The following is a 111698-nucleotide window of genomic DNA, read 5'->3' on the forward strand; positions in this document are numbered from 1 at the left end:
GTTAACAAAATGGAAGTCACAGTTTTATGCAACCTCATCACGGGCTTGGCAGCCAGCACTTTTTTTATGTTTTAGTAGTTGGACACTACCCACGAGGCCTTAGTCATGTTCAAGGGAAGGTGATTGCACAATGGAGCAAATGCAAGGCAGCCAGTGTCACTAGAGGCCAGTTCTGTGACTGCTCACCACAGTCAGCATATCCATCTGTGCAAACACGCCAGTTCAAGAGTACCGAATCGCAGACAGGAACACAAACAGAATCAAGAAAGTAGCTACTTGGTTCTCCTAAGCAATGATCTTAATGTTCATCCAGCTGTTTATGCTCATCCTGACAGCCTATTTCCATGTTATTATTAGTTATTTATAAACATTTTTTAAAATTCATGACACTTTTTAATACTTTCCATTAATTTCCAAGGAAAGTCAGATACGTCCTGTAGAATCTTTAGGGCTTTAAATATATAATCACACTGTCTATAAACAGGAATAGGTTTGACTTCTTACTTTCTCATTTGTAGCTCTTTTATTTCTCTCTCTTGCTGTATTAGTCTGGTGAAGAGTTGAAGCCCTGAGGAGTAGAGAGAGAGTGGACACCCTTGTCTTATTCCTGGCTTTAGAAGAAGCACTTAGAAGCACATTTCCTGGTTGGGAGTTTGTTGGCAAGACACTTGTTGTACATAAACTATTATGTTGAGGTTTGCTCCTTCCTTCCTTTCTTTGAGTGTATATACATACATGTTCAGTGGATACACGTGTATGAGTGTACATGCCCATGTGTGTGGAGGCTTGAAAGTGACATCTACTGTCTTCTCAATAGTTCTCTGTTTTATTTATTTTGGTAGGGACCTTCACTGAACCCAGAACTTTCCAGTTAAGACTAGTCTAGCAAGCCAGCATGCCCTGGGGAGCCTCATGAAGGTCAAGATTCTATGTGACAGCCACACCTGGCTGGCTTCTCCCCCTGTGGATCCAAACTCCACTCTCCGTACCAGCACGTGATTCACTAAGCCCTAATTTTAGTTTCTTGAGGGTTTTTATCAGGATTTTCAGAAAGGCCTTTTCTGCATTGATTGAGATGGTCACGTGATTTGTTCTTGGTTCTACTTTTGTGCTACATCACATCTCCTGATCTGCCTGTGTTTAGTCTTCGTTACCCGGGAATAAAAGCAACTTAATCATGGTGTACGATTCTTCACTGTTTTATTGAATTTGCTTTGTGTTTTGTTGAAGATTTCCATTCATTAGGAAAATTAGTCTCTCTCTGTTTTTTTCTCTCTGTGGTTTTGGTATCAAGAAAATTTTGGTTTCATAGAAATAGTTTAGAAGCATTTCTTTTGTCTCTATTTTATAGAACAGTTTTTATGGGCATTGGAAATAGATCTTTAAAGGTACAGTAGAGCCCAACAGTAAGTTTATCTGATCTTGGGCACACAAATAAACTTAAAGCAACAATATTTAAAAATCCACCTAATCCTACAGTTTTGTTTGTGGGGTTTTGCTTCACTCTTATTGAAGACTTAAACCCTTTTCTTTACTTTTGTGGATTTTTTTTTAAAGATTTATTTATTTATTATATATAAGTACACTGTAGCTGTCTTCAGACACACCAGAAGAGGGCATCAGATCTCATTACAGATGGTTGTGAGCCACCATGTGGTTGCTGGGATTTGAACTCAGGACCTCTGGAAGAGCAGTCAGTGCTCTTAACCGCTGAGCCATCTCCCCAGCCCTACTTTTGTGGATTTATGTCTTTCATTATTTCAGTTTAATTAAGTTCACTTATCTTCTAAAATAAATCCTCTTTTCATAAATCTTTTGCCCTTTTTGCCCCTACTTTATTTATTTCGACCCTGATTTTTTTTTTTTTTATTACTTTCCCCTAATTTTGTGTCTGGCTTATTCTCTAGAGCCTTGAGGTGCAGCATGAGGTTATTTATTTGAGGTCTCCTTGCTATTGTTGTTTACACTGGGACAGGGTCTCCTTATGCAGCCTAGGCAGCCTGTACACATGGGATCCTTCTGCTTCAGCCTGCCGAGTGCTGGCACTGCAGGCTGGCACTGCAGGCTGGCATGGCAGGTGGTGCCACCATGCCTGGTTCATGATTCCAAATATGGGCCTAACTGTCAGACATCTTAGAACTTCCGTATCTGTATCCCAAAGGTTTTACCAAATGATCTCTTCCTTTCCCTTTGACTCTAAGAGCTTCTCATTGCCCTTATTGATTGATCCAATGACCCACGAAGCATTCAAAAGCGTTTTGTTCAATCTCCATGTGTTTGCATATTTCCTGTAGTTCCACAGACTGTTTTCATATCTGCTGGGAAAAATGTGTATTTTGCAGTTGTTCGAATATTTTTGTGTTTGTGCGCATGTATGTATCCATATGGGTGTGTGTGTGGGCATACACGAATGTGGAGGCCAGAGGTTACCTTTTTTCCTCATTGTTTAACACCTTACTGTTTTCTGAGGTGGAAGGCTCTCCCTGAGCTCATGAATTCAGCGAGGTCTGCTGGCCAGTGAGCTCCTGGGGGCTTCCTGTCTGCTCTTCACTGCTCCAGCACAGGAGGAGACATGCAGTGCCATTTTGGCTTTTATGTGGATGCTGGGGACAGGATTCAGGTCCCCACGTTGCATGGCGGGTACTTTACCAAATGAGCAATCCCAGCCCCAGTAAATTGCTCTTTCATGGCTATCAAAGGTGGCATTCTCATTAATAACGTATTCTAGTTAGAATCATTATTTCATTATACAACTTGGATTACTAATGAGAAGAAATGCCTGAGCATTAGAAATAACCTATATTAGCCAGGTGTGGTGGCACACACCTTTAAGCCAAGCATTTAGGAGGCAGAGGGCAGGTGGATTTCTGTGAGTATCAGGTCAGCCAGGACTACACAGTAAGACCTTGTCTCAAATAATTAAACAAATAAACAAATAAACCAACACAACAACATTCCTCAAAACAAAACCAAAAAAACTAATGCTACTTTAAAGTTAGACCTGGTAACATAGGGCTGTAATCAGATACTCGGGCACCTGAGGCTGGCCGATTGCAAGCAGCAGGCCTGCCTAGGCTACAGAGTTAAGTTCAAGGCCTGAGGAACCCAGTAAGACCTATATAAAAACAAACAAAAAACCCCAAATATGTGTCTAGGTATATAGTTTAAATGAAATACCATACATTAAAAGTACTTGGAATTTAGAGGCAGGAGGACAAGGAGTTTAAGGTCATTCTCTGCCGCTCTGTGAGTTGGAGACATGCTTGGCCCCTGGGAAGCTGTGAATCTCAGTCCAGTGCAGAAGGGACCCTCCTCCTGGCTGCCTGCAGAGAAGACTCCCCTCTGTCTGCCTTTGGATCAAGATGTAGAACTCAGCCACTCCTGCACCATGTGTGCCTGACTGCTGTTGTGCTTCTGGCCATGATGATAATGGACTGAACGTCTGAAACTGTAAGCCATCCCTAAACAAATCTTTTATAAGCACTGCCTTGGTCATGGTGTCTCTTCACAGCAATGAAACACTAAAACAGAGGACTATCCTGTACTACAGAAAACCCTGCCCCTAAACAAAACAACAATAAAACCCACACATTAACAAGGGTCAATCATATTAATGAGAAGGATGCTGGAGAACCTCTGGCATCACTGTGCAAACGAAGAAACCCTGTGACGCTTTTTGGTTTGCACCAAATATAGTGTTTGGAGTCTGAGGAACACACAGGTTCAAAAGGCATTTTTTGCCTTTTAGAAGGTAGATCAGTTAATAGAAAGTTACAATTTAACAAATGTTTAAGTGATTGTGCAGTAATTTTTTTTTTTTTTTACTTTATAAAAGCTGAAGCTCTCGTCTCTGTCCTTTCCCCTTGACATTTCTCCTAATCATCTCCCAATTATCAAATCCACCCCTGCCCTGGGGATAGCTAATAAGTGCTTTGTCCCTAACCTGTCTGTCTGTCTGTCCAGTTTTGACTCTTGTGTATATGGCAACTGGCTGAAGTAGACAAGGACACATCTACAGGAGAGACTACTGCTGGGAGCCTCAGCTCTAAGAACCTCTTAAAAAGCAGTCTGCTAATTAAGTTATGCTCTTTTTAACCTTTCCTCTGTGTCCATTTACACAAAATAACATTCAAACTGCTTTAGAAATAAGTCTACCAGAAATGCAGCATCTTTCAAAAGCTTCCTTAATATCACTGTAACTTCATGTTTATTTAGCCACAAACACCAGTGAGTCCCATTCCTCCTAACTCTAGCACATCAGCATTCCCACCCAGTCGCTCCTGGAAATGCCTCCCGCCCCCCACTGCAGTTCCCATTTGGTGCACGAGTCTGAAAAGCAGCAGACTCTTTTCCATGATCATAGATTTTAAATATTTACTTGCTTGTACTGCATAATTTAGCACGCTGGAGTTGGAAAGCGGTTTATATGGTAGCTGACTCCTTGCCAGTGTTAGAGAATAGAAAGTCCCTCTGTGGCTCCTGTGTGAAGTTGTAAAGATGTAAGGCATTCTCATTTCCTTTTCAATTTAAGTTTGTTTTACCACAAATCTACAGAAAGTCTCTGCTTGTGGTGTACATATAATATACCATAATTTTCTGTGGTTACCATAGAAATCCAAGCCCTGGTTCTCACGGTTCGTTAATATAGTATGCCAAAAATTAAAATACAGCCATTCTGGTAGTACACCTGTGATGGTAAACCTTGGTGGTCAATTTGTCTACATCTGGAATTACTTCCGACTAAAATTGCTGGGCACTGTGGTGAGTTTTCTTTTTATATTTATTTATTTATTAATTATATATGAGTACACTGTAGCTGTCTTCAGACACACCAGAAGAGGGCATCAGATCTCATTACAGATGGTTGTGAGCCACCATGTGGTTGCTGGGAATTGAACTCACAACCTTTGGAAGAGCAGTTAGTGCTCTTAACCACTGAGCCATCTACCTCTCCAGCCTGTGAGGGCTTTTCTTAATCAGATTATTTGAAGTAGAAAGACCCACCCTAAATTTAGACCACAATTATTTTGGTCGCAGCCCAAATAAAAAGGAAGGAAGCTGTTCTATGTCCATCCCTCCCACCCCACTCTGTTTGCCGGCAAGTTCATTTATCCTGTAGCTGCCAATACTAAATCCAGCTTCTTTGGAACTGAAAGGAAGACAGCACTCCAGCAATCTTCTAGGATCCCAGTGCTAGACTGGGACTTCTGAGACCTCTAGCCTCATGGACCAAGTAACTACTAGAGTCTCGGCCTTTCCAATATGAGACAGCCATTGTTGAATGACTTGGACGACATCCTGTAAGCAAGTCTAATAAATACCCTTCTAATATATACTCATTCTATCAGTTCTGTTCCTTTAGAGAACCCTCATACAAGTCCTTATAGAAGTTATGAAAAGGCTCGGCACAGCTTGTGAGATTTGTGTTATCTCGTTTAAGTCATCAGAAAGTGTTCTGCATTTCAAAATATAAAACAAACTATTCAAGCAGACAAAGGAGCAGATAAGTTGTTATCTTGCTAATAAATGCCGGTCTTGTCTTGTCATACCCCTCTATTGATTATTTAGACTGTCTCACGTGGCTGGTGAATAACTTGCTCTAGTAATTATAGGCAACTGTTTTCATGAGAATAACGGTAAAAATAATTTTCCTAGTGTCATAGCACAGATCTCCTTTTCCGACACTAGGTGGTTGAGAAAAGATAGAGTTCTGAGCCAGCCTGGCCATATTGCAAGATCCTATCTTAAAACAAAACACCACTCAATTCTTGTCGTGAAGCACAGTTAAAATTCAAAGAACATATTTTGTATTCCAGAAGGCTTTCATTCTCTCGCTGTTTAACTGTCGGCTAACAGAGATTGTTGATCTTTTTCCTTGTAGTTTCTGCTCTTATTTCTTATGCATTGCTCCAACAGTCTGCATTACTGAAAACAATATATTAGTAGAATTACATTTTGTTACCATTTGCTCTTTCTCTCCCCATTTCTTAAAAGGCAGGTCCTGTACTACAATTCTTGACAAAAATTTGAATGTGAAAACTGAATGCACACGTCCCTAGATGCTCCACCTGGATGTAATTAATACCCCTACCACAGCTTGCCTCGGAGTAGATGTGGGTTTGGTCCTAAGGACCCAGAGCTCTGTGCATGCTGGATCTTGTAGTCCGAGACCGCAGGAGCTCACGGTGCGTGGCGGCTGGTAGCTGAAGTGCAGTAGTTACAGCTACGAGGGACAGCTGTAATCCTAACACAGGCCTACCGCTCACAAATACACGGCGCTAGGCTCTGAGCTTGCAGCCTGGGAGCTTAGGGTCTCGGACAGGGCTATCTTCAGGACCGCGGCCTACGGAGGCTTCGGAGTCCTGTGCTACGGTGGCCGCGCAGGGCCGCGTGCCGCACGTCCCGCGGTGCGTACGCGCTGTTCGGAGCGGCTGCTGGAGCCTGAGCGTGTGCTGGTGTGCGGACTCCTGCGCAGCAGTACAGTTATTCAGTCCTGTGTCGCCGAGGGGATCGCTTGAGGCTGGCGGAGTGGAGAAGGTTGGAGCTTGGTGTTTGTAGTCTCCGAATGGCCGGTTCTGGGGGGGGCCCTGCCCTAGGTGCAGACTCTTGGCCAACCGTCTGGGTTCCTGGAGGGTTTTGGAGCTTCTTTTGATTCTGCTTCCTCCAGCGGGTTATCTTCTGACTCCTCCTCGCCCTTTGAACTGTTAAGCCTTTCAGTGGCCAGCTGTTCTGTCCTTGACCAGGAGAGGTTTCTCCCAAGCTGCCTTATCCCATTGACTCTTCCTGTGCCACTGATCTTCACTGCTCAGTTTCTCATCATTTAAAACAAAAAGTGTGTGTGTGTGGGAAATGTTAGATCTCAATCTGTTCATTTGCAGCCCCATTGCCCCTTTGGTTGTTTGTAACCGCAATCTGTAGCACTAGATACCGTGGCTGTACTAATGCTGCTGACTTCATAGTCTGGCTTTTGCTCATTCTCACACCCACATCTGAGGGATTTTGAAATTGGAAACTCAGAATTCAATCTTCTGTGCGATGACCCGACGTCACTGGGGTCAGCTAAGCGTGACTCTGCTTGAGTTTATATTTCTCAGGGTTTTTGTCTTATATTTTTGTTTTTTATTGATTACTTTACCACATGGGGTTCGTCGCGACCTCGGAGCTAAGTATTGTGTTATGGCTTTTTAATATTTGAATTACTTAGGTGAAGATTTCCTTCTATTTGTTTACCTTTCCTGACCTTACATTCCCTCAGGAGTTGGGAATTGATTTCGTGTCAGCTGATAGCAGATAGACACAAAGGAGAGATCTTTCCTGCCCGATTTTTGTGGTTTTTAATTAGATTATGAGTCTTTTGAAGTGCCCAGAGGGATTGGAAAGGCTTTGAAATGTATTTTCTGAGTTTCAAATTATAAAGCTTTTATTTTTCCAAACAGGGAAGAGTCCAAATTAGTGTAGTGTCATAAGCTAATTGACTGGTTCACCTGCCGTAAGAATTTGACAACTGAAGTTACCAACCGGGCATTGTGAGTAAAATGAGTTTAGAGGTCACTTAATTAATCTATAAAATGGAATGCATATATGTTTTTAAAAGAATGTTTTGCTATGCGAGTGTTTTTCTACACATATGTCTGTTCATTGTTTGTGTGCCTGGTGCCCCCTGAAGTCAGAAGAGGGCACCTGATCCTGGGAACTGGAGTTGCAGATTGTGAGCCACCATGTGGGTGCTGGGAATTGAACCAAGGTCATCTATAAAAATACAAAATTAGCCAATGCTGGTAATCCCTGAGCCAACTCTTCAGCCCCAATGCTGATATATTGAAAAATGTTTTGTGAAACTCTTTTTTTTGAAGCTTTGTTCTTAATAGTTTGATAGCATTGGTAAACATTTTTATATTACTATTTACTAATATTATACACAGAGATATTTTGTGTCTTATTTTCTGGGAACCCTGTAATTTAAGTAATTTAAGTGACTTTTACAGCTTCCCTTCTAATTACGGTGTTACAGTGTTTCGAATGCTGTTTTGCTTTGCTTTAAAACTGTCTAACTGCGGGGTTGGGGATTTAGCTCAGTGGTAGAGGGCTTGCCTAGCAAGCTCAAGGCCCTGGGTTCGGTCCCCAGCTCCGAAAAAAAGAAAAAAGAAAAAAAAAAACAACTGTCTAACTGCAACCTGGGCTGACCCCAACTGTCTTCCCTCCTCAGTGTCCAGAGTGCTGAGTTTATAGGCCTGTATCCAGTGTCATTCTTCTTTAAGAGATACAATTTATAATTATCAAAAAGATTAAAACATATACTCCTGAGTTGGGATTATTTCTAATCAATCTGAAATACTTTCAGTTATGTTTACGATTATAAATGTATATTATTTTAGAACCGGTGCATGCCTGTAACTCCAGCTCTCAGGAGGCTGAGGAAAGAGGGGTTCCATGGATTTGAGGCCAGGCTGGGATACATAGTTTGTTCTTGGTCAGCTTGGGCCATAGAGTGAAACTCTGCCTCTGAACATAACAAAACAAATAAACCCTAAACCACCAAACCAAAAGAGAAAAAAAAAAATGACCTCCACAGAAAACCAAAACCCAACAAAATTCATTTTCAGAATTCATCTATTCATAAAATTCTTTATTGGAAAAAAGGTAAGAAGCTACACAACTACATAATTTTAAAAATATATTTTTCTGAGAGTTTTGAGTTTCAAGTTGACGTTTTCCTGAGACTTCAGTCATTTCCTAGGTAGTTATTGGGTTCTTACTATTTAATGAAATGATGACATTTATTGGTCAGATCGCCTCGCCTCCATGGCTCATCTTTGTACTGTATGATTTCAAAGCATTATCTCCACATTCTGTGAGCTCAGTGAGCTGTCATTATTGATGTTTTGCAAATGGAGAAACTAAAGCTCAAAGTCCAATTCTTTTTATTTTTTATTTTTTAAATATGTATGTGTACACTGTAGCTGTCTTCTGACACACCAAAAGAGGGCATCAGATCCCATTACAGATGGTTGTGAGCCACCATGTGGTTCCTGGGAATTGAACTCAGGACCTTTGGAAGAACAGTCAGTGCTCTTAACCTTTGAGCCAGCTCTCCAGCCCCAAGTCCAGTTCTTTTTGATGCTTCTCAATGCACCAAAGCTGCAAAGACTTGTTCGTTGTCTTGGGATGCACAAAGAGCATTGGTTCAGCAAATATGTGCTCAGTGGTCATTCTATATCTATCCATTTCTATCTTTCTGTTTATATATTCATTTACCTGTCATATATCTCTTCATCCATGTTTAACTCCATGTATCCTTCCATCCATGTAGCTACCATCTACCATCCTGTGACAGGATTTCATCTATCTTAAGTAGTGGGCAGAGATTGCTTAAGTTATGAGGAGAGTGATTTCAGGTGGAAGCATTAAGTGAACAAATCTTTAGAGATTTTAGCTGAATTGTGGAGGCTAGAGATTCGCAAGACACCAGTGGACCGCCTTGTGTCGTCAGCTGTCATGCACGTACCAGGTACACAATGTCTGCATTCAAAGAAAACACTTCTCAGTGAGTGAGAGACAAGACTCAGATGTGAAGGGCTGAGCTGCACACTTCCCAAGGATCACATCGAGAACGGAAGGAATCCGAGAGCTGTTGGTGAAAGGACCTGCACCATGTGTTTGCCGTTGAATTTGGGGGATGGGCTAGCAGCCTACAGACCAGGATGGCTGGTTGGCAGCTTTGAAGACGTAGACCAGGAAGGTGGCTTGGGGATTCACCTGTTTCTGATCAAATCATAGGATTTACATAATTTTCAGAATTTACTATTTTATGAGTTACCGTCAATTAAACAGGCTATGATTGTCAACTATATGATATGTTTTGGTTTCAGAGTTAAGTTGCAAGATTGTTACCAGAATTTATGTCATTAGGTATTTCTTATGTCGGAAAGTGAGCCTTATAACCACTTTATTTTTATTTTTAGGACTATTTATGAATCCATTTGGAGTCTTTATCTCACATATAACTTTTATATATTAACTAGGTATTCTTCTAGGTCACAGTGTAGCGAGCGCCTAGTTTCTATTGCTGTGATAAAACACCATGACCAGGGGTTGGGGATTTAGCTCAGTGGTAGAGCGCCTAGCAAGCACAAGGCCCTGGGTTCGGACCCCAGCTCTGAAAAAAAGAAAAAAGAAAAAACAAACAAACAAAAAAACCCAAACACCATGACCAGAAGCAAGTTGGAGAGGAAAGGGCTTACTTGACTTACAGTTCTACATTGTTGTTTATCTTTAACAGAATCTGGAGGCAGGAAATGATGCAGAGGCCATGAAGGAGTGCTGCTTTCTGCGATGCTCATCATGCCTTGTTCAGTCGGCTTCCTTGTAGAACCAAGGACCCCTAACCAAGGTGGACTGGGACCTCCCCCATCAGTTACTAATTAAGAAAATGCCTAGTAGCCGGATCTTATAGAGGCATCTTCTCAATTGAGGTTCCCTCCCTTCAGATAACTCCAGCTTGTGTCAAGTTGACATAAAACTAGTCAGCGCAGTGAGTGAAATAGTCTATCACAATCAAAATGTGTAATAGAGAAGGCAGGCGTACACCAGAGAGTCATATTTGAAGTTACAACTATGTCGAGTGCTCTTACAAAAGGAGTTGATGCTCTTTATCCTGAGGAAGAATGTAGTTTAGAGGGGAAGACTGAAGGTGGGAGAGCCCAGTAAGGAGAGAGTTAGGATAGCCTACTTGTGGATGAGACAACCTGGAGAAGGGTAGTCAGGGCAGAATCCAATGGATGTGAGAGGTGAGGGAGACGGTGACGTCAGTGACTACCCCTTGGCAGTTAGCTTTAAGACAAAGGCCTTGTGTACGTTGGGCAGTGGTGGATTCTTTGAGATAGAGATCAGTGAAAGATCTGGTTTCTAGGAATAAACCTTTGCTATTGGTATTTTTATTGTGACAGTGATGTTATAGATTAATGTTTTACTTAAATGTTTTTCTTGAATGCCATTGCTTTTGTGTGTGTGTGTGTGTGTGTGTGTGTGTGTAAGACAATGTCTCACTATGTAGCGTGGAATTTACAACAGATCGACCTGCTTCTGCTTCCTGAACTTAGTATATTAGAATAATGGAATGTCAGATTCTTTTGGTATCTTTTATCTCTGAAGGCAAAAGGGGGGAGCTATAGATGAAAGAATCTGGAAATATGTTGGCACCTGTTTTGAATTTGCAAGTGACATAGTAAAACCATTTACAATAGTTTGAGCGTGGTGGTTTGAATGTAAATCCCCTCCCTCAGCACTCCCCTCCCCACCAAGGCTTATAGGGAGTGCATCATTTGAAAAGATTAGACACAAGGCCTTGTTAAAGTAGGTGTGGCCTCATTAGAGGATTTGTGTCCCTGAGGGTAGGCTTTGAGGTTTCTTTTTCTTTTTCTCCCCTCCCACCCCCTCCCCCACCCCCCCCCACCCCCCCCCACCCCCCCCCCCCACCCCCCGAGCTGGGGACCGAACCCAGGGCCTTGAGCTTGCTAGGCAAGTGCTCTACCACTGAGCCAAATCGCCAACCCCCGGCTTTGAGGTTTCTAATGCTCAAGCCTGGCCTGGTGTTTCTCTCTCTGCCTTAGGATTCAGATGTAGAACTCTCAGCTACCTCTCAGTACCATGTCTGCCTGTGTGTTGCCATGCTTCCCACATGAAAATAATGGATCAAACCTCTGAAAACATAGGCCATCCCCAATTAACTGTTTGTGTTTATAAAAGTTGCTGTGGTCATGGTGTCTCTTCCCAACAATAAAATCCTAACTAAGACATTGAGTGGTACCTTATTAAATAACCTTTTTATTTTTTTGTCTTGAGATTTGGCAGTAAATAGGGCATCTGGCTAAATTCTGACTTCACTTACTTGGTTCTTATATGAATACACATGTACATAGAACCTTTTTCCTTCAGGACCTCTCAAGTGTGTGCTTTTTGATGGGTCCTGAGTCAGTACAGTCAGTTTTGAGTTCATATTTCGCATCGTGGTAATGTAGAGGGGTAGTGTGGAGTATATGACAGAGTAATTGGGCTTGGAGTCAGTATAGTTGAATTGAGCGTCTCTTGTTACGTACCAGAGTACAGCCATACAGAGTTGTGCAGAAGAGCTTAGACACTGAGACTAGTAGAGCTGGCCTTATCCTTGTCATAAGGGTCAGGAGAGCTGCTGTCCACCCAGGCTCCCCAGCGTCCCTGGTGCAGTTTTGGTGATTGTTATTAGCATGCATATTCTGAGATCATGTGACTTTGGTGACAGTGCTTCTTCAGCTGTATTGCTTGGTAGTTGGTATTTGGCTTTGGAGAAAACAGTATCTAATTTAGCCTTTTCTATTCATTATGGTCCTGAGATGACTTAGCGCAGGGTTCTCAGACAAGTGTCGGATTGGTTTGTGATTATTTATCAATTGTTAGAATGTGTCATTCCTGTAAGTCCTCATGGGTAGTGGAGGAAGCAGTTAAGCCGCTGTAAGGTCAACCTAACGTCTACCTTTTCCTGGAAGCCCAGGCTTAGGTTGCTAGCTTGAGCACTAGCCCTCACTGGAGCTTTGTTATTGTGGATTCGCTTTCAGTATTTCCACATTCACAGATGCTTCTTTCTTACTGGGCTGTTCGGAAGTAAGATGACACCATTATGACACATCCCTTCTAAATGTTTCCTCAGGCAGATTTGATAATGAGGTCATTTTCGTATGACCAAGCCACCATTAATACACCACAGCACCTTAACCTTCATGTTATCTATCGTATCATCAATATTCAAAACCCCGACTTTTCCCAAACAGGACAACAATATTACCATACCTTAATCTAGTTATACTTCATGGAATATATTGAGTTGTCATATTTCTGTTTTCTTTTCTCTTTGTCCTTTACTTTTGCAGTGCTAGAACTCAGACCTAGGGCATCTGGCCTGCTCGTGTGGGCAGTTGTTCTTCCATTAGCTTCTCCCCACCCTTCTCTTCTTTTTTTCTTTTGCAGAGAACATCTTCTCCTCCTCTCCTGCTCTCTCCCGCCTTCCCTCTGTCCTTACCTTAAAAGGCAATTGATATTTTTTGAATACAAACCAATTATTTTTGCAGAGTACCTCACAGAATCAATAGATCTGATCCCCTCCAATCAATTAGGTTCTGGGTGTCCTGGTTAGTTTTATTGTGGCCTGGGAAGAGGAACCTCAGTTGAGGAGTTGCCGTCAACAGACTGCCCTATGGGCAAGTGTAGGAGGTATATCTTTGATTGATGACTGATGTGGGAGGCCATCCCACTGGGCAGTGCTACTGTGGGCGGGTATTTGTGTGTTGTGTAGAGAAGCAAGCCAGTACTCACTGTTCCTTCATGATTTCTGCTTTAGTTCCCACCTCCAGGTTTCGCTCCCACCTGCCCTTAGCTGCTGATTTGACCTCCCTCCATGATTTAAGAATTCTTAAAAACATTTTTGCAGTGCAGTATAATCTGTTACCGTCATTCTGTTTTTGTTTTCATTTTTTTTTTTTTTTTAGATTTTTAAAATGAGTGCTTATTTGCATGGATGTCTGTGCACATGTGCATGCAGTGTCTTCTGAGGCCAGGGCAGGGTGTCAGATCCAGTATCAGGTGTCATTCCCCCCCCCCCCCCCCCCCGAGCCCGAACCCAGGACCTTGCGCTTGCTAGGCAAGCGCTCTACCACTGAGCTAAATCCCCAACACCTTCAGGTGTCGTTCCTGACACTGGAGTTACAGATGGTTGAGAGCCATCATGTGGATGCTGGGAACCTGGCTCCTCTGGAAGAGCAGTCAGTGCTCTCTTAACCACTGAGCCATCTCTCCAGCCCCACCCCTTTTTGTTTGTTTTGGTGATAAATTATCTCCGATTTGGTCAGTGGCAGCCTCCAAGCTTGTTCCCATTTCCTGTGGATATGTTCTCCTCAGGTGTTGAGCATTTTCTTATCTTTTACACTGTAAGATGTTCTGTGCTCATCTGGTCCAGTTTCTGCTGGAGATCTGGAATCAGCTATTTAACCATAAAGTCCTGGATCATTTACTGCAAGTTGATACTTAAGAAACCAAGATCTGGGCGTTGAATATGCCACTGGTATTTTTGTTTCTAAACCTTTTAAACAGCCACTCATCTGTACTCTTTTAAAAAGAAACCATGAGTTCATAGAATAGTGTCTGTTCAAGTTCAGCATAGAAGAGTTTTCTTCACTTCTTCAGTTCATCCATCTCTCCCATATGTTTTTGTGTGTGTGTGTGTGTGTGTGTGTGTGTGTGTATGTGTGTTAGGGAGAATTGGGCTTCTCAACCGCATCAACATATTTGCTTATCCATTCTATTCTGTAACACACACATTTAAGATTACTAGCTCATCATTGTGCCCAACAACACATCTAGGAAATAATAAAGGTTACTTTGCCATTTTATGACCCTAGACTATTGTCTTCAAAGTTATATTCTCAATTTAAAATAGGTATCTAGTAAACTACTTTTTAATAGATTATAAAATCAGTCATTTACAAAACTACTAAAGTAGACGTTATAATGTAAACTTTATCATAGTATGTAGTTATAGAGAATTCAGGAGCAGTTATATCCACTAAGAACATATAGCTTATAGTTGTTTTTACCTTTGTAAGGATTCAAAATTGTGGGTATCTTTCACAATTGCTGCAATATTATTTAAAATTAAGAATCATTAAAAAACCCAGCAGTTTCTATTTGAAAGGCAAAGCGATTGAAACAATGTTCTTCTTTGGAGAGATGACACAATTCAGGCAACACTCTTTAACAATGGACACAATTGTTGAGAATACTAACACATTCCTGAGTGTTATGTGTTTTCCTGCATTATGTTCAGAATAGAAAGATGCATTTGTATGTCTTTGGTTTTTGTATCTGAACAGTGCAGTTGTAACTGTGTTTGTCCTGTGATACTGTTTGTGTGTGATGCTCTCACTGAGAAGGGGAAATATTTCTGTCCTGTCACTCTTTGTATCCCTGTGTGATACATGACCATTTAGTATATTAGCATCTAAGGTAGATGAAGGCAGGAGCTGAGTTTCATGGCTTGAATTATTTCCTTAGTGCTTTGTTTCTCAAATTAATTTGTGAATGAGTGAGATATTTTGTGTTTAAATGGTATATAGTTACTGCCCTCAACACCTGTGAAGCTTTTCTGGGTAAAAGTGACCAATGAAAGATAATTTGGGAAAGAGTATATCCATATTTCTTACAAATTTCAAACTCAGTGTCTTATTTCATTAAAATTTTATCTATCATCTATCTATCTATCTATCTATCTATCTATCTATCTATCTATCTATCTATCTATCTATCTATGAATGAATGAGTGTTTTGCCTGCATGCTAATCTGTGCACTACATACATGGTTGGTGACTTCGGAGGCCAGAATATGATGTTGGATTCCTGGGATTAGAGTTATAGATGTCGTGAGCTGCCATGTGGGTCCTCTGCAAGAGCAGCCAGTGCTCCTAACCATTGAGCTCTGTCCCCAGCTCCTTACTATATCTTGTTTTAAACTTAGCCTCCTCCATTTGGTTTCTTGTTTCTGTTAGTGTGACCATTGTCCTCCTAGATGTCAGATCTTTGCATTATTTAGGACTCTGTGTGACCCATTCTAGCTGTATGGTCAGTTCCACCATTTCAGCTTTCTGCTAGCATCCTGTTTCTAACCCTTCATCAGTACTTTGGTCAGGCCTTCATTATTTACAGCCTTCTGATCTGTTGAAGGAACTGGGACTCATCCATGTGGAAAAGAGAAGATTGGATGGGATTAGGTAGGGCATTTTAAAATAATCAGCTGGAGACTGCATGTGGGGGCAGAAGCAGGTGGGGATCCTTGTGAGTAAGAGGCCAGCCTGGTCTACATAGAAAGTTTCCAGGGCAGCCAGGATTACATAGACCCTGCCTCAAAGACAGAAAACCCACCACCACCCACAAGACGACAAAACAACCAAACAAATAACCAACCCACACTAGCTGGGATTTCAAGTTGAAGAAGAATTAGTTTCTAAGGGCCGAAGCATGACCAGTTATTAGAAATCATAGGGGAGAATTCTGGTTCCATATTACATGGTTTCTGGAGACTGAATTTTTGTTCTTATACTTGTCAGACAAGCAATTTATGAATGGAATCATCACCCTAGCCTACCATATACTATCTTTCAAGGAAATGTAGTTGTTAAACATGAGCAAATATCCTGAAGTTAAAATGAATTCTCTGGAACAGTTCACAGGAGAATGAATAGTTTAAAACAGCGTTGGGCCTTTACAGTTATAACTGTATATTGGGTTTTGTACTCATGAAGTACCTTGATCTGGAAGTTCAGTCAGAGGCTAAGGAGGTGTGGCTGGCAAGGGTGTTGCAAAGGAGGGCTCATTTCTGTGGGTTAATGCTGGGTTCTTGATTAGGATAATGATTTGTGATAGGTGAGTGTGAACCAGAAAGCAGATTGAGGGGCTTTGCAATTTGAACGGGATCCATTTAAAGCCTTTTAGACTTCCACATTTTCTCTTTTGCTACTCCTTTCTACCAAGCATCATTGGTTAAGAGAAGTCACTGATGGGCTGGAGTGTATCACACAAGGACCAGTGATTGAGAGCTACTCATGATTTCAACGCTGTCTGGTTATTAGCTATTCTGTAAGTTCCTTTTGAGTCTGGATATTTGTGTAAGCCTCAGTTCTTACAGTGTTGATTTTTATGTACAGACTAAATATTTAACAGCTCGCAAAGCTGCATTTTAAGTATAAAGTCTTCAAGTGTTTGTAGTTGACTCGAATCGATCAGAAGTTACTGAGATCCTGACATAACATTTATTAATCAAAGTGTAGCAAATACTAAGTATATATTGGAGATAAAATCAAGACAATAAGGCTATCTTCAGATAGTCCAGATATTAATAACTTCTTTTTGAGGCAGGGTTTCTCTGCGTAGCCTTGGGTGTCTTTTGAATGTTTTGAAGGAAAGAAGACTACTTATTCTTTTCCTTTTTAGGGTTTCTGTTATTTTCATTTTACATATATGAGTGTTTGCCTATATGTATGTATGTTTACTGTGTGTGTGTGTGTGTGTGTGTGTGTGTGTGTGTGTGTGCGCGCGCGCGCGCGCCTAATTCTCTCAAAGGCAAAAAGAGAGCACTGGATCCCCTGGACCTTGAGTTATAGATGCCCGTGAGCTGTCATGTAGGTGCTAGGATTCCAACCCAGGTCCTTTGCAAGAGCAGTGAGTGTTCTTAACTGCTGAGGCATCTCTCTAACCCCTAAGAACCCTTTACAAAGTTATTTGTATTTTACGTGTATGTGTGTGTCTTTTCTGTATGTGTACCACATGCACATAGCTGTAGAAGCCAGAAGAGTGTGTCATAGTCCCAGGGACTTGAGTTACAGATGGTCTGGAGCTGTCCAGTGTGGGTGCTGGGAGCAAGAGCAACAAGTGCTCTGAGCCATCTCTTCAGCTTCCTATTAATGTTCTTACAACCGCCTTCAAGTAAACCATTAGGTTCATTTCAGCCTATGTGTACCACGCAGGGTGGTTATGATGAAGACTTTGCACAGTCTGTGAGCATGACGTGGATAGTGCAGCACAGGTGTGCACCTGAGCCATGAGACAGGTGTGTGTGTGTGTGTGTGTGTGTGTGCACAGCGCAGCACAGGTGTATACCTGAGCCATGAGACAGGTGTGTGTGTGTGTGCACAGTGCAGCACAGGTGTGTACCTGAGCCATGAGACAGGTGTGTGTGTGTGTGTGTGTGTGTGCACACAGTGCAGCACAGGTGTGTGCCTGAGCCATGAGACAGGTGTGTGTGTGTGTGTGTGCACAGCACAGCACAGCACAGGTGTGTACCTGAGCCATGAGACAGGTGTGTGTGTGTGTGTGTGTGTGTGTGTGTGTGTGTGTACAGCACAGCACAGGTGTGTACCTGAGCCATGAGACAGGGGTGTGTGTGTGTGTGTGTGTGTGTGTGTGTGTGCGCGAGTGCCTGCACACATGCGTACGTTTATGCTTGTGTTTTTAGTTGGGTTTCTTATCAATCTTTTGCCCTATTCACAGTCTGCAGGATGGCTTGCAGCTCACTACCCTAGCTCAAGCTAAACCCCCAACAGGGCTGTATCCTGACCTCAGGGTTTCTTCATTTTCCCTTTAAGTGTCTTTTCAGTTGCTCAAAGACAGGTTTCTTTGACTCTAACTCACAGAGCCGGTAGGAGCAACCTCAGTCTGACATTGTAGCTTCCAGTAGGTGTCCTTTGGAATTGCCCACCACCGGGATTTGTAACTTGCTTTTCAAAGCAACTGAACCTCTGTCAGCCAGCCCTGGACCTCTTCTTCCGGACAGACTCTTCATAAGTAAGGGTTTTATTAATAGAGAAGCAGCTGTGAATTTTTAGTTTCTGAAAAAAACTTATGCATGTGGGAGTTTTGCCTCCACCACAAGTGTGTAGCTGCGGCAGAGCCAGAAGAGGATGTCTGGTCCCCTGGGTTTAGAGTTAGAGATGCTTGCGAACCACCACACGGGTGCTGGGATGCGCACCAGGTCCCCTGCGAGAGCAGCCAGCAGCTCTCCATTGTGAGGTTTTACCGCATTGATATCACCTGTCTCAGGCCAGGTTTCTCGAAGCATTTTCTAGCATTACCACTTTCAGAGGCCTCAGACCTTATTAATTTGGGTGATAACATGTGGCAGAACACGGTAGAGCACGTGGTGAGCGAGGCTACCCATGTCATGGTTTCACTCCGAGCTACTTCAGTGGGGGCAGTTTTGGTCGTCTTCTTAAAGTTTAATACTGAACCAGGGGTCGTTCTTGTATTTCATATATTAACTTTTCGTGTCAGCAGTTTGTGTTTGAATTTGGTTTTTCATTTGTTTATTTATTTTGCTTATGTGTGTATAGTACATGTGTAGAGGTCACAGGAAAATTCTCAGATGATTTTTGTTCATCAACGAGGTGTATTCTGGGAGTCAAGTTGAGGTTGTTGGGATCGGTAGTAAACTCCTTTTACCTGCTGAACGGCTCACTAATTTTGTTATTTTGAAAGAGACTCAGCTAAGCATTTCGCCTTATGCCTACAATCCCGGATGAAACTGAAAGAAGATTATGAAATTTTTTTTTAAAAGTCATCTGGGTGTCAACAACTTAAATAATAAAAATAAATTACAAAGGTAGAGTTTTTATTTCGTAGAGATTTCACATAAAATATTACCGGCATTTTGTATATGGTTGACTTCCACTGTTTGAATATATAGTTATTACTGATTCTTTTCCTTCTTTTTGAGAAGTTGTAACTCAGCTCTTTCCGATCTCTCCTTCAGGCTGCCGTGCTGCTATAGTTAAGCAAACAAACCCCCACAGAATCTGACTCCCCTGACTCAGCTGCTCCTGGGCCTCAGGGCCTTCATACCCGCCCGCCCCTTTAACCCTTTAACTTCACTCCAGAGTCACAGTTTTATATTTCTTGTTCTGTTGACACATTTGTTTTTAGCATGTTCCTTGTACCTTAGGGTGTGTAGTTAGTAGCTTTTAATTGATACAGTGAAATAGGATGGCAATGAAGAATGATTGCCAGTGTTTTTGAGAAGATACTTAGGATCCCCAAAGCACAATGAGGTGTGAAGCAGGCTTTCCTTGAAAGCAAAAATGCGAGCTATTGTGGATAAACACAAACATTTCCTGTTGTAATTTGCTCACCTCTCAGATCGTATCCCCAGTCTCAACTTTCCTTTCAGGTTCCATTCATTCTTACTTAAAACCAAAAGCACTTTCTGTTGTCACTTTAAGCCATTCTTCTTCCTTTTAAAGGCTTCAGTATTGACACAGGAAGAATTGTTACCTAAAAAAAGTAACAATTTCAAAAGCAAAACAATTAGACATCATTACATGGAAGCAAGGACTACTTAGTCAGCGTAAGTGGAAGTTACTGAAGGCAGCCAGCCTCGGTAGGATCCCAAGCAGCTTCTGTAATTACAGCGAAGGCTTGGGTGCTTTTGCAAGCTTTAGAGCGGAGCTCTGCTCTTCTGCACTTTGTGAGCGCCTGAATGAATACATTCACTGGTGAGCTATTGGGGCCCTATTGTTTGGCTTTATGTTAATCCTAATTTACATATGTTACTTATATACTTTCTGTAGTTAAAATATTTGTAAACTGTCATATTCTAGAAAAAATATGAAATGAAAAAATCCTCCCTCCCTCCCCCCTTCCCTTTCTTTCTTCCTTCCTTTTTTGATGAGACCATTGTAGCTCAGATTCAAACTTACTACACAGCTAAGGACAAACTTGAACTTCTGATCTTTTACTCTTTCCCTCCAGAATTCTGGGATTTCAGATATGCACCACTGTATTTATGTGGTGCTTGGAATTAGATCCACATTTTGTGCATTCTAGCAAATATTCAACCCACGGAGCTATAGCCTCAGCTGGTTTTGCTTATTTCAGTTTAAATTATATTTGATAAGTATCTTCAGCAGTGTGGTGCCATCTAATGTGTGTTGATTACTTATTTGCTTATTTTTTCTTTCAGTACATTGGATTTTCTAAAAGAATGGAATCAAGTGATGGCTTTTTCTTTAGAATTTGAATATGGAGGCGTCAGGAACAGATGAAGTTGACAAGCTAAAAACTAAATTTATATCTGCTTGGAACAACATGAAATATAGTAAGTATTGTGATTTAGGTGTTCTGTAAACTTACCTGAGACGGAATAGTTTATTATGTCTGGAATAGTCATGGACTAGGGACATGTAAGCAGGGCTGATGAGAATCTCTTGAAGACAGTGGGATATATTCACAAGATTATATTCTAATCATGAGATCAGAGACTCAAATATTCTATATTGAAATGTGGGCATGGCAGGATCTACCCGTACACCCAACATTCTGGAGGTGGAGATAGGAGTTCCAGGCTGGCCTGGTCTGCCTAGTGAGTTATCTAAGTAAACAAATACTGTATGTACTCCTAAGAGACCCCTTCAGTCCCAGGTCTTTCCCCTTTTGAGATAAGGTCTCATTTAACTTTAGTGTCCCTAACAATCTGGCTCGGGTTAGTTTTGAACTCATGACCTTCCTCAGGCAGCTGAGCACTAAGGTTCCATGTAAGGTTCCTTTTTATATGTATGTAATCTTCCATCGGTGTCTGTACCTGACATTTTGATGCTGTTTTCATCAGTTAATGTTGAGTTTCTGTGAACAGTGTTGCTGTGGATGGTCTTGTACAGATTTTGTGTGACTACATCTTTTTTTTTTCTTCTCCATCTTTATTAAATTGGGTATTTCTTACTTACATTTCAATTGTTATTCCCTTTCCCGGTTTCCAGGCCAACATCCCCCTGGCCCCTCCCCCTCCCCTTCTGTATGGGTGCTCCTCTCCCCATCCTCCCCCCATTACCGCCCTACCCCAACAATCACGTTCACTGGGGGTTCAGTCTTAGCAGGACCCAGGGCTTCCCCTTCCACTGGTGCTCTTACTAGGATATTCATTGCTACCTATGAGGTCAGAGTCCAGGGTCAGTCCATGTATAGTCTTTGGGTAGTGGCTTAGTCCCTGGAAGCTCTGGTTGCTTGGCATTGTTGTACATATGGGGTCTCGAGCTCCTTCAAGCTCTTCGAGTTCTTTCTCTGATTCCTTCAGCGGGGGTCCTATTCTCAGTTCAGTGGTTTGCTGCTGGCATTCACCTATGTATTTGCTGTATTCTGGCTGTGTCTCTCAGGAGAGATCTACATGTGGTTCCTGTCAGCCTGCACTTCTTTGCTTCATCCATCTTATCTAGTTTGATGGCTGTATATGTATGGGCCACATGTGGGGCAGGCTCTGAATGGGTGTTCCTTCTGCCTCTGTTCTAAAGTTTGCCTCCGTGTTCCCTCCCAAGGGTATTCTTGTTCCCCTTTTAAAGAAGGAGTGAAGCATCCACATTTTGTGTGACCACATCTCTAAGGCTGAGTCAGGACCAGCTGAGGAAACGTTAATGCTGAGTCGTGCCGGGCAGTGAATGTAACTTTTCGAATAATTGCCAGACTGCTTTCCAGAATAGCTGCGTCATTTCACAGCCCCGCCAACATGTCTAAGGTCTGAGTTTTCCGAGGTCCTTGTCAGCTGATCTGCATGGTTTATCTCTGCCCCTCTCTGTCCGGTTTCACTGTATTGCTGGCGTCTCAGAGTTGCCATTTTTGTAGGTTTTATCATCAAGTGTAGAACTGGAGGCTCAGTTTTCCAACTTTATTTTTCTTTTTCAAGGTTGCTTTGCTTATTCTAGAACATTTGTGCTTCCATATCAATTTGATAGTTTTTCTTCTGCTCCATCCAATCCATTGGTAATAGTTTCTATGTGATTTATTGAGAAAACCGACTCTACCAAGAGTCCTCTGTCTTCTACAGGTGCCGTGGCATGTGTGTTCCACTCATATATCCACACACAAATACTAATTAATTATTAATAATTAATAGTAAGGCATTAAGTAAGAGATTGTTATTTATGGCTCTTATCCCTTGGCTCCCTGCTTTTGTTTTTGTTTGTTTTTTTTGATATAGGGTCTGGTCTGTCTGTGCAGCCCTGGAACTCACCGTGTAGACCACCCTGGCCTCAAACTCACAGACATCTGCCTACCTCTGCCTCCCAAGTGCTGGGATTAAAGGTGTATGAGCCCACACACCTGGTTGTATAATTTTTCTGAACATGATGTTTTTATTTCTTCTTTGAGAATTTCATACACGTGTATAATATATTTTGATCTGGTTCACCTCTCCAACTCTCTGGTTACTTATCTCTCCATCCCACTCCCAGGTTTTGTTAAATGATCCATGGAGTCCAGTTAGTGTTGTGCTGCCTCTGTATGCACAGATGTGCATCCACTGGAGCATGGCCAGCCTATGAGGAATCATAGCTCTGAAACAAACAAACAAACAAACAAACAAACAAACCCAAAACAACCTTTGCCTATCAGCTGTAAACTGCTTAGCTAGGGGTGAGGGCTTGTGAGCCCCTCCATGCTGGAGTGAGGACTGCTGTGATCTTGTGAGAGGTCACGAGTGCAGTGATTCTGCCATGTTTAAAAGATACTGTCTTGCCCTAGTCCTTCCCAGTCCTTCCCGACTTCTCTTACTATCTTTCTGCTCCTTCTTTAGTGATGATTCCTGGGTGTTAAGGGGGAGGTGTGCATGTGTGTGCGTGTGTGTGTGCGTGTGTGTGTGTGTGTGTGTGTGTGTGTGTGTGTGTGATGAAAATTTATAACATATTAGAGGTTTCCATATGGCTTTTTCAAACATGTGTTAGTGTAATTCCTGTTCCTCCTCCAAGCCTCCCGGCTTCCCCATGGCTCTGTATTTTGTATCTTCAGTTTTTTACTGTCCACCCCATAGTATCCTGATTTAGCATCAGTAAGCTGAAGCAAAGATAGGCAAGGAGTTTCACACAGTGAACGCATTTATAAAGATGAGTGGAAAATGGTCAACCAAAACTAAATAGTTAAAAGAGAAAGTCCAGTGTACGGCTTAATCTTTTGGTGTGTTCAACTATGCAAGTTCTCATGAGCTTATAGGAAAAGAGAAAATGCCTTTGAGAAGCACTGAACTGTCTTCTGTACTGAGCACAGAGCAAATCAGTCAGCTGTGAGGTCTCACAGGGAAGAGAAGGGCAGGGGATAATGTGTGTCCCGTGATTGATGTGGGACAGTGAAACGCTGTGACCCTAAGTTCTTGTTAGATGTGAGCTCATGCAGTGCCTCAGATCGAATTTTCTTCCTCTTCTGAGGAAAGATTGGAGAGCGGTCAGTCAGAAGATGGAGGTGAACAGTAAACCACAGGGAGGGAGACGGTAAGAAGTTTCTTTTTAAAGGTTGGTTCTTGAGCGTGTCTTTACTGAATTCTCAGAAACCTGTTGCTTTTTGAGAGAAAAGATGGCTGCTGTGGTGGGGCTTTGATCTAATATTTATAAAAGATAATACATGGAAAACCCAAGCCTGGTTCCTGGTATACACACAGCAGGTACATACCCGTGTCAGTGAGTTTAGAAGAGAACCAGATCTAAGTGGAAAGGGGGGAGGTCGTCCCCAGTGACGACTCTGAGAGGAGTAGAACTTAGATGGACTGACATTCTGGGAGACATTTTTATCAAGTAGGGATGGAGAATAGAGATCTAATTTGTACCCCAGTCTTCTTTTTTTTTTTTCAGAGCTGGGGACTGAACCCAGGGCCTTGCGCTTGCTAGGCAAGCGCTCTACCACTGAGCTAAATCCCCAACCCCGTACCCCAGTCTTCACTGAGACTAAGAAGTCTATGCTAAGCCTGATACGTAGTAACAGGATGGTTTTAACGCTTTTATTTATTTTTAAATTCTTTTATATTTTAATGATAAGTATGCATGTATGTCTGAGTGTGGTTTTGTGAACCTGAAGGCCAGAAGAGGGCAACAGATGCCCTGGAGTTGGGAGTCGGGAGCATTTGACATGGGAGTGGGAAACTGAACTTGAGCCCTCTGGAAGAGTAGCAACTGCTCCTAACCTCCAGCTGTTTCTCTGTCCCTTTAGCGTTTTTAGTGTGTGTGTGTGTGTGTGTGTGTGTGTGTGTGTGTGTGTGTGTGTGTACATGTGTGTGTGTGTGTGCATGTGTGCGTGCCGTGCACACATAAGGAAGTCAGAGGATGGCCGTGGGCCTTGTTTCCTGTGGGTTCTGGGCAGAGGTCAGGCTTGGCAGTAGGCTTTTCATTGAGCCGTCTTGCTGGTCCAATCACATGCTTCTGAACAGAAAATGTGTCTAGTTAAGGCTGAGCCACTGGAGTTTAACTTGGTAGTGATAGGGGAAGGGGAAAGACTGTGAGCAGGGAAACTTTTTTTAGCATCTTACCATAAATCCAGTGAAGCCCAACGAAGGCTGAACAGTGTCTGACTTCCTGTCTGTCTCCTTGTCTAGCAGAGAACTCTTCTTGAATCATTGTAACTTTTAGTTCATATTTTTCTTTATTTGTATAAGTGCTTTAGGGAATATAAAAACTGAGTTTTAAACTTTTGTTAGTAACTCTGTATAATGTAGATGCAAATAGTCTGTTAGACCTATGTCTGTCAACTTTAATTCTGTCTGTACATGCCCTTGTGTTTAGAAAACCATCTACTCTCCTTTTTTTCTAGAGTCTCTCTGTGTAGACCAAGATGGCCTTGAATTTGTGATTCTCCTGCCTCAGGCTCCCGAGTCCAGGCCTTACTGACACATGCCACTGTGACATACTCAACCCCACACTTAGCAGTCAGGGTTTCCATAGGCTTGGCAGTCAGTGTTCAGCACTATAGGGCACCACTGCTCTTCACCAAAGATTCAGAAGGGTCCCTGCCATCATGGATGCCAAGGAGAACACCACCTCTCTCTTCCATTTTGATAATTAGAGTTTGTGACTTCAGCTGGGGCTTAGGACAGGGGATTGAAAGCCCAGAAGGGATAACTGAGTGCCTGTGTACATCAGACAGTTACATCAGAGGCTGATTTTACCAGGTGGGCCAGCCTATTTTGTGCTTTCCTCAAGTTCCTCTCCAGGGCTTTTCAACTACTTTGCACCTTTAAAATGCCCGAGATGGAAGATAATTCAAACAGTTGATAATCAGAGTTCCAGCCTTTCTAGTTTGTGTCAGGAGAGCATTGTGACCTGCCAAAATATGTCAGAATCACTTTTTCCTCTTTCATGTTTAATAAGGAGGAGATTATGGTTAAGAGACTGGAATTTATTTAAACTAACAAAGTTTATTTATTTATTTAAAACATTTTTAAAGAATTTATTTATGTATTCATGTACAGTGTAGCTGTCCTCAGACACACCAGAAGAGGGCATCAGATCCCATTACAGATGGTTGTGAGCCACCATGGGGTTACTGGGAATTGAACTCAGGACCTCTGGAAGAACAATCAGTGCTCTTAACCCCTGAGCCATCTCTCCAGCCCGGTTTGTAACTTCCAAACGTGCATATTCATACCTTGCAGTCAGCTACAAGGAAAGAGATACTGCAGGGCTGTTACTTTGAAATTTTAACTCCAGAACCCTCTTTCTCTCCATGCAGGTTGGGTGTTGAAAACAAAGACATATTTTAGTAGAAACTCACCTGTTTTATTGCTTGGAAAATGTTATCATTTTAAATATGAAGGTAAGCAAAGTCTTTGAAGACTTCCATTGCTAAACGTTTTTGTTACTTTATTTCCATATTAAACTGCCGTGACATGTTAACCACCCACACATGTGCTCCCGTTCTTTGTTAAGTTCCCTTTATCATCCCTGTGTGATGGTAAAGGAAAGGGTCTCCCCAGTGACATCACCAAGCATCCGCCCAGTGGTCACATTCCAGCCTCTCCACTGAACTCCTATCAGTCAAGCAGGCTCTGTGGGTGCGGACTTTCCAGAACTTTCTCTGCACCTTCCCTTCCCCATCCTCCATTTCCCCCCTTGCTGTCAGGCTTCACACACTGCTTTCATGGCGCACATACCCCACGTCCTTCTCGTAAATGGTGTCAATACATCCCAGAGGCTCTGAGCTGTTGTGTGTTTGTTTTCATTTGGATCTAGGAGTTCTGAAAACTCCTTCCATCCAGTGGAACAGCCCTCTGTCTTCAAAAAGTTTCTTGTTCATTTTCCACCTATTTTTATAGGTTTTGTAGTTCTTGGTATTTCTTAGTATTGTGTAGTCAGCCTCGACTCAGCCTCCAGTAATCAATGATTTTCTTTCTTTTCTATGTTTGTTTGCTTCCTTCCCCCCACTTTTTATTATGTGGGTTCTTGAAATATTTCTTATTTTTCTTAAAGCTCTTGGAACAAAGTTCACTCAGTACTGACGATTTCCCCATAGGATTTAGTGTTGTCTGGGTCTGAAGAGGTTAAATGACTTGACTTCCCGAGAGGAGATTGAAGCTCTGCGGTGTGTACGATGCGGCATGAGAGTCAGGAACTATCGTAGCACATTTAAAACAAATACGCATGTCAGAGGGGCCTATTTAGACATATTGTAGTGCCATGTTTGATTTCCAGTCACTTTTATTTGTGACTCACTTTAAGTACCATATAATATTGAGAGGAAGTCATGCCAACGGAGGCTTGGAATTCATTTATTACCATCTGCTGAATATAGGTGAAGGTTGAATGATGGGAACTTTTCAGAAGGAGCAGAAGGGATGGGTGAAGGAAGAATGAAGACAGACCGCATTGTAAAGCTCAGCCTTTCACATCCCACAGAAAGGCTTTGTTCAGATGCTGCACCTCGTGCAGTTGAGGGCTGTAGTTAGATGCGTTTCCACACTTGTGTGCCCACACATCCGGGCCAGCCAGCACTGATGATGCTCACAAGACTCTCCTAACGCAGAGCAGTGTCTCTGGCTGCAGGGAAAGGTGAAGTGCTTTCTCTGGGAATAAGTGAGGAATGGCAGGTCACTGAGAATAGTGTTCCGTGAATTATTTGGCAAACAATGGCTTTTTCATAGTAACCATGTTAGAGATAATCAGTTTGCAAAGGCCTTTAAAATGATTTGTGTGCACAGCAACAAATTCTGAAGAAATGGTATTTGAACATAAAGGACATTTATGTTTTAAACTTTTTATATTTTACTCTGTAGCTTATTAGTTTTGACTTTAAAATTTGAGTATAAATATCCACAACAATACAATGTGTACTTCATGTGACTGCATACATTATGACAAGCCATGACATCTTATTTGCTTGACACTTTTCACAGAGCTGGAATGTGTGTGTCCTGAGCCAATGGAGGTAAAAAGAAGGTGTATATTACCCTCTTGTCCAAGAAGTGATTCACAGAGGTGCAGATGTCACTGTGAAAAGCAGTGTTTTTCTCCAGGGTCCAAACCATCTCGGGGTTCCTTCTCATTTGATAAGACAGCAGAGGGCTTACAGTCCTCCTAAGTGAGACGACACAGTAATGACAGACACACATACTTACCATTATGCACACTTGGTCACCTACCTTTATCCTATATAACTTACGTTTTAAACATTTTGTAGATGAAAGCAAGGTGTTGCCCGCAAGATCAGGATGTGCCATTGAAGATCATGTAATTGCAGGCAATGTGGAAGAGTTCCGTAAGGATTTCATTTCTAGAATATGGCTGACCTACAGGGAAGAATTTCCTCAAATAGAAGCTTCAGCCTTGACGACAGACTGTGGCTGGGGCTGTACACTGCGGACCGGCCAGATGCTGCTGGCTCAGGGACTCATACTACATTTTCTCGGTAGAGGTAAATCAAGTCTCTGTTTCTGGCTGCTGCTGTTTTACTCTTAGTGTCAGTTTGTATCCACCTTGCTCAGGTCAAGGTGTTCCACTGACCTAAGAGCATCTGTTCTGCCTGTACGAGCTGAGCTGAATGTCTTACATTCTTCTCATTCTCTGAAAACTGTAGACTCAGCATGCTCACCACAGCGAGTTTCCTTCACGTTTTATTGTTGTGGTTGAATTCTCTAGCGTACCCCATTAAGTTCATTAAGCCCTGGGCAGAAGAATTTTTACTCTGTTTTTCCTTTGTACATGTCAGTAGTATTTTGAAATTTTCATCATAAATAATATTATCATAATTATTTCATATTATATTTATATATTATACCACTTAACAGTATATATGAATTATATATTATATATTATGGCATATGTAAATTATGTCACATAATTATAGATTAATTATTTTAGATATGATATAGTAATATATTACATAGAAATTATATGTTATATAATAAAATTATATATTTAATAAACAATATAAGTATATAATTATATCATTATATTTATAAATTATATTATCTCTATATTATCATACATAATCATCATAAATGATCTATAATTCTCTATTAATTAAATTATTATTTTATTTTTAGAGACAAGGTCTCACTATGTAGCCTTAACTGGCCTAGAACTCACAATAGACTAGGCTGGCCTTGAGTTCACAGAGGCCCACCTACTTGTCTCTTGCGTGTTAGGATTATAACCACACCTGGCTATAATTCTTTATATTAAAATTTTAGTCTAATTAATGAGAATATTATGTTTAGAGTTTTAAAAAGATTTTTTTTTTTTTGGTTCTTTTTTTTCGGAGTTGGGGATCGAACCCAGGGCCTTGCGCTTCCTAGGCAAGCGCTCTACCACTGAGCTAAATCCCCAACCCCTAAAAAGATTTATTAAAATAAATAAGTGTGTGTGTATCTGTGTGAAGGCCAGACGATGTCAGATCATCTGGGGCTGGAGTTAGAGGAAGTTATAAGCTCCCCAACATGGGTGCTATTGATCCATGTCCCCAACCCCAGTGCTTAGACATATATTTACTTATCTGTCTGTCTGTCCATCCATCTGGCTGTCCATCCATCCATCCATTTATCTGTTTGAGACAGGAGTTCTCTGGCTGTCCTGGAAAACTCTCTAGAGTCCAGGTGGCTCAAACTCGGATGTCTGCTTGTCTCTGCCTCCTGAGTCCTGGGATTAAAGGACTTGTGCTTAGACTTTTAAACCCTCAGAAAATCGCTTCTCGGCTTTTTGGCTAAGATCAAGTGTAAACCCTCAGAAATCTCATCGATAGTCAACTTACTTGTATTTACTTTCTCATGTCATTTCCCTATCAGTCAGTTTTTTAATAATGTATACATTTGTAAGAGAGTTTTGTCTTACCATTTTCAGGCTGTCGTCTTAGATACTACTAAATATTATCAGATTTCTCTAAAGTGCTAGACAGCATCCTGTACTCTAGAGACTTCTATAGCATCATTTAGCAAGCGAGTGTGTGAGTAGAGTGACTAATACAAAGAAAAAGGTGGGTTTTTCTTTAATTTCTAAAAGTTTTATACATTGGATATTAATCTCAGGGCCTTGGCTGTATGCCAGAAAAGTGTTCTAACCACTAAACTCAGCTTACACAGGTTTTCTGGGGGTGATCTGTAGTCCTGTGCACTCATGGACAGGGATGGGAATGTTGATTCCTGAGCAGATCTGAACCCAGGACTTAATCTAACTGGAAGATGATTCGCTTCATTGACTTATAAATGACTTATAAATGCCGTTTGAAGATTGCGGCATAATTAAACAGTAAATAATGGTTCTGTTTGCTGCGTTTAGGTCTGATCTCTTTCCCGACTGTATTCATTAGGTTTTAATTTGCTAGAGAACCGCTACTATTATTCTCTAACAAACCATCATAGTATTCTGAAGGAAGATATCTGGAAAAATATCTTGAACAAAAGATATTTAAAAAATATTTTTTAAAACATTTAAAAATATTTTTAAAAACTACTGAAAGTTAAAATCTCAGCAGTTTTGCTTCTTTTTCTCTTCCTTTTTTCTTTTATTTATTTTATGTGTATGAGTACACTGTAGCTGTCTTCAGGCACACCAGGAGAGGGCATCGGATCCCATTACAGATGGTTGTGAGCCACCATGTGGTTGCTGGGAATTGAACTGAGGACCTCTGGAAGAGCAGTCAGTGCTCTTAACCGCTGAGCCATCTCTCCAGCCCTTCTTTTTCCTTTTAAAACATGTAATCAAAATGAACCTTCTCCCTAAAGGCATCTACTCAGAGTACTATAAATGTTAATAAATACTTTCTATTTATTTAATTTTTATTGTGCCTTTGGGAAGCCTAGAGGTCTGACAGACTAGGAGTAGAGTATAGGAGTCTTTATTTCAACTGAAGATTAACAAGAAGAAAGGAAAAGAAAGAAAAGGAAGGAAGGAAGGAAGGAAGGAAACTATATTGAAGGACTGTCCATTTGTACTAGAGTTTAGCAGCTTTTATTTTTATTTTTTTGTGATTTTCCCTTAATTATGTGTAGTACATTACCAGTTTGGAAAAGTTAGAAATCATAGAGTAGTTCTGAGACAGTCAAATCTAAGCGTATCATCAATTTATTATATTGGTTTGCTTATATGTTTATTGTTTTATTTTATAAGCACATCTCATCTTTGTCCCAGTCTGGTCCTGCCCCTACCCCAACCCTGCCTGGGTCTCCTGAGCACTGCTCCTGCCCCCCCCTCCCCCAACCCTTACTTCCTCTTTTGTTCCTCTTTCCTCTATTTTCCCTTCTGTTTTTCTTCCCCTTTCAGTACAGGGATAGGTTGCAGGGCTTTGAATTGTTAGACAAACACTAATCTATGCCCCCATCCCACTACCTTTGCCTTTTTCTTGAGGCAGGCTCTCCCTGTGTAGGCTAGGCTGGCCTCAGTACCTTAGCCTTGCATGTGCTGGGCTTAGGGCCTTGAGTCACATGCTGGGCTTGCTAGATTTGTTTCCTTTTCTTTGTTTTGTTTTTGAAACAGGGTCTCACTGCATATCAGGCTGGCCTTGAACTCCAGAGATCAGCCTTCCTCAGTTTCCCAAATCCTGGGACTGAAGGAGTGTGCCTCCATGCCTGGCCGACATTTTTTTTTTCTTCTTTCAAAACTGCTTTTTACAAGTGTTCAGCCCTGAAATCATACACATACAAGTGATACTACATGTAATGAACAGGTTATACTTAGATCTTTAAAAGCACACACACACACACACACACACACACACACACACACACAAAACAACAATTAAAAAAAAAAAGAGGCCATGAATTTGAGAGAGAGCCAAGAACTGGGTACAAGAGAGTAGTTGGAGGGAGGAAGGGGAAAGGAGGTAATAATGTAATTATATTTTAATTTCAAAAAATTATTAAAGCAGCTTTATTGGGATATAACCTATTTCATTTAAATTACTTTTATTAAATAAATGTACTCATTTAAAGTGACCAGTTCAGTGGTTCTTAGTATTCTTACTGAGTACTCTGTAGCTGTCAGAATAACCAATTTTAGAGTTTTTAATTATCGCACAGAGAACCCTTTGGCAGCCATCCTACCATGCTTGCTACCGTTAGCAACCGTCACTATAGTTTCTGCCTCTGCACAGCCTTGAGTGTCTGTTTTGGTTCAGTAACCTGGTTGGCTTTCCATGCCGCATACTGTTTACATGCCGCATACAGTTTAGCGCGGTCGCCAAGGTCTGTGTCTGGAAAGTCTGAGTCTTGCTTGGATCTGCCGCAGCCTGGACCTGGCCCGACGCACTGCACATTGAGAGTTCGGACTCCGACTCATGGACCTCCAACACCATCCACAAGTTCACTGCGTCCTTTGAAGCCTCCCTTTCAGGGGAGAGAGAACTCCGGACCCCAGCAGTCTCTCTGAAGGAAACGTCCGGGAAGCATCCCGACGACCATGCAGTACAGAGTGAGATTTACCACAGGCAGATCATCTCTTGGTTTGGAGACTCCCCTGTGGCTGTCTTTGGCTTACATCGCCTGATAGAGTTCGGGAAGAAGTCTGGGAAGAAAGCTGGTGACTGGTATGGACCAGCAGTGGTTGCTCACATTTTAAGGTATGGTTGTTCTCAAACCCTCTGTTCTGTGCTTGGAAATACCAACTTTGACAGGGAGGGTTCACAGCCGAAGCTCTTACAAGCAGCGACAAGGAAGCCTGCTTTTCTTAGCTAATGGGGGGCGGGGTCAAGACAGAGGGGCTACAGTTGCCTTTACCTACAGACAGGTTCCTGCTCTTGGTTACAGGTACAGACATCCAGGGTCTCTTCGTAGGTAGGTTCTCCTTAGATTGTACTGTTGTATGTTCTGAGAGCTGCCATCTCTTTCAGCCTGGAGACTGGAAGGCAGGCCATAGTAGGTTTTTTTTGTTTTTGTTTTTGTTTTTTAACCAATTTATTGATGTCTAATGAGATGTCAGGGGCTAACATCATCGTTTCAGCATTTTCATGCACACTTCACGTTCCTATGAGTGGCAGGTCATGAAGCAAACATTTATAGAAGTATAATCACAAAAGTGTAGTTCCTAACCTCCGAGATGTCCCTAGGCTCCGTGTGCTTTCCTGTAGGGAGATGGCAAACACTTGGGACTTTGCAGATCAACACGTTTCTGTTGTTATTCTTTTTCCCATTGAATATTTGAACCTGTCAGAACAGTTCTACAAGAACAGGCCACAGGCTGTATATTTAGACATAGTTATTATCTAGTGTTTCTTCTAAACTAATATATAGGAGCATACATGGTAAAGATATAGGCAGATTAAATATTTTAGTTGCCACATCCGCATAAGTCCCTTTTCAGACACTGGGCTTTGTCACAGCACATGTCACTGAGAACGCTCTTGCTGAGAAGGGCCTTTTAGTTTGCAACTTTGCTTACAGAATTCCGACTCGTTAAATTAGGAAAGTCATTTGCTCAGGTCGAATAGTTGTCTCGTTCCTCCCCTGTCCTGTGATGCTAGGATCAAACCCAGGGTCTCCAGTTGCTAGGCAAGTGTTCTACCACTGAGCTCTGCTCTCACCCTTCATACTGATTTTTGTAAGTGTGAACTAACTGTTGTTCAGAGGGGGAGGGGCGAGTTGCCAAGTGTAGTTGGGGACAAGCCCCGTAATACATCCTTTGCAGTGGATGTCTTACTATGAAGCAAACCTTGAAGCTCTGTGACTCACTGCTCAGAAAGCATTCTGTGCAGCCAGGGAGCTGATGAAGAAGGGAAGTCCTTTGAGGGCTGCGAGATTAGTTTATACCCAGGGATTCTAAGGTATATTTTGTGGCTTCGTTTAGAGCCTTCGGGTAACTTAGTGTCATGTTCAGCTTTGCAAAGTGCAGCTGATTCCCGACACTCTTCAGGTGATGGATTTGACAGCAGGCATCCAGGGTACGTAGGGCAGGCAGGGCAGCTAAGGATTGCCCTCCTTTTAAAGCTAAGTCCTTAGGTGACAACAGGAAATTGTAGGTAGGATTTTAAGGATGTTTATTATTTTCCTAGAAAAGCAGTTGAAGAAGCAAGGCATCCGGATTTGCAAGGGCTAACAATTTATGTTGCCCAGGACTGTACAGGTATGGAGTATGTGACATTCTAGCCATGTATTGTATTGGCTCAGACCCTTTATGTGTACAGAGCTTATCTCTTCCTGGTTATATTGCAAATGGTTTTGAAGATGATAGTCTTAGCTAATTCATTATTGTTCCTATATAACATCCCTCATGTCATAGGAATTAGTATATTTTGAAAAAATGCCTTAATTGCTAATTTAAATATATTTGCCAGAAAATTTTTGAGCATTTAAAACGATTATTTTGCTATTATTTTTACCCTGAGAGAGGCCATCACTATGTAGGCTGGTCAGGTCTTGACTTTATAATTCTAGTTCAATCTACCCCCATCACCCCTGCAGGCAGGGATGAGAGTGTATCAACACACCTGGTCTAACCTTCCCTTTTGGTTAGCCAGTTTAAGCTGGTTAAGATGACTCTTGCTTGTAAGCCTGGTCCAGGGAAGCCAGGGCAGGAAGGTCAGACATCTGAGGGTAGATAATTTCCCTTAGAAGCATGGTTCCCCCTAGTGTGCCAGTAAATCATCTCATGATTGTTTGGGGTCTTCTGTTGATACCCAGTATCTACAGTCATCTTGAAACCAGAGAACAGAAATAGAGCCTCTATTTACTTCCTGAAATATAACCATCCCATGCTGTAAGTTAATTTTTTGTAGAAAAGCTGTTAAGACAAAAATTAATGTTTTAGGAGAGTAAGAAATATGTCTGTCGGGTTTAATATGAATATATCTACAAACTGGGCAACCATTGAGGGCTCAGACTGTGGAAAGACTGGTCTGCTTGGCATTTTGTATTTCCTAAAACACGTATTTACTGGGTGTGGGAGTCGCGAGCATGCACAAGGCAGAAGACAACTGCAGGAATCTGATCTCCCTTCTGGCATCTGGCGGTGGAGCTCAGGGTGTCAGGCTTGGGGACTAGTGCCTCCCTGCTTAGCCAGTGTTTGTCATCTAACCAAGCTAAACACTCTCTGACTTATCCTACGCTTGTTCCTGCCATAGCTTCCTGGCCAGAGCATATGCTTGGGGAGACCAAGACTTTGTTTTACTACTATTGAGTTTCCAGGGGCCATGAGTATGGAAATTTAAACTTGTTGATACTTTGATGGTGAAACCAGAGACAGATGACCAACCAGCGGAGGGGTGGAATTAGAGTAAGAATGTGTATACAGCCACCTTCATAACATTTAATGCATACATATTCATTATGTTTCTCCCAGTTTACAATTCTGATGTAATTGATAAGCAGACTGATTCTGTGACGGCTGGAGATGCTCGTGACAAGGCTGTTATTATTTTAGTTCCTGTTAGGCTTGGTGGAGAAAGAACCAACATTGACTATCTGGAGTTTGTGAAGGTAAGAAGTGCTCAGTTCTTTTTGTTTTTATGTTCAAAGCAGTAGCACCGAATATAAAAAACAGAGAAGAGTTGCAGTCTCCTTTTCCACAAGTGAGTCGTGACCCTACAGTTATACATTGTGAAGTTTGGCATCAGGTATTTTTAATGTCAGCGTTGAGAGATCCTGTGTGAGTCCGAAGAGCATCCTTCTACGAAGAGTGAAAAGCCTTTCAGTCTTTGTGCTAATTGATAGGATGCAGAAGTGAGGTTTGCAATATGGCTCCTACATTAGTATCCTTTTCTGATTAAAAATATATTTATCTTTGTTATTCTTAAAACTAACATTAACCCATGTCAACCTAACTGTTAAAAAACTTTTAAAATTGCTACTGTATCTTATAATTTGCTATTGTGACACTATGGTGCCAGTGAGATATTGATTATATAAGCAGAAGTGAGAGAGTATGGAGAGCCAGCCTCCCTCTCTTCTGAACCAGTCTAAAGTCTCTCCAGTCCCATTGCATGTAGGTGTGCTTCCTGAACCAAAAGAGCCTGTCTGTTCACACCCACTGTGTTGCGATAGGCACTAGACATTCAGTTTTAAAGCAATGCCTTTTTTTTTTGTTCATTTCTATATATATATATTTTTTTATTAACTTGAGTATTTCTTATATACATTTCAAGTGTTATTCCCTTTCCCGGTATCCGGGCAAACATCCCCCTCCCCCCTCCCCTTCCTTATGGGTGTTCCCCTCCCAACCCTCCCCCCATTGCCGCCCTCCCCCCACCAGTCTAGTTCACTGGGGGTTCAGTCTTAGCAGGACCCAGGGCTTCCCCTTCCACTGGTGCTCTTACTAGGATATGCATTGCAATGCCTTTAAAGTTATTTGGTTAAGTTTGTACCCTTACTATTTCAGTTTTAATAAATGACTTTTCTCCTTGCTGTGATGAAACACTTGGCAGAATAAACTTTAGGGAGTTGAAGTTTGTTTTGACTCCCAGTGCAGAGATTTTCAGTCCTTAACCTGCAGGTGACATGTAGCCCAGGATAGCTGTGACTGCTAACCTACACAAGACTGGAAGCATACTTAAGATAGCATGAGATGTTTTTTTTTTTCCCTTTCCTCTCTGCTTTGGTAACTGCATTTCGTGGTCCTTTAGTGTGAACTTTGGTGATGACAATGTTGTGTTGCAGTGTCACACAGAACAGATGTGGGTGCACATGACCTTCTACTTGCATGTCTGTGTGTCTTCCAAGTGCAGACAGTCCGGTTACAACACTAGACAATGTGTGTGCTCATGGTGACTGGAAGAGTGCAGCCCAAGTCACCACTAAAGCTTTAAACAGCCACCGCAGATAACAGGCATTTAGTGTTCCTTAGAAGACAGCGTAGGGTTCATATCTGATGATGAAGGTTGCTTCCACTCCTCAGCTCTGTCTCCTGCACTGCCCACCACACCTCACAGCTAGCTTCCCTGTGCACTACAGCAGCAGCTGGGATACAGAAGGACCCCGACCTTGCTTTTTACTTTCCCACCAGTTACTTTTTATGGTCAAAGTAAATATAATCCCCTACGTGTTACTGTGTTTTAGTCTTAGCACTGCTTTTACAGTGTCTCAAAGGAAAACAGAACTGGGGCTAAGAAGACAGACAGCTTAGCTAGTCACGTCCCATGAGGACCTGAGTTTGAACCCCACATGCCCACAGAAAGTTGGGCATGGTGGTGTGTTCCTGAAGTCCCAGTACCAGGGATGTGGACTTGGACTTGATGGCCAGGCAGGCTAGCCAGTCAGTGAGTAAGGTCTAGTGAGAGACTCTGTTTCAGGAAATAAGGTGGAGAGCAACTGAGGAAGGATCTTCATGTCATCCTTTGGCTTCTATGTGCATACCCAGACGGACACATGTGCACACTCATACATTCCTGGATGGGGGAGGAGAAAGGAAGCCCACAAGAAGAGACATTAAGGATAGAGAAAGAATGTTCAATGGTCAGATGACTAGTTTTCTAGGTGAGGTAAATAGTAAAGGCGTCTGCCTAGCTTGTTTGGAATTTACGTAAGTTGTCAAAGACTGTAATTTGCAAAGTTGTCACATGTGATACATTTGTCAAATTCGATGTGCATCAGGGTTGTTTGTAATAAGAACAAAATAGTGGAGTCAAACAAAAGACTGTTCTCAACAAAATTGGCTTTTGAAAGTTATGATATGGACAGATTCTGTTGTAAAAGCTTGTTACATAGCAGCATTTTAAATAAGATTTATTTATTTTATGTATGTGAGTACACTGTAGCTGCCTTCAAACACACCAGAAGAGGGCACCAGATCCCATTCCAGATGGTTGTGAGCCACCATGTGGTTGCTGGGACTTGAACTCAGGACCTCTGGAAGAGCAGTCAGTGCTCTTAACCACTGAGCCATCCTCTCCAGCCCTAGCAGCATGTTTAATAGCCAAAAATCAAAACCACTTACTGGTGGTGAATTTATTCACTGTTGTATGTAGAGTGAGGCAGGTGTAATGTTACATGCTTTGAGAAAGGGGACATAATGTCTAAAGTCAGTTTGTTTCACCTGACCACAGCCACAGAATCTGAAGAAATCAGAGAATCTATTGAAAGGAGGTTGCAGAGCAGAGCCATGAACTGTAAGATTCCTGGTCGGACTCTAGGTCACAGCTGGACCACAGATAGATACAGCTCAGCTGGCCACCTTTAGTGAAGGTATGGACGGCGAGTCTGAAGCTATGGCTTCCTTAGTGCCATTAAAAGACACACCTAAGTCAAGGGTTTTCTATACAGGAGTAAGAAACAAAGGCATCTGTCACTGTGCTTGTAGTAGTTACTGGTCATGGTGGGGGAAAAGAAAGGCCTTGTACAGTACACGGAAGACAATTTCACCACTGCCCAGAACTTGTATTGAGTGAGGTATCGCATAATACAGCACGAAAATATTTGTGCATTAAGACTGGAAACGACAGGAAAGTCCTCACTAGGACTGAAGTTTTAAGGACCAAGGATTTAATCCTCACCAATTCCAGGAATTCCTTAAGAATGTCATGCAGACTGTGGCTACATCAGTAACGTTTTTGGAATTGAGAGGCTAAGTCAGGGCCAGATGTTGAGATTTTACCATTTGCAAACATTATCAAGTCCTTTCTGATAGCAAAACCAAAATTTGTTTCAGAACTTGACAGTGAAAACTGGCTAACAGCATTTAACCATCCCTTTTAATGGTTGGACAATGTGTCTTCAAGGTTAAAACCAATTGATCAACACCACTTTTCAAATCACCTCATTTTAAGCGAAGCTAAAATTGTGGTGGCTTTGGGGCTGGGGATTTAGCTCAGTGGTAGAGTGCTTACCTAGGAAGCGCAAGGCCCTGGGTTCGGTCCCCAGCTCCGAAAAAAAGAACCAAAAAAAAAAAAAAAAATTGTGGTGGCTTAAATTCAGGCTCTTCAAACAGTTCTATACATTTCATCACACCAGCTAAACACAGTCCCAAGGAGACCGAGAAATAGTGACAGAACTTGAAAACAGGTTTCAAGAACTTTGGGTAAATAATATTTGTGATTCCAGTTTTAGTTGCCATAAATTTATTACCTGCCAATATCCACACAATGACTAGCACTGCACTCTGGCATTCATCTTAAAGAAGCTGATGTCTCTTACTAGACTTCCAGGGGCCTCAGTCTTCCAGAGACAAACACTGATGGCTTCCCCTCACACCTTACTCACACCACTGCCCTTTTGCCTTTTGCAGCGCCCATATTCATGAGCCACCAGAGGAACAACTAGGGCCAGCACAACCCAGGTACACCTGGGTGACCCATTGAGAATCCCATCCCTTCCACCAACCAGCTACTGACGTGTTACTTTCTCAAGCATGATGCCAAAGACCCTGCTAGTTTTATGTTATATAATAAAACTACTTTTAAAATATTCATAAATCCTTGTTTCTTAGATATCTTCATTTTCTTGATTCACACTTAGCAGCTGCCCAGGGATTTTTAGAGGCCATCTCAGTGGAGTGTTGCATAAGCAGGGTTATAGCGCGGGGACTTTGCATTTGCTGGCAGATGGCATGGAAGTGACACGCAGGCCTCCTTTGGTGCATCAACATTTGCTAGTGCTTGTGTATTGAATGTGTGACCCGTGGCTGTTCTCCTTCATCAGAGAAGCTAACCCGTTGGGTTCCCCTGGTGTGGAGGTTAAGGCAAGGAAGGCATGCCGTCAAGATTGGCTCCTGCCTGTGGTGGTGGGAGCATAAAGAGGCTTGCCCACATCTTGGAGCATCAGGAAACATACTGTTCAAAGTGGAAAGGAGGCCAGGCTGTAACCTTCAGAGGCCTGTTGCTAGGCCCCCAACTTCTAGCAGTCATTCCCCTCACCCAACGCGTCCGGCTGAGAACCAAGTGAGCCCATGGAGGACACATCACATGCCAACAATACAGGGTCCTGAGTCACAGCCTTTTCTTTGTGGAGGAAGTTGCCCGGGCCTTCTATGTGTGTTTGATTTGGCAGTCAGTTCTGTTATTTGTTAGCACTGCCAATGCCATTCTGATGCTCCTAAGCGATACCCCGGAGCCTGAAAGAGCGAAAACAAGAGCTGTTAGTGTGACAGGCTCTACCCTCATGCGGGAGGTGCACGATCAGTCTTTAACGCATTTTTGTTGTGCTTCCCAATATAATTTATCCTCTTTGCACTCACGGTAGCCAAGTACATTGCCTTCATAAACTAGGAAAGGTCCAGAGAAATCAAGTGATAGGTTCAAGTTCAAATATTGAGCTGAGGATAAAACCATCACTTTTTTATTTTAAAATCCCTCCCCAATAAAGAATGTTCATCTCCTTGACCAAGCTAGTCGGCTTGACACTAGTTCACTAAAACGAGAGCACTTTTGTGGGTTGAAACATTATCAGATAAAAACTCCTGAAGTGGTTGTGTGAGGATTATATGGATTGGCCAGAGGGAGTTTGTAAAGGGTTGCCCACCTAGAGTGAAAAGGCAGGGTGCCTGGAAGCCCTGAGAGAAAGGCACCCCTGGAACCTCCCTCCCCTCCCCCTCCTGTTCTCTCTCTGCTCACCCTTTTGTGTGTGTGATCAGCAGTTTTATCCCCACCCCCAATCAGTGTAGGGCATGGTCTAACATGCACGGTGCAGTTTTGTGATTTAGATGTATTATCTGAGGCTGTTCTACACCATCCTAGAGAGAGTACCATCCTCAGAGCCCTACTGCATGAGAGGGACATCTGCAGTGTCATCGTCCCTTGCCACAAGAAGCTCATTTAATTAGTTTTATTTTTGTAAGGAGTTACAGCGAGGAGAACTCAAAGTTCTTTCTTCCACAAGACAAATTAGGACTTTGGTTTTTGATGGGTTAGCTTCAGTTTTAGTTATTGCTTTGTGGATTCAGCTCAGTAAATCCTCACACTGGCTAATGGTGGAGCAGCACCGTGAGGAGCTGAAAGGAGCTGAAGTCTCTAAAAATACAGCCTCTTACACACTGTGGGGTTCAAGCTCCTAGTCACTAAGTGTGCATTGCAGGGTCTACTCTAGGCTGAAGCGGAGGAAAAACAGATGTCAGGATGGAAGGCTCTCCCTTTCAGGGCCACACTCTTTTTCTGAGAAGAGTAGATAATGATTCCTGGTACAGATAGGTCTCTTTCTTTTCTCAGTGTTAGGTTTTAAGTAAAAGTTAGGGTTTTACTTCTGTGAACAGACATCATGACCAAGGCAACTCCTATAAAGACAACATTTAAACGGCCAGCTTACAGGTTCAGAGGTTCAGTCCATTATCATCAAGGTGGGAGCGTGGCAGCATCCAGGCAGGCACAGTGCAGGAGGAGCTGAGAGTTCTACATCTTCTTCTGAAGGCTGCTAGTGGAAGACTCAATTCCAGACAGCTAGGACTAGGGTAGTAAAGCCCACACCCACAGTGACACACCTACTCCAACAGGGCCACACCTCCTAATTGTACCGCTCCCTGGGCCAAGCATATACAAACCATCACACTCAGCTATGAGACACTTAGAATCTTCACTTCATTTGTCCCTAGGACATAAACATTTCAACCAGCTGGTTCGGTTTCCTTGTGAAACTAAGACAGCTTTCATTTAAAGAGAAAGAAATAGAAATCTCACTGTTTAAAAAAAAAAAAAACCAAAAACAAACAAAACCCCATTGCTGTTAAATGCTTCTCTTTTATAGGATAAAGATTACTTTTATTTGTTAGTTGATTCAGGGCTCCTAAGGTTAGTGAAGATTTTCATGTGTGTTTTACTTATCGTTTATCAGTTGCTGCTTTTTTAATAAACTGCCTCTGATTTTTTTGTAAGATTGTGATTATTTAAGGACTTCTTTTTAAAGATTTATGTCTGTTTTATCTGCACACTGTATGGTGTGTGGTGCCTGAGGAGGGCGGCAGATCACTGGGACTGCAGTTACAGACAGTCGTGAGCCTCCAGTTGGGTGCTGGGGACTGAACCTGGGTCCTCTGCAGGGGTAACAAATGCCCCAAACCACTGAGCCATCTCTCCAGCGTCATGAGGCTGTTCTTTAGAGCCTGATATAGTGTGTTTCGTGCTCCTGTAACAGAGTACTTGAGTTTGGGCAATTTATAAAGACCAGAGATCCATTCTCTTGTGTTCTGGATGATCCTGACCCAGGGTCAAGGGCCTGGCTTCTGATGCAAACAAGCAAGACAGAGGCACCTATCCCTCAGGCCTATTTTAGAGCATGGTTAAATCCATTCAGAAGGGCGGAGCCATCAGGATCCGAATATCCCCCAAGGGCTAGCCTCTTACCATTGTTTTGCTATGAATTAAGTTTCTAGCATGTGAATTTTAGAGGAAATAAAAATATTTGAACTATTGCAAAGGAATAGTTATAATAGGAAGTGCCTAGACCAATTAAAATATTATGAGGGTTTATAAGCATAGACTATAACTATTAGTTATCAAAGAGATTTATGTATTTGTTGATATGAAAATTGGTCGTGGCGTAATGAGTGCCAAAAATGTGGAGTAGCATGGGGCTGGAGAGCTGGTGTAGTGGTTAAGAACACTTACTGCTCTAGCAGGGAACTCAGCCCAGCACTCACATCAAGGGGCTCACACTTTTCTGTATCTCCCATGGAGTCTAATGCCCTTCAGCTTTTGTAGGCACTTACATGGATAAAGTGGATATAAACTTACACAGGCATACATATACATGTAGTTTTTTTTAAATCCAAAGAAAGAAAGTAGCACATACAGTATTTAGCCACATAATATTGTACTAGTAAATCTGGATATGTAACATTGGCAGATGTCAAGGAGATATTCCCCCAAATTTTAATAATAATGAGCTCTAAGCTAGGTGTGGTGGCACACACCTGTAATACCAGCATCTGGGAAAGTGGAGGGAGGGAGGGAGGTTAGTTAGTTCAGGGTCATTCTCAGCTATGTAGTAAGCTTGTGGTTGTTCTGGATAACAGGAGACACTGTTTCAAAAATGAAAAAACAATGGTCCTTTGGTTATTCTAATTTTTTTTGTGTTGCGTACCACATATTTTATGTATAAATAGATAAATATATTTTAAGTGACCATATATTATTTTTAAGAAAACAAGTTAAATTAGAAAATACTTTCTCCATGAGGTAATTTGAAGACTGTATGGTGAATAAACTCAGCACATTTATGTAAGTGCTCAATGGGGAAAAAAAGAAAGAAACCACTTTCTCAGGGTAGCACTTGCCTAGCAAGCTCAAGGTTTGGTCCTTAGCTCTGGGAACAAACAAACAAAAACAACAACAAAAAACCCAACTTTCTCTGAGCCGGTTTATTTGCTAAAGGAAGAACATCATGTATACACAGTTGTGTTGATGTGTTAGTTACCTACCTCAGTGCTGTGACAAAGTGCCTGCTGCTTATCCCAGCAGGGGTGTGAGGTGGCTGGGGTGTGAGGTGGCTGGGGTGTGAAGTGACAGGGGTGTGAGGTGGCCAGGATGTGAGGTGGCTGGGGTGTGAGGTGACAGGGATGTGAGGTGGCTGGAGTGTGAAGTGACAGGGATGTGAGGTGGCTGGGGTGTGAGGTGGCTGGGGTGTGAGGTGGCTGGGGTGTGAAGTGACAGGGATGTGAGGTGGCTGGGGTGTGAAGTGGCTGGGGTGTGAAGTGACAGGGATGTGAGGTGGCTGGGGTGTGAGGTGGCTGGGGTGTGAGGTGGCCGAGGTGTGATGTGACTGGGGTGTGAGGTGGCTGGGGTGTGAAGTGGCTGGTCAGGAAGGGGCAGAGAGAGATGAATTCTGGTAATCTACTTGTTGGCTCCTCTGTATTCAGGCCAGGACCCTAACCGACAGGATGGTGCCACCCATATTCAGTTAAGCCTCCCTGGTGACATCCTCACAGCTATGCCCAGAGCTGTGTTTCTTAGGTTATTCAAGTTCTGTCAAGTTGACAGTTGTCTTAGGATTTCTGTTGCTGTGATAAAGCACCGTGACTTAAAGCAGCCTGGGGAGGAAAGGGTTAATGTTTTATATCTCCTGGGTCACAGTCTCAAGGGAGACAGAGTCATGCAGAGGCTGAAGAACTGTGCTGCTTACTGGCTTGCTCAGCCTGCTTTCTTACACCGCACAGGACCACCTGCCCAGGGTGGCACCCCCACAGAGGGCCAGAAGCCCCTTCATCAGTCATTAATGAAGAAAATACACTACAGACTTGCCTACTGGCCGTCTGCTGGAGGCATCTTCTCAACTGAGCTCCCTTTCCCCAAAACCTTCTAGCTTGTGTCAAGTTGATAAAACAAAAACCAAGCAAACAAACCCCAACCAGGACGCTAATCGATTAGCTATCCCAAACGCCACTGATCCAGACAATGTCAGTGGTCTGGTAACCCATTGCAAGTTATTGTTGGTTCAAATACCTCTTCCCCCTCCTCCCCCTCCCCCCTCTTCCTTCTCCCCCTCCTCCTCCCCCTCCTTCTCTCCCCTCCTCCCCCTCCCCCTCTTCCTCCTCCCCCCTCCTCCTCCCCCTCCTCTTCCCCCTCTTCCTCCCCCCTCCTCCCCCTCCCCCCTCTTCCTTCTCCCCCCTCCTCTCCCCCTCTTCCTCTTCCTCCTCCTCTTCTTCTTTATATGATGTTGTGGTTTGCCCTGGAGTTACCTGTATTTTGATGCTAATTCCGCTGCCTCAAGGACAGCTGTCTAGTCATGTACGCAAGACTCATGTGACCTCACCCAAACTTTCTCCCCATTTAATTTGTAAAATACAGGTGAGGGTCAGGTACAGGATAGAAGGAGGCCTGTCATTGGAGGAGAAGGAAGGATGGGGGGGAGAGAAGTTTGAAGGAAGAGGAGGAGACTGGAACAGAAAGGAAGAAGAGACAGGAGGGAAAGGGCGAGAAGCCATGGCAGGTGACGTTAAGATTCCACTCTGTGTATTTACAGGTTGTTAATGTTCTTAAGGGATGGATGGTACTTGGCTTTGTATGTTTAGGTGGGCAATTATATCTTATCAATTGGGTCAAAGGTTATTGTGTTGTGTGTTCTTCCATGTGTAGATTTAAGTGTAATGGAGTGTGGGGTGGCTGGTCTGGGCCGCCATGGAGCTGGGATGTGTGTTTCTGACATGGAAACCTGCCTTGGGAACTAGTTAGGTAGAGAGATTGCTGCCAGCTCAGAGAGAGGCCTTCGGCAGTGTGATATGGGATGGAGCAGAGCGGGTGAGACGCTTTGCTGACTGAGAATTAAGACATCCAGCAGACATCTTGGAGCACTGCGGTGCTGAACCTAGCGAGGTAAAAGACAACCATACTTTTTTTTATTTTTTATATTTTTACAACAACAATATGAGATATGTTTTGGGCTAAAAGTAAGATGTTATTCTCAGTTCTTCAAATATCAAGACTCATAGGATACTTATAGAGACCTATGAGTTTGTGGAATCCAATCCTCATAGGGTCTGTACACATCGTGAAGAGGTTGAGATTATGAGTGGAATATGTCAACCTACCACACCCTGACCGACTGACTGACTGCATCTTTGTCAAGCTACCACATCCTGACCGACTGACTGACTGCATCTATGTCAACCTACCACACCCTGACAGACTGACTGACTGCATCAGAGCGTTCTTCACATCTTCCCAGGACCTGATAGGCAGGCTCCCAACTGACAGACGAGAACGTATAGGAATGTCACCAAACAACCTGCAGTCAGAACACAAGGGACACAGGACACAGGCCTCCAACACCCTTAGTCTCTTCGGTCCTGCTGAAGAATTTGGCAATCACGATGATAGGCTGTTTAGGAATTTTTTTCCTCCCTCAGAACTCTATAGTAGTCTCGCCACAGCACCTCAGGGATGGGAGCAGCTCCTGTTGTTTTTTTCAGCAATGACCCGTGTCTGCTCACTGACCAGTGTCCACAGTTTATCTGGGTTGACGGTTGGGCAGAAGCTCTGGTTCTTCTCTAAGTGATAATACCTCATTTCGACCCTCCCAGACTCACCTCATGGTATCTGTGGAAGTTAATCCTGTGCAGATGCATGCCTCCAGCACTCCCCTGGCCTCTTGACTACGTCTTGTGCTTCCTAATGAGGTGGTGTGGCTCAGTGGCCCCTGAGTTTCCAGGGCTCCCTTAGTGAGGACAGCACGGCAGTGGCCGCCTGCCTGAGCACGCTAACCTGTCAAGCATTGTAGCTTAGCAATCGTTAACACACTTTCCCTAGGAAGATGTGCGATAACGCCTATTCACCCCAGATAGGACACCAGCAGACCAAAGAACTTACTCTAGTTAAGAGCAGCTTGGTGAGCCCATGGGGTCACCTGGGTTCCTCACAGGAACATGGTTGAGTTGGGTGACTGTCACTGCAAATCCTTACCCTAGCATGTGGTGACTTACAATAGCTGTGCTGCCAGAGTCTATTTCCTGTCAGCCTTTCACCTCCTGTGCACTCTAATAGAGTCAATTTCCTGTCAGCCTTTCACCTCCTGTGCACTCTAACAGAGTCAATTTCCTGTCAGCTTTTCACCTCCTGTGCACTCTAACAGCTGGGATACAGGAAGCGGGGCTGGGAGGTGGGGGAGGACGGAACCGGAAGGAACAAGCACCTGGAATCCCTGACCTCAGCTAGGGAATGTTCTGAGGCTGTTTGTGTGGGACCCATTCAAGCGATCACCGCTAGTCTGATTTAAAGATGGCAGGCCTGTGTCATAGCAGGGGATAGAATCGTACAGCTACAGAGTATCTGTTGCTTACCCTCCTGATTGCTTGCCTGGTGGGAACCTGCACATCACTCACCACCACTGCCTACCTCAAAAGACGACTCCACATTTGTACATTATTAGCTTAGGAAAAATCAAAATCCAAGTTTCAGAGGTTTTTTTTTTTGTTTTGTTTTGTTTTGTTTTTTTTGAGACAAGTTTTGCTTCGTGGCCCAGGCTAGCTTTGAACTACTACCTTCTGCCTGCTTCAGTCTCTCGAATCCGAGAATGTTGCATCCATACCGTTCACCTCCAAGTACGCCCTCTGATGAATGTACAACGCTTTTGCATTGTAATAAACAGTCGAGAGCTGGATGGTGTTAAGGTGGAGAGGTGGGGGCCATCTGAGCCTTTATTTGATCCTCAAGATCAGTGGATCTTAACTTAATGCAGCGACCCTTTAATACAGTTCCTCGTGTTTGACCCCCCAACCCTAAAATTATTTTCGTTGCTGCTTCCATAACGTTAATTTTGCTACTATTACAAAGCACAGTATAAATATCTAATATGCAGGATGGCCTTAGGCGACCCCATGAATGGGGTCATTTGACCCCCAAAGGGGTTGTGACCCACGGGTTGAGAACCGCTGTTCTAGATGGTAGAGAATGTTCTCATTAGGAGAAGGACAAGAGCTTTGCTTTGCTTGAACTTCTTGTGCTTCGTGATGCTAGTTTTTCTGACACACCGTGGCCTGTCCATGTTGTCGAGCAACATCCTGATAAAAATATTTGATGTGAATTAATACTGAGTGGTGATAAGAAGAAGGGAGGTAGTTTGGAAGACAAGGATTCCAGGACACCAAGCAAACGTAAAAACAGTAGTAACTGTTGGCAGGAAGTGGGGGCACCTGTAAAATCAGCAGTGCGGGCTCGGCTGTTTCAGGTCCTCTCCACCTGTCCCCTGATCTAAATCTGTGGATTGCCTTTGACAGGGTGTTTTAAGCCTTGAGTATTGTGTTGGTATCATTGGCGGCAAACCGAAACAGTCATACTACTTTGCTGGATTTCAAGGTCAGTGACTAAGTATGATTATTTTTTAATTATTTTCTTTTAAATGTGGAAAGTAATTATGAGATTTTTGGAGACAAGCTGGTTAACGGAGACCAACGCGTCCCTCATTCTGTGGGCCATCCTGTCAGCCACTCGGGCTGGTCATTTGGTCCACAGCGTAATTGGATTCCTTAAAATTCGTGCTTAATTTCTGTTAGTGCCCAAACAAAGCACAATCTATTGGTTTCCATGAATTGCAGAAGACCCCGCTGCATTCTGCAGCTGATATTTACATACTTCCTTTTCCCCGGTCTTTAGCGGTGTTAGTTGATTAAATGACAAGCAATATGTTCTTGCTGTCAGCACAGAGAAGCCAATGCATTTTTCATATGCAAACTGTAGAGTATAATTGTGTGTTTGTGAAAGTAATTTCATCACCAAAAATTAAATGACAGTCTCATCGCTTTATAAAATTCTGCTTATACAAGCATGTTTGATTATGCAAAGTTAATCTATGCCGCGCAGACCTGCGTTTCTGTTGGCGAGCCTCAGGCCGGCAGGCTGTTACACCTAGCCCTTTTTTTCAGCTGCTCTACATAGAAATTGGATTGTAAGCAGTGTCATAATAAGGTGTTTTGTGAATTACTTGTCTTCTGTTTTGTCCTTGCAGATGACAGTTTGATTTACATGGATCCTCATTACTGCCAGTCTTTTGTAGATGTCAGCATAAAGGATTTCCCTCTCGAGGTACTGTACGTGGAGAGCTGGTATTGTTCTCTGACTGTACGAGGCAGACTGTTATCTAGAGGTGTGCTAGGCAGCCATGCTTTTGCAGTATTACAACCACAAGTTACTATTTCGCTAGTCTGTAAAACCGTAGTCAACGCTGGTCACAGGCTGCGAGCTTGGCTGCTGAAGTTTCATTTGTGATCTGCTATCTTCTTCATTCATGTCCGTCCCTCACTCCTTAGAGACCTTGATGTGAAATAAATGATCAAGGCTCTGAGTACTTGTGTAGCCAGCTGTCTAAGCTGAGAAGACTTTAGAGGGTTAGGTCTGTCCCGGAAGGAGAGGAGACAAAAGGACAGTTTCCCAAAAAAAAGTGGACCGCTTGGTATAGAGTGGCGGGGTGAGATCTTGGAGCCCTGCCTCTGCGTACATCCTCGGGTTTATGTGGACTTCTAGCAGTCACTGATCCTCATTTCATAGACTCTTCTGTCCCTGTCATTTATCATCCAGTGTTATATCAGAGGAGTTTGAGTTTGAAAGGGAGACGGGTAACTATTCTGTCAGACCAGGACGATTTTGGTCAGGATTGGCAAGGGCAGTGGTTATAAAGGGAGGTGCTGGTGCGAAGTATGTTAAACATTCTGCTTCAGAAATGACTTTTGAGCTGATATTAACACTAGTATTCAAGGGAGTCAATATGAAAACGAACTACAAGATTAAAGTCTGGTTTAGGAAGATGTATTATAGAACAGCCTAGCCTCTTCTGTAAGTTATGTGTTCCTCAGTTCGTAGAATGCTGCATGTGAGCCTTAACACACCTTAGGAGGTCCACTGGGCAGCCGTGCCCTAGCTGTCTAGGTCAGAGCACTGCCACAGGGCCCCAAACCTCACATCTCACCTCTGCTTCACTCATACCACGTGAGGATGTCAAACCGCTGTACATCCCAAGCAGCCTTGCTGTGATCTGTGCACACACTACTGAAGCCTTGCACAGATGAATAATATTCATACTCTAAAAACTCTTTTATACTTTAATGCCAAAAATCAGTTTTGTAGATTTTTTTAGTGGATGAAGAAATTTAAATTGCAAACCTTTTTATCCAATTCCATGTAAATAATTACTTGCAATCCTGATGTTTTAAATGAGTGACCTAACAGGGTTGTGAAATCTGAACCACGAGATTTAAGCTAGAGAATGTGTTTAAATATATTCTTGCTATTATTCTTCCTTGTTGATTTCTTACATTTTTACAGTTGAACTTTTAACATTTTGAAATTAAGTTAGGCCAACTTCTTTCTGAGCTGTCATTTATTAAATATTCTAGATGAAAGTCTGTAGACCTCTCTTGAACTCTTCCGTGTATCGCCAAGTGCTTTTGTTATGTCTTTATTTAATTTTCATCTTTGTGACACTGCCTCAAATACGTTAGGATATGTTGTTGATTTAGCTCGTGTAATTGAGTAGAGTCTTCCCCATCTTTAGTTATCTTCATTGAGGGTTTTTGTTTGTTTTTTAAGACAAGGTTTCTCTCTCTCTAGCCCTGGCTGGCCTAGAACTTGCTATGTAGCTCAGGTTGGGCTTAGACTCATGGGGACTTGCTTGCCTCTGCCCCAATCAGCGCAGGGATTAAAGGTGTGCATCACCACGTCCGTCTGAGGCAGCTGTTAGTGTGTAAACCACATATGCGATTTTCCGAGGAGACAGTGGGGTTCAGAGGAGCTGTTTAACAAATTTAGAGAAAACGCCGTGAAAAGACGGTGAAAAAGCAGAAGAGAATGAGGGTAACGTGGGGCCTTAGCAGCGAGTGCAGACTGAGTTGCAGGTTTTCATTGTCAGTGACCAGAATAAGACAGAGTCTTAGTTGTTGGAGTGGGAGGAGGACACACATGTGTGCATTCATGTGTGGGCATGTGTATAGCTTACAAATATAATTTATTTGTGTACTCACACGAAATGTATATGCAATGTTTTTCCTACTCAGCTTCAGCTCAGGGTTGGGGGATTGCTTCCACCAGCCTGGCCTGCCGGCACGTCTGTGGGGCATTTTCTTGATTGCTAGTTGGCATAGGAAGGCTGTGGCTGGTGTCACCCTTAGGCAGGAGGTCCTGGGCTGTAAGAAAGTTGGCTGAGCTGAAGCTAGGCTGTGGGGCAGTGAGCAGCACTCCTCCATGGTTTCTGCTGTGAGCTCCTGCCTTGAGTTCTGCCCTGACACCCCTCATTTGTGGACTGTGACCCAAAAGCTGAAATAAACTTCTTTCCAAGTTACATTTGGCCCTGCTGCTATCAGGCAACAGAACCCAGACTAGGGCAATATTACATAAATATTATTAGTGAAGTAAGGCTTCCTAAACCAGACACTGCGAGTTCTTATTTCATGTGCTTCCAGAATCATAGACTGTGTTCTTTAAGATGATATTTTAATTTTTTATTATTATGTTTTGAGATGGGGGTCTCACTGTGTCACCCTGGCTGGCCTAGAACTCACTTTGTAGACCAAGCTGGCCTTGAACTCACAGAGACCCATGGCCTTCCAAGTGCTGAGATTACTGGCATGTGCCAACACTGCGGACAAATGCTAAGTTCTTAAAGGAAAGAAAAGTCCTGTTAATGGGCATGTTTATCTGTTCCAATTCCTAGGTCCCCTATTCCAACTTCCAGACCCTGGGAGGATCAATCACCACCAATAAATTAAGAGAAATAGTGGCATTGAAGTTATTAGACAGACAGACAGACAGGTGAGGAAGGTGAATTTGTCAGGCAGAGATACATTCTTTATGACTCACACATGTGAACTACAGTTAGCAGGCATGTTCTCTCACATGTGAACTGCAGTTAGAAGGCATGTTCTCTCACATGTGAACTATAGTTAGCAGGCACAGGCATGTTCTCTCACATGTGAACTGCAGTTAGAAGGCATGTTCTCTCACATGTGAACTACAGTTAGCAGGCGCAGGCGTGTTCTCTCACATGTGAACTGCAGTTAGCAGGCGTGTTCTCTCACATGTGAACTACAGTTAGAAGGCATGTTCTCTCACATGTGAACTGCAGTCAGCAGGCCTGTTCTCACATGTGAACTGCAGTTAGCAGGTGCAGGCGTGTTCTCTCACATGTGAACTACAGTTAGAAGGCATGTTCTCTCACATGTGAACTGCAGTTAGCAGGCATGTTCTCTCACATGTGAACTGCAGTTAGCAGGCATGTTCTCTCACATGTGAACTGCAGTTAGAAGGCATGTTCTCTCACGTGTGAACTACAGTTAGCAGGCGCAGGCGTGTTCTCTCACATGTGAACTGCAGTTAGAAGGCATGTTCTTTCACATGTGAACTGCAGTTAGCAGGCATGTTCTCTCACATGTGAACTGCAGTTAGAAGGCATGTTCTCTCACATGTGAACTACAGTTAGCAGGCGCAGGCATGTTCTCTCACATGTGAACTGCAGTTAGCAGGCGTGTTCTCTCACATGTGAACTACAGTTAGAAGGCATGTTCTCTCACATGTGAACTGCAGTTAGCAGGCATGTTCTCTCACATGTGAACTGCAGTTAGAAGGCATGTTCTCTCACGTGTGAACTACAGTTAGCAGGCGCAGGCGTGTTCTCTCACATGTGAACTACAGTTAGAAGGCATGTTCTCTCACATGTGAACTGCAGTTAGCAGGCATGTTCTCTCACATGTGAACTGCAGTTAGCAGGCATGTTCTTTACTACTTAGGAAGCTTCATCCCAAGCTCCACAATAGCATAGGCATACCTAAATATAATTGTTCTGGTATCGTTTATATGTTTAGGTAATAAAATCCATTATGCCAATAATTATTATTCTTAGAGCATATATAAAGAGTATGGATCCACCATATCTCTTTTAGAAATGAAATCTTAATTAAACACATAATCATGTCTGGAATTTAATAGGTGCCTAATAATTATTTGTTCAGGCAATGAATAAATGATGCATTAAAACGAAATAAATAGGAGTTGATTCTTCTTTTTCCAGAAATATATTTCATTGTTACAGAAGGAAGTATACATAGTTATTACTCCCTAAATTGTGTATGTAGGTAGAGGCTGCTATTACCAGACATCAGAATTTTAAAATTATACACGCATAGCTTAAAGAGTTATCATAAAATGAACCTAGACCAGCAGCACCACTTTGGAGTATATTTAAAAGGCGGACTTATTTCACAATGAGTAAAAATGATTCGAAATGATTCGGAATTTAAATTAATATTGTTTTGACTTCAGAATCTTAGGTAAACACAAAACAATGTGACTTAAACAGAGATGGACCTGAGGTGCCCTTCTGAGTCCTCCTCCTCATGCAGGGACAGCCAGGAGCAGCTTCACTGTTGAGTAAAATCAGGGACTTGTAGCTGTGCTTTGTGGGTAATGAACAAGTTCGTTTTAGACATCGAGGAAAGCACAAGTTACAGGTCAGTGTTTGTGGCTCTTTTCTATGGACACTGTGGTGGAGCAGGCACATGCTAGTCTAGTTACTGATTGTAGGAAAGGCTCTAGTCAGTGCTTTGTGGCGAGAAGGACACAGTTACAGGTGAGATAAATCTGTGCCACTGGACCTTGTACAGACTTTCTGACTGCCTTCCTTACCAGGTAGTAAGAACTGAAGAATCAGTTCTTGTTACCGGGTTTCAACAAATTTGGCTATTTTTAGATATGCTCTATGTAAAATAATTTATTTTCTTATAAATATGACCTAGAACTGTGCCTTGTACCCCAACACACTCCTCCATATTGCAACGTACAGTTTTCTTAGCTATTCTGTGCTTCAGATCTGTTTCTTAGTCTCTTTAAAATAAAATAATTGAAACCGTAGTAGGGAAAGTCCAGTGAAACAGCGCTTGTATTGGGTAGTGCCGGAGAGATCTACGTTAGCTAGCGTGGACCCCACTAATTGAAGAAGGCATTAGCTAGGCACTTTGTACAGGTCAGGGTTGGTGCATGTTTACTGCGTGCTGTTGACTCAGACACAGAATTGGCCTGCTCAGAACGTATGCCCTTTGCAGAGCCCCCATGGGCGAGTTTCGCCTGCCTCATCTCATGCTCTTCATGGGAATGAATATTAGAAAAGAAAATTAGGAGAAATTCAATTATGGGACAATAATTTTACACTCAGGAGGCCGAGGCTGGTGGGTTCCTGTGAGTTGGAGGCCAGCCTGGTCTACATTGCCAAGTCTATGCTAGCCAGGGCTACACAGTGACAGACTGTATCAAAGAATAGATGAACAAAACCACAAGAATGACAAAATCAAACAAACAGAACCCTGAAGCTGTCTGTGTCAGTGCAGGGCATTTGCACAAGCCTGTGGTTTGGGTGTTATAGACTAGTCTTATTAAAAGAGTTAAGCATTAGGAGGAACCTTCATATATCCACATGCACACACAAGACTAAAGTGAACCCTCATCCACATGCGCATGAAAGGTATTTGTTCCACTTTAATTCCAAACAACTATGGTACGACTTGAATCTTTACATTTTAAAAAAGACTTATTTATTTTATATTAGGTGTGTGATATGTGCCTTTCGTGTGTGCAGTGCCCACGGAGGCCAGAAGGGGGCATTGGATCCCTTGGCACTGGAGTTACTGGCAGTTGGGAACCACTTTGGTGTGTGGGGGGGGGTTGGGTCCTCTGCAACAGTAGCCAGTACTCTTAACCACCAAGTTATCTTTCCCGCCCCTGAACATAACAGTTTTAATTCAGCAACCCGTAGGTATTTGGTTCATTTCTCACCTTTAGCTATATGATAAAACTGCTATGAATTCATAAACAATGAAGAATCTCTAATAAAACAGACTGAACTCAGCCTCTCAGAGATGGCTGGCTAACATGGCTGGTTCTGGACTGGACCATACATGCTGACTCTGGTGGTCTGTGTTTCTTCCTTTCTTCGAGTATCAGAAATGTGTCCCGTGTTTGGTGAACTGGCTTTGTTTTGCTGAACAGTATAGTGTCATGAGGCTGAAGGTTTGGTTAAAAATACACAAGGCTGGGTTGGGGATTTAGCTCAGTGGTAGAGCGCTTGCCTAGGAAGCGCAAGGCCCTGGGTTCAGTCCCCAGCTCCGAAAAAAAGAACCAAAAAAAAAAAAAAAATACACAAGGCTGGTTCTTGTGTTTTGCATCTTTATAGAGAATGGTAAGGGCTAAAATGCTCCTTAGGAAATGTATTTATTATATTTTTAGAAAAAGTCCATCAAGTAAGGGAAAATTAATTCCAGACTATTTTAAAAATTGCAGACATTCCACTGTCCATCTCCTAAGAAGATGTCATTTCGAAAAATGGATCCTAGTTGCACGATAGGATTTTACTGTCGAAATGTCCAGGACTTTGAACGAGCATCTGAAGAAATCACTAAGGTACCTAATTAAAAGCACTGCGTAATAATGTTCGTAAATTATATGATTTCTATTCCATGACAATAAGTGTGTAAACTGTTACGTGTACATACATGTACATTCCTCCTTGAATGTTACCAACTTTGGGGAGCCAGCATTTCCGTCTGATGGAGCCAGCGACTTGTTAAAAGTGTTGTCCACTAGGTGGCAGTGTTGAAATAAAAATCCTGTCATCTGTGGCCCTGGGCAAGCAATTAGGTTCCATCCTATTTGAAGAGGATTTTAAAGGGCACTCCCTTAGGGGTAGAAAAAAAATTAATGAAGTATTTGATCAAGTCAAATTTCATTTCTTTTTAGTCCAAGTGGTTCTTTTATTTATTTTTTTAAAAGAGAAGTGATCTTTTTGGGTTTCTTAGAACTGCTTTAATAAACCCTTGCAGTCACTGTGTCTTGTCTGGTCTGGTTTACTTAAGGGCTCGTTGAAGTAGTTACTCAGCCAGCCCCTCGCTACATTTAAGCATGCTTTTGGTACACGGGTACTGCTGAGCCACACACAGAGCTTTAATGCCTCCTGTATTCAGTACAAGTAACTGGATGGCTGTCTTTATCGGGGCCAGGGGTTACATAGGCTGCCCTTTCACGGCAAGTCGGAACAGACTAGAATCACTGTGAGGCATTCGGAGCTGGCACGCAGAAGTCATAGGAATTTCAGAACTGTTTGGCATCCAGTTACTTTTATTCATTCAGGAAGGTAGACATAGGTTAACATTTTACTGCAACAATGTAAACATAGTATGAAAATGCTAAATACAGTGTCTCGAGTGGGAATTTTAGTTTACTTGACCTGCCAAGAGAAAAAGGGAAATTTAACAGGATTGTGACAGAAAAAATGAGCAAGGAGACCCCCTCCTCTGTCTACCACAGACCTCACCTCCTCTCCTTCCCTGGCCACAGGGAGGCCAGCGAGCAGAGCAGAGCACGGGGCTCTCATTGCTTCCTTTCCTGAAATCATGGTTGACAGTGTGTATTCTGGGTTGATACTCCTTTGTCTTCGTAAAATACCATGTATGTCCTAAAATAAATAAATCCAGGCAATCTAGTGATAGATGCTGATATTGATAAATATTTCCCACAGAAAGGCAAATTTCTCTGTTTTCTTTGGCTTACTTTCTTTTTTTTTTTTTTTTTTTTTTTTCTCGGAGCTGGGGACTGGGGAGCTGGGGACCGAACCCAGGGCCTTGCGCTTCCTAGGCAAGCGCTCTACCACTGAGCTAAATCCCCAACCCCTTTGGCTTACTTTCTATTTGGATTAGAATAAGTGTGTTTGTAACAGGAGTGCAATACTGTGGCCGAGGTCAACCGAAGCATTTACCGAGGAGTTGCATGTGACTTTCTGATCAAAAATAGTCACCATGGCTTCTTCACCAGAAATGCAATTAGAACTGGAGAAGAAACTGCCGAGATGTGTTCTGGAAGTACCGAGAATTTTTAAGAACCAGTAAACCGTTGTCTTAAGCCAGTGGCCGTGGAGTAGCATCGAAGCCCAGCTTTGTCACTCACTGTTGCTTGGGCAGTTCTGAGTGAAGCACACACCCCCAACACCAGAACTCGGCATTTTCAGTCAGCCCAACCGTTTTCTCTCTTTTTTTCTAATAGGATTTATCTTTTGTTTTCTTATGTTGAAAATGAAGCCAGGCAGTCTAGAGTGCCCTGTTTAGTTGTAATGTTCTATGCTGTGTGATTGAAAAGTGTTAATAAAAATTATTAAGGTAATAATCGGATGGAGCCTAGTCTCCAGGTATGTACATAACCAGTGCACACAGAGCGTAAAATGACTGGGATGCAGTTCCTGCTTCGAATAAGACATGGAGCCTCTAGACCGGAGTAACACGCTGAAGGAGGGAATCCGGCAAGCAGACATATATTACAGCGAATCTGATAAGCATCCTTTGGAATCTAGAAATAAATTGACGAGGAAGGAAGTGAGTTGAACCCAGAGAGACAGCATATCCAAGTCAAAGTATTTTATTGTGCTGGTGATATTTAAGCCGAGCCTGAAAGTGTACGCATAATTTCCATTGCTTAGTAAGAAGGGAATGTACTTAAAGCCAAGGGAATGATCCAGGAGAAGGCCAAGAGAAGGGCCACTGGGGCCACACCCAGGCAGGGGCACAGCTGGGCAGGGTTCACTTTGACGGAAGTCCTGTGTATATATGGGACAGGGTCTCTGTCCTCTGACTATCTGAGCAGAACCCTGAAGGGTGTGCTCTGGAGAGTTCAGTTCTACCAAAGCGATCTTTTACATCAGCCTTGAAAAACTACTTGTAAATTAATCCAGGGTGTGTCACCTTATATTTTCATGTGGCACTAAAGACAAACACACACACACACACACACACACACACACACACACACACACACACAAAATCTCCCTTCATACTAGAAAACATTGTGGGTATAGTGATCGTGATTTCCCCTTTCATTTATTTGTACAAAATTGTTTAAGTTATAAGTGATGAAAAGAAACGTGTTCATTAATGGTGCAGCGGTCACACGTGTGGGAAGAAGCAGTGAAGACTCTGTAGGAATGTCTGTGGCTTAGGAAACACTGCGCTAGGAAGTAGCACAGCCTGAGTGACACTAGGGACGTACGCTGACATAATATTGTAGAGAGGCATGAATGTCAGGCTGGAGCAGCACATTAATAATGTATTTTATGCCATTAAAATTTAAATTTCAGGCATATAGACATGAAAAAAGTGCCTGTATTCTAGCACTGAGCTTATGAAAAATTACACATATACTATAATTGGTCATAAACCCCGTGTAAGTGGCTCTTTCCCCAGCTGCCTTCCTTTTCTTACTTGTTTCTGGTAACTTACATACTGGGTCAGTCCATCACACCCATTTTGATACATCTATAAACATCATACGCTACTTTGTTACCTAAGTTCTCAGTCTTTCTTTTGTTGATGGTCATTTAACTTGTTTCTAAAACCTAAAATTGTTTATTTCAAGTTTTAGTTACAAATAACATCCTATTGTATTTTCTTTTTAAAAGTTATTTATTTATTTGTTCATCTTTTTTCAGGATAGGGTTTCTTTTGTGTAGCCCTGGCAGTCCTGGAACTAGCTCTGTAGACCAGGCTGGCCTTGACCTCACAGAGATCTACCTGCCTCTGCCTCCTGAGTGCTGGGATTAAGGGCGTGCACCACCACCTCCTGGCTAGAGTTATTTATTTTTGTGTGTATGGGTGTTTTATCTGCAACCATTAAGCATATCACATGTACTGCAGTTCCTATGAAGACCAGAAGAGGGCGGCAGATCCCCTGGGAGTGGAGTTAGAGATGGAGCTCCCCTGTGGGTGCTAGGGATTGAACCCAGGTTCTGTGTAAGTGCTTTAATCACTGAGCCATTTGTTGAGCCCTACAAATAGTGTTTTAAAGAATATTCCTATGCATACCTAATTCTTCACAATTGTGTTAGACATTCTCTGTACATTGGAGTAGAAATGCTGGGCACAGGGCTGTGACGTTCTATTTGCCTCCTGTTGTTGGATGCTGGCCAGAGTGATCCTAAAAGCAGTATGCAAGAATTCCCAACACCTCATGCGCTGGCACTTGAGACTGCCTGACTTAAAACTTATAAACAGTCTACTAGATAGAGTTAGTATGTTTGTATTTTAATCTGTATTTCTCTGACTGAAGGTGACACTGACCACCTGGATGATGGTGAATCCATGTAGTCAAGAATCATTCGAATGCTTTACGCCTCTCGTTCTACAGAACTCCTCAAAGGCTGTGATCGCTTGTAGCCACACCCACTGATCTAGCCCTGTTTTTCCTCTTCATGTCCTGACAGGAATTTAACACCCGGTTTCCTTTGCACAGCCAGGTTTGCGGAGGATGAATTCGCAGTGGCTGCTGACTTCTCAAGACTTGAAGGAGTAGCTCTCTTCAGCCCTGTCCCTTGTCTTTCTGTCATCCACAGTCCCTCCTTCCTTTCCTCCTTCACATTTTGTATGTCCTTTATTCCCCTACATGCTTTTTAGCTTAGTATTGAGGGCTAAGTGACTGCCGTGGTTCAAATCTGAGGTGTTCCTCACAGGCTCGCGTGCACGTGCACCTGATCCTCAGCTGGTGAGCTTTAGGAGATGAGCCCTGGCGTGTGGGGAGGGGTCACCAGGGGCAGAGCTGTTGATACCTCCATGCCTTCCCACCATGATGAACTGAAACAAACCCAAGTCAGTCTTACAGTGTGTTTTACTTAATGTTTGCATTGCTGTGAAGAGACACGATGACCAAAGCAACTCTTACAAGGACAACATTTAATTGGGGCTGGCTTACAGGTTCAGAGGGTCAGTCCATTATCATCAAGACAGGAGCATGGCAGCATCCAGGCAGGCATGGTGCAGGAGGAGCTGAGAGTTCTACATCTTCATCTGAAGGCTGCTAGGAGAAGACTGACTCTCACACGGTTAGGGGGAGTGTCTCATTGCCCAGCCCCACAGTGACACACTTCCTCCAATAAGGCCACACCCACTCCAAGAAGGCCACACCCCCTGATAGTGCCATCCCTGGGCCAAGCACATTCAAACCGCCACACAGTGCTTTTGCCAGCTGTTTGTGACAGCCATGAGCTGTGCAAGAGGATCAGGACACTGGGCCATCACGATGGCTCAGGAGACAAGGGGGCTGCTGCCACGTCTGACAGCCCCGATTGTGGGATAAGTTCCCACCTGCGGGGATAGAATTCTCTTTCTTCTTTATATTTTCTTCCACTTAGTTTTATATATTTTGTGGCAAAATCATTATGTACAATTATGATTATTAGGTCTTACTCTCCAATTGAGCCTACTGATTAAGTTTTTTTCTATTGATTGATTACAGTTTTTTATTAGATTTATTTACTTTATCTTATGTGTGACTCTTTTGCCAGCATGATGCATGATGTCTGTTTCCCCTGGACATGTTTGGTGCCTGAGAAGGTCAGAAGAGGGCATCAGATGCCCCGGAACTGAAGTCACAGATGGTTGTGAGCCCCATATGGGTACTGGACACCAAACCTGGCTCCTGGAAGAGCAACGGGTGCTCTAAACCACTGGGCCATTTCTTTAGCCCTGGATTGGTTTGTTAGTTTGTTTGTTTTCTTTTTAGACAGACCCTAGTACAGCTCCAGCTGGCCCTGAAAACTGTGTAGCTGAGGCTAGCTTGGTGTTATTCTCTCTCTCTCAAAATTGTCGTATTTACTATTCGTGTGAGATTTATTATTTGTGTGTGTGTGCGTGTGTGTGTGTGTGTGTGGTGTGTGTGTGTGTGTGTGTGTGTGTGTGTGTGCGCGTGCACACATCTGTGTGTAGGGATCACTCTTCCCTTCTCCCATATGGAGTCCCACAACCATCAGACTTGGCCGCAGGCCCCTTACCCCACTGAGCCATTTCGAAGGCCCAAGTCTCTGATTCTCTGGCTTCTGCATCACAAGTGTTGGGATTACAGGCCTGCCCCACCTCGCCTGGCCCAACTGAATCCTTTACAGTTATGTAATTACAGTAGCTTCCTCTATCTCTGGTGGCATTTCCTGCCTTACATTGTGTTTCTGTGACTTCGATGTCCAGAATCTGAGTCTTGTAGGATTCTGAATTCCTTGTGTTGTCGTGAGGGGTGCCTTCCTGACGCCTCTGTTCCTCCTTTCTCACGCTGCTTCTGTCCGGGTCATTTTGTGTGGCTCTTAATTGTTTCCCTGGCTACTTCTCGTAGTGCTTTTTGTTGATGAACAAATACTGTTATTTGTTTCACATCCATTTAGAAGAAATCTTAAAGTTAGAAGTCTTAAAGAAGAGTTGAGACCGTAATAACAGTTAGCTTTGCTCTAGACCCAGGTGAGAGTCATTGCTAGCCTGTGGCCCATTCTGCTTGGAGAACTGAGTGCGCACTGCTTACAGATGAGGCTCTTCTGCACATGCTCAGTTCAGCTGTTCCCGTCAGGGACGTGACACTGTTCATCACGTTAGCTTCAGAAGGTGCCACGTAGTCCACAAGTCTCACTTTATCTTGTACTTTTAAAGATGACCAGATTTTCTTAAAAAACAAAAAGAAAACCAAAACCAACCAACCAAAAACCAATTACATGTTTGGTAATTCTATGGCTTGTCCCTAATGGTGGGTTCACCTGTTTCCTCATGATTCTCAGGTTCCCTTTCAGGTCGTACACCTTCCAGGTCAGGTGTCTTACAGCAGGTGACGCAGAACACTGTCTTCCTACTGACTTTTAGTGGCTGGCACGTGATTTCAGTCTGTCCCCTTGCTGATACCTAGCTTCCATCGCCTCAGTGCACTTAGTGCCAGAGACACACTGCTCCTGACTGTTGGAAACCTGCTTTGCCCAGCCCCGCCTACTGGCTTTGGAAGTGAAGGCATCTTCATGGGACCCAGGGCTCTAAGTTTCGGCCTCTGGTGTCTCCTGCTCCACTCTGTCCTCCCAGGCTCTCCCTCCACACAGTGCACTCTGCTCACTTCCTTCCAGAAGCGTTTGAATGGGACTTTTATCTATTCTATCCGTGCTTAAGGTTGCTCTTGGTGATGGACTTATCTTGACACACGCTGTTTTATCCACTCTCCCAACAAGCATATTTATAAGGTGGCTTTTAGCTATTTTTTTTTAAAGCGGTAAGACTTGACTATAAAATAAAAAGATCCATTTTAAAAATCGTAAAATTATTTTTATGTTTTTATTTCACTAGAATTCGGCCACAGGTGTCATGTATAGAAGGAGACCTGTTACCTTTTATCTGCTACCCATCCAAAGGAATGTGGGTGCTAAAGTCAGTGATAAAAAGTGCTAAAGAGGGCTGGGGATTTAGCTCAGTGGTAGAGTGCTTGCCTAGCAAGCGCAAGGCCCTGGGTTCGGTCCCCAGCTCCGAAAAAAAGAAAAAAGAAAAAAAAAGAAAAGAAAAAAGTGCTAAAGAGAAGCAGAGCAATCCACAGGGGATTTGGTTGCTCTGTACGTCAGTAATGCGTTTTCATGGGCCCTGCCCTCAAACTGGGCCCTTCTCCCCTCACCCCGTGTGTGCCGAACAGACAGTCTCCCATCATCTCCCACCCAGCGTGATTGGTGCCTGCTGACCTTTCTCATCACGCTGGCCCATCACGACACCTAGACAGGTCTGTTCCAGTCACTTAACAGTCACTTGCTACAGTCTGTTGCCAGCACAGCCACCACAGTGGTTTTGTTTAACATGTGGAGGGGGCTGGCGAGGCAGCTCCATGGTGGAGAACTCTGGCTGCTATTCTAGAGGAGCCAGGTCTGAGTCCAGCACCCATGAGGTGGCCCAGAGCCCTTTGCAACTCCAGTTCCAAGGGATCTTATGTCATCTTTCGGCTTCCATAGCCACTGTGTGCATGCAATGCACAGACAGACATACAGGTGAAAACCCATTCCTATAAATTAATGAAATGAATTAAAAATGAGGTTAAGATTGTACTAGGAACTTCTCTTTCTACCTTTATAGTTTCTTTCCAACCTTTCAGAGTCAACACTCAAACCTCTACTAACTCATAAGGTTTTACAGGCCCAAGAGGGATCCCTGCTTCCTCCCCCACCAGCCCTGGACCTCTCCTTCTGCCCTCTTCTCCCAGCTCTCTTGTCCAACCACGGTTGACCGGCCATGTTCCTGCTTTGCTCTGTGCATAGAATTCCCTCCCGATAGATGCACTCATGTTCCTTCCTTTGCTTCGTCCAGGTCTTTATTCATACTCTCTGCTTAGATCTCTGGCTGGCTGTGTGCAGCTGCCTCCTTCCTGGTTTGTCTCCTTTCTGCCTGCCGTTCATTTTACACGCGTGTAACTTGTCTTGTGCATTCTGCCACTTCAGGCATGCCCATGTCCTTTCCACTGCAACGTTACCTTGGCAGAGTTAAGGAAAGTGGTCGAGTTTGTGGTTGAATTGCCAGTGCTACGGAGTGATGTCACATTCTAGGGGTCAGTCAGTATTTGTTGAATGAAAGACTGAATTAAAGAGGCTCTGCACAAAGACTTTCTTGTAAGTCATCAAAGAGCTCAACGATTGAGGTACATAGTGAGTCTTCAGGATGCGTTCACCTATTCAGGGTTATTTTCCTTAAATTGCTGTGGCCTTATCTTAAAATTTACAGTACTCTATTGGTTTAGTACTATTGATATGTATAACTTAAGGTACACTTTTCAAAAAGCTAATTTCTCTCTGTAATTATATATGTGTGTTTGTGAAGGTAATATGTACATATATCTTAAAAATCTGTTGATTGTGCCCAAGCTTCTCCATTCAGGAACAAAGTGATGACCAGAGTGGGGTAAAAACCAAGCTTGGCTGACTCTGGCCTTCCCACTCCTGTTTCCCTGGGGCTCCTCCCTCCACTTCTGAGTCTCCAGGTCTTTCCCGGGAATGATGAGCCCAACTTCAAATTATCTGTCTTTCCTCTCCTCTTCTGCTCTGGGGGTCTGCACTCCTGTTTCCTGGAGGGAATTGGCTGCTAACAAGTTTGATGTTGTTGCAAACTATTGTTCCCCCAATGAGAGCATCTTTCTTTGGAAGTTCTCAGGTTTGAACTCTTAACTGCTACAACCTAAGATCTGATATGCTGTGCATCTGTGACCACACTCTTTGCCTCTCTGATGTGCTGTGTTTCTCTCTCGTTGGTGCATTCTGAAGACTGGGACTGAGTCAGTGAGGTTTGTGAAGTGTGCACGGCCTGGTTTACCATTTTACTCTAAGTTGGCAACTGCGATGGCTTTACACACCCTCATTTGGGATCCTGTTCATTGGGTGTCCAGTTTCTCTCTGTTGAAGGAATTTATCTTGAGATTGAGAACATACTTTGTTTTCATTTTGTTTCTTCTGCTTTTTTGTGTTGTCTTCAGAGAACAAACAAGCAGGACAAACAAGACAAAATGAAGTAAGAGTTTCCTTTTGTTGGCAAGCATATTACCTGATAGTGCTTCTGTTTGAGGGCAGAAATCACACAAAAAACAAGAATATTAAGAAACTAATCACTGTGGCTGGAGAGATGGCTTAGTACTTAAGAACACTGGCTGTGCTTCCACGGGACCTGGGTTCAATTCCCAGCACTCACATGGCAACTTACAGCTCCAGGGGATCTGGCACCCTCTTCTGCTCCAAGGGATCAGAAGACATAGAACTCAAAGAAGCACACGCACACATACACACAAATAAATGATAAATCAGTAAAAAATAAAAAAGAAATTATTTCATTATAGAATAGGGGTTAACAAAAAATTCTATGTCTAGTTATCCTCTGGCTGTAGAAGAAGGTTACATTCATAAACTTTTGAGATCAGAGGGGCAGTTCAATGCATATCTATCTAGTGTTTGTTGGGTCTTTTGCTAAGCACCCTACATATCTCACTGTAATTGAACTTTCTGAGGTAGATAGTGTTACATCCCTTATACAGCTAGGGAAGTTCTAGGAAACTCAGCAACTTTCACAAAATCATAATTACTGGGGCCGAGAGCTGGCTTGCAGAGGACCCCAGTTCGATTCCCAGAACCCACGTGATGGCTAGCGTCTGTCTGTAACTCCAGATTCAGGGGCTGACCTCTGTCCTCTGTGAGCACCAGGCATGTGTGTGGTGCACAGCCTTATACACAGGCAAAACACTCATACACATAAATAAGTCTTTAGAAAAGATGGTGATAGCTACTGAGTGGTAGTGCTGAGCAAAGCCCCTTGCAGCCGCCGAAGACTGCTCACCGTCTCTGTCCGGTCTCCTGTTGTCCTGAGAACCCACCTTGCCTGGGGTGGTCTTATTTCCAGTAGCAGAAGGCACATTCTTGAAAGTCTTTTCAATTTTCAGGTAGATCCTGTTGTTTGCTTTTGGTTGCTTGTTTTATATTGGGTTGGAACCCACCTCTGTGTGTCCTCAGAGTCAGAGTGAGAGAGTTAATCTGCTTTCTCTTCTCAGGTCAGCATCTGGCCTCCTCCAGCAGCTCTGTTTCCTTCCCTCCGCCATTCCCTCACCCATCGCTGTCTGGGAAAATGCCTTTGTGAAATCACTCTTGTGTTTCAGGCGCATGTTTACAATTGTATTTCCCAGAGATGCTCCTTTCTTTAGCTCCGTGCTCTCCAACTGCATCCTTTTCCCTTCTGGATCTGGTGATGAGAACCCTTGATTTCTTGTGTAATCTTCAGGGGTTTATAGTTTCATTAAAAAGACAAGAATGGACATTAACAACAAATGACTATATGTTTAATAAATGCCAGCAGACTAATTTGTGATAATAATGGCAATAACAGTATAGAGTGACCACATCAGGCACCAGTCTTGCAAGGTGGCAGATTCAGTCCGCACAGGAACTCTGTGGGTCGATGCTGGCAGCGCTGGCATTTACATCTGAGTAAGGCGAGACAGTCTGGTCAGGCAGCTCACTCAGGCCCACACACTTTTTTTTTTTAATTTTTTAAAATTATGTCTATATGAGTACACTTTCGATGACTTCAGCCACACCAGAAGAGGGTATGGGATCCCAGTACAGATGGTTGTGAGCCACCATGTGGTTGCTGGGATTTGAACTCGGGACCCCTGGAAGAGCAGTCAGTGCTCTTAACCACTGAGCCATCTCTCCAGCCCCAAAATGTGTAGCCCAGGCTGGCCTCGAACTCGTGATCCTCCTGCCTCTGCCTCCTTCAGCAAATCCTACCGGTGTGCACCACCACAACCAGCCACATACTTCTTAGGTATCTGGTTTTGAGCTGAGTCTGCCCCGCCACGGCCAATGTTAGTCATCTTTATGCTCTACTGACTGTCTGTGGGGCCTTGGAGGAGCCGTCAGTGTAGGCTGAGATAGGAGAATCCGAGGGAGCTGGAAGGACTGGTTGGCGTGCGGTCAGGAAAGAAGTGTGAAGAAGAATCAGAAGACACTGTGGGGAGAAACCCTAGGAAGAGCATTGTGAGAAATTTGTGCTAGAGTGGTTATGAGTTGAGTGTTTAAGCAAACAATGACACCCAAACCACCTTCTCATCTGACTTAGCAGGACCTGTGAGATCTGCTCTCGAGGACCATGTTCTCTGTTCTGTTGTCTGTCTGTCCAGATGTGCTAAGAATGTACTAAGAATGTAGTCTCCGATCCATCCGCTGACAGTGCTTATTACCTTAGTGTCCTTCGGGTCTCAGCCTAGCCCTTTCTGACCACAGACCTGAAGATGTCCTTAGCACATGGCCTTGCTTGATTTATCCGTGAATGGCACACTTGTTTAATTCCCATCTCTTCTTTTTTCTTTTATAAGAAGGAGCCGGATTGTATTTATGGTGTTAATGTGCCCTCAGGATCTTGGGGTCTCAGTCATGCAGATACACTTTGAGTGGTGAAGCCAGGGGGTGTGGACTAGGACTTTCTAGGATGTTTCACTGAGGAAATGGGATATAGATGCAATGTTGTTTCTCTCCTGTCCACTTCCCCCATCCTGAAGGCAAACTAAAATGGGACATTAGTAATCTCACTGTAATTAGGAGAGGGAGGCCAGGGAATTATAGAGACTGTCTTTTAATGTAAACTGAACAATCCAAGTTTTCTTTAAAGACTTCTTGTAGATAAAACAGTTCCTATAATTTAAAACCTTTGTTAATTGTTTTCTTTAATTTGCCATTTGCAACAACTCCACTACTAATTAATATAAAAGATATCACTATTGATAGAAATTCTTGACGAGAACTAATTTGGGGAGAAAGAAATTGTTCTACTCTATTATGATTGATTGGATCTGATGTTGCTCTGATGAGCCTTCATTTGCTGTTGAAGGCTGTATAGAATATTAGCTATATTAGAATTAAGCTGCCATGGTCAAAACCTGGCTTTATCAACTCCCCATAGCCTTGAAACCACAGAGACGTCATCTGATCCTCCAGTGTTCACCACCTCATCTGCACACAGTGAATGGCAAGAATGCTTGACAGAGAAATAGCTGAAGCTGAGGACAGATAATATATATTTTTAAAGATTTATTTATTATGTATATAGTGTTCTGCCTGCCTGCATGCCTGCACACCAGACAAGACACCACATTTCATTATAGATGGTTGTAAGCCACCGTGTAGTTGCTGAGAATTGAACTCAGCACTCATCGGGTGTTCTTAACCTCTGAGCCACACCCCCGCCCCCCAGCCTGCAGGTAATAATTTTAAGGGGGTGAATGTAGAATGACTTAATATATAGGGGAGATGAAGGATCGATTTTCTATCTGTGTTTTGGGATTTGGAACCAGATAGAGACAATAAGTGAATAAAGAGTTGTTCATGTTAAATGAGATGCTGCAGGACCGAAGGAAGTGGTGCTTCAGAAAGAAAAGCCCTAGGTGTTCATTGTCATGGAAACAAGGTGAGACTAGGAGCTAGTAACAGGGTTTTCCTCTGAGATCTAGAAGAATGGGTGGGACTTAAGATTGAGTATGGAGGAGACAGTAGGGGAGTTAACAGCACCTGCAGCGTTAATGCAGTTCAACCAGGAGGCTCTAAGAATTCATGTTACATATGTATCTGTTTGTTTTCTTTTATGTGTGTGGGCGTTCCACCTGCATATAACTGTGTATCATGTGTGCTTGCTGCCTGGAGAAGCCAGAGAGGTATCAGGAGTTGCAGATGATAGTGAGCCACTCTGTGGATGCTGGGGATTAATCCCTGGCCTTCTGTAAGTGCAGCCAGTGCTTCTAACCACTGAACCATCTCTCCAGCTAGTGTTTCATGTCTGTCTGTCTGTCTGTCTATCTCTCTTCCATCTATTATTATTTATTAATTCATCTATCTACCATCTATTATTTTTTATGAATTCATCTATTATCTATCTATATCCATCTGTCTATCTTCCATCTATTGTTATTATTTATTCATCTATTATTTACCATCTATTTTCTACCACCTGTTCATCTGTCTGTCTGTCTGCCTGTCTATACCTGTACATGTGTGTTCATAGGTACATGTATGTAGTTTTAGTTGTGGCATTTTAAGGCAGTATCCTGATGTATTTAGTCCAGGCTAGCATCCAGCTCCTGGCCCTCAGGTACTAGGAAGTGTGCCACACTTACGGATTGGTGTCACCATTTCTAGTTCACAGTATATGGTAGTCCGTGTTGTAAATTTACAAGTGTCACTGAAAAGGGCATGCATATAGTATTAAGACCGACATACTTTAAACAATTGAAAGGCTTTTCAAGGTGATTTTGACATTTTATTTTTCATGGTTTTGGCTAGCTTTGGAGTGTGACCAATGCATATGCCGTAGCACATACAGTGACCATGGAGAGTATCACCCAAGTGCTGTGGACTAGCACGGTTTTACGTGTTTGGTGGCAGCTGTAGTAGCGGGCTTTGGCGTGGGGAAAGGGATCATTCCCCTGTTTTACTTACGTCCTCCTAACTAGCTTTATGATGACATAAGCTACTCAGCTTTGTCCTTAGGCTTTCCCTGTCTAAATTCTGTCCTTACCCGTCACCCCAGTGCACAGATAAAGTATGATTGTATTTCTTTCCTGTAAAGAAATCTATGACTTGCTTTTCAGGTAATAAAGCAGTGCCAGCATGCATTTAGCTATGCTGTGAAAACGGAATAGAGTTTAGAGCACTCAAGTCCCATTTTGAAATTATGCTTTTGTAAGCTAAGTTATCTTAAAAGTTTAAAAATGAAATTTTTCTTAATTTATGGACAAAGTACATGATTAAAAGTTTAGAAAGTCTCTCTCTCTCTCTCTCTCTCTCACACACACACACACACACACACACACACACACATGCACACGCACATCAACGAAGAAAAACTCATTGTTAATTTTCCCATCCACAGACGTGTTAGTGTTTTCATTACATTTGCTTCTACAGTTTTATAAATAGATTTATATCTTGTCTTTAAAGATATAGGATAGGGCAGGGAGATGGCCCAGCAGGTGAAGGTGTCTTCAAGAGACCCTGATGATTTGAATTCCATCTTTAGTATCCACATAGCTGGAGGAAAGGATCCATCCTGCTAGTTTTCTTCTGACCGACATAGGTCACACACACATACGTATGATAAAAGTTTGTAAAAGGTTGTATAATAAACCTGTGGGTCCTGGAGAGATGGCTCAGCGGTTAGGATGCTTGCTGCTCTTCCAGAGAACCTGAGTTCTTGCTGTTCGCAACCACTAGTAACTCCAGCTTCAGGAATCCAGTGCCCTCTTCTGTCCCTTACTTGCACTGTGCACACATGGCATATACATGCACACACATGGCATACCCCACACAGCATACACATGTGTACACATGTAAGATATATACACTCAACACACACAACATATACACACACATAACATACATATAAAAGCAAATCTAAGAAATATTAATAGAATAAACATTTCCCTAAATCATCATTCAATTGGCATGTATTTTACCTTGAATGGTGTTAAGTCAGTGATACTTTGTCTCTAATTTGGAACTTTTGTTTGTTTTTTGTTTTTTTTTTCCAGAGCTGGGGACTGAACCCAGGGCCTTGCGCTTCCTAGGCAAGCGCTCTACCACTGAGCTAAATCCCCAACCCCTAATTTGGAACTTTTAAATGTAGGTTTTGTATTATCCGCTTAGGAAAATTCCGAGAATTTTGACATTGCCATTGTTCTAATTAGAATGCCAGATGTTCTTTTTTTTTGAAAAAAATTCAGGATTGATTTTCTTTTAAAAACTGTATTTGTATATTTATGTACCTGTGTTTGTCTGCGTGGGTGCCCACAGAGGACAAGAGGGCACCCCTGGACTTGGGTGTATAGGTGGTTGTGAGCCACCTGATGTGAGTGCTGGGAACCAAGCCTGGGTCCCCTGGAAGACAAGCAAGTGCTTTTAACCACTGAGCCATCTGTCCAGCCCCAAGTTTTCAAGTTAGAGTTCCTCATATTCTTAAAGATGTCTTGCCGTGGTGCTCCTCGCTCTGGGAAGTGTCTGGAAAGTCTGTTGACAGGCCGTTGGAGAAGCACGTACCCATCATGAATTGTCGATGTAATTGTAATAACATAATTGTTGATGCCTTCTGTGGTTGTAATCGTTTGAATCCTGAATTTGTTGATTTAGAAAAGAGTGAGCTAGACAATTTACAGAGCCCCCTTTGGCATCCAGCTTTTATTTGTCTTGAAATGACATCTTAGCTGCTCTAGCACGTGGCTGTGCTGGGAAGTTTTCCCTTGGCTTCATCTTCTAGTCAGCTGTCCATTATCGTGTGTTGAATAATCTTTAACAGTTAGCTTTAGCTTCACATCAAAACCGACCAGGGACCTTCCACACGCCTCACCCCCCAACTATCAGTCTCCCCTCTCCGGGAGTGCATTTGTTACCAGGCTGCTCAGATTGACAGTTGCTATTGTCCCAGTTCTGGAGTTTTAAGATCGACTCTGTACACTGTATATTCTGTGGCTTTTGACAGACATATTGGGACACATGTCATTATGACATCATAAACAATAGTGTAAGTGTCAGAACATCCTCTCAGCTATGCCCGTCCATCCTCTGTCCTCTTGGACACTGATCTTTGTACGGTGCCCATCATTTTGCCTTTTCCAAAACGCCTTATAGGAGGCCATCCAGTGTGCCGTCTCTTTAGACTGGCCTTTTCCACATGGGAGCATGCATGCATTTGAAGTTTTTACATGTGCTTTCATAGCTCACTTCTTTTAGTGTTCCATTTTCTGGGTCAGCACAGTTTGTTTGTTCTCTCACTGAGAAACAACAGCAGCATCTTGATTACCTTCAAGCTTTGACACTGTCAGAAAGAACCTGCTATAAACATGTGTGCAGGGCTTTTAAAGAAGTGCATTTATTTCTGTCCATGAGTGCTTCTCTGCATGGATGTTTGTGCCGGACATGTGTTCCTGGTGCCTGTGGAAGTGAAAGGGTGTAGGAGCCTGTGAAACTTGAGTTACCTGTGGTTGAAGATGCTTTGTGGGTACTGGGAACTAAACTCGAGTCTTCTACCAGAGCAGCCAGTGCCCTTAACTGCTGAGACACCGCTCCAGTCATACGATGCAGGCTTTATGTAGACATTGAATTTCAACTAATTTGGATAAACCTTCATTTTTAATTTCAATGTGTATGGGTGTTTCCCCACACGTGTGCCCAGTGGAAGGCAGAAAGGGGGCATCAGATCTGGAACTAGAGTTATGGATGGTTCTGAGCTGCCATGTGGGCCAGTGTTCTTAACTGCCGAGACTTCTCCAGCCCCCTGGATAAACCTCTGTCTTCTTTTGAGATGTCCTGTTCTCATTTGAGTCTTTAGTGTTATTTTAAATAAACTCAGGAAGTTTCGCCACTTATAGTTCTCAAAGCTGGAATCAACAGGTTTTATAAAGGAGGCCTTAGATTCAGGAGGGGCGGTGCATTTTATAAAGGGTAAAGGTTTTCTTTCTGACGCTTCCCCTGGGAAGCAGATTTAACTCTGATAGTTGATGAGCATCTCAGTCATAGCTAACAAACCCGAATGACTCCTTTCTAATCTTGAAAGGGAAGTTGGAAGATTCTGTGCTGTGTTGCTCTGACGGCACTATGATATGGACACTTGCCTATGGGACTCTGGACTCTACAAGTGACAGGAGATGGGTGTGAAGTGACAGGCGTGTCTGGCGCGTATCCCAGCTGGTGGCTTGTGGAGGATGATTCCTCAGATGCAGTCCTTTCTGCCTCTTGTTCTTTATTTTAATTTTTTTTGCCCATCTCCTCTTTTTTGTAGAATGCAAGTCAAATAAATTAGAGCAATGAAAAAAAATGCCTGAAACAAGTTATAAGAACTGGTTTTATCAACTAATGTTTTTAGTACTTGGTTGTTTTAAAAATGGTTTGTTTCCTCTTAACCACAAAGAAAAAAATGTGAATTATGTTAAATGTCTCATTGAAATGTTTTAAACATTGTTTCTTTTGCAAGAGCTACTTATTTAAGCCACGTTTCAAGAGAATCTACAAATGTAATGTATGCGTGCATGTGTGCTTGTGTGTGTGTGTGCTTGTGTGTGTGTTTGTGTGTGTGTGTTTGTGTGTGTGTGTGCTGTGTGTGTGTGCATGTGTGTATGTGTGCTTGTGTGTGCTTGTGTGTGTGTGCTTGTGTGTGCTTGTGTGTGTGTGTGTGCTTGTTTGTGTGTTCATGTGTGTGCATGTGTGTATGTGTGCATGTGTGTGTGTGCTTGTGTGTATGTGTGCATGTGTGTGTGTGCTTGTGTGTATGTGCATGTGTGTGTGCGTGTGTGTGTGCTTGTGTGTATGTGCATGTGTGTGTGTGCGTGTGTGTGCTTGTGTGTGTGCTTGTGTGCGTGAGTGTGTGTGCTTGTGTGTGTATGTGTGCTTGTGTGTGTGTGTGCATGCTTGTGTGTGTGTGTGTGTGCTTGTGTGTATGTGTGCTTGTGTGTGCGTGTGTGTGCTTGTGTGTGTGCGCAGGCGCGTGTGTGTTATAAATTTCCAGGTGATGAAAGCCATGTTTAACTGATGATCAGTGGTATGTTGTAGTTGATATTCTCGCAGCCTTTGCTCTGTAGCTTGAACTTCGCTGAGTTTTACTGTCCTTATTTACAACAAAATTTTGGTTTCTGCTTGGCCTCTTGGTACAGGCCACACACAACATAACCCCAACTTTTGGGAGGCAGAGGTAGTGAGACTGTGGCAAGTCTGGGGACATAGTTATATCTTGTCTTAAAAACAAAAGAGCAACAAATTTTGGGCCAAAAATTCTAAAGAGAGTTTTCATTTTTATGAACATGGTTTACATTTTAATGGAACTTATTTAACAGAAGGAGTTTAAAACGTTCAAGTACACTTGGATCAGCAAATTACAAACATGTATATTACATAATAGTCGCAGGTCTCCCACAAGATTTTAGGGGCTGCTTTTTTTTGTAAGGAGACAATTTGTCATCACTGGACAGGAGATCACTCTTTCATGTTGACTTTCATGAAGAGGTGCTTCAGACAAAAAGTTTAGTATAGAAATCTTTGAAAAGACAGCCTATGTTTTAAATTTTTATACATTTTAAAAATTGTGAGTATTCATTGTATACATGTATACATGCCATTGTATACATGTGGAAATCAGAGGACAACTAGTAAGAATTAATTCTCTCTCCACCACACTGGTGCCAGGTATTGAACTCAGTTTGCCAGGCTTGGTGGCAGGCATCTTTACCCACTGAGCCATCTCAGTGGCCCTCAAACTGAATATTTAAAAGAGCTTTATATTGCTGCTTCTCATCTTTTTTTTTTTTTTTTTTTTCTTTTTTTCGGAGCTGGGGACCGAACCTAGGGCCTTGCGCTTGCTAGGCAAGTGCTCTACCACTGAGCTAAATACCCAACCCCTGCTTCTCATCTTTTAAAAACAAGTCTCTGAGGTAGGGAAATTGGCTGATTTAGGCTATGTCATAGAGAATAAGGGAGAGTCATTGCCCAAAGTCACTTGGAGGTAGTTGCAGACGAGATAGGACTGGGCCTTCTGACTCGGTATTACATTGCTTTTATTTGTGTTATCTTACCATCCAATCTTTCCCAACATTTCACCGCCATTTTGTCACATTCTAGTTACTTGCAAAAGGAAGATAAATATGAGTTAGTTCTTTGGTCTGACTTGAAGACTGTGGGATACCTCGGGGTGAAGGGGACTGATAATCCAGCTTGTATGTTTCTGGGTAAACTGTGGTGCCGATCAGCTTTAGGCCTGTAGGCAGGACGGTTAAAACAGCGGCACAGGATGAGAAAGGAACAGGGCAAGGTCAGGGCTGAAACGTGTAGCCTAGCTGTGTCATTCAGCCCTACTATGCGCATTTGCGTCTGGTGAATGATTCATTGTGCTGTCTCTTACAGATGTTGAAAATTTCCTCTAAGGAGAAATATCCATTATTTACTTTTGTAAATGGCCATTCCAGAGACTTTGATTTTACGTCCACTGCAGCCAGTGAGGAAGACCTTTTCTTAGAAGATGAAAAGAAGAATTTCAAAAGATTTAGCACAGAAGAGTTTGTCCTCCTTTAAAGGTGAAGACATTTGTGCTTCTGAGAAGTGCTTGAGCACAGTGGAGTCGAAAAGAGCAACGAGCGAGCTGGAGATCCTCACTAAGCACGTCCCTTTAACAGTGCACATTCGAACACACCTAGACTTTAAAGGTATTTTTCTGAATACCTTTTCTAAACGACTTGATGGCTCTTGCTTTCCAGTGATAAATAACAAGCTATTCTGGTTGCATTCCTGTTTCCCAAAGATGTGCTAATGGAACACTACATAAACTGCAAGCCTTTCGGTCCCCAGCATTTTCTACCTGAGCCCATTGATCCCCTGAAGGTTTTATGATATATGTTTCCTCCAAGATTCAGATCACCAAGTTACTTTTAAAAGCCTCACTTTGTATTGATGACAGGAGACTGGATCTTCAGCGCTACCCAACCTCCTGCTCTCACTGTAACCAGAGGATGTTTTGGGTTTATGTATCTGGATAATAAAATGGACACATAAAATTATATAAGCAGGATTTTAAGGCAGTACTTAACAATGTGATTTTATAGCAACTACTCTTTATGTGTTTCACAGAGTCTTCCATGAGGAACAAATATAAAGCATTTGTTTTCCTTTCACTTCTCCCTTTCCTTCTTTCCTTCCTTCTATCCATCCATCCTTCCTTCCTTCCTTCTTTCCTTCCTTCCCTTTTCCTTTCTTCTTTCTTTCAAGATTGGGACTCAGGATTGAACCCAGGGCCTTGTATATGAGAGGCAAGTGTTCTATCTTTGATTTTTCTCCACATATTTAAAAGTTTTCGGTTGTATCTATATTTATTTTAATTAGGTAAAGGAAATTACAGAATTGTAGCATTTGTTTCCTATCTTAGAAGTGAAGTTTTATGGAAATCCAATGTACTACGTAATTTTTAATCTAATGATGAATGCAAGAGAAATATGGATGCTTTCTGATTTTACTGTTTGTATAAAATGATGTCATGGCATTTCGGAGCTGAGACTATGTACAGGTTAAATCTGCCTTAAGTGTGCTGTGAGTTTACTTTAAAGACAAACTTGTGATATAAGAGTATAAGAGTTATTAGCACGTCAGGATTATAAAAAAATACTTTAATTAAAAACATGAGAATATAAGACACTCTTGTTTTAATGTTGGGATTATTTTAATTCATTGAGAAATTGTTATCTTGGATGGATTCTGTTTATTTCTGATGAGTGGAAATGAAGCTGTTGCTCAGGATGCAGGCTCTAACTGTTTATGAAGCTCTGTGTTTCTGTGAATGATGACTTACAAAGACACAGAAGTTTGTGTCATGTGTAGACATTGACCTCCTTTACCAGAGAATCCCTTTGTTCTCAGATGCAAACAAAGCCACAACAGAGGCTTCAGTAAGCCTGAAGAATGAAAACAGGTTTGACAGTTCCCATTGACGATGGTTTATTGAATTGAGGCAGTCTAAAAATCTAAATTTTTCCCTTTGCCCTAGATAAATCTGGACAAATTAAGTTCAATACTAATTTTCCTAGAATGTCAAAGCAGCAGAAGAAGGAGAAGCCTCGAGTTTGCTGGGTTTAGTGTGCTCCACTCTCCTGAGATAGGCCACTGCTCCCAGCAGCCACAGGAGGATGTAGACTCAGACCTTCATGTGGATCAGTACTGGCTGTGAGTGTTCCCGTGTAAGAACTCTAATAAAAACGTGTTACAGTTGAAGCTCAACACTTTCCTAGCTTTTTAAAAGATAATATCAAAGTAGAATATTGGAATGAGACAAAATTCTACCTGGAGAATGGTAAGGAGAGAGGGGATAGCACTCTTTTGACATTGAATTCTGTTTTAAAATACTGTTTCAGGATTGTGTAGTCAAAAGAAACACATCTTACAACACAGTCATCTATCTGGCAGGGACTAAGTGTCTAGACTCAGAAACTTTGAGGTAATGTTATGCATCTACAGTGTATTCAGTGGTGTGTGGGGGTGAGTAGATGTGTGGGTGGGAGGTAAGAGCAGTACTGATTTGCCCTCATCTGAGGGCCAGCTGAAGCTAGGTTACACTTTCACCATGGAAGCAGCTGAACCGTTAGGGTCAGGACGGAAGCCCTGTGCATCCTGGCCTCACACTTTGCATTGAACACAGACTTAAAGTTCCATAAGACAGGAAGCACAACCTAGCAGGGAGGCTTGGGAGTGCTCTCCTCCAAGGAACATTCTAAGATTCTAAGTTAGAGTCCTGATGGGAGAGTCTCCTGTTAAAGATACTGATCTCACCAGTCGCATTTCAGAGAGGACTTCCTACAAAGCCAAATTTTGATACAATGTTTAACAAAGGTTTCCTTTTTTTTTTAAAGGGTTGATGTTATGAATTGATTTTTTTTTATTTTTTATTTTTATTTTTGCCAGTGTGTTAACCACCAGCAGGCAATTTTGAAAGTCATCCTTTACAGAATGAATGAATGAATGAATAAGTTAATGAAAAGATCTTTTACAATATATTTCCAAAAATTTTCCCCAAGGTGTTCTTTTTCCTTGTGTTGCATTAAACCAATCCCATTAAATCTGTATTAGTGAGAAGGTAATCTCAGAAGATTGAAACTCAGATCACTTTGGAGTGTGTTAACCTTGGGATTTGCCACTATTGTGTGTGGCAAACACAACCTTGCATGCAAACTCTGACTCTAGAGTGGTTGATGTTAAAACAGAAAGCAACAAAATGACTTACCTGTGCAATCCATCCAATTTTGGGTCAGAAACCTGCTTTTTAGTGATCTCTAGTTAACCTCTATTATTCCGTGCCAGAAAGCACTTTATTCCAGTCAAAACTCAGAACCGCAGTTTCCCCCTTCTACCTCAGAGAAGTTTCACTGCCATGGTTTATTACAGATCACCAAGAATAGCTTGGGTTTGACATGGAGATGTTTTCATGTGGAAGCTTTAAAAGAAATGAAAAAAAAAAACTATAAAGGATTTTCCACAACCAGGAAACAAGAGGAAGGATGGATAATGAAGAAACAGTTTGTAAAAATAGAATCACTAAATGTGTTGTTATTAAAGCAGACACACGCTGAGGCAGAAACTACATTTAAAGAACAGATAGGATAGAAACTAGGCAAGAGACTTCAAGGCAGCAGGGGCGGGAGCTGGCTCAGGGCAGGAGGGCTTGCTGTACAGTCCCTAGTAGCTGAGTTTGCATCCCCAAATCCCACGTGCTAGATGGAACTGGAGACAGGATTGCTGAGACGTGCTGGCTAGCACTAAGAGGGCAGGCTTCAGGTTTAGTGAGAAACCCTGTCTCGAGACTGGCTGAGAGAGACAGGGAGAGCAGGGCACCTAGTGTCTTTTGGTCTTTGCATGCGTATGCAAGGGCATAGGTGACCTGTAAGGCTGGCTCCCTCCCCGACAACAGAGAATACACAAGAAGAGCAGTTCCTTGGAAAGATAAGGGATTCTTGTTTTCCATGAGAGTAAAAGCATACCTCTTCCCCCCAAGGCCATGTTGGGCAGAGGCGTTAGGATTAGAGGACCCCTGCTCCCTGGCGTGAGCACTGTGCTTACACAGGGCCTGCTTTTCTCTTGGCAGTGTTGAGACCAGTTTGCTTGCACTAGAATACAGCAAACGGATGCAGGGATCAGGGCTGGGCGGGAAAGCCTGCTGTGGAGAGGAATTCGCACAGCGGTTTCAGTGGGGAGCGACTGCACATGTGCATTCATTTACTGTATTTAATAGATAGTGCAAGATAAAACACACCCACCCCTGGCTGCCTAAACATGTTCCTTCCACCTTCGTATGCCACATTCACTGTATTAAGGAAGCATGTCCAGTTGCTTGAACTTGGCTTTTTATTCGATTAATCTGTTTGTTCTTGGTGAAGGGGCCACCATGTGCTCAACCTCTCGTGTTTATTTCCTTGGTAGCGTTATTTTAACCTTCGGCTTGCATGCTGTTCATTCCTGTAACCTGTGACCTGTGACTGCTTTCTAGCCACAGCCCTTCTGGCTGCTAGCCCATGTCTACACTCAGAGACACTCCTATTTTTGCATAAAATTTGTTCCCATAAAGACTTGAGACGGTTGAATCTGAAGGGCCTGAGTAATAGATGTTTTAAAATAATAGTTTAAGAAGATTTAAAATATTGTAAAAGGGAATTTACAATATTTAAAAATATTTGAAACTCAAATTATTTTTAATCATATAGGCTTGACACGATCTTGATACAGCGGTAACTCATTCTCTTCTCATTCTTTTGCACAGGGGCACGTACACTTGTCTGCTTTAAGGTAGATATACATTCGCCTGAGCATTTCACAGAGGACGATTATTTCTTTCTGTGCATTAATTAGATTTGTGAGATCTGCATTTCTTACCAGTAGTTTTATCACTCCTATTTTTCTGTCTTCATGACATAGTTACAAAATAACTGGTAATAAAATCCAGAAATCGTGTAGTCTGTGATTTAAGGTGGTTACGGGGGTGGAGACGGTGGGGGGCGGTGCAGCTGGCAACATATAGCCAAAGTGCATCTAAGTCCCAGGTAAGAGTTTTCATTGAACTCATTTGAGTTCGAAGTTCATTGCAGTTACAAAATACCCGGGACAATCAACTTAAAAAGTGGAAAGGCCTATTTTAGCTCATAGTTGGGGAGGTTTCTATTCACAGTCAGCTGCCCCTATTGCTTTTAGACCAGTGATCAGGTAAACGTATCAGGGCAGGGGTGCATGGTGGGGGCAAAGAGAAGGGAGGAGGGTCACGCCATAATATCCTCTTCAAAGTAATTTCTTTCCGCTGGACCCCGCCTCCTAAAGATTGCAGTACCTCCCAATAGTGGCTGGGACCACGTGGACACTTACTTGGCCTATGGGGCTAGTTCCCCAACCAGAGTGTCATCACAGTGACGTGAGATGCCATCTCGGGGCTCACAGGTGGTTTTCTTTTTTAAACAACAGCCCCCTCCACCCGCCCCACACCTCTTTTTTTTTCTTTTTTTCTTTTTTTTTTTTATAGACAGGTTCTCACTCTGTTGCCCTGGCTGACCTAGAACCAGCTGTGTGGAGCAGGCTGGCTTGGAACACTCACACACTCACAGATCTGCCTGGTCTTGCCTCCTAAGTACTGGGATTAAAGGTGTGGGTTTAAACCACAGCTTTGTTGTGTTTAACTTGTGTGTTGACACTAATTTTTTTTTAAATGCACAGTTCTATGGGTTTAAAGTTTTTGTTAGCGTTATCTCTGTGTGCATTTGTGTGTGTGTGATTACATGAGGCCCACTGTACATGTGTGGATGTCAGAGGACAACTTACAGGAGTTGGTTTGTTTCTTCTATCTTGTGAGCTCTAGGGATCAAACCCAGGCAGTCACCTTGGTGGCCACTGAGCCATCTCACCGGCCATCTGGTTTGTTTTTTTTTAATGTAGTCACAGAGCTGCGATGATCAGCAGTGTGGACGCCAGCTCGTGCTCATTATCCTGAGAAGGAGCTCTGGGCCTGCTCTTACTCCATTCTCCGTCCCTGCTCCTCATGCCCAGCCAGACAGCTGCCGATTTATATGAATTTACCTCTTCTGGGTATTTCTTCTGATTTCTTCGTTTAGCCCGACTTTTTTTTCTTTTTTTATACATGCTCATGCACTGCCTTCCTTTTGTGATTGGATAATATTCCTGTAGACCGATAAATCACATTTTGCTTATTCACGGACTGATTGACGTTTGTATTATTTATACTTCTTGGCCTCTATCAATACGGTGCAACAACCAGCCACGCCCATGATTTTATGTGGACGTATAGTTTGATTCTTCTGGGCATATGCTTAGGAGTTGAAATTGCTAATAATGTGTGCTTAACTATTCGAAGAATTACCAAAATGCTTTCCGGGGTAGGTACAGCGATGTTTGAGGTAGGGGCCTTCCAGCTTTCCCCTACCTTGCCCTCCTGGATTTTCCCAGATAGTGACAGCGTTGGGCATCTTGCTGTATGCTTTTCAGTTCTCCTACGCCACAGAGGAAATCCATGTTGATTGCTCATTTCTAAGCTAGGTCATTTGTCACTGTGTTATTGAGTGGTAAGGGCTCTTTCCATGTCCTGGGTCTAAGTTATTTACCAGTTGTATGATTTCTGGACTTCTCCTCTCAATCTACGATTGTCTTATTTTCCTGATAAAGGTTTCTGTCCATGGTCAGTTGGCCCTGTTGCTTTGGGTCCCTTGACAAAGGACCGAATAGAGGGAGTGCATAGCAGAGGAAGAACACAAAATATTTCCAGTTCTAATCCAAGTCTCATTTCTCTGTGTTCTGTCTAACCCTCCATCTGTGCTATTGGGGTCCTATTTGAGAAGCCCTTTCTTAACCTGTGGCAAAAAGAGTGGTTTTATAATTTTATTACATTGTATTCATTTTGAGCTGATTTTTGTATGCTATGAAGTAGACATCTGGATTCATCCTTGGCCTCTGACTGTGGCTTGTGTGAGCCCCACTGTTGAAAGGACTCTTCAAGATTGTCCATGTTCTTTCTTCCTTCCTTTATTGTTTTAGTCTCTTCACCCTCTCCCCTTCCTTCCTCTCCCCGTCCCCACCCCAACCCCTACTCCTCCTGTCTCTTGTCTCACTACGTAACTTATGCTGGCCTAGGGCATGCTAATGTTACCCAGGCTCCATCTCTGCTCAGGCTGAGTCTGTGATTATAGACACGCCCACCACACCCAGCTGCCTTGACAATTCTTAATCCTTATATTTTCCTAGTTTAGGAGTTTGCCGATTTCTGCCAAAATTTCCTCATTTTGCCAATATCTATTTTAAAAACATAGAATATTGTCGAGCTTTTTCATTATATAAAAGTGATCCCAAACACTAAAGGCAGATGCTTAGAAAGTAAAATGTATTGCACAAGGACATCACAGTCTGGTAGATTACACTGTCAGAGAGCATTTGCTTAGAACCAAGCTTCACAAGTGTTGCTTTCTTAATTGACTTAGTGCTGTTAGTATGATTTTTTTTTAAAAAAAGGAATATTTACTTATTTGTTATTCATTCATTCATTCATTCATTCATTCATTTATTCATTTTTGCTAAGCTTTCAGCATTCCACAGAAGAGATGGCAGAGTGGCCCGTGACACACTGGCTCATTCAGCTGTCTCTTTGACACTTAGAAACATGGCCGCGAGCCAGCTGTTTAACGTGTATTAGCTGGAATATTAACAGCTGCAGAAGCAGGCACAGTCACAGCCAGGGGTGTGTGAAGTTTCAGTGGGGAAAATGCCTGGCCAAGCTGAGTGCTAAACATGTGATCCACCTTCGTTAATGTCTGACTTCAGTTTTGAAAGGACTGAAGTGATTTATTTTGAATTGGTGTCAGGATACAGGCATTAGAAATGTACTTAAGGGTGGACACTAGACACACGGAACTGGACCCCCAAAACAGGCATATTAGAAATTCTATAAGGTAAGACGATGGTTTGTCCCAAAATAGAGCTAACATATGTTATAGGATTAGAAAAACCTTCATGGAAGGAGTGACCTTTGATATAAATAGAAAAAAAAAATCAAATATGGCTGTATGTAGGCAGAAATGGGTTAATTGTTAGCACAGGGGCTGGAGAAGATGGCTCTGTGGTTAAGAATGCCCAATACTCTTACACAGGACCAGAATTTGGCTCCTGCCCCCACATTGACAGGTAGCTCCCAACAGCTTATAAGTCTGGCTGTGGGATCTGATGCCCTCTTTTGGCCTCCACGGTCACTGCATTCATGTGCACAAGCCCCTCCCACTCATATATACAGACAGTCAAATAAAAATAAAAATCTTTTTTAAAAAGTAGTATAAATACCCAGACTCATGGTCCATAGGCATGCTTCCTAAATGACAGTGAGGCTGGGAAGAGTCATCCCATAGGATCTTTGGAGGTGTGTGTGGCTGCTGTGACACTGGCTGGGAGTGGACAGTTACAGGGAACTGCTGTGGTGTCAGTAAGTGATGAGGCAGGCAGTTATGTGAAGTGAGGGAGGCCAGACAAACTGGGGCTGTGAGGCTCAGGCTGCAGTATGGGCAGAGAAGGAAGAAGACACAGAAGGAAGGGTACTGTGAAGAAACAACGGATGGAAATCAGAACTAAGGTTTAGTCTCCACACATTAACCCAGAAAACTGAAAACTGGAAGAGTCCTCAAGCCCTTCTCTATGGTTTTGCCTAGGTGTAAGTCTACAGATTCTGTGGGCTCTCTTACTGAACGTATACAGGTCACTAAATGCATTTCATTCTTAACGCGATGAACCTCCAAATAGTCCCCAGGGATCCGCATCTATATTTCCATTAACATGCACTTGAGACATAGAATTTATTTTATTTTGCAAATTTCCTTATTAGGAATGTCAGAAGCAAAGTACAGTGTCATCAGCTGTAACTCTAACCTTGTCACGGATGGGAATCCGATGTTTTCATGTGATAGTTCATGCATGAAATAATTGATATCTTTGAAATTAAGATAGAGCTGTTGCTTGGATTTGTTGATGTGTTAGTAAAGAAGCAGATATTTTACTATATATCACACTTTTAAAGTACTGAGCAGCTTGCTTTAACCATACATTTATTTTCATTTGAACTGAAATGTTTTCTGGGGACATCCCATAGGAAGTTTTGAGAAGTGGAAGCCATTGAAAGTGTCCTCCTGGAAGAGCAGAATTGAGGCTGGTGGGCAGAGGTAGGGTGTGGTAGATGGTAGGGTGTTGTAAAAATATAAAAAATAAAAAATGTATGGTTGTCTTTTATCCCCCACTAGGTCCAGCACCACAGTGCCCCAGGTATCTCCTAGATATCTTGGCGGAAACACATCCCAACTCCGCGGCGGTGGCCCAGTGTTTCCAGCCACTGCACACTTTCCTACACTCAAACTGTCACATAAAAGAACACACAACACAATAACCTTAGATCCAATTGATAAAATATAATTGCCCATTTAAACATACAAAGCCTGGTACCCTCCATCCCTTAAGAAGATTAATAACAACCTATAAATACACAGAGCAGAATCTTAACGTCAGCCTCCATTGTTGTCCCGCGGCTTCCCTCCCTCTCCCTCCTGTCTCTTCCTTCTTTCCATTCCAGTCTCCTCCTCTTCCTTCAAACTTCTCTCCCCCCACATCCTTCCTCTCATCCAATGACAGGCCTCCTATCCTGTACCCTGCCCCTCACCTGTATTTTACAAATTCAATGGGGAGAAGGTTCTTGTGAAGTCACCTGAGTTCTGAGCATGTGACTAGGCAGCTGTCCTTGGGGCAGTGGAATTAGCATCAAAATGCAGATGACTCCAGGGCAAACCGCAAGAGTAGGGTGTCAGGAGCTCCACAGGAAAAGGCACGGAGTGCTGGTGGAGCCTGCAGCCTCTGGAGATGGATATGCAAAGCCATGCTCACCAGAGGGACTTAATGCTAGGAGGAATCTGTTGGGTAAGTTTGGGAAGGACTTAGTATCCTCAGACAAAGGAAACATTGGAATCAGCCTGAAGAGATAGAGTATGAAGTGAAGAACTCCGGCCCTGGCGCACGATTTGCCGTGCACTGCATGTTATAAAACCCACTTCGTTCTTCACAAACGCAGATCACTTCATCATCTTCACTCTTATAGACAAAAAAGTGGAATGCCTTCAAATGCCTGTTCCTTTGCAGACCTGGGATTTAAATCCTCCTGATTCCACCGCTGAGTCTAGGTGTCCCCATGAAAGGAAAATTATACAGATTTAAGATGTAAAAATATGAAGTTAAAAGAGTAAGTTTCAAAATTCACAGACTCAGGGCTAAACACTGTGAAAAGCAAGTCCAGGCAGCCCCGCCCTGCCGCTAGGACTAACAGACCATAAAGATAAAGAAAAGGAATGCAGGAACCAGCCCGAGTTATCAGGACTGACCCAAACCATCTGGCAGAAAGGGACCTCCCCCAACTTACTCAGAGTCACACCTTAACCAGATGTCCTTCAAACCCTGATACGCCCCAGCTCCTAAAATCCTGTATGCTCCAGTCAATACGTACTCTCCTGCTGTGCTGTAATCTCACTGCCATGTTTAAATGAGTCAATCACTTATAGCCACGCCAGAAATTAGCCAATTGTGTGTAACCATGCCATACCCCCTAGCCTTCCCTATGTAAACCCCTGACTTTTGAGCTTCGGGGTCAACACCTCTGTCTCCTGCGCAGGATACGTGTTGACCCGGAGATCCCCGTAATAGATCTCCGTAATAAACCTCGCCTTTGCTTATTACATCCAAAATGGTCTCTCTGTGTCTGGGGTCCACGATTTCCCAAGACTTGAGTAAGGGTCTCTCTCTGCGTGGGATCTTTCACCCACAGCATAGTGAGTTAGACGTTCCGAACGATGGAGGGGCAATCTGGAGAGAGCGAGTTGGCACGTGGGTGGTGGAGGAGGACTACACCAGATGGGGTAAAGAACTTGGTGGTGGAGAATAGTCTTGGGCCTAAGCTAGGGGGATCCTGAGTTAAAGAGCAGGCAGTGTGAGCAGTTGGCAGGGATGGATGGACTGGATGAGGTGCTCTTGAGAGGATTGTTTCTCTCTGGGAAACACTGAGAACCCAACCCCTGTTTTGGGAAAGCAAGTTGTGTGCTAAGGGGTGGGGTTTACATTGCATGTTCCTTTCTCCCCTTTTCCATGGCCCATTTTGCCCACCCTGAGGTAAGGGTCTGATTCTAACAGCCTTAGGAAGAAACATTTGTGCTTTCTCGTCTGTGGCTGGCTCTCGGACCCCAGTTTTCCAGACACTGTTAAAGGGAAAACCTTTTGTTACTATACAAAGTGAGGAAATACCCGGTGTCACAAACAGACCCAGGGCTTTGCAAAATTTAGCAAGTTCATGTCTGCTAATACGTTAAGCCATTTGGCCTTCCTTGTCTAAGTAGCAATTTGTTGTTTTCTATGCTAATACAAATTCTTGTATTAATAGGAGCATGGCCCTGGGTTTCTTCATCCGCCTGGGAAAAAATTACTTGTTTGATGGTAAACAAAGAACAGAAGAACCAATTCACCGTCCTCGGTTAAAAAAAGATGCTATGAAGCAATAGCAGAGTCATTTTAATTGTGGTCGTCTAACACTTGCAATGAGTAAGATCGCTTGTGTTCTGTTTTTAGGAAATGAAGTATTGAAGAGTACATAGTACATTAGAAATGCAAAACATGACCACATGTTCTCAGGGTTTTGTCAGAGTTACATGAAAGCGCACTTGTGTTGGGATGCCCGGCTCTGAGGGTATTCTCTGTTTCAGCTTGTATTTACAGAGATGTATGAATATTTGATTAATGAGTCATGGTCTCTGGAGAAATTTAATAACTGTATTGCTGTACAAAGCCAGGCCCTTAGCTGTTAACACAGATGCCGATAGTGTCATCAACACTGAGGCCCCTTCTGAACCGAACATATTCTGTGGGGCGAATTCCTCGCCTTAAAGAAAAGAATCTTTGAGAGGCATTCTGGTATCTGTTTTGAACTTTGTTCAATTCACAGGCTAAGGTTTGTAAAGATTTTTCCAGTGAATACAAGCAGTGCTGGGAAAACTTCTAAATGATTTCGGTATTTTATGATTACTTTTCCCAGAAATTAGTTGTAAAAAATCACTTAATAAATTAAAAAAATTTTTCTCTTTGGAATTATCTATTAGAGTTCGGTTAAAATTTTGTCTTCATCTTTTAAAAGATATCCACAAGAAGGGGGAGTATGAGGAGGCACAGGTCTGATTTACGTATGTAGATTCGATGTCTATTTGAACGCCACATCATTAAAAGAAGGGAATGATTGTGGGGGCAGTAATTGATGGCTAATTTATCCTTTCTCCATCCTTCACGCTCTCCCTCCCCCTCTCTTTTTGTTTTGTTTTAAATGGCTGTGGAGAAATCAATTGTAACTTTTAAAGTTTGGTAGGTGTTTTAGTGATGTTACCTCAGTTTAACTGCTCAAGTAACAGAGAGAAATGTCAAAAAAAGATAAATTCAGTGTGGGAGCTTTGGCTGGAAGCTGTAACCTCGGGTTAGAATTATCCATGCTATGCAGAATTTCCTGCGACACCTCTCCTTAGGGCCACAATGCATTATGGCAGACGTGTAATGAAGCCGCTATAAAGTCTCTGGTAATTAAGGGGGATTTGACAGTAATTGCAACAGTGAATCAACTTAATTATTACCTGCTTCAAAGAGAGCTAACCTGATGTTATAATCTAACCTTTTCTACTTTTAAAATGGGAGATTAAACAAGTATATGTAGCATTTAAGAATTAAATGTGTTGAATTAGAGTTGTATTAATATACTTCTAATATACACTTTAATGCCTGTACACATATCAAGTTCTGAAGAACTAGCATTTGGCTCTCTGTGATCTATTAAAATTGTTTGATATGCAATGAAAATGGAACCAAACTCATATCTCTTACTCAAATCAGCTTTTTTTCCAAGCTACAGACAGACCTTGATGGCTCTGGTGACCCTGCTCATCACAAAATCAAGGATACATTATTTTTTTTTAAAGATTTATTTATTATATATAAGTACACTGTAGCTGTCTACAGACACCAGAAGAGGACATCAGATCTCATTACAGATGGTTGTGAGCCACCATGTGGTTGCTGGGAATTGAACTCAGGACCTCAGGAAGAGCAGTCAGTGCTCTTAACCACTGAGCCATCTCTCCAGCCCTCAAGGATACATTCTTAATGTGTTTATCTTACAAGGAAAAGGCACTGAAGCTGTTATAATTGTTTGCATCTTGGCAGAGTGTCTTTTAGAATCTCAAAAAACTCATTAAAGCCACAAGCTCACCAAAGGCGAAGATTTAGAACTGTGGAAGCTCTTAGGTCACTCAGTCCATCTAATCTCAGAACAAGAGCAAGACACTCAAGTTTCAGCCCAGACTAGCCTGTGACAGTGCTAGTGGATGGCCTCTGTGCACTTCTTATCTTGCTGCTTGCAGAAGTAGGAGTGGGAAAAGATGACAAAGACAGCACGGCTCCGATGCAGTCATGTCACGTGCGTGTTCTTAGCTCCTGAGAAAATGTCCTTCATAGCAGTTTCGTGTGTGGTTCAGCCTCTTCTATGTAACTTTTCTCAATACGGCTCCCGCCCCTTCCCCAAGCCCCGATCGTCTTACTTGAATCTTACTTGGCATTAGCTCTGCTAATAGCCATGGTGACTACGGTGATGGTGATAGCAATTACAATTGGATAAAGTCTGCTCTACAGTAGTCTTATTTTGGAGCACGGGTGTTTTTGTTTGGTTTTGTGTTATTGTATGAGGAGACCAACTGAATTGGCTGACTTGGCTGGTGAGGACTTGTCAGATACAATTAGAGCTGGAGTAGGATCACCCTTAGCAGATAGATGTCCACAGCACCACAGGTGCAATCCTATGGAAGTGAACCTGACTTAAGTGTTCAACATAGGCTGCAGTGTTTTGCTGGCCAAGGTTAACGGCCTTTGATCATGGATCTTCTGGTATATTCCAAAATCAATTTGAATTCCTTGAAGAATGCATGAAATGATGTGTTATAAACCTTGTTTTCTAATAATGCTTTATACTACTGACTACATTTTTTTCTTAATGTGAGTGGCGAATGTGTGTAATAATGGAATGTATGGTAAATAATGGAACAATGAATGAAGAACTGTAGAAGTGTGAATTCTGAGGGGCTTGGTTTTTGTTATTGTTTGTTTTGTTTTGTTTATTTGTCACTGACTGACCTGTCGTAAGTAGACCAGAACCTCTCTTAGTTTTTCTCCTTACCAAACTGAGTTATAACAACTCCACAGGTCTCTTAAAACACAAGGTCTTTGGTTCTATAAGAAAGCTTTTACGAAGTCTGTTGCCAAGGTAGTAGCTTTGACAAGCCCAGCTTCCAAAACTGCCTTCTTTCTAAGTCTCCTGTCCCATTAGTTCATGCTCATAGGATTTAACTTACTGTCGAGCCTGTGTACATCCCCACCCCTCTTTTAGGTGACTTATTGCCTATTAGTATGAGCAGATGAGGTAAAAAGATATAAAGCTCAAACCAAGTGATTTCTGTGAGATAAACAGTGTAACACTGTTAAAATAATGTAGAGACATTGGCTAGAGTAAGAATCTTTCTTTAGATATCATGTCTGTGTGCTTGAGGAAAAAAAATGAATCAGACAGGGCTCCTGCTCTGCTGATGCTCATATCCTAATTATTTAATTGTACAGTTAATTACATAGTGTATAATCTGTTCTGTTCTTGCTGATCTGGGCTCCATACTGAGTGTTTAACCTAGGCACTTTGTCATGTTACACTATCTGTGCTTTCTAAGGAAGAACATGGAGCCTTAGGTTAAGAAGATTACCGAATGGGCTGGAGAGATGGCTCAGAGGCTAAGAGCACTGGCTGCATTTCCAGGGGTCTTGAGTTCAACTCCCAGCAACCACATGGTGGCTCATAACCATCTGTAATGAGATCTAGTGCCTTCTTCTGGCCTGCAGACATACATGCAGGCAAAAAGCTGCATACTTAATAAATAAACCAATCTTTAAAGAAAAGAAGAAGATTGCCCAAGAATACTTGGCTGGGGAACAACACATGCAGGGTTCAGTCCCACATCTGGTGACTCCACCTGTGGCTGAAATGACCACATTGGGGTTTTCTGGAATCAGTGAACCACATTGTTCCTTTCCTAGACACAAGTGGATATTTTCAGTGTTTTGCCGAGACACCCAGAAGTTCAGAATCACTTCCAGCGCCAGCATTTTCAGTATCAGACACAACATGGAACAAGTGGGCTTGCAGCCATCACCTTTTCTCAGTTCCTCTCGGGGTCTTTCCCAAGAGCAAAGTGTGGACTAACTTGCCATGAACTCTTGGAGACCTCACGGTAAAGACAAATGGTCATAGTTCTTGTAGCCTCTTGTGGCACAGAGGAGTGAAAAGGGTCACGATTATACTTCCTCGCAGGAAGAGTCTCACACAATCATCTTGGTTTTTGAATATTAGATTATTAGAGCTAAAATATTAGATTAAGGATATATTCATTTCTGCCTTTGGGCAATAGAGAAGGAATTTTGGATTAGTACCAAGGTGATTGCAATAAGGGATTAATTAGGGCAGCTGGAAACACAATGGCATGCCTTTGAGAGTGGCAGAGTTTTAAAGGAATTTTAAAAATTATTCAACCCGATTAGTCCCCAATGGTAAAATTATTCTTGTTTAAGTTATGCACCTGTTTATGACAGGGCTGCTCTGTTGGTCTATGTTGTCCATGTAGCTCACAGAAAATTTATTTTAATGAGTAGTTTCTGGAGCTGGAGAGACGGCCCAGCAGTTAAGAACTTTTGCTATTCTTGCAGAGGACACAGGTTTGGTTCCCAGCCACTTGCATTGTGACTCACAACCATCTGTAACTATTGCCAGGGAATCCAGTACCATCTCCTAGCTTCTGTTGGCATCAGGTATGCCACTGACATGCATGCATACGTGTCCCAAAACACCAATAGAAATACAACAAAAAAATCTTTTAAAAAGGGATTAGTTTTCCTCTTCTCCTTTCCTCTACCACCGCACACCATACACCTGACTCTGCTTCTCACAAGACTTTCAGAATCCAGTGATTCCAGGCCAAGAAACAAAAGCAAACCTGTCCTATTCGTCAATGGATTTGAATGAAAACTGTTAACAAAATCAGGTACAAGTCCCCGTGAAGACTCTGGAGGAGAATAAAGTTGGGTCTGGAAGGATTCACTCTGCAAGTCTGAAGGTTTATAGTTAATCATGGTCATTGATCAATCCTATGGGATGGAGTTCAACATTTTTAACCTGGAGACTTGGTCACGTTTCAGTTGGGTATGTGGTTTGCCCAGAAATAAAATGCAGAACCTTTCAAGACAATAATAGCAAGAAGAACAATTTAGTTCTTGTTTGGCAATTTTAATATTACCAGCACAAATAGCCACCTATTTGCTAGCATCTCAGAAAAAGGCTATTCTTTTTAAGTAAATTGGGTCGTTGGTTGATTTTCAAGCCCACACTCCTGAGAGCAGATGGTATTCTTGTTTCAGAAACTGCTTCTCTTTGGTATCCAGTTGGAGCATTGAGTTGGGGAATTGAGCGTGGAGGAGAGTGAGCCCATAGAAGAGAGAATTAAGTATCTTTTCAAAAGCATCCCTGCCCTCCTCCCCGCCAGTTTACATCTTGACTTCCAGTTCTTGTTGGGTTCCTATTTCAAGAGGCACAGGAGTTTGGGTGTCGGTTTCCAGCCACCACACTTTCAAAAGGAACATGGAATTTGAGAAAGAATGGAAGTTTCAGTTATTGATTGTGTGAAACAAAACTCCCCTAAACTTCTTCTGTCTTTTTTTTTTTTTCCTTTTAATACCCATGACAGTGTTAGGACATCTGTATTTGTAGAATAAATCAAAATGAAGTATAACATATTGTGTAATTTCTGAACACATTAGTTATTCCCTGTCAACATCTGAGGGATTGCGTGAGGAATGTAAAAGTCTGTAACTCACCAGCCCTGTGCCTTCTTACAAATGCACTCTATTAACTATACAAGTTGCTCCTCTTCACGATCCTGTGGGCTGGGTGGGCTCAGTTATGAGGCTTTGCTGCTGTGCTGTGGTTACTCATCCAGCTGTCTTCTTTGGGAAGTGTGGGTGCTTGGACTTGCAAAGTGGTCTCATCATTCAGGAGCGTTTCCAAGTGATCTCTCTTCAGGTGATAGTCTACCTAGATGTTTCTCCAGCTTAACAGTTGGCTCTGAAAAATGCCAAAACAGTAGCTTCCAGGACTTTAAAGGTTTGGACTAGGATAAGCATAATGCCTCTTTTGCTGTAAAACAGTTTGGGAAAACAATTCTAAAGGCCAGACTCAGGTGTAAGGGAAGGGATGGCACTCACTGTTGGGAGAAGCGGCCATCTTTAATCTTCTGAAACCTAGAGTTTAGGGGAATCTTAATGTTTCTTTTACAACAATGCCTTAACTTTGTTGACTCTTCAGTGTCCCCATAGGATACTCAACAAATGACAGGGTCTCTTTAGTACAACGTAAGCAAGAGTGTTTTCCCTCAGTTTCCCTCAAAGTCTCAGAGGTACATTACTCAGGAAAACTGCTTGTATTATGACTTCACGAATCCTTCATTTCGGAGATTACAGAGGATTCCTAATTGCCTGTGTCAGAGCTGGGGTGCAGGTTCCCGCCTCTTTTTCTTTCAGGTGTGTAAAAATGAGTTTCGAGTCCCAGGAAATTTAAATTTCAGTATAAAAAGAAACGCGAGCACATGATTGCTCCAGAAAAAGAATTTTGGCTGGGACTTTAGATGGGTAATTTTGTTCTGCAAAAAAGACCCTATCCATTTTCTCCTTGGCTGCTTCATTCTCATTTCTCTATTAGAGTTTGGATTTAGAGAGTCATCTCTGACTAGGTCCTGCTCTGCCAAAACAACAGAAAGTGCCAAGCTGCCGGAGCCATGATGGCCAATTTGACATGGAGGCATTGTAAAAACAGGACTGAGAGCTCCGCTTTGAATTCCCTAAACTTTTTTTGTAAATACTTACAAAGGATTTACACACAGGCACCATGCCGGCTTCTCTCTGCAACCGCAGTCATTGCCCAGCCAACCAAGCCTCCTGCCGAAAGCCTGCAGACAATGGTGGGAACTGCGTTATGGGGTGGATTGCTGGAAAGACAGCCATGTGATTCTCAATCCCCCTTTCCCTGAAGGCAGCAGCAGAATCACCAAGAGACGTCTGTCCCCCCGCCCCCCCAAATGAGATACAGCAGTTTATCATGTCAGACTCCGACACGGAGGGTTAAGGCTATGGGGCTTCTGGCAGTCGGGAACAAGGATTTCATCTTGGGGCCCCTCAGGTCATAGAGAGGAAGCCTAAAAAGTTCCCCCTGCCTTTTCTATTGTCCGGCGTCTTGTCTCCACCACCCCAGTGGCCTCTTGACCAGCCTTGCAAACAAAATCATGTTTATGTTCAAGAAATTAGCACCCTGAGACTTCCCTTCTCTTCAGTCAGAGAAGACTCCAGCTCTAACAGAAATATAAAAAGGATTGGCTTATTTTAACATGGAAATTTTAATACATGTCTACAAACTTAGAGAAACGTCTTTTAATATTTAGATTCATTCTGCGAAGATAATTTGAAATTATTTCTACGGAGTATAAATGTACTGTACAGGCAGAATTATGAAGGAAAACCACAAGCAGTTCTTCAGCGGAGTTACAAGGTTGAGATTCTGCTCACAGTTCCTGTAGACTCCATCAGGACTCAGGTTGGATTTTGCACACAGCAATTGTTTCATTGTAGAGATCTTTTGTGTCTTTTTTTGGGAATTGCTACATTGTCTATAAATATTTAGCGATAACCCCTGATTGGGTTGTATTTACCCCTGTAGTTCTGTATTACAAATGCATCTGCTGAAATGAAAAGTGGCCACATTTTCACTAGTGCTTAATTAAATGCCAAAATTTATCTACATTAACAACAAAGTCGTGAAATTTATTGATCAATTCACATGATATAAGTTGACAAATGGCTTAAGCAATTTCCATAATTTTCTACACGTGTTAAAATTTGTAATGAAAAAAGAACACTATATTCACATTAAATGAGAGCTGAGAGGGAGGCTTTGTCCCAGGGCCAGTGCCCTGGAGCAGTGTACGTTGTCTCCCCGCCCTGTCCAGGCTGTTGGAGCTGTGTACAGATGGGGCTCTGACAGTCCTACAGCTGGTCTCCTAATTGTCCATTAAGCGTTCTATTGATTCTCTGATTCAAAGTACATGTCTTTCAACTCAAGCTGTCCTGTGAAGTGGCAGACACATTCCTTGTAGAATGACAGAGCTGCTCGAAAGCTAAAAATGTGCCCTGCCAGTTTCAATTGAGGGTGCTGCTTTGAAAGAGAAGGCTTGGTTAAAGGCGCTCTGTGATCGAGGGTTAGGCTGTATTTTCTAAACTTTTAGCATCAATCAATTAAAGTAGCAGCAGCGTAGAGTTTTAATTCCTGGTTAAAGGTGTACAGATCACACCTGACCCATACAGGTTAGGACGAAGGGATCGGTATCAGCCCCTGATCAGGTGGCCGGGCTATCTGCAGATGCTCCCCCGAATGCCCCTGCATGCACAGTCATTTTCCTTTCTCCCGAGAGTTCGCTTTTAGCACTTAAAAAAAAATTGAGATCATCTGCAATTCCACATTACGCCAATCAGGAGCGTGTTCAGGATCGACTCTCTTGAATCCAGAAAGTAAGAGATAAGATGCATATCTGTTTCAAGGCCCATAAATCTTCAGAGGAACAAGGGGTCCTAGATAAAAGTTCGAAGGTCTTCAGATCCGGAAGGGGGGTTGTCTTTTCACATAACACTTCCGGTCCACAGTGTTGCAATCAGCGTAGCACTCGATCTCATTTTGCCCAACTGTGCCTCAAGCCATGAGCTGCTCTCTTGAGAGTGGATCCGCTGTGTAGTCTGTTATAGATCAGGTTTTAGAACTGAAACAAAGCTCTCATTCCCCTCCTCTTGCCATGGTTTAGATTGCTCTGAATAGCATTTGCTTTCTTAGCTTCATGACCGTACACAGCCTAATGTCCTTTAGTTCTTAATTACTGTCTAACACTACATTTTGTTGGAACTCACAGTCTTGTTACCTAGTGATCTTTCATCTGTAAATGAGATGAACAAACAATGTTTGTTGCCACCTGTGTCTCATTAATTTAATTAGGAGCAGCCCTCACGGCCTTCATTACAGTGGAGGTTCTCCGGTGTGATTTTTAACTATTGAATAAGTTTTTTGACATTTATCTAAAATTTCAAAGGGGGAAAAAGATTACCAAACACATCTATGTGTGTTTTAAGTACTAAGGATATCTAACAGTGTAAAAAACGAGAAACAGACAACAGGAAGGGAAATCACTTTAAAGGAAGAATTAACTAAAAGCTATTTCTTACAATTTCTTCATCATATGCCACATTCTCATCTGTTCGTCTTCTCACGAAAGCCTCTCTTGAGCAATGTCTGCCTTTCTTCTCCATTTGCTTTTGTTAGGTAGAGGGGTATTGTCCTTTTGCACAGTGCTATCTGAAGTGTGGCTCCTGGGACCCTGGCCATCTTGGTCCTGAATCCCTATCCTGCAGCATAAGGAGGCAGACGTGAGCTGTCTGCAGAGAACGGACCGAGCAGGGGACCAGCATGTCGGTGAGTTCACCAGAACGTCTTTGGGGTTTAGAAGTAGAAGTTGCTCAGTCTATTTTCCTTCAAAACATTTGTTTTAAAATTTACAAGTATGTGAACAAATGAGATATCGTGACAGGTACTCCAGAGTCTAATCCCAGTGCAGGGTTTTATAGATTTTTGGAATGTGGACACTTTGACCAAAAGCCCCCTTTCCCTCACCAAAGGATGATAAATTCTCTCTATCTGCTTTTTCCCTTGGAAAACAAGAGGGAAAATCCATTTTGAGCACTGTAATATAGTATATATTGATACCTGCAAAACATTATGTGAGTCTACTTAGAGCCCAGCACTTTCAATTACACCGTTAGCCAGTTTTTAAAGGAGATTTTTAGAAGCTTTCGACTGTAGACTTTTGTCTTGTTGAATGAACTTCAGCCACACTAAATTTTAAGTAAATTTGTGATGACTGAGCAATATACATTGGCTGAGCTAGAATCCAATAACCCACAGGACAAATTAATTTTCAACAAAAAGGGCAGAAACCTCAAGTGCCATGAGTATATGGAGCCTCATTCTTTCTCTCTGGAGCCATTTTTGCAAATCACTACAGCTATTCATAATCTAAATCAGTCTCCTTTAGCAGCAGAAAGATCTTTTCTCATGACAAAACAGAGGATGGCATTCATTACCGCTAACTTGCGTAAGCTACCTTAAATTTATTGGTGCTTCTCCACTTACCTGGGTAAGAATCCCTTTGTCTCCGGCTATAGGGAAATTTCAGCTCCACCACTTAGAAATATCAATTGTCACTTTTATCAGAACTTTTGGCAGTTTACTTTATTTTAGAAGTAAAACTGGTGGTTAAGGTTTTTAGGACTTCCAATGGGCGTTCTTTCAATCATATTTAATGGGTGTCTAGGATAGTAATATGATTATGTTTCAGTTCTGTGCTGCACAAAAAAAAAAAAAAAAAGAATCCCTATTTCCATCTGCATACTGCTGGGGAGGTACTGGGGAAACCAGCCTTTTCGAGGTAGATGTGGTATTACCTACCAGCCATGGGCAGACTATAAACCACCCAGGACTGGGCACTTGTTATATTCAAAGGTTGATTAAAAGGGGGAGGGGGCTATCAGATGGAACGTTGAAATGTTCCGGAAACTACCAAAGCCTTTCTTTCCATCAGTGGGACACAGTCTCATGTATGCCCACAGCCTCCTGATGGAGTCTTTCTTTTGTGGATCAGCATTCTTCCCAGGTTTTAAAAACCTGGCCTAGGGGCTTGGTGCGGAGCAGCAACATGGCGGCCCCTGGAGCTGGTGACCCTCTGGTTGCTAAGAATGGAAATGCTCCGTTCGCTCAGCGCATCGAGCGTCGCGGGAGAAATTGACCCCTGCGCAGGTGCAGTTTATGCGGCAGGTGCAACTTGCCCAGTGGCAGAACACACTGCCACAGCGGCAGACCTGGAACATCGTGACCGGCCTGGCATCGGAGCCCTGGTGTTAGCTATTTATGGTTACACCTTCTACTCAATGTCCCAGGAGGGTTTCCTTGATGAGCTGGAGGGTGAAGCCAAATCTGCCCTAGCGCTGTAGAGAGGAGGGGGGGGGGGAGGAGAGAGGAGAGAGAGAAGAGAGGAGAGAGGATAGATGAGGGAGGGAGGGAGAGGGAGAGAGGGGGAGGGAGAGAGGGAGAGAGGGAGAGGGAGGACAGCGCAAGCGCATCAGGACCCTAACTCTACGGACCATCTTCAAACTGCTGGAGACCCTGTACATGTTGACTGATGCCCGGTGGTTTCGCAGCGTCACTGGCATACTGACTTCGGACTGTGATTGAGCCCAAGAATCCAGAGACTCTGCATTTGGCCACTGTGGGGGGGGGGGGCGGGGGGTGTTGCTCGCCTCACATGCAGTTTGTATAGTTACTCAGCCCTTTGTATTTCCTTGTTTGAGAGGTATGCGACCTTGCCTACCCCCAAACTTTGTGGTTTACCCCTTTGCCTCCCAAGGGCCCAACTGTTAAGGGGGAGGGTGTGGTCCAACTGCCGAGTCAGAACCTAAAGTGGGAAAGATAGGGTCAAGTTAAGAGTAAAAAAAAAAGGGGTTGGGGATTTAGCTCAGTGGTAGAGCGCTTGCCTAGCAAGCACAAGGCCCTGGGTTCGGTCCCCAGATCCAAAAAAAAAAAAAAAAAAAAAAAAAAAAAAAAAGAGAAAAAATAATAAAAAACTGGCCTTGAAAACGGTCTGAGGAATCATATTACATCATTAGGACTAAGCCTTTGTTTTTTAGGTCCCCCTCCCGCCCATCTATTTTGGCTAAAAAAGGAACAAGGAGAAACTGCGTATACAGACACACAGTGATAAGTTGGTTGGTCTGTGTCTAACAGGCAGATCCATGGCACAGTGGAGCAGTGGGGAGAACTAATCCCGCAGATGTTATTTGTGGTACAATGTGATGTGTGGGGGAGTGTGATGTGACACTACCCTGAGCCGGACAGAGTTGAGATGAGCCCCAGGTAGACAATAAGATCTTGCCTGGCACTGGTGGCATAGACCTTTGATCCCAGCACTCAGGAGGCAGAAGTCGGTAAATGTCTGTGAATTCGAGGCCAACCTGGTGATCCACAGAGCTAGTTATAGCAAAGCCAGAGTTTCAGAGAAACCTGGCTTAAAAAAAAAAAAAGACAAACAAAAGACAAATATTTATTTTAGGACTTAAAACATAATTTCTTGATATTTGAAGGAACAGTAGTGTAAGATAGGCAAAAAAGTGTCATCTCCTAACACCCGTTCCCCTGTGGGCACATGGCACACTGTTGATGTCTGAACTCCCACTTTCATTTCCCGATCATCCTTGATCATAGGTATTGACGTTGAGGTGAGCTTGCTGTGGCCTGGAACAGAAGGAGAGCAGAGTAGGACCCACAAGTTGCAAAGAACTCTTTTTTTTTTTTTAACAGTTATTTTGGCTTTGGGAATTGTAGGATACTTGGGGTTTAAGAGAATTGAAAAAAAGTAAGCTAAAGATTTCTTTTCTTTCTTTTAATAACAGAGCTTCATAAGGAAGCCAAGGATACTCAGAACATAATCTCTACTGTAACTATTTAACCACAGGTTGCCAGCTTTGCTCAGAATGTTATAAGTCAGCAATCGAGATGTAGGACGAAAGTTAAAGCAAGTGCCCACATTCTATCAAACACTGGGCTCATAAATTCTCATCCCCTGTCGTAGCTCCACTGGAGCTGAGTTTGCCCACTAGATTCCACAGAGAGGCAGATCCAGGCATGGCTGCTTCAGAAGGCTTGTTCCGAGCGAGGCCCGGGAAGTAAAATCGCTAACACCCAGAAGCTTTAAGACTTGCTTTCTTTTTGAGACAAAGTCTCTTTGTGTAGCCTTGACTGGCCTGGAACTCACTTTGCAGACCAGGCTGGTCTTGAACTCATAGAGATTCACCTGCTTCTGCTTCTTGAGCGTTGGGACTGAAGGGAGCGCCATCATGCATAGCTCACCTGAAAGTTTCCAACATCTAGAATCAGCTGGTTGGCTATGTTACTAATGGTAATGTTCCCTGAAGGATAGAGTTGATTTCAACAGTTCTCAGTATCTTTCCCGGAAGTTAGTCACAGCTCTGTCTGGGTAGCGGGTTTCCATCTTGGCTGATATTTTGTTTAGGTTTGGTATTTATCTGATGCCCCCTTCCATTTTATAAAGAAAAGATCTGTACTCCCCCAAATCTAAGTATTTCTGAGCATGCTGTTTCCTTATGTGAGCACATTGAACTACACCACCCATCAACACTAAGGGAGGAAACAGTATCTTTTCCTTGGGTGTGAGAAATGGTCTCACTATAGACCAGGGTTGTCTGGAACTTTCTGTATAGCCTGTGATAGACACACAGACATGAACTCTCTTTCTTCAGCTTCCTAATGCTGGCATTAAAGTGCGAGCTATCGTACCCAGCTTAAAGTTACTGAATAGGTAAGAGGACTTAATACCTTAGTAATAGAACACAAATTTTTTTTTTTCCTGTCAGGAGATAAATGGCCACATTGAATCTGCATGTTAGATATTTGTTCAGGACAAAACACTTAGCACATGTCCACAAGACAGAGCTGCATTCTAACTCTGGCTGGCTTTTGGTGAGGAATGTACTTGTATCCCGGTATGAATCAGTCCACACAACTGAGTCACTCACACATAGCATACACTGGGTAAGCATCTATAACATCATCTAAGAGCAGGATTCGAACGTGTGTCTTGTGGCTAGCTGTACAGAAGACTGTGCTGAGAACAGGGACTGATAGAGTTCTGGTGTAATAGGTTAGAAACATCCCAGGGTCTTCCCTGACAGCCAGCCAACTTCCTATAAAAGGTTTCTTCTGGTTTTTCTGATCCTCTCAGGCAAGGTGCACTTCTGAATTGCACGACCCTGCCAGGCAGGCCCTTGCTGTGTGGTCTATGCTGATACTCATCTTCTTGTACCTCTCTCTTCCATCTCTAGAAAATAGTCTGTATTGATCCTAGAGGCTTGTTGGGAATCCTAAGTGAGCCCCTGCTCTTAGCAGCATCAACCTGCTTCTCATATCTCTGTGTAGAATAATCAATTCTTAGGTGTTGTTGTTGTTGTTGTTGTTGTTTTGCTTTTCACTTGGCCTACCTAGCCGGGTTGCCCTGCTTCATCCCTGCTTTGTCTACATTCCCTGGCTTGAGCTACCCCGATTCTTGGCTTTCTTCCTCAGGCGCACTTTCTCCTCCACGCTGTCAATGTGAGCTGCTCTGGATTTCGTGCTTAGGTTTTTCTTTCCTCATTGTGTTATCCTCTGTGGTGATTTCATCCAGGCTTGCAGTGGTGAAAACCTTCTTTCCAGTAGCCACTCACAAGCTAAGAACACCAGCTTGGATGCTCCCCAACACTGCCAGCTAGCGGCAGCCGCTACCCAATTGCATATCAGGTAGCATCTGGAACTCAGGAATATCGAGGACTTCTGACAATGGATAACTGCCCTTCAGAAGAATTGAAATGCTATAACAGAGCCACGTAGAGAGCCACAGAGGGAGGAACAATGAACTCTGGAAGATGGTGTGGGCTGTGGAAGAGTTGCTTTATTTCAAAGCAAACTGAAAAATAAGGGAAAAAAGAAAGAAAAAATTATACCCAGACAAAACTATTATCTGAAAATATACAAATAGGATTCCCCCTTCAACACCCTACTTTGCTAGGGTGGAGACTGGAGAAGGGGCAAGGGCATTCCAGACAATGAGAAGAGAATTTAAAAAGATATAGCTGGGAGTAGTGGTGTACACTTTTAGTCCCAGCACTCAGGAGGGAGGGAAGGAGGGAGGGAGAGAGAGAGAGAGAGAGAGAGAGAGAGAGAGAGAGAGAGAGCCCACAGCATACCATGTACAGAAAACTACTCATAATTTGGCATTGTAGAAGCACAATGTGTGTGTGTGTGTGTGTGTGTGTGTGTGTGTGTGTGTGTGTGTGTGTGTGTTTGGGGTGGATATGTGAGAAGGCTCTTGGATTCTAGGACTTTCCATGCATCGAGAGCTGGTAGTTTGAACATGGTCAGTCAGGGAGCTATTAAACAAGGAGTGTGGCTCTGCAATGTCTGGGCCTGCCCTATACACAGTAACCCAGAGTGGACAGGTCTGTTAGGAAAACGTGAGAAGAGTCTGTGCGTGAGACGAAGGTACCCTGAATTAAGGCAAGGGATGCAGAGATGAAAATGAAGAGAGGGCTTCTGGGACATTCTTGAGACTTAGGCAAAACTAATCTGATTGATGATACCTGGGAGCATGAGGAAGACAAACTTTGTAAAAAATTCATAAAATTCATTTCCTGTTCTTAAGTCTAAATAATTTGATGTTTCATCATTTGCTGGGATGGGACTTTCATTCTCCAGTTCACAGGCCAGTGTAGGCCAGGGCTCTTTCTCCAGAACTGAATGGTTTATCAGGACAGAGCCCAGCTTAAGAGAATCTTGGAAGTCATTTTCCCCAAGCTCCCACCAACATTAGAATCATCTCTGGAGGTTTTTGAATGGAAGATCAGCCCCAGCTGAAATCTACCTTCAGTCATAGAGAACTCGACACCTGGTCTGCCCTTACCCAGGAGGTGGTAAGTTCTTTACACACCGCCTTCTGTCTTACAAAAGCATGAGAGTCTGACTCAGGAACTAAAGTTGACATTTGTGACTCCCAGGTTACCACAGCTGAGTTCTCCCTTTTGGGAAATGGTTTCTGGATTCCTCACCAGCTTGGTCAAACTCCTCCAACATGTTTGAAATACAATGTCAGACAGTGATGGCCCCCACCTTTAATCCCAGCACTTGGGAGGCAAAAGCTATCAGATCTCTGTTAGTTCGAGGACAGCCTGGTCTACAGATCATGTTCCAGAATAGCCAGCAGTACACAGAGAAACCCTGCCTCAAAATAGAAAACAAAAAAATACAAGTGTCTTTCTTAAGATCCTTCCTGTGGTCCATCATAATACTGTGTATGAGGTCTGGCCAGAGTAGCCGTGGTTTTCATGGGCATTTTCAACAGTGTATCCCAGAGTGCTTTGTTTCTCAGCAGTTAGATGATACAGAGTCTCTGGCCACCAAACCCGAGACATCTTTTTTTTTTTTTTTTTAATCCTTTAGTTCTGTTCTGTTCAATTGACTGTTAGAATCTTTGAAAACATTTTTATATATGGTACTTTTAGTTCATGAACATCAGTTAAGGAAGTTTACCAAGACTCAACATGTGATTGTGTCAACTCTATTGTGTCAAGCTCTGATGTATCTGTTTGTTCTCCCTTCTTGCTAACCTTTTCCTGCTGGTAGAGTGGGCCAACTGATGCTCTCTGCTGCAGCTGCTGACGTGGACCCACAGGCCATGGCCCTTAGCCTCAGCTCTTGCGGTCAGGATCCTGCTATGTCACTCTTGGCCGAGTTGGATATATTTTAGATTTGTCACTTCAGTCTCACTGTTTGCTTTTCATGCCAATCATTTGATTTCCTTTGCACCAGCAGGTGCTGTATTCAGATGAGGAAACCTCTGTTCCCCTAAATTCATATCCTACAGTGGCAGGGGCACAGACAGACAGAGACAGAGAATGTGTAAGCTTCTACTTATTATAGACCCTATTGATTTCATAATGGCTCGAGCCCATGTCAAAAGACAATGTGAGCTATATAAAATTGTTGCAAGCCCTGTTGGGAGGTGGACACATGGTAATCAACACCTCTAACAGTATTCCTGTCTTAAACTGGTGGCCTTTCATTACTTAAGATGACTTCCCTCTTGGCCACTGTTTTATCATTTTATGGCATTCAGTGTTGAAGAACAAACCTTATTCCCTCCTTGCCCAGGAGTCATTACCTTAGAAGTATCCAGCCACTGCGACTTCCCTTTGCACTATTGCTTCTTCACACAGGATTTTCCCTGAGGACTCTGATGCTCACAGATTCAGAGGTGGGTTCAAGGCATCACAGGGCCAGAACTGCCCAATTTCATGGCAGGATGAGGCCTGAGGGGTCACTTGGCACAATCCTCCATTTTGCCAAGGAAGATGTGAGACCTGAGACTGCCAGGGTGCACATTTCCTCATCACACGAGGAGCTGCTTGGAAGTCACCATTCCACAGAGCAGCCAGGCAGCATTCAGAAAACCGGTCCCACCTCTCCCAAAATCAGGGAAACCACTGGCCTTTCTGTAAAGTGGATTATTTTTTTTTTATTTATTTTTTTTTTGGTTCTTTTTTTTTTTTCGGAGCTGGGGACCGAACCCAGGGCCTTGCGCTTCCTAGGTAAGCGCTCTATCACTGAGCTAAATCCCCAACCCCTAAAGTGGATTATTTTTAACCACGCTTCCTTGGCTTCCTCTGACTCACAGGCCCCTCCAAGACCCCTCTGTTTCCTTTAAGGAGCAGGATTTCCCAAGCAAACACAACCATGTTGTTTGTCTCTCAACAGCTCTGCTGTGCAGGGACTGAGGGCTGCACTCGTGATGAGCCCAGGGACTCCTGTGCCAAGCCTCTGATATATAGTGCGGGGACTGCAGGGCATCCGAGTTTTAACAAGAACAAGATGAGCTTGTGGCCTCAGGCTCCTAACCTGCTCCTCAACCCACACTTCAAAGAAAGTTATTACACAAGAGTTAGACTAAATCAAACCAAACTGCAATGTTTGCGCACTGTGGTCCATTTTCAGATCTCCGTGTATCTCACCCCGAGTCCCTCGGAAACCCAGGCAGGAACAAAACAAAACGACCCAATGATAATTTAGTTGTAAGTCTTTAAAAAATGAGCCTGACTGATTTATTTTGAAATTTCGGTTAAGCACAATGTCAAGAAAATCTCTGTGGCTATTTGTCATTTTTGTCCTCTTAGCATAAGTCCAAGCAGCAGAATAAAATTAGAAACTGGCTGCTCATAGGCTCCTGAGTTCCCGTTGTAGGCTTGATTCCACTACTAGACGATCAGAGATGTTTTGGTGATAATCTTCTGTCAGAGCACTCGTCATAACAAGGAAGACCTCTATTATGCCATCGGCTCATTTTATTAGCCTTGTTATCCAGCTACTGGGAAGGAGCACAATAGATCACCTAAAAGATATATATTTCACTTTGACTAGAACTACTACTCTCTTCTTTTAGCTTACCCACAACCTGAGAAGCATGAGAACTCAGATTTTTCCTTTTGTAGCTTTGAATAGGGGAAGGTTTGGGTTTTTGAATTGCAAAAGAAATAAGGCTTATATTCATTGCTATCTACTCTTATGTTTTAAAATTCTTTTATATTTATGTGTGTGCACACGCTTATGTGTGTGAATGCGAATGGTACAGCACATTGTTTCCTTCTATCATGTGAGCCCTGAGGATAGAACCCAGGTCACCAGGCTTGGTGACAACCATAGTTATCCACGGAGCCACCTCTTTGGCCCCTATTAAATATACTAAGTATACACGACTTTGTGTGGTAGACGTGGCAACTTCTCATACTCTAATATTACCGTTAAAACCTGTCCCCCAGGCCATTCCACAATATCTCTTGTGTTTCAGAAAACTCTCGTAGTTTTGACTATGAGTCATTATGGTCTCATGATCATCTAGGGTCAGTTCTGGGAGAGACCATGGAGTTGTGTGAAGAAGGATGCTGGGACTCCGAGGATAAGTGGTTTTTATCTCACATCTTTTGGTGGAACTGCTGCCTCTGCTTATCAATAGACCATTCCTGTGGCCTCTGCAGCCTCAGCAAGAGATGCTCAGAGCTCCACAGCTGTCACACTGAGGGAGGCCGCAGTCTATGCCAGGGGTTAAGGGGAAGTATCTTGAAACTGTGTCTATATACACGTTTAGGTGTATGTTGGTGTCTGGATCTGTAGAGAGGAAAGGAAAGGGCAAGTGAGTCAGATTGTATGGAGAAGTAAGGGAGGATTTGAACCTAAATGTGCTCAGTAGAGCGTCTGTCATTTATTAGTAGCTTATGGTGTTCTTGTCTCATGTCCTCTTCAGAGCGAGCTAAGGGTGTGAAGCATGCGGTGCTCCATGTCATGGGTGCAAACATTCAGAGACCCAAGTGCCTTGTATGGAGGTAAGAAATTAAAGCCCACTTGATCATGATGGATGATCGTTTTGATGTGTTCTTGGATTCGGTTTGCAAGAATTTTATTGAGTATTTTTGTGTAAGGGAAATCAGTCTGAAGTTTTCTTTCTTTGTTGTGTCTTTGTGTGGTTTAGGTATAAGAGTAATTGTGGCTTCATAGAAGGAATTCGGGAGTGCTCCATCTGTTTCAATTTTGTGGAATAGTTTGGATAATATTGGTATGAGGTCTTCTATGAAGGTCTGAAAGAATTCTGCACTGAACCCATCTGATCCTGGTTTTTTTTCTTTTCTTTTTTTTTTTTTTTTTTTTTTTTTTTTTTGGTTGGGAGACTTTTAATGACTGCTTCTATTTCTTTAGTAGTTATGGGACTGTTTAGATTGTTTATCTGATCCTGATTTAACTTTGGTACCTGGTATCTGTCTAGAAAATTGTTCTTTTCCTCCAGATTTTCCAGTTTTGTTGAGCACAGGCTTTTGAAGTAGGATCTGGTGATGTTTTGAATTTCCTCAGTTTCTGTTGTTATGTTTCCCCCAGAGCTCCCAGGGACTAAACCGCCATCCCAAGAGAACACAGTGATGGACTTATGGCTCCAGCTGCATAGGGAGCAGAGGACGGCCTTGTTGGGCATCAATAGGAGGAGAGGCCCTTGGTCCTGTCAAGGCTCAATGCCCCAGTGTAGGGGAATGTCAGGGTGGAGAGGTGGGAGGGAGTGGGTGAGTGGTGGAGCAGGGGGAGGGGAAATGGGATAGTGGGTTTCTAGAGGGGAAATCAGGAAAGGGGATAACATTTGAAATGTAAATAAAAAATTCAATAAAAGAAATTAAAACTCATGTCACTTGGGCTCAAAACTGTTGCTCTCCTTTGCTACCCCGTAGCTGTAGCACAGATAGTGTGTTAGAGGAGCGAGCAGAACACGTAACGCCTGGAGATCAGAGGGACAGGCCTTGTGCAGTAATAGTAAGGCCAGTGTACTGGCAGGCATTTGGAGGGACTGTCATACACGAGTCATGGTGCCAGAGTCTACTTAATGTAATACTGAAACGATCCTATGACTGGGGACCATTGTTGCAGTGAGTTTGCTGGGGAGAACCTGAAGATCTAAGCGATCTGTGTAGCCCCCACAGACAATGGGGACGCTGAATTGGGATGAGCTGAAAATCAGATTTTGTCTGTTTGACCACAGAGACTGCACTCAAGTCAGACTAGAACATCAGAGTACAAATAAGCCAAAAGGACTTTATCTCCAAGAACTGCAGTCTGAAGAGGACAGATACACAGACAATAACTAAAATGTGTTTGTAGCCAAGTCCAGGGAAGGTGGTACCAGGGAGAGTGAACGCCTAACTCAGACTGGGAACAGAATGCCAGTGACATCTGGAGACAGTGTCCCAAGGAAAATAGTATTTCAGTTAAAGGTTAATCAACCTTTCTTTTTCCAGAACTGGGAATGAAGCCGCCGAGTCTGAATTTGCACAGGCCAGGCAAGTGCTTGGCGGCTCAGCTACCTCCCCAGACCCTGTGTTTTGTTTTTGTTGTGTTTGTTTGTTTGCATTTGAGACAGGTTCTCACTGGCAGTCCAATACCACCTTGGATTTAACATGTATCCCTGGCTGGCTGGGAGTTCGAGATCCAGAGCCCCAGCCCCCTGAGCACTGGAATCGCAGGTACGTTCCTCCACTGCCGTCACCGGAATGATTGATTTTGACTGAGGTTTTCTTGTGTATGTAAGTGGACATGCTGAAGCCGATGATGGTTCAAAATGGCGAATTCGGTGGCCGTTTATTGCATTTTCTTTTTTACCCACACCTGGGTATTCTCACACTACTTACGCAGACATTGCCCAACTGCTTTTTTGATCTTAAAAAGTCAACACGCAGGCCAGGGAGATGTTTCAGCAGGCAAAGGCTCTCGACACCGAGACTTATGAGTTGATCCCTAAACCCACATGGTAGAAAGAGAGAACTGACTCCACAAAGTTATCCCCTGACCTACATACATGCCCCCCCACTGAATAAATAAATGTAAAAAAGAACCCAAAGGAACCCTTTTTAAAGAGTCAACAAAGAGTGATGTGTAGGCAGCACTCCCTGCTTGCATGCGTTTGCTGACTGTGTGGGAGGAGAAGACTCTGACCCTTTCTAGACCGCAGCAACAAGCTCTGTTGATGAAGCCAAGGGCCAAGGTTATTTCTCATCATGTCACTTGTCTCCAGGGATATTCCCAAGCACTTCCCATACTCAGTAGTTTTCAATTTCTACAAAACCCACTTTTAACATAACATTATTTATTATACAATATAATTAATAATATAATTTATTATAATATAATGTATCATGTAATTAGATTTTATTCAGTTGAAAGTGTGTAGTTGATTCATTTTGATAAATGTATCCAGTTGTGTAATCACCATTACAGACAAGATACAGACTACTGTCAAAGCCTGAAGAAGTCCCTGTGCCCTTTTGGCAGTTACTGGAACCAGGCATGGTAGTGGGTGCCATGGTGGGCAGCAAGTGGTGAGTTAGAGGCTGGGCAGAGCAAGGACCTAACACCCGTGGAGCCTTATCTAAGGACGGCTTCACTGATTTATTCAGACCTCCTATCAACTCTGTGGAGTCTTCTATTCTGTAGAAGTGGAAATTACAGCCAGGGGAATTCAAAAGCTAGCCCCGTGCTAGACTCCATCCAACCCATGTTTCCCACAGCATTGCTCTCTATGGCTACTATGGAGAGAAAAGATATAAAGAAACAGAAGGCAAGCATGCAACACTGGGTGCTGTGTGAATCTAGTTATTCGAAGTACTAAAAAAGTAAAGCCACTGATCAAAGGCCAATAGATCCCTACCATGAGTAGGGAAGGGGTCCACTATACGAGCTGCCCCCCACCCCGAGTCCTGGGATATTGACTAGAATGGTAATTGCTCAGCTGTATGCATTTGCCAAAATTTATAAAACTGTATACCTAACATTAAGTATTAGATGCAAATTATAATTCAGTAATGTCATTTGAAAAATGTTATAAGAAAGCGATGTGGAACGACATGGGAAATATCCTGTTCTAAACTCAAAACAGAAATGGTGAGGTGGCTTGCTGGGCCAAAGAGCTTGCCTAGCAAATCTGATGACCTGAGCTTGATCACCAGAACGCACGTGAAAGGCAAGAGCTACCTCATCAAGGTTGTGCCTTGGCTTCTGCATGTGTGAGTACACACACACACACACACACACACACACACACACCATACACACATTCACACACACACACATCACACACTACACACACACAATATATATATACACACACACTACACACAATATATATATATACACACACACTACACACACAATATACACACACTACACACACACCACACACAGACACACACACTATATATATATATATACACACACACACACTACACACACACAATATATATATACACACACTACACACAATATATATATACACACACACTACACACATAATATACACACACACACTACACACAATATATATACACACACACACTACACACACTACACAATATATATATACACACACATACTATATATACACACACACTACACACAATATATATATACACACACACTACACACAATATATATATATATACACACATACACCCACACACCACATACACACACACACACACACACACACACACACACACACAAATGATAAACACTTAAAAGCCACAACATCATCATCACATTCAGAAATATAGCTACTGTAGCCAGGAATACAGTGCAGGAATATTTTTATGTAACTTAGTGCTGAGAAAATTTTAAATCTGGCAAAAGATGCATTAGGTGTCCACTGTGACTTGGAAATTAAACCAGTAAACTCAATTTTCTTGCGGTAAATGAACAATTCAATATACACGCTTCTAAATCTATTGCAAATGACTGCTGACCGAGGATCTGATTAAGCATGGTCCGGAAAGAGCTTGCAACTAGGAGTGTTTACTAACATTTCAATTTCTATGGCTCATTTATTAGACTCGGAATAAAAAGGTGAGAGGGCTGTTTGGGATTGTCTTTAACCTTGATGATATTTCCACTGAAGCAGCATAATGGCTCTTAATTGCTTAAGTGAAGAGAGTGTGTTGACGTGTCCTTCTTTGGGCTAAGAGCTTCGAGCCTAGACTATTATGCTAATTCAAGCATTATATACACCTAAGTATTTATGAGGCTGACACCAGTGATGTTGCAGGTAAAGGGCTGTGAAATGGTCTGTAAACAGAGAGAATTGATTTGAGGCCCAAAAGCAGTGCTGGTAAAAGTCACAGCCATTCAATAGCCAACCCTACAATTTCTATCCAGATTGTCAACCCAGGTCAGACGGTGTCAGCAAGGCTGTCCTTAGAGATCAGATGGGTGGCTTGATAACATGCAAACCAACCACACAGGAACTCCCACAGTGGCGGTCTAGTCCTATCTGGTGTGGCTGTGTGTGTGTGCCTACTTGTAAATGAACTTTCATCATGGGAGCTTCACGGTGCTGAAGTCAGTGAGTGCTAACGTGTCGGTACCTGTCGAAAGGATGACTTTTATCTGGTCAAGTTAGACAGAGGTGTGACTTATCCAGGGACTGTGCGGCATCAAGAGGCATAGGGTAGCAGACCTCAGAAACCTTCCATGGAATGAAGGAAGGGTGGCCAACACTGATGGCGGTGCCTGATGGTCTGCATCAGCTTCGTTTGCCTGTCACATCTCTTCCCCCATCAGAACTGTACGAGCCAGGCTCGGGATAAGTGTGTGAAAGGCAAGGTCATTGTTTTTATTTAGGTTGTCACAGGCTTTGCTAATGCAGCTTTCAAAGACTGTGTCAGGGATGGCCTAGCTCTGTCTTGGCTTTAAAGCAGAATTAACTGACTTTGGATGATGGGAGGGGACATTCCTTCTCATCCTAGTTTGCAGGCTGAGGGAAGAAAGGTCATGGCTCTCTTTTCCCATTGGAACAGAACAAAACGGGAATGTACGTTCAGTAGAGCATGCTGCTGGAGGCCAGAGAGCACCTTGGGGTAAGTGTGCCACCCGCTATGCTCCATTCTCTTCACTCCTGAGTGTCAGCCTTCCGGGATTATTGTGGGAAATGCTCAGAAAAGTGCCCAGCACCTAAGCATGCACTGGATGGTCAATATGACGGACATGTATTTGACCTCATACATTTTTTAAGCAATCGTGTCTGAAGTCCAAGGTTTTTCTTCCTTATGGCTCATGGAGGTTACTCTGATTCTAGGAAATCTGTTCAATATGTTTGGCATTTGAAAAATAAAATGATGGAACAACAGAGTGGCGTATGCTTGTAATCTCGGCCCTCAGGAGGGAGGGGCAGGGAAAATCAACATCGAGGCCAACTTGTGCCACACAGCAAGAACCTGTCTAAGACAAACAACAAGCAAAAGCATGCACGATCGGCTCCTTCCTCTCTGCCGGCGGGCTCGGCTGTACCTAGGAGCGTCCATCGTTCTCCTCGGGTTCCGAGGCTTGGGCGGAGTAAGCTTGTCTGCTCCCTGAAGAACAGCGGCAGCAGCACGTGGACATTCACCCGACTTAGCTACACTCTGTGGACGCTCAGGACAACTCGCGGGAATCCGTTCTGGCCTCCGGCCATGTCGGTTTCAGGGAATGAATGCAGCTCATCGGGGTTGGTCTGAGCACCTTCTCCCGCTTGCTGTGCCATCTGGCTGGCCTAAGGGCTGGTGAAAGTCTTCAACCTCTCTGTGCGTGGGAATCTGGATGCTCTTCCTTTTGTTCAAGTAGTCCCCGCGTTGCCGTTCCCATCCAGGCTGTTAGAGACGAGCTCTTGTACTGCTTAGCGGTTATCATTTAAACGTCTTTCTCTCAGTAGACACTTGGTCTGAATAATGACACTTATAGTGACACAGTATGGAGCCAGGACAACATTTGACCATCAGGTGTTTCTTTTCTTTTCTTTTTTTTTTTTTTTTTTTTGCTGCCCGTTTAACAGTTTCCCTCCATTACGAACATTCTTAAAAAGGTTTTGCTTTAATTTTAATCAGTGCAAGGGGTCGATGGTATTGCACTGTCTAAAAGTTTAGCATATGTGACCATATTAAGTATGGTGTAACCTATAGTTACCAAAAGTTCTGTTTCGATATCCTGATACGCTATAAATGTTTACTTTAGGAATGCTTAACTAATCGTGTACACGTGGCCTGCCTTGGTTGTAAGCAAAGAGGTTTCCCAATTTCTTCAACTACCAGTTTGAAGTCAAGGTTTCTTTGAGTCTTAGAATGTACAGAGGTTTGTGCCAGAGATCTTCTTCTTCTTAGCCCTGTGTGGGTAGAAAAGGCAGTTGTAGGACCCAGACCAACTTTAGGATTATTTTGTTTCAAACTTTCCAGGGGCAAGGCTGTTTTAACTAATTCTGAGCAATAGTACCAAGACTATTCATAAAAGTATCTAAGGGGGTTCACATCCTCTGAATGAAACATTCAGACCCCACAGGAAGGCCTCCATCAGAATGGTCCCAAAGAATAGCTTTAGAGATCACAACCTCTTGAACATTTCGAGTCAAAAAAGTAAACAAACAGCTTAAAGTGGTTCAGGGTCCACAAGGGTCACAGAGGCATGCCTTTATAATCCTTCAGGGGTGACAAGTAGATTTCAGTATATGCATCAATTCTGCTAAGTTCCTGGGAGTTGCTGGGAGCAAGGCACCCTAGGACACTGGAGGCCTTGTGTGGGATCAGCAGGGAAACTGCTGTGATCCATTAGCAATGCCTGACCTGGTGAAGTAGTGAAATACAGGGGCATTTCACTAGGGAGCATCATCCCAAGTCAGGATGCTGCATTTTTCTCAGTTGGAATAACTTTAAAGTTTAGCAAAGTTGGGCCAGTCCAGATCATTACATCCTGGGGGCTGTTTACAGTCCTGTGTCTCTGTCTCTGTTTCTCTTCCTCTGCTTCTCTCTGTCCCTGTCTCTCTCTCTCCTCTCCCTCCCTCTCTGCCCCTTCGACCTACCTTCTTTCCACTCCCCTCTCTAGAAAAATAGAGAAGAGAGACTCCTGCAAACTATAAATGCTTACCTCCTTGAACAGACATACTGAATGCTTGTTATGCACTAAGCTCTTGCCGGGTGTGTGAAGGATGGACATAGGCCATTTGCTGAGAGCAACTTTGTTAAATAAGTTAAAATATAAAACTTCACTAAAATCCTTAGTGATGTTTTCTGCTCAGTACATATGCTTTTCCTTGTATACCGATTTGGCTAATGGGTCAGGCTCAGAGCATTTCTTCACACCCTTCCCAAGAGGGAATGTAGAAAATACTCAACTTGGAAGTTAGAGACCCAGACACTGGTCCTGGGTACATTACCAGCAAGTTCAAGCACTAGGTTCTGTGCCTCCCTCTCCCACCCCTGAAGGCAATGCTGGTCCCTACTTCCCCTGACTATAATGGGCCCGGTCATATGGTACTTAGAATAAAAAAATAATGCAGGCCATTGCTTTGTATAGCATTTCAAGTCCTGTTTAAAATTAAATAAAGGAGAAATAGGAACTGAGACATATTATATTTTCAAATATTAAAATATTGAGGTTTGTGGGAGAAAGACAAGAATTTGGCCCATCTGGACATATGAAGAATGAAACAGGTCTGAGTTCTGATGTGGCCTCTGGCACCTAGAAATTCTGTGGAAAGACGGTGCAGTCAATCACTGTAAACACTGGTTTCCTTATCTCCTCATTGCGGGTGATAATAGTGTCACCTCAAAGGGCTGCATGTTGGGGTATATGACACATGACAAGCTTGTTACATTGGCTTGGAATGTAATTTTAATATACTAGCTACTGTGATAGTACTTGATGCTATTTTTAAAAAAAATATTTATTTACTTTTTTATAGGTGTGAGTGTTTGCCTACATGTATGTGCATGTGCTATGTGCATGCATGATGTCTACAGAGGCCAGAAGAGGGCACTCAATTTCCTGGAACTGGAGTTGTCGGTTGTGAGCTGCCATGGGGTACTAAGAACTGATCCCCCTCTGCAGGGCAGCAAGCACTTCTAGCCCCTGGGCCATCTCTCCAGCCGCACCCTGCTACTGTCTAGTCACAGGAATATGGTAACGTTTTGTATTTTGTCAATATAATCTCTCACACTTGTTAATGATTACCAAATGCCATAATACAGCCTCATGATGCCTCATGCAGCATTTTGGGGAATCCCGATAGATAGGATCTTTAAATCAGTCTTTAGATTTATCTCGCACCCACACCCGGAAAGATGGATATGAGAGCCACCAGGAAGGCCTTGGGGACCTAGCTAGAGAAGTTAGTCTGTTGTTATGGTTACAGGACTAAGACACAGCTAGTCCCAGAATAGGATTGGAGTGCACAGCTCTGAATTCAAATTCCATTATGCATAAGGTAACATGCACACTATAGCATCGTTGCCCTGTTCTGTATGCTCTAGTGACACTTAA

At 42.9% G+C, this 111698-nt stretch overlaps 1 protein-coding gene and 1 long non-coding RNA gene across 11 annotated transcripts in view; both read left to right on the forward strand.

The window, feature by feature from the left end:
• The first annotated feature begins 6159 nt into the window (after positions 1 to 6159).
• On the forward strand, positions 6160 to 74614 carry Atg4c (autophagy related 4C, cysteine peptidase). 7 transcript variants are annotated; one of them, XM_087549061.1, is made up of 13 exons: positions 6421 to 6537; positions 7437 to 7526; positions 20531 to 20665; positions 26044 to 26127; positions 27988 to 28221; positions 32028 to 32358; positions 33787 to 33857; positions 35073 to 35209; positions 47358 to 47436; positions 48086 to 48162; positions 54397 to 54516; positions 67097 to 67172; positions 73334 to 74614. In XM_087549061.1, exons 3-12 carry the CDS (start codon positions 20590 to 20592, stop codon positions 67157 to 67159), a joined length of 1272 nt encoding a protein of 423 aa, XP_087405187.1. In that variant the 5' UTR covers positions 6421 to 6537; positions 7437 to 7526; positions 20531 to 20589; the 3' UTR covers positions 67160 to 67172; positions 73334 to 74614.
• A 34183-nt stretch (positions 74615 to 108797) lies between these two features.
• Positions 108798 to 111698, forward strand: part of LOC102556219 (uncharacterized) — an 8069-nt gene continuing 5168 nt past the window's right edge. Inside the window, exons 1-2 of one of the 4 annotated variants that reach the window (XR_015620994.1) lie at positions 108798 to 108973; positions 111121 to 111338. This is a non-coding gene — a long non-coding RNA (uncharacterized LOC102556219). Of the gene's footprint in view, positions 109169 to 111120; positions 111339 to 111698 lie in introns of all 4 variants that reach the window. The other 3 variants (XR_015620995.1, XR_015620992.1, XR_015620993.1) reach the window with 3 other exon arrangements.

The sequence above is a fragment of the Rattus norvegicus genome, chromosome 5, assembly GCF_021556685.1.
Source record: "Rattus norvegicus strain SHRSP/BbbUtx chromosome 5, alternate assembly SHRSP_T2T, whole genome shotgun sequence".
Classification (NCBI taxonomy): Eukaryota; Metazoa; Chordata; class Mammalia; order Rodentia; family Muridae; genus Rattus; species Rattus norvegicus.

Excerpts from the sequence above, each read along its gene's own strand:
- Atg4c (XM_087549059.1), top strand. The coding sequence starts at position 20,590 with ATGGAGGCGTCAGGAACAGATGAAGTTGACAAGCTAAAAACTAAATTT. Across the intron at positions 28,222-32,027 it reads ACTACATTTTCTCGGTAGAG|CCTGGACCTGGCCCGACGCA; the intron begins GTAAATCAAGTC and ends GATCTGCCGCAG. Across the intron at positions 54,517-73,333 it reads CATCTGAAGAAATCACTAAG|ATGTTGAAAATTTCCTCTAA; the intron begins GTACCTAATTAA and ends TGTCTCTTACAG.